The following is a 143,602-nucleotide window of genomic DNA, read 5'->3' as shown; positions in this document are numbered from 1 at the left end:
AACCATTTTTAGTTCCCCCTATCTTAGACAAAATCTTGTCTAATAATTCGCACTCCACAAGTTGCACAAAAAATTCCACATCCCAATTGTTTTCCAGCATACATTCTTTAATTTTCAATTTCGAAAACTCCACAATTCTAAATTCATCACATATCAGGCTTGGCTCTAGCCATCTATATCTCCAAAAATAAATGTTACCTTCTTTAATAAGCCAAGTTGAGTGACTAAGTACAATAGGGATCGAGTCTATGATTATCTTCCAAAACTGGGTCCTCTTTTAACGGATTGAATGAAGAGATATGTTGGTCCTTCATATACTTGGCCTTAAAAAAATTAGTCCACAAAAAATTTTCTGTTAGAAGTTTCCAAGCAAACTTAAGATGCAAGGATTTTTAAACATCAATAAGACTACATAGACCAACACCGCCTCCGTCAACTAGTTTACACAATAAATCTCATTTCACCTATTTGTTTCTTCGGCTTTCCCTCTACTGAACCCCAAAAAAACTTGCTAAACAAACAATTAATCATAGCAAGAACAAATTTCGGGACATGTAACACTGCTAGCAAATGAATTGGCACACTTGATAAAACATGCTTTAAGAGTAATAAGCGGGCACCTGAAGATAGAAATCTCATCTTCCATCCCTTTATTTTCTTTCTTATTTTTATAATCAAATTCTCCAAATACAATGACTTCATTCGACCAGAAATAATAAGCACACCCAAGTATTTAATAGGAAAACGCCCAACTGTAAAACCTGTCATGGATAAAATTTCTCATCTTCTAGATGAAGAAATTTTTGAAGAGAAAAAAATAGAGGATTTCTCTACATTAACAACATGTCCTGACCAACTGGCATTAACATTAAGCGTATCTCTTATCATTTTAACAAACTTTTTTTCACTATTAGCAAAAATACCATGTCATCTGCAGAAATTAGATGAGTGATCAAAGGGCCAGAACGTGACTTGGAAAATAAACCAATTTGACCATCCTAAAACTTACTATGTAACAGTCTCGTGAATACTTCCTCAACAATAATAAATAAGTAAGGAGAAATATGATCTCCTTGACAAAGACCCCTTCTACCCTTAAAGAAACCTTTTGTCGTACCATTCATCACCATCGAATACCAAGTAGTAGTAACACATTGTTTAATAAGACTACAAACATCAATATAAAACCCAAATGCATGTGAAACTTGAAATAAAAGTTCCAATCAACCGTATCATAAGCTTTAGCCATATCTATCTTCATCATAATATTACCACCTCTAACCGACTTGTTAATGTCATGAACAAGTTCTTGAATAATACTAATGTTTTCAAATATACTTCTCCCTGGCAAAAATGCACCTTACTCCATAGAAATTTATCTATTCAAGACTGACGTAATTCTTCCAACCAACATTTTAGAACAAATTTTATAAACCACTGAGTATAGGCTTATTGGTCTAAATTTATCAAATGATGAAGAATTAGGAACCTTTGGAATTAAAATAAAGTAGGAAGAAGTATAATACCTGGGAAGAGAGAACCCCAGGAAAAATTTCCACACAGCGTCCAAAAACTCAAGTTTCACCAGGGACCAATAATGATGGAAAAAACCTAACCCAAATCCATCAAGGCTTGGACCACTATTGACCGAAATTGAGATTAAAACTTCCTTAATTTCCTATTCTGATGGGCACCTACAAATACTCTGATTCTCCATTTCTGATACCTCAGATTAAATTAAATGTGAAAGAGACGGAATTGAGATGCTTGAACGGGCCCAAAGAAATTCCTCAAAATATTGCACGGCTTTATCATGAATGGTTTCCGGGGAGGATAAAATTCGTCTATCACTGAGATGCATATTGTGAATTGTAATATATTTCCACACTTGTAATGCTGCAAAGAAAGAAGAATTTACCTCCCCATGATCAATCCATGTTTTTTTAATTTTTTTAGTAATCTGAGTTTCCTCTCTTTTTAACCAAGATGTAAGTTCTATCTTAGATGCTAAAACATCAATTTCAACATCTTTCGAGTAATTTTCTTGGAGTTGTGCCTCGCCTTTCTCCACTTTCTCTTCCAACCTTTTAATATGACCCCAAGTTCATTTAAAAACCTCCTTATTCCAATGTCTAAGAGCTATTTTAAGTCTTTTAACCTTAACAATTATCCTTTTTTTTGTTTTTGCCCTTTTTCTCTCTGGACGTGAGCGATTAGGGATTTTCATGCATGGCTGCCGCCATTGACCCTCTCACCAATACAGCATCCGTTCGTCATTCCAAATCATTTGCTGACATGATTCTCGAATCCCCTCAATCCATCCCTGAGGTGGTGGTGTTGTTTCGACCTCATAAAACCGTGGATAGGGAGGTTTGTGTTGTTTTCTCTAAAGGATGAATTGCATCGCTTGGCTATTTCGTTTCAATTCTCTATTGTCTTGAAATTTCTTCATTAATGTCCATCTCTAGATTCCATTAGATCAAGATGGGGTTTGTTGAACCAACCGATAGTCTCGTCGATGAGGAGGCCGCGAAACGTGTTTGTGCATCTGTCTTTGGAAGGTGATTTCATTAAGGCCTTCACTCGTGAGAATTGTGAGATTGTTGGTGTTTCATACAGAGTTCTTCACTGGACTATAGAATTTCAAGAATACCAAAAATGTGTCTGCGTTCCAGTTTGGATTACAAGGCCGGGTTTACCTCTAAACTTTTATCATGAATCATTCCTACATAGTATCATGGCGCCCTTAGGTCGATTTCTCAAATGGATGGTGCTCAGGTCTGTATTGAGATGGATGTAACTAAAGATCCTATTAAGGCTTTATGGATTGGTACTCCCAGGAACCCTCAAAGTTTTTATCAATCTATCGAATTTGAGACGTTGCCTACCTACTGCATGAGATGCCATGTTCAAGGCCATAACATAAAGACTTGTAAATGAGAAGGCAAGAATCGAAAGGTGAATTAAAAGGAACACAAGGATAAGGCCAAACCGGATTAGGTATGGGTTATAAAGGAAAATATAGCAAAGCTTCCAATTAATATGGTTCAAAAGGGTGAATTGAGTAAGATGGGAGAGCAACAATTGATAGTTTTAGAACCTATTTCAGACCTCAAAAAAGTGTAGAATCCAGACAGGAACCAGAATTTTGACAGTGCTGAAACTGAGAAGGCCGAATCTTCTCTAGTACTGATTGTCATTGAGTAGGGAGAACAGGGCATATGTGAATTGAAAATTGGATTTACTTCTACAACGGATGATTTGAACGCTGGTGCTCTGTTGTTAATGTGTTTACATATGTGAATGTTGATAAGGTTAATGTTGTTGATCAAGATCATTATACTATTGCTGAACTCCTTGCCCGAGAAGGCTGTGACCCTATTCTCGAAGGGGTAGAAGGCATGAATGACTACCTTGAAGGTCAAGTCTACTCGGACTCTGAGTCAGAAGAGGTCTTGGAGCATCTATCTAAAGATAATCTTGTGGTTTTAGATTTGGATATTATTTCAGAGAAGAAATTGAATGGGAAAGACATTAAAATAAAGGGCTCTTCTAGGGTTGTAAGGAAACTCTCCCAGCTTAATTTATGAAGACATCTTATTTGTTTTGAAATGCTTGGGGTGTTGGCACTTCGAGGAAGTGTCTTAAGAAATTGGTTTTTACATTTTATCCTAAGATTCTTGTTATTGCTGAGTCGATGGTAAGTAACTCCTAAATAGATATGTGGTGTGATCGATTGCGTTTTGATTATTGTTGTTCTAATGTTGATGGTGGAGGCAAATTATGGATGTTTTGGTCTCAGGATTTAAATCTTGTTGTTGAATGTATGGGGGATCAATTTTTGACAGTTTGGATTACTGATAATCTCAAAGTTTTCCTTTTTACCTTTATTTATGCCAAATGTTCCTATTTGGGGTGTAGATGGCTTTGGGATGTGTAGAGGGATGCAAATTTTCACAATTTACCTTGGACGGTGATAAGTGACTTCAATATTATTCGGAATGATTCAGACCATAGAAGGGGTAGGCCGAGATTGGCTTTGGCTATGGAGGAATTTAATGGGTGGGTGGGTTCTTGCGGATTGCTTGATATGCCTTTTAGTGGTAATTATTTTTCTTGGTGTAATGGTCATTCTGGTAGATTGAGACATTGGGCGCAGCTTAATCATTGTTTTTTCAATATGGTGGCTTTGGATGTATTTCCTTAAGCTCATTTGGAATACTTGGTGTGAACTTCTTCTGATCATGCACCGATGTTGGTTTCGCTGAAAAATCAATTTGTTCACTATGGCTTTCCTTCTTTTAATTTCAGCATATGTAGGTTTCTCATGCACGGTTTTTTTATTGTGTTTCGGACTCTTGGAATGGTGAAGCTATTGGAGGTTCACATTCATATATGCTTGTGACTAAACTTAAAAGATTAAAAATTGTGCTGAGATCTTGGAACGAGCATACTTTTGGCAGGACTGATATTCACATTGCTGAACTTGAAGATCGTATTAAGAGGTTGGAGGTCAATTTGCAATCTGATTTTTCAAAAGATGTGGAGGCTGATTTAGCTGCCTCCCAATTGGAACTTTCTGTTTGGCTGGATAGGGAAGAAAAATGCTTAATTCAACAAGCTAAACAAGGGTGGATTCAACAAGGTGAAGCAAATTCAATGTTTTTGTGTGTTGTCAATCGTCGTAAGCATAAAGAAGTGAAAGAGATGAAGCTTGAGGATGGCACTATTCTTTCCTCTCTTGAGCGGATCCATGAAGGGGCTATATCCTATTTCTCTCAGTTTTTGGAGGCTAGTAATCATTGTGATGAGCCGTTGTTGAAGGATTTGGTCCAACCAGTTATCTCGCCAGACAAGAATGACTTGCTTTCCCATGTTCCTTCCACTCAATAAGTGTATGATGTGCTATGTTCCATTCCGGAAGATAGTAGTCCTGGTCCTGAGGAATTTGGATCAGGCTTTTGTTGATCTTGTTGGCACTTAATGGGTAGTAATGTTGTCGATGTTATGGCAGAGTTTTTTAAAGATATGGCTCTTCCGAGGTTTTTCAATGCTACATTTTTTGTTTTAATTCCAAAGGTAGACAATTCGACAAGCTTTGATAAATTTCGGTCGATTAGTCTTTGCACCGCACTCTACAAAATATGCTCCAAAATTATGGTTAATCGGCTCTCCCCTTTACTTGCTAAAATTATTTCATCGGAACAATGAGCCTTTCTTTCGGGTCGTAGCATCTTTGAGAATGTAAGCGTGACTCAAGAGATGATCCATTCCATCAATAAACCATCTCGGAATTTTTTTGCATGCTGATCAAAAATTACATTACTCATCCTTGGTTCTCCATGGTCATGAATGGTGTCCCCAAAGGATTCTTTAATGGTGGTTGTGGGTTGCGGCAAGGGGATCCTATTTCTCCTTATTTGTTTATTTTAGTTGAGGAAATTTTTTCGAGGATGATAAAAAAACAAGTTGAAATGGGAAAGATTATTCCATTTTATCATCCGCGAGGATCCCTGATTATTTCCCATTTACTATACGCTGATGACATGGTGCTATTTTACAATGGGGGAAAGGCTTCATTGAGTGCTATTATTGAAGTTTTGAAGACTTATGAACGGTGGTCGGGGCAAGTTGTTAGCCAATAGAAATCCAATATCTTTTTTTCTTCGCAGATTTCTTTGTCTAGACGTCAGGATCTCCTCTGTTTCACTGGTTTTATGGAAGGAAATTTTCCTTTCAAATACTTGGGAGTTCCTATTATTTCCGGTAGACAAAATATTTTTCATTTTGATGAGTTGATTGCTAAAGTCCAGGCCAGGTTGGAGGGTTGGCAAGCCAGATTGTTATCCAATAGGGCGCGATTGATTCTTATCAAACATGTGCTTCAAAGTATTCATGTGCATTGTCTCTCCATATTAAAGGCCCCTAAAGCCGTTCTTGAGAAACTTCAAATAATTATAAGTACTTTTCTCTGGGGAGTGAAAGATGGCAAAGCTAAGAAAAATGGCATTCTTGAGAGGATATTTGTAAGCCGATCTTGGAAGGTGGAACAGGTCTCCGTACTCTTAGAGAAATGCAATCTTCTCTTCATATGAAGTTAGACTAAAATTTCTTGCAAGATACATCTCTTTGGTCCAATTTTTTTCATGCTAAATATTTTGTTGATAGACATATCTCTATGGTGGATCCAAAGAAAAGGTCCCTCTTTTGGAAGCTGATTTTGCAAAGTATCCCCCTTATACAAGCTCACTCTAAATGGAAAGTCTAGGAGGGACATCTTTATTTTTGGTGTGATAACTGGCATTATACTTTCCCTTTATGTGAGAATACTCAGATTTTTGAATTGCCGAATCTTAAATTGAAAAATTGTAAAACTAAGTTCGGTTGGAACTTGGAGTTGTTTATTTGGTGGTTTGTCATCAAAAAGCTGAGGATCTTATTTTGCAGCTGTGTAGGATTAAAGATGTGGAAGATTTGCTAATTTGGCTCCTGAATGCTTATGGGAAATTTTCTGCCAAAAGTGCATGGAATTGCAATTGCATGAGGGGTCCAGATTTCCTTGGGCAAAATGGGTTTGGCATCCTGCTCTTCTTTGAAAAATTTCCATTACCATGTGGAAGGCCATATATGAATGTCTTCCGGTGGATGACCGTATTCGCAAAATTGGTATTCCTATAGCTTCCCATTGTAATTGTTATTCTTCTGGTGATGAAGCTCTTAATCATGTTCTAGCGAGAGGGAAGTTTGTGGAAAAAATATGGAGAATTTGTTTGGTGGCTCTTTGGAGTTCCTTTAATGGAAGGTAGCTCATGGAAACAGAGGGTGGATTGTTGGCATCGACGGGCGAGAAATTCTAATCGTCCTAGTCAATTACTTGGTCTTCTCTCGGCAATCATCACTTGGCGATTATGGGGCCGTCGGTGCAAGGCTAGGATGGAAGGTTTGATGGAATCAATTCAATAGGTATGGTGTTCCATAAAATACTAGGTGTCTTGGACTACTTTAAAACTTAAGGAAGTTAATGTGCTCACTCGATGAGATGAAGGTATTTATAGTGCTTCAATCTGCCTTCAAATGCTCTAAGAAAGGAGATTGCCATCCCGATTACATGGAAACATCCTAAACCAGGTTGGGTTAAACTGAACATCGATGGTTGCTCTCTTGGTAATCCCGAGTCCCTCGGGTGCGGGTGGTATTATTAGAGATCATAAAGGGGAATTGGTTTGTGGGTTTGCTATTGCAACAGGTCAAAATTCTAACAACTATGCTGAGTTGATGGGTTTACTTCATGGGTTTCGACACATTGGTTAGTTGGATCTTTTATTTGTGGAGATTGAACTAGATTCCATGTTAGTGCTTAACTGGTTGAGATCTCAGAGATGTGGCCTATGGTATATGGAAGACTATTAGGAAGAAATACAAAGTCGATTGGCTAGTCTTCATATTTCTTTTGTTCACTGCTATAGAGAAAGTAATTATGTTGATGATGGCTTTGCTAAAATGGGTGCTAAAGGTCTAATTGGTACCTAGTCTTCATTATTTGAGTTACCTGCCTTCATTAGAGGTAACATTAGGCTTGACAGAGGAGGTTTTCCCTATATTCAAAAAGTTCATGGAGATGGCTAGGGGGCTTCTCCCCAGGTTTGTAATCCTTGCCCTTGCTTTAAGTTCTTTTTCACTATATGTTCGTGCAGGTCTTTTTTTTTCAGTCATAGCTTTCTTTTTATGGCTTTGTCTTGTTGTTGAGTTTCTTTGGTTTTAGGCCTGGTTTTGGTCTTATTTTAATATTTGTAACCTCAGGCCTCCGGTTGTAACCACATTTTTCCTCCACCATAAGTGATGACTTTTTAATAAAATTGGGATAGGGTTACAATTGGACATGTGACCTTCGGCTCTTCTAAAAAAAAAACAACATTTTAAGTCTAAACGCAAGTTTCGACAAGCCAGAACCACAACTACCTTCCTACCAGACTAGCGATACAATCCTCTAAAAATCATCATGCATAGTCCACATTTGTTGAAACTTATAAACATCAGGACCATAACACAAGAGCATGTCCATCAACCCGAGTAGTAACGGAGAATGATCTGAAGACCTATGTGCTAAATACTTCAAAGAAACCGAAGGATTTAATTCCAAATACCTGGAGTTACCTATTCAGACACGCCCAACTTCTTGCCAACCCACCTTGCCCATTGCACCAAGAAAATTTATTCCTTCTAAAAGGAACTTCAATCAAACCTCCATCATCTATAAAATTAGAAAAATCCTCTATTGGACAAGACAACCTTAGATTCCCACTCCTCTACTCACTATCATACCGAATGATATTAAAATCACCAATAAGGATTCATGACAAAGTCACTTATCAAAAAAAGGATTCATGACAAAGTCAAAGGCTTGAAAGAAATCAAGTCAGACCAAAAAGGCCTCCGTGCCAAGTTCATACATTTTGCATACACAACCAAAACAATCATAGTAGAATTTATCAACAAAATAACTTGTTGGTTGGATGCGCCCAAAATATTAACGTGTATAGCTTCATTCCAAAAAATCTGTAGATTTCCAGGGTAGAAAAATTTATCAACAAAGTAACTTGTTGCTTTGAAATAAGTAAAGCTTGCACAGAAAAAGGAAATATCTCTACACGTCACTTGTATTATGGGCGGGTCCCATGGTAGTACAAAGCATGCATCTTTACTGATTGATTGATTTGCAATTGTCAGATGAAACTATTTTCGCACCCTATCTTAATATCTTCGTATCATACGGCCATCAGAGATAATGCATGTTGGCAGAGAATAGCATTCATGCAAAAGGCATTATCCTCTTAGTGCTCTGCATGCTTCACTTCACTATAAATTGAAGTGTTTCCCGATTGAAAATGCAGTACCCAAGAAAACATGAAGAGTTTCCTTTGTTATGATGTGGCTATGGAGGGCCAAAAGCCTTATCTTGCAATGATTTTCATTCAGTTTGTGTATGCAGGCATGGCCCTGTTCTCCAAGGCAGCAATTGCTAAAGGGATGAACGCTTATGTGTTTGTTGTTTATAGACAAGCTTTTGCCTCACTTGCCTTGGCCCCTTTCGCTTTCTTCCTCGAAAGGTTACCCTTGTGCTCTGCCTCCACTCTTAATTTTCTCCTGCTTATAGATCTAATTAACTCATTTTTTTTTAACAACTGGTGCTATTAATGTACAGAAAGAAGGACGCTCCCTTATCTTACAACTTGCTTTGCAAAATCTTCTTCATTTCACTTTGTGGGTATGTACTTGGGCTTATTGATATTGATGTTTGATTTCTGAAAATTACCATAAAGATGAAGAAGCTGAAAACAACATTTCTTGTGGAACAACTCTTAGGATTACCCTCAGTTTAAACCTCTACTACTTCGCTATCAACTACACTTCTGCAACATTTGCTGCGGCCACCACTAACCTAATTCCTGCCATTACTTTCATAATGGCTGCTTTATTGAGGTAATAAGAAACTTCAATTCTAAATCATTCATAATGAAATTAATAATAGAGTTACTGATCTTCTTTTAACCAATCCCAATAATTAAATTGGTTTTGCTTATGCAACAGGATGGAAAGCATTACCATAAAGCATTTGCACGGAATGGCCAAGGTGCTGGGCGCTGTTGTAGGTGTTTGTGGGGCGCTTGTGTTTGCTTTTGTCAAGGGGCCTCCTATAAAGTTGTACTGGTATTCAGGAGCTGAAAAGTCAAATTCAAACTCAGCGATTCTGGGTTCTTCGGGAGTGGAATGGATAAAAGGCTCTCTTTTCATGCTCTTAGCCAATTCTGCTTGGTCTTTGTGGCTTGTTTTGCAGGTTTCACTTTCAACCAATGATAGTTTTCTTGTTATTCTTTTAGATTTATTTGTTCCACTTTGGTTTGATCTTTATTCCTGTTTCAGGGTCCCATTATTAAACAGTATCAAGCGAAACTACGGCTTACTACTCTACAATGCTTCTTTAGCTGCTTGCAGTCTACAGTTGTAGCCATTGCAGTGGAGAGGCATCCATCAGCATGGAAAATTGGATGGGATATCCATCTTCTTTCGGTGGCATACTGTGTATGTTTCTTTATTTATACAGCCATAATCATATTCAAACCCGTGAACAAAGCTGATCAATGCATTATTCATCATAAATACCAGAAGATGATCATTAAAAAGAAAATAAAGGAAAACATCACTGCTCTCTCAACCAACATGGTCTGTCTGGACAATGAATTTTATTCTCTCTTTTTTCCCTTAATGCAATGTCCTAGCAATAAAGATACATCATGATCAAATAATCATATCACATGGATATATAATAGGAAACTCTATTTTGTTAGTCCATTGAATCACCTTTTTAGCCAAAACCATCAAGATATAGTGCAGTAAGTGGGATCTTTTGGGTCCAAACGTGGTTGCATTTCCCTCCCAGGGATGGGACAATATCTTTTGTCCTGACACGCTGCTGGTTGGTTCATCATCTACTCATCATGAGATGAACATATTGCTCTGTCACATCAAATTGACAGCAGGCCAATGCTATGCGAACATATTTATTAGCCAATTATTTTAGGACACCTCTTCATAGCATTTACTGTTAAAACTGCTGCAAAATACTATAAGACCTATTTTCTCATCTTTATTTTTTTTATTTCTCTCTTATTTAAGACCTTCAGATAAAGACTCTGGATTAGCCTTCCACAGAGAAATAAATTTCGCTTTTATTCACTAACAGTTTTAATGGAAATGGCAGGGTATAATCGTTACAGGAATTACATATTGGCTTCAAGTTTGGGCTATAGAGAAGAAAGGCCCAGTTTTCACGTCAATGTTCACTCCAGTGGCACTTATTATTACAGCAATCATCTCTGCATTTCTGTGGAAAGAGAGCCTATATTGTGGAAGGTTCGTACTGTTATATACTGTAACAAAATAATTCCTTCAACCAGTTAAGATCCCATGATTCAGTCTTAGTTATTAGCATATGGGCCAATGACATCGTCTTTCATATCCCAACCCTCTTTAGAAAGAAAAGGTTATTAATTAGCACATAGAAATTTACCAAGGTCCATTGTTTTCTTTCTTTTGCAGTGTTGGTGGGGCTATTTTGCTGGTGGGGGGCCTCTATAGCGTCTTGTGGGGGAAGAACAAAGAGGATAGGAAAAGTGAAATGGACAAGCAAAGACAAGTAACCAAAGAGGAAGTCATATTGGAGTGCATTACACACGACTGAGTGATGGAATGAGGTTGTGTCCAATGGCTTTGATATAAAGGCACTCCCACAAGGAGAGTTTCTGATGATCAAGACATTATCACAATTGGAGCATCCTTTTGACAAGCTATTTAACTTTATTCTTTTCCACTTTTCCACTTTGTTTCTTTCAAGTTTGTATAAAAGTTTTAATAGAAGTTCAGTGTCTCCAGAGTTTGTGATGTTGTGACCTTGGTTCTTAATCTCTCATGAGAAACTTCTCGTTTAGGTAAGTGTATTCATTGCAAAAGAGAAATATTGTGCAAAATTTTGTGCTAGGTCCACTCACCCAGTAGCCACAGATAGAATGCTAACCCTTAATAACAACAGCATGTAGCAGCAAAACAACCATAAACAAGAACCGCATCTACACCAGCAAATGCACAAAAGTACACGCACTTAAGTACTACTGCAGCTGGTTCAAAAAGAGTGCCACAAATAGAGAGTGATAAAACACAAGAAGCCATAGAAGCACACAATATATTGACACAATCAACCACCTTTGAATCGAAGTTATTTATTTAAGGACCTATTCACGAGCCCAGCCAAGTTAATTAGAAGGCTAATGAGGCCTTAAATTGGACGTACCCCTTAAATGATAGGCTGGAGAACACTTTTTTTCAGAACGTTATAGACATCAAGTCCCATCTGGAAGATAAAGATAGCCCAATTATGGTTAAAAAGAGAAGCCCTTTTCAGTTTTCCAATCTAGAAATTTCTTCAAATGAGAAGGGCAGCATACGACAGCACACACATGACACGCCAACGTTAAACAGAGGGCAAGAGGGTGTGCATGCCCAACTTATACTGAACTTGCTCATAATTCGACACCCTCATCTTAATAATCAGTAAACCATCCACAATCTCTCTCTCTTCAAAGTTTCTCGAAAACCTCAAAGATCTTTTATCACTCTTACTAGGTACTCCTGCTTAAGCATAAAAACTTCACATCATCAATCAATGATTGGTATTTTGATCAAATTTGCAGAAGAATATGCAGACAAGTGCAAATATAGGCAGTTGGGAAGCGAGCAAATAAAGAGATCCATTTATGTGTACATCTACTTCACGACAATCGTCTTGATCCATTGAAAGGGAAATTGCATTCTCAAGCAACTCGCTTAAGGCGTCTTGGTCCATTGAAAGGAACTTCGAATGAAAATGGTTGAAAATTCATCTTCAAAGCACTTTGCTGCTTAACACAGTCGTTTAAGAAAAAAAAAATCCCCGAATTTTACAAATTACTCTCTTTCACTTAAAACTCTAAAAAATGTTGGGATAAAATGTTAAAAGGGGATCTTGATCTGTCATTCAATTACTCAAAAGCTCTGCTTCTAACACTCTACCAATTTCTTCTACCCCACCCCTGCTCCTTATTCTATCCTTTGTCTCAAACACGCTGGGGTATTCGTTTAGGCCGCATGTGTTTCTCACCTCTGTTGGGCCTTATGTGGCTCTGTACTGAGTTGAGCCTGACAACACGTTACGTGTTTCCAGTAGGCAAGGTGGGAAATGATGTCATAGAGGTGATTTGTGAGAAAAATAACAGACAACTGGGGTCCTAAACTTTACACTTTGCATACCATGCCCTTCTTGGCTCTATAATGCTTTTAATTTTGCCCACATAATGGAGAAGATCTTTCAGAATCTACTACCTCACCCGCCAAGCAAAAGAGAGAAAAATATGGGAAAGATGTTATATAAAGTTGAAGTCCAAGAAGAAACAAAAGGAAAAGACAAAAGGAATGCACTGCATGCTGGAAAAGAATACTGGTCTGTATATGTTGTGGGACTACTGAAAACTCATAGTTAAAAGCATAATATGATAAAAGGCTGACCCAAATAATTGAATCAACTCCTGAACAAGATTGTGTTAATATATAAGTTAAATAATAAAATTTATCTTTTTTCATCAATTTAAATTTTTTAATAATATAATATTAGAGTAGAAGTCTTGAGTTTGAATTCTACCATTATAGTGATTTAAGAAATTAGAGGTTAAATCGATATTTCTGGTAGAGTTCTGGTTTTGGAACTCCTTGTCCTTGAATCAAGGTTTAGGCCAAAATGCCATTAACTAGCCAGTAGCCAGGAATCTGAAAGTGCAGACAAAGTAAAGGTAGTTGGCTCCATTTCACCATCCACGATGCCTTTTATCAACTTCCCAAAGTTCAAGATAAAAAGCTTGGGCCCAAGATCGACAACAACAATGGAAGCCCACACAAAATCAACAACCTTGTTGGACGTGATTTTTAACTTACTTTTGTCTTCTTTGATTGCATTTGATCTCATCTTGAAATAAGACCCTCTCTCAAGCTAGGTTTACCGTGTATGCTAGTTGAAAACAGTCAATATACATGCAAAAATGTTCTAAAAAGTAGCCTTAGAGGGAATGGCATCAGCAACTCAGAAGAGCTATATTTTGAGAAGCTCAAAAGATCGTTCTCTTTTCCATCTTTTTCTCTTCTGAATTTATAATAAGAGAAACATAAATCCATAAAACAAGTACTACAGATGTTTTTCAATATTTGATGTTACATGGGAGACCCACTTGTGCTTGAATCTCTTCTCCACTTCAAATATTAGAGTCTGAACAAAAAACACTAACAAAAAAATAAGAAAAATACTAAAACCTCAAAAAGATGTCACAAAAATAAACTTATAAACTGACATGACTTTATATAATATTTTTTTTATTAAAAAAAATAGCTTTATAATCCAACACACCACATCAAATCACGCTAATTTGTGAGTTTACTTTTGTAAAATCTTTTTGTGATTAAAATATTTTTCAAGAAATAATAATAATCCAAAAACACAAATCAACACAAAATCATTCACATGAAATATAAGTGTTCATGATTCTACATGCTTTCCTTTCACTTTGATTCTCCATTTGAAGTGAATCATTCCGGTGTTAAAAGTAAAGACAATACAGGAAGTCTTTGTTTCTGCCTAATGCTGTGATCCTAAGTAATGCTAATCATCAACAACCTCCCATCTACCATCATTTGGAAGGTGATCATAAAGCTAGCATCTCCTTTCAAGTCAAGATTCTTACTCTACGAGTGATGATATGATACACACGTACAACTCTTTTCACAATTATTTCTATAATCATATTTTAAAATAAACGTATTTATGTAAAATAATGTTACTATTATAAATTATGTTATAAAATTGTCCCTCATTTAAAACATAATTAAGAGAAATAATAGTTATAGTCTTGAGTACGTAAGTATCGTACAATCATTTTGAAATAAATAAATACATAAATATGGAACCCACATAAAAAAATTAATTTTTTAATTATGGACTTCACTCTTTTTCAAAACGATTGCACGACGCTTAAACATTTTATAACTGCACGTAACATTACTATTTTTTCATCTTTTTGTGACTAGAAACTATAGTGGCACGATTATATAAAAATATATATGCATCCCAACAGTTTAGCATAATTATATAATTGTATTAATTGCTTAATCATGCATGCTTGTTTGGTATAAAGGTATATCTTTCCTTTCAAGCTTCGTTACCCATCTAATTTATTCCTCCAATCAGCTTTTATATTTTGTACCAATCTTATCATCATCATCATCAAACTGGCTTTAGGCATAATTGACAATTAATATAAGACAATTATTTAGGTTGTTGATTTTTTTTTTTTTGCAAAATTAATCGAGCTTATCATGTGACATCACCCCATTAATTAGCAAATACATATGTATTAATTAAACATTATAAATATTAATGTAATCTTTAATCAATAGTTGTTCAATGTTTTGGTACAAGTACTGTCCCCACTTCAGCTCCATCCCTCAAGTAATATAACATATATATATATATATATGCTTCATTTTCTATAACCTATTTTGGTTGACCCCAAGCCAAGTAGGTGGAAAGAAAGTTCATGCAATATGGATCACATGTTAAGTATAGATTGCATCAAAAGATTGAAAAAGTCAGATTATTTTTAGCTTCCCCGTCACCAAATTTGCTTCTTTTTTCTTTTCTTTTCTTTTTTTTTTTTTTTTTTTTTAAATTTTGGTCTAAGCTATAATCATTTTAGAACAAATATTAGAGTACTAGCAACTATAAAATTGTCTCGTTTGTTTTTAAAAATCATCTCATCTCATTTCATTTAATCATTATAATATTTTTAAATTCTTAAATAAAATACAATAAACAATTTAATTTTTTCAAATCTTAAAATAAAAATAATATTTTAATAATATTTTATTCAACTTTCATTTTATCTCAACATAACTCACTATCCAAACCTCACCTAAGTTGTCCACGCAGTTTGAAACACCCAATAATAGAATGTCAAGTGTTGGAGTATTGACCCGAAAAAGTTTTAAAAAAACTTAATTTTCTAATTCTTTTTATAAGATAAATTCTAGAAAATCTCATCTCCATTCCTTCACTTTTTCTTTTTTCTTTTTTCCTGAAAATTAGATTTTCTGCTCCTTCATGTTATGCAGGGGATCATCTCACAATATCTATTATTAAGAGGATTATTAAAATGTGATAAATGTAAATTTCTTATGCCAAATAGTATTATTCTAATTTAGTGGTGTAATGCAATTTATTAAAAATAGTTAAAAATATGGAAAATTTTAATTGTAAATATAATTGTATATTAATATATACATCAATTTAATATGATTAGTTAAAAAATAAATAATATTATTTGAAATTTAAATATAAAATAATTAATATTAATACATAAATTAATACGTAATTTTATTTATAAATAGTAAAACTCTAAAATTATAGACGAAAAAGTATAGTTACAAGTATAATTATGCATTAATCTGTACACTAATGTGATGTGATTGGTTAAAAAATAGATTTTATTAAAAATAGTATTAATTTAAATTTTAAATATAAATGAATCAGTATTAGTACATAGATTAGTATGTGACTGTGTTTATATATAATAAAATCTAAATACAAAAGTGATTAAAAGTGATAACATTTTAGCTAAAGCCACCTCAGCCACGCCTCAGCACATCAAGCAACAATCTTCCAGCTCAGAAATACACGAGGACATCAAGCCATCTCAGCAGCAAGAACCTTCTGGAAATACTCCCTTGTAATTCTGTTTTATGATTCTGTTAGAATATCTCTGGTTCTGATTCTTTGTTTGTAATGCATGCTTTCCATTGCTAGCACTATCGGACAGCTGGTTGCAGGCAATCTGCACACCAGCTGTTTGTTAGAATAACAACCTGCTGCATACGTGCTCTTCTCTATAAATGAGAGTACTGTGTAAACCTTCTATCAAGGAAAAATGAACTTGTCAATTCCTACATTCTAACATGGCATCAGAGCCACTCTAGACAAACGTCTCCCATGGAGGAAAATACCCCCCCACCTAAAAACCCAGATCCGAACCCACCCTCACCTTCCCTTCTTCCTCACCTCTCCCATCTTGTCTCAGTTAAACTCACAAACGAAAACTTTCTACTATGGCGAACTCAGATGGTTCCCTATCTCAAAGGCCAACGCCTTTTTCACTTCGTAGATGGTTCAGTCTCTCCCCCTTCTCAGTTTCTTCCAGGAACCACCACTCTCAACCCTGACTATCTCACCTGGACGCAAACCGATCAACTTATTTTAAGTGCCATAATCTCATCCCTTTCCGATAACCTCATTGCTCAGGTTGTTGGCTACCCCACTGCTCGAGCTGTCTGGTCAGCTCTTGACAAACTCTTTGCTTCCCAATCTCATGCTAGAGTCACCCAATTTCGTTACCAGCTTGCCACCGTTTCAAAAGGTTCCTCCTCCATCACTGAATATTTCTGAAAAGTTAAACACCTCTCTGACACAATGAGTGCCGCCGGCAATCCTTTAGACTCTGCCCAATTTGTATCTTACTTACTCGCAGGTCTCAACAGTGATTATGACACCTTCGTCACTTCCGTTACTACTCGTATTGAACCTCTCGCCCCTGAAGAACTCTACAGCCTCCTACTTACACATGAAAGCAGGTTATCTCATTCCACTCATCTTCCCACCTCTACAAATTTTTCGGCCAACTTCACCTCAAGTTCTCCTTCCCGTGGTCGTGGTTTCTATCATGGCAGCTACCGTGGCAATAATCGTGGTCGAGGAAGAGGTCGCACCACCACTTTCTCCTCTCACTCTTCCTCTCATAATGCCTCCCCTCAATTCTCTTCTCTCCCTCACTCCAAACCCACTTGTCAACTCTGTGGGAAGGTTGGCCACCTTGTAATCAGCTGCTATCACAGGTTTGATCACGCTTACCAGAAAGACCCACCAAAAAATCTCTCCGCCCACTACACAACCTCTGCTTCCTCCTCTGATCATTCCTGGTATCCGGATACCGCTGCCACAAATCACCTCACCTCTGATGTTGCCCAGATGACTAACACAAGAGGGGGGGTGAATTGAGTTGTATTAAAAAAAATAACAATTATAAATCAAATATATAATATAAAATATAAACAAAATATGAAATAACAATAAATATAAAGAGTAAGGGTAAGAGAGAAGCAAACTCAGTATGTTAACGAGGTTCGGCCCCACTGCCTACGTCCTCGCCTCAAGCTACCCCTTGAGGATTCCCAAATTCACTATTCAACCTCCTTCAGGTGGAGATAGAAACCTATTACACCTTTGAACAACACCGCTACAAAGGATCCGTGTAGAACACCCTCTACACTTGCAATCACCTTACACGTGGTGATTCAACTATTCCCTGTGTAGAATACTTTCTACACACACAAGGGTTATACACACCCTTTTTCTGATACAAAAGCTGATAGTGGGTAGGTTATCAGAAAACACTCCTCAACGAGTGAAATAAGAACAATACAGCGCAAGCTATATCTCTCAAAATGAACAAGAATTAAGGCTCAATGTTTAGAGAAGAGAGAATGAAAGCTTTGAATGAATGTTGTATGCTCTTGGTGTTGTGAATGTGAAGCTCTCAATTGATCTATTTATAGGCATATGAGACTTCATATTCAAATTTAAAAAGATTCACATGTCAAAGACAACATCATTCACTTTTTCAAAAAATTCAAATAAAAGGTTCTTCTTTTTCAATTGTCAAAGACAACATCATTCATTTTTTCAAAGAATTCAAATAAAAGGTTCTTCTTTTTCAATTGTCAAAGACAACATCATTCACTTTTTCAAAAAAATCAAACCTAATCTTTTACTTTTGGCATATGACAAAATGAACACACTTTCATTTTCAAAAAATTCAAACCTAATCTTTTACTTTTTGTATAAGTCTAAAAAAGCATCAACCACTTTTGAAAATATTCAAATAAAACATGCACATGTGAAAGATGACAATCAATCATCTTTAATATTTTCAAAGTTCAACCCTTTAATCAAGGCATGCACATGCAAAAGATGACAATCAATCATCTTTCAAAATTTTCAAATTTAATTTTCAAAAATATTCATGCACATGTGGAAAATGTATTTTAATGCTTTATGATAAAATATTAATTTTGAGCATTAATCCTAATTTCGAATTTTGAAGAGATTTACAACATTACTCTATAATTTTAATGTGAACTTGTTCCCTTCTTGCTCATGCTTGTTTCCTTGATGTGCTTGACTCCATTGTGTAGACAACTTGAGCTTGAGACTTCTTTATTCTTTGAATTCATTTGTTATCATCAAAATCCATGTGTAGATTTATAATCACATGAAACTTGAAACCTTGAGTTCAACAATCTCCCCATTTTTGATGATGACAAATATTTGATAGAACTTGAAACCTATATTAATACTTAAGCTCCCCCTGAAAATATGCGTTAGTTTTTCAAGCAAAAGTATAAATATAATTCCAAGCATATATAACAAGTTTAGCAATTTAAACAATGTTAATGTTCTAGTCTAACACTTCTCCCCCTTTTGGCATCATTAAAAAGGATCCGCAACAAGTAAATGGACTGAAGAAAACGATGCGTTTAATAGTCACTGTAGATAGTTGAAAAATGGAGCCGTCCGTGACCCGACAAGTGCTGCAAAGCCTCGAGGCCTAACTCTATGAGTTTAATACGGCTGAAGATTTAAACAATCGCCTGATGTTGTTGACAAACGGGATTGAAGGCTCCGAGTTTCTATAAAAAAAATGATCATTTTCATCTACCGGATGCCAAAAAAATAATCACTTCTTGACCTGAGTTCTGTTTTTCCACAACGATAGAATGGCTGAGCAATTCTCTTCCACTAATGTTCCAGACTTGAATCAGGAACCCTTGACGCATCAATCATCAATCTTCTCTCCTGAGGCCGTCAATACCATGATAGGAGCAGTGAACCGTTTTTCTAGTAAGGCTGATTCTGAGATTATTGCAGAATCAAGAATGCTCAGTAATCAATATGCTGCCTCTGTTACGATCATGTCTCGAAGGTTAATGGCGAGGGTGAGTGAGATTTATCATCTTAACATGCAAATATCTGAGTTACGACAGAAGCTTGCTAATAAGGATAGTGAGAATAAAAGGCTAAAGCAAGAAAACCAAGAGTTGAAAAAATTTGCAGATTGGTATGCTCATGATCTGCAACCACGAATAGAAGAGCTGGAACGAGAAAGGGTTCAGATACAAGGTCAACATCGGCAGATAACAGCAGAGGTTCATCGTTTACTAGAAAAATAGGGACAATCTACTGTTAATCTCGCTGGCTTAGTAAGAAAACTTTTGACAATGTGTGTCCAGCATATCTTGTATTTCTTTTGACTAAATAAGATTTGAAGATAAAATAGTTTGTCTTATTCTTTATGCTATCTCTATAAAATCAGTCCTGAAGTTCATCTAATCCGCATCAAGTTTTCATCTCATCTCTATAACTCATCTGCATTCCTTCAGCATTCTCGTTTTAAGCCTTCTATTCTTTTCTCAATGGCTCATTTTTCTAACATTTCTCTAGATCCATCCATGAGGCATTCTGCATCTCAACCTCCTGTTCTTTCTGCAGCTACCATTGGTGCCATGTTGCAGCAAGAAAATAATAATCTGACTAATAAGTCAGATTCTGATGCTATTTATGACTTGGTGAGTCTTGGGACTCGCTACTCTTCCTCTATTGTGGCTTTTTCTCAGCGGCTACAAGCCAAAAATCACGAAGTTGAAAAGCTCAAAGAACAAATTGTTGTACTTCAACAAATTGTTCAAGAGTCTCACACAAGGGAAGGAATCATTCGGCAGAAGAATAAACAGTTGAAATCTTTATTAGATTCTTCATTCCGCTTGCCGGTTCCCATGAATAAGAATGACATGATATTGTATGAAGAGAATGAGCGTCTCAAACATGAGGCTAAGAATCTCAAATTTATGTAAAAGTATTAAAAAAAATCTATCTCTATTTTTATTGACTCTGGTCTATCTTTTAAGAGATATTCATAGCATGCATCATACCTATTTCTCTTCTGATCATACATAATCTATCTTCTGGTAAAGGTTTTGTGAAAATATCTGCTAACTGATCGTGTGTGTTTGTGAACTCTAACATTATATCACCTTTTTGCACATGATCTCGAAGAAAATGATACCTTATTTCAATATGCTTAGTTCTAGAATGTTGTATTGGGTTCTTTGAAAGATTTATAGCACTTGTATTATCACATTTGATTGGAATGTGATTATACATGAGTTTAAAATCTTCAAGTTGTTGCTTCATGTAGAGAACTTGAGCACAACAACTACCCGCAGCAACATATTCTGCCTCAGCAGTAGATAGTGCAACAGAATTTTGTTTTTTACTAAACCAGGAAACTAATGCATGACCTAAGAAATGGCATGCTCCACTAGTGCTTTTTCGATCTATTTTACAGCCAGCATAATCTGCATCTGTGTAGCTGATTAGATCGAAAGATGTGTGCTTAGGGTACCATAACCCTAGGTTAATTGTACCACTAAGATATCTAAGAATGCGCTTAACTGCAATTAAATGTGATTCTTTTGGAGATGATTGAAAACGTGCACATAAGCACACACTAAACATAATATCTGGTCTACTGGCTGTTAAATATAATAAGCTACCAATCATACCTCGATATATCTTCGAGTCAACTGGCTTACCGGATTCATCTTTATCAAGTTTAGTTGATGGGCTCATTGGTGTTCCAATTTCCTTAGCATTTTCCATCCCAAACTTCTTCAGTAATTCCTTAATATATTTTGATTGATTGATGAATGTCCCACTTTTTGCTTGCTTAATTTGCAATCCGAGAAAGAATGTAAGTTCACCCATCATGCTCATCTCAAATTCTTCCTGCATAGTCTTAGCAAAAACTTGACACATATTTTCATTAGTAGCACCGAATATTATATCATCAACATAAATCTAAATCAAAAGAATATCATCATTTTCATATTTAATGAAAAGAGTTGTGTCGATTTTTCCTCTTGAAAAACCTTTTTCAATCAAGAAACCACTGAGTCTCTCGTACCAAGCTCTAGGAGCTTGTTTAAGTCCATATAGTGCTTTTGTGAGTTTGAAAACATGATTTGGGGAAATATGGTTTTCAAAACCCGGAGGTTGCTCAACATATACCTCTTCATTTATAAAACCATTTAAGAAAGCACTTTTAACATCCATTTGAAAAAGTTTGAAATCTTTATAACAAGCATATGCAAGTAGCATTCGAATAGCTTCTAATCTTGCGACAGGTGCATATGTCTCATCATAATCGATTCCTTCTTCTTGATTAAAACCTTGGGCTACAAGTCGAGCCTTATTTCTAGTAATGACTCCAGACTCATCTTTCTTGTTTCTAAAAACCCATTTTGTTCCAATAATAGTATAATTTTTGGGTCTAGGAACAAGTGTCCAAACATCATTTCTTTCAAATTGATTCAACTCTTCTTGCATAGCTAGAATCCAAGATTCATCAAGAAGTGCGTCATCAATATTTTTGGGTTCAATTTGAGATAGAAAAGCAGTATGATTACAAATATTTCTAAGAGATGATCGAGTACTTACACCTTGTGAAGGTTCTCCCAAAATTTGTTCAACTGGATGATCTTTCACAAATTTCCACTGTTTGGTTGCATCTTGTATTAAATTTTGATGATCTTTCCTGATGGCTCCATGTTGAACTTCCTCTATTGCTTTCTCTTTGTTGAGATTGAGACTTTCTGTGTTATTTATACCTTCTGTTTCTTCATCAATAGATTTCTTGGAGAGTGGAGAATTAGATTCATCAAATACTACATGCATAGATTCTTGTACAGTTAAAGTCTTTTTGTTGAATACTCTATAAGCTTTACTATTAGTAGAATACCCGAGAAAAATACCTTCATCAGATTTTGCATCAAACTTGCCTAAATTATCTCTGTCATTCAAAATAAAACATTTGCATCCAAATACATGAAAGTAACCAATGTTGGGCTTTTTCTCATTCAAAAGCTCATATGGGGTTTTATCTAATTTAGACCTTAACATAACTCTATTTATAACATAACATGCAGTACTTACCGCTTCGGCCCAAAAATAACTAGGCAAGTTGTTCTCATTGAGCATTGTTCTTGCCATCTCTTGAAGAGATCTATTTTTCCTCTCTACTACCCCATTTTGTTGAGGAGTTCGAGGAGCAGAAAAATTATGAATAAAACCGTTTTCATCACAAAATGTTTCAATATTTTTATTAACAAACTCTTTTCCCCTATCACTTCGGATACTTGAAATAGTATAGCCCTTTTCATTTTGAATTCTCTTGCATAACTTGGTAAAGGCATTATGTGTCTCATCTTTATGAGCAAGAAAGATGACCCAAGTATATCTAGAGAAATCATCAACAATAACAAATGCATAATATTTTCCTCCTAGACTTGCAACTCTATTTGGTCCAAAAAGATCCATGTGTATCAGTTGCAATGGTCTAGTAGTGGAAATATGTTTCTTAGTTTTAAAAGAAGTTTTTGTTTGTTTACCAAATTGACATGCATCACAAATTTTGTCTTTAAGAAAATATGTTTTTGGTAAACCTCTCACAAGATCATTTTTTGAAAGTTTGGAAATAAGTTCCATGTTGGCATGACCTAATCTTCTATGCCATAACCAACTAGTTTCATTTTGAGCTGACAAGCAAATAGCATCTTGTGAGGTAATTTCTTCAAAATCAATTGTATAAACATTATTGTTTCTAAAAGCAATAAAACAAATATTACAATCATGATCATTCAAAATAATGCATTTATCCATTTTAAAAGTAACTGTAAATCCTTTATCACATAATTGACTTATGCTCAAAAGATTATGTTTTAAACCTTCAACAAGTAGAACATCTTCAATTATGAGAGAAGATTCATTACCAATTTTACCTATTCCCACGATCTTCCCTTTCGAGTTGTCTCCAAATGTCACGTGTCCTTCTTCTTTAGATCTAAGATCAAAGAACTTAGTCTTGTCTCCCGTCATGTGTCTTGAACATCCACTATCTAAAAACCACTTATTTTTGCTTGTGGATGACTTCATGCATACCTATAAAAACAATTAAAATGATTTTTCTTGGTACCCAAGTTCTTTGGGTCCTTTATTTATTAGTATTAGAAGAAACAAGATTTTTAGGTACCCATATGGCCCTAATAGTCATTGTATGATTTCTTCTAATAGGACAAGTATGATAATTATGACCATTTCTATTACAAAAATTACAAATAGCATGTGACATATATGAAAAACTTGAATGATTATAATAATATCCTTTTTTGACAAAATTATTTTTATGAAAAGAATTTTGAATATTAGTCTTTGAGGTAGAATGATTATCAAAGAAATTTTTATAAGGTTTGTATTTTTGTTTTGGCATATATCCCAAACCTGCCTTGTCAAAAACACATCTTTGACTACCAAGAAGTTTTTCAAAATTTCTTTTTCCATTCGTAAAGTTTTCAATAATATTTTCTAAATCGGTTTTCTTCTTATTCAATTCAAGATTTTCATCTTTCAAAATGACACTTTCTTTTCTTAAAATTTCAATTTCGTTTGTTAAAGAAGAATTTTTCTTTTTCAAAGCAGTATACTTGATACCCAATTTTTCAAATTCCTCATAAATCTCTTCTAAAACATTTTGCAATTCTTCATATGAAGGATTTTCAATATTATCAAGATTTGTTACCTCAATGTCATCTTTAGCCATAAGACAAAGATTTGCTGATTCTTCATTGCTTGCTTCACTATCTGAGCTACTTGAATCATCATCCCATGTAGCTTTCATTGCTTTCTTGCCCTTGTTTCGATCTTTCTTTAGCAGAGGACAATCTGGCTTGATATGACCAGGTTTATTGCATTTATAACAAATTAAAGTGTCGTTTTTACCTGAATCTTTCTTGGAAAACTTTTTGAAAGATTTCCTCGGAGGAGTTCTATTTTTCTTCAAGAACCTCTGAATTCTTCTTGTTATCATCGCAACTTCTTCATCTTTATCGTCATTGTCCTCATCTTCATCACTTTCACTTTCATGAGGAACAGCTTTAAGTGCTAAGCTCTTCTTTGGTTTTCCTTCTTCTTCTCCTCTTTTCAATGTGTACTCATGGGTGATAAGTGACCCGATGAGTTCATTGACTTCGAGCTTCTTGAGGTCTCTAGCTTCAAGAATCGCTGTAACTTTTGATTCCCAACGTTTTGGTAAAGAGTTGAGAATTTTTCTTACTATCTCCACCTTGGAATAAACTTTGCCAAGAGCTGTCAAGCTGTTTATGATGTTAGTAAAACGAGTGTGCATACTAGAAATAGATTCATCATCATTCATCTTAAACATTTCATATTCATGAGTAAGAATATAAATTTTTGATTCCTTGACTTGCGAAGTTCCTTCATAGGTTACTTCCAAGTTATCCCAAATTTCCTTTACCGTAGCGCAATTCATTATTCTATTAAACTCATTTCCATTAAGAGCATTATATAATAAATTCATAGCAGTTAAATTTAAAGTATAAAGTCTATCGTCTTCACGATCAAACTCTTCTTCTTCCTTTTTGACCTTTACTCCACCAACCACTTTTGTTGGAATATAAGGTCCATTTACAATACATTTCCATATTTCTCTACCTTGAGCTTGAAGAAATATTCTCATTCTAACTTTCCAGAATGAGTAATTATCTCCACAAAAGAGTGGAGGCCGACTACTAGATTGACCTTCACCAAATGAAGCTGCAATGTTAGCCATAAGATCTTAACTCAAAAGATAGTTAATCTTATAATAGAGCTCTTAGCTCTGATACCAATTGTTGCCCAGATGACTAACACAAGAGGGGGGGTGAATTGAGTTGTATTAAAAAAAATAACAATTATAAATCAAATATATAATATAAAATATAAACAAAATATGAAATAACAATAAATATAAAGAGTAAGGGTAAGAGAGAAGCAAACTCAGTATGTTAACGAGGTTCGGCCCCACTGCCTACGTCCTCGCCTCAAGCTACCCCTTGAGGATTCCCAAATTCACTATTCAACCTCCTTCAGGTGGAGATAGAAACCTATTACACCTTTGAACAACACCGCTACAAAGGATCCGTGTAGAACACCCTCTACACTTGCAATCACCTTACACGTGGTGATTCAACTATTCCCTGTGTAGAATACTTTCTACACACACAAGGGTTATACACACCCTTTTTCTGATACAAAAGCTGATAGTGGGTAGGTTATCAGAAAACACTCCTCAACGAGTGAAATAAGAACAATACAGCGCAAGCTATATCTCTCAAAATGAACAATAATTAAGGCTCAATGTTTAGAGAAGAGAGAATGAAAGCTTTGAATGAATGTTGTATGCTCTTGGTGTTGTGAATGTGAAGCTCTCAATTGATCTATTTATAGGCATATGAGACTTCATATTCAAATTTAAAAAGATTCACATGTCAAAGACAACATCATTCACTTTTTCAAAAAATTCAAATAAAAGGTTCTTCTTTTTCAATTGTCAAAGACAACATCATTCATTTTTTCAAAGAATTCAAATAAAAGGTTCTTCTTTTTCAATTGTCAAAGACAACATCATTCACTTTTTCAAAAAAATCAAACCTAATCTTTTACTTTTGGCATATGACAAAATGAACACACTTTCATTTTCAAAAAATTCAAACCTAATCTTTTACTTTTTGTATAAGTCTAAAAAAGCATCAACCACTTTTGAAAATATTCAAATAAAACATGCACATGTGAAAGATGACAATCAATCATCTTTAATATTTTCAAAGTTCAACCCTTTAATCAAGGCATGCACATGCAAAAGATGACAATCAATCATCTTTCAAAATTTTCAAATTTAATTTTCAAAAATATTCATGCACATGTGGAAAATGTATTTTAATGCTTTATGATAAAATATTAATTTTGAGCATTAATCCTAATTTCGAATTTTGAAGAGATTTACAACATTACTCTATAATTTTAATGTGAACTTGTTCCCTTCTTGCTCATGCTTGTTTCCTTGATGTGCTTGACTCCATTGTGTAGACAACTTGAGCTTGAGACTTCTTTATTCTTTGAATTCATTTGTTATCATCAAAATCCATGTGTAGATTTATAATCACATGAAACTTGAAACCTTGAGTTCAACATCTGATTTAGCCAACCTCAACATCCACTCCTCCCCTTATGGTGGCAATGAACAGATACGAGTTGGCGATGGTTCTGCTCTACCGATCTCCAATATTGGTGACTCTGTTTTCTCTTCTTCTTCTCATTCTTTTCTTCTTAAAAATCTGTTACATGTGCCTAATATTACCAAAAACTTAATCTCGGTACAACAGTTTTGCCATGATAATTCTGTGTTTTTTGAGTTTCACAGTTCTCATTTCATTGTGAAGGATTCCAAGACAAAGACACCTCTTCTCCATGGTCCCACGCTTGATGGTCTTTATGCCTTTCCAGCTCACACTTCCTCTCCTCAAGCACTTGTTGGCAAGCGCACCACCTCATCTCAATGGCACTCAAGACTTGGTCATCCTTCTCTACAGCTTGTTCACAGAATCATTTCTCACAATTCCCTTCCTGTCTCTACCCGTGACCCTCCATCACTTTGCTCAGCTTGCTGTCAGGCCAAGAGTTCTCAACAGCCTTTTCGAGATTCTCATCAACACTCTACCAAACCTTTGCAACTTATTTACAGTGATGTATGGGGCCCTGCGCCTGTTCTTTCCAGAGATGGGTTTCGCTATTATGTTGCTTTCTTAGATGATTTTACTCGTTACACTTGGTGGTTTCCTTTAATTCAAAAATCTGATGTTCTTCAAGTATTTACTCATTTCCAAAGCCAAGTTGAATTATTTTTTAATTCAAAAATTTTGTCATTACAAAGTGATTGGGGAGGTGAATATCGATCCCTTAACACTCTTCTTAAATCAAAGGGAATCTCACATCGGCTGTCATGTCCACATACGCACCAACAAAATGGTGCCGTGGAAAGGAAACATCGCCATATCATTGAAACTGGACTCGCACTTATGGCTCATGCATATTTACCCCAACCTTTTTGGGCTGATGCTTTTCACACTGCCGTTCACCTCATAAATCGTCTCCCTACTCCCATTCTTCATCATCAATCACCTTTTCAAAAATTATTTTCCAAATCACCTGACTATAAAATGCTAAAAGTTTTCGGAAGTGCTTGCTGGCCTCATCTTAGGCCATACAATCGTCACAAACTCGACCTCCGCTCCACACAGTGTTTATTCATTGGGTACAGTGACTCTCACAAAGGCTATCGCTGCCTTCATCTCCCTTCTGGCCGAGTATACATTTCTCGGGACGTCATTTTTTATGAGCATCAATTTCCACTTGCCAAGAACATCAACTCTGTTCCGTCCAACAATAATCACACACCTCTACCAGCCCAACTTCCTTCTATTCTCGGCCCACTACCCATATCTACTTCAAATCCCTCCAGCCTCGTACCCTTGTCCAGCATTCCAAACCAGCCCAACTTAGTCAGCCCATCCACTTCACATAACCCGGCCTCTAACCCCTCATCTTCAGCAACGCGACCTACAACCCCAGCAAGTCCATCTTCCCCTTTATTCTCTCCAGACTCATTCCCTGTTTCGTCTTCATCATCGCAGCCTCTACCTCCAGACCCAGCACAAATTCCAGCACCCATTATTACTAGATCACGGACGAACTCTCTTCGTCCTCGTCAATTTACAGACGGAACAGTGCCATGGCCTCCTCCTTGCAGCTTTCTTACCACTACTAGCTCCATTCCCGAATCCCCCACTTCATTTACAGAGGCAGCAAAATATCACCCATGGCGACAAGCCATGTCTGACGAATTTCAAGCTCTCTTGCAGACAAATACCTGGTCTCTCGTTCCATCATCCGGTACAACAAATCTAGTTGGCTGCAAATGGGTCTTCCGCACCAAACGACGTTCGGATGGCTCTGTCGAACGGTACAAGGCCCGCCTGGTTGCAAAAGGATTTCATCAGCAGGAAGGTATTGATTTTTCTGAAACTTTTAGTCCAGTTGTTAAGCCCACTACCATCCGCACCATACTATCTATTGTTGTGTCTGAAAATTGGTCCCTTCGTCAAATAGATATTAATAATGCGTTTCTTCATGGTGACCTCCAAGAACAAGTCCATATGTGTCAGCCTATTGGGTTTATCAACCCAGATTACCCAAATCACGTGTGTCGCTTGAACAAAGTCATTTATGGCTTGAAACAAGCACCACGTGCTTGGTTCTCAAAATTGAGTAACAGACTGCTTGAACTTGGATTTACATCATCCCTCGCTGATCCCTCCTTGTTTATTTACAAACACGGTTCAATCAAACTTTTTCTTCTGGTATACGTAGACGACATCATACTCACTGGCTCCAGTTTGGATGTCATCTCGTCTGTCCTCACTTCACTCAATATGTCCTTTCCAATTAAAGACTTAGGCCCATTGAAATTCTTCCTTGGTCTCGAAATAAATTCCTTACCCACGGGTCTCCACTTGTCTCAAACCAAATACATATGTGATCTTCTTCAGAAAACAAATATGGACCTTGCCAAACCCGTGAAATCCCCAATGGCAGCCTCTACTCATCTCTCACTTACTGATGGTCCAGCCTTTCCCGATCCCACTCTCTATAGAAGCACTGTTGGCAGCGTCCAATACCTATCCCTCACACGACCTGACGTAGCCTTTGCTGTTAGCAAAGTCTATCAGTTCATGCATGCCCCAAAGCTTCCTCACTGGCAGGCTGTGAAAAGAATACTGAGGTATCTCAAACACACAGCCCATTGTGGCTTGCACATTCGGCACTCTTCCTCTTACCATCTTCATGCATTTTCGGATGCGGATTGGGCGGGTTGCCCAGATGACCGCCGCTCCACAGGTGGTTATTGTGTCTTTTTCGGGTCAAACCTCATCTCTTGGGGATCCAAGAAGCAACAAACAATTGCTCGATCAAGTACTGAAGCTGAATACAAGGCTCTTCAAATACCACTGCTGAATTACTGTGGCTACAGTCATTACTCAAAGATCTTGGATTATTTCTCTCTAAACCCCCGACCCTTTGGTGTGACAATTTGGGGGCTGCATATCTCTCATCCAATCCGGTTCTTCACTCAAGAACAAAACATATGGAAATTGACTTCCACTTCGTGCGTGACCGAGTTGCATCCAAGACCTTACATGTCGCCTTCATTTCTTCCCGTGATCAGATTGCTGATGTGTTCACAAAACCACTCCTCTCATCTCGGTTTCTCACATTACGATCGAGTCTCACCTTGGTTCCCATGATGGACTCGCGGACGGGTGATAACATTTCAGCTAAAGCCACCTCAGCCACGCCTCAGCACATCAAGCAACAATCTTCCAGCTCAGAAATACACGAGGACATCAAGCCATCTCAGCAGCAAGAACCTTCTGGAAATACTCCCTTGTAATTCTGTTTTATGATTCTGTTAGAATATTTCTGGTTCTGATTCTTTGTTTGTAATGCATGCTTTCCGTTGCTAGCACTATCGGACAGCTGGCTGCAAGCAATCTGCACACCAGCTGTTTGTTAGAATAACAACCTGCTACATACGTACTCTTCTCTATAAATGAGAGTACTATGTAAACCTTCTATCAAGAAAAAATGAACTTGTCAATTCTTACATTCTAACAAAAAGAAAAGAATATAGAATTTCAGTCTATCTTTAAATTAATTTAAAAATATTTTTATATTTTTTAATAAATTACGTGACATTATGCAGTGGTGCCGCATGAAAGGCACGATAATGTTCGGATGGTCAGTAGCAATTCTCTTAATTTAAAAGTTCAGGGTGATCAATGGTACGAATACCGAACGTTTTAATGAACAATGCTTCCCAACCTTCTCAATCTCCACGTGTTGCATCATTAACATTTGATGTGATATGGGCAGAAACCCCACTAGTAATCAAATATGTTGAAAATTGAGTTACACCACGTGTTACGCACTTGGTTTTAAACCCCACACACATACACACATATGAAAAATCTACATATGATTATAGAATATATAAATATTACATAATCATTTTAAAAAAATAAAATTTATAATTAAAAATTATTTTTTCATGTGACATTTGTATTGATTTAATTTTTTAAAAAAATTACACGACGTTTACATAATTATAATTATAAATATTATTTATCTATATATATAGTCTCCTCCAATTAAATTATACCACCTATATTCCATATTTATGAATAATTATGTTATAAATTATATTATAAATTTGTCTCTCATTTAAAATATAATTAAGAGAAATGATAGTTGCAATCCTGAGTGCGTAAGTGTCGTACAATCATTTTGAAATAAATAAATACATAAATATGGAACCCACATAAAAAAAATTAATTTTTTAATTGTGGACTTTACTTTTTTTCAAAACGATTGCACGACGCTTAAACATTTTATAACTGCACGTAACATTACTATTTTTTCATCTTTTTGTGACTAGAAACTATAGTGGCACGATTATATAAAAATATATATGCATCCCAACAGTTTAGCATAATTATATAATTGTATTAATTGCTTAATCATGCATGCTTGTTTGGTATAAAGGTATATCTTTCCTTTCAAGCTTCGTTACCCATCTAATTTATTCCTCCAATCAGCTTTTATATTTTGTACCAATCTTATCATCATCATCATCAAACTGGCTTTAGGCATAATTGACAATTAATATAAGACAATTATTTAGGTTGTTGATTTTTTTTTTTTGCAAAATTAATCGAGCTTATCATGTGACATCACCCCATTAATTAGCAAATACATATGTATTAATTAAACATTATAAATATTAATATGATCTTTAATCAATAGTTGTTCAATGTTTTGGTACAAGTACTGTCCCCACTTCAGCTCCATCCCTCAAGTAATATAACATATATATATATATATATGCTTCATTTTCTATAACCTATTTTGGTTGACCCCAAGCCAAGTAGGTGGAAAGAAAGTTCATGCAATATGGATCACATGTTAAGTATAGATTGCATCAAAAGATTGAAAAAGTCAGATTATTTTTAGCTTCCTGGCCACTGAACTTGTTTCCTTTTTCTTTTCTTTTCTTTTTTCTTTTTTTTTTTTAAAAAATTTTGGTCTAAGCTATAATCGTTTTAGAACAAATATTAGAGTACTAGCAACTATAAAATTGCCTCGTTTGTTTTCAAAAATCATCTCATTTCATTTCATCTAATCATTATAATATTTTTAAATTCTTAAATAAAATACAATAAACAATTTTACTTTTTCAAATCTTAAAATAAAAATAATATTCTAATAATATTTTATTCAATTTTCATATCATCTTATCATAATTCACTATTCAAACCTCTCATAAGTAGTCCAGGGAGTTTGAAACACCCAATAATAGAATGTCAAGTGTTGGAGGATTAACCCAAAAAGTTTTAAAAAACTTAATTTTCTAATTTTTTTTATAAGATAAATTCTAGAAAATCTCATCTCCATTCCTTCACTTTTTCTTTTTTATTTCTTCATGAAAATTAGATTTTCTGCAGCTTCATGTTATGCAGGGGATCATCTCACAATATCTATTATTAAGAGGATTATGTAAATTTGATAAATGTAAATTTCTTATGCCAAATAGTATTATTCTAATTTAGTGGTGTCATGCAATTTATTAAAAATAGTTAAAAACATAAATACAAAAGCTGGCTGAAAGAAGAAATATAGAACTCAGTCTTTATTTTATAATATTTTTTGACTTTTTTTATTTAAAAATATTTTTATATTTTTTAATAAATTACGTGGAATTATTTAGTGGTGCCACATAAAAAGGATGATAATGTTCGGATGGTCAGTTGCAATTCTCTGAATTTAAAAGTTCAGGGTGATCAATGGTACGAATACCGACACGTTTTAATGAACAATGCTCCCCAACCTTCTCAATCTCCACGTGTTGTATCATTAACATTTGATGTGATATGGGCAGAAACCCCACTCGTCATCAAATATGTTGAAAATTGAGTTACACCACGTGTTACGCACTCGGAAAACCATACATCCATATATATATATATATATATAAATGATACACATCATCCTACATCACACATTTTATATATTAAAATATTATTTTTTATTTTTTATATTTTTTATTTTATTTTATTCTTATTAAACTAATTAAATTATTTTATTTATCATTCACACACTACATATTTATTATAAAAAAAATAAAAAAAATTAAAATAAATGTGGTGTGTGAAGTGTGAAGATGACAAATAGATTTTTCCATATATATATACATATACAGATACGATAAATATTACATATAATCGTAAAATATATAAATATTATATAATTATTTAAAAAAAATAAAATTTATAATTAAAAAATTATTATTTTTATATAAATTTAATATTAATTCATTTTTTTTAAAAAGACAGTCCGACACTTGTACAATTACACTTATAAATATCATTTATATATATATATGGTCTCCTCCAATTACATTATACCTTCTGTATTTGATATTTATGAGAAATTATGTTCTTAAATATGCTCGATCGATCATATCCTTGTGAAAAACGATCTAAATGTTTTTTTTTATAATTATCTGTTTTAATTTTTTAAATATTGTTTGTAAATATTAAGAAAAAAAGGATCAATCTTATGATCATTTCACGCCGAAACAGATACTAACAATGGATAACATTAAATACTATAAGATCAATTATTTATGTTTAATTCTCTAAGCTTCCCATTACATAAAATATTTTAAAACTTAAACATATAAAATGCATGTAGAGTATTTTAGTTTTGTAAAAAGAGTATTATATATCTCATAGGGAACGCTCAAAATTGTATTGAATTATTCAAAGTATGGGCAAATGCTAATCATATTCAATATAAGTTGGACTGTCGTAACGGGCTCGTCTTTAGAACAGTAGTTATGAGTCAAATTGGACATTCTGCAATAATGAGGAGTTCTTATAGTCACGCCAAAAAATAATTGCTAAACTGATTGCCCCACCTCTTATTTTTATTAAGAAAAAAAATTCAATATAAGTCAAAATCTCTCCATGGTTGAGAAATGTATGTTTAGGAGAAAAAAAGAGAGAAGAATAAAAGAGAGAGATTGATATGAACGTCATGATGTGCATCAAGATCACATCATGATCATCATGACATCATGGATCATGATGTGAATATTAATGTTAGCAATGAAATAAAAACCATGTTCATGATGCCATCGAACATCCATGCATACAGATTACATGCATATTTTTTGTCCCTACTTTATGTATTTCCATCACCTACCTTCTTCAATGCATTAATGTGGTTTGTAGGTGACCAACGCATCATTGTTTGGTCAATTTCAGATCAAATTACAAGACTTTGTATCTTGTTAAAGACAAACAAACATCAACCTAATCTGTAAAAGGAAAAAAAAAAAACATATCAACCTAGCTAATGATTATAATTACAATTATGGGTGTAATTTTGATTATTTAATGGCTTTTAAAGAAGTTAATTCTTATTTTTTATTTTCTTCCTAATGCTTAATTTAATATCTAGATTTTGAAAATGAGTTTTATAGTAGCATTCTACCCGTTAAGAACTAGACAATAGTAAGCTATAATATATATATATATATATATATATATATATTAATATATATTCACCTTAAAGTATTGATATTATTAGCTAATTAAGGATTCATTTGAATTCTATTATAGAGTTGAGATTTAAGATATGGCTTAAATTAACCTGACTTTCGGTAGCACAGCCTGCTACTTTTTGCTATTATATATATATAAACATACTATTAAAGATTGCAAGGCACGTATGCTCGGTTGTAGCTAGACGATGAAACTGAGCAGTATGTCAGTCAGATTGGTCTTGTTTAGTGATCCTGAGTAGGAGTTATTTTTTTACGATGCTCAAGACTTTCAAGCAATGTGTTTATTGGATTAGATTTGTTCGGTGATTTTAAATAAAGATTATTTTTAGTGCATGGAGTTTTTGAGCAATGTGTTAGTCGGACTTGTCTTGCTTTGTGATCTCAAGTAAGGATTAAATTCTTACACTGCTCGATATAATCGACCATGTAATGTGTCCATCATATCAAACTTATTTGGTAATTCTAAGTAAGGATTGTTTTTTTGCAATACTCGAAATTATCGAGTAATGTGTCGGTCGAAATGGCCTTACTCGATTATCCATAGCAATTTTATTTATTGTGATGCTTGAAATCAGAAATTACCAAGCAATGTGTTCGTCAGATTGGACTTGTTCGGTAATCCCCAACAAAGTTTATTTTCTTATAACGCTCAAAATTTTAAAACAATGTGTCGATCGAACTGGCCTTAGATCTCGAGCAAAGACTAAATTCTTGTGCAATATATTGGTTGGACTGTGCAAGATACATACATTCAGGTGAAAGTGTTGATACATTTTTACTATGAAAAAATATAAATTTTTCAAATGCATATCAATATTTAGAAATAATCATTGTGGTTGAGCCTATAGGCTATTTTATAATAGAAGTATGTATTATATATATATATATATATATATAGAGAGAGAGAGAGAGAGAGAGAGAGAGAGGACATTTTGATCTAACTCTCCGGTTCCATCATGACAGCGTGCCCCATGCCATAATTTTTCTCACATGAAACCTACTGCATTTCCCAATTAAACAACCAAATTATAGCCTTTCACGACCCCTCCTACATCCCAATACCGCCATAAACAAACACCGCCCACGGCCCACCTATATATTTATGGTGTTTAAGGGTATTGCATGCTTATGTTGTTACATTATATATAAGAAAACTAACCACGAGCTGATGAATATTCTATATTATATATATATATAATTCTATTTAAAAATCTTTACAATACCACATATTATTTACGTGGTATAATTTTGAATCTTATATACAAATAAAATTATGTTACGTAAATAATGTGTGGTGTAATTATTTTTTATATTATAAATATATATGTATGTGTGTGAGCCGTGCACGTATGAGAGAGAAAATGCACGATGAAATCAATTAACAAAAATAAATATGAAATCGATAGCTTCTTATGCTGTTCATATGACTCATTATGTATAAGTAAGGAATCATGTACGTGGGTTTTGTACATATAAGAATGCGTGTATTGTTATAGTCACAAAAAAATTAAAGAAAAATAATTTTATAAATTGACATGATTTTATATAATAAGTTATATCTATTTTATAATAAAAAATAATTTTACAATATGATGAACTAAATCAAATTATATCAAGATTATTTTTTTTATAATTAGAATACTTTTTTTATATAAAGAAAGAAACTAGGCAGGTAGGTAGGTAGGTTATCGTCAAGTTGAAGATGTCTAGAGTACTTTAGGGTTATTATATATAAGTAGGTACGTACACCTCGCGTGGGATCACATGCAAGTCATTATGTGTATCACTTAGCTGCTCATCTTCATCAAATCGATCGGCCGAACACTAGCACGTACGTCCTCAACAATTAATGTTACTAATTATTAAGAGAGACAGCTAAAGATTCATAGGACAATTGCATTGATTATCACTAATTAGAACACAACCATATAACTATTCCTTGGAATTAACGTACCGCAAAGTACTTATATATATATATATATATATATATGGTAGAGCATGCAATTCCGCAGAAGCTTCCACCGATCTCTTTAGATCTCATTTATGGATTCAAAGATTCAAATAAGAAAAAAGATAGACAACATATGAATATCATGACATATATTAATAAATATTGTTCATAGACATTATGGACATAACATTAAAACGTACATGAGTATCATCTATATATTATTTCTTTCTTATTTCAAGCGCGCGCTGTGCGACAAGCCATTGCACCCAGCCTGCCCGCCAGCCCCCGATCCAGCGCCCCTAGCCTTAGGTATCTCTCCCTCTCTCTCTCTCTCAAGTTTTGTTTTGTTTCTAGTTATTCATGCATATTAAATTTCTCATATTCTGTCTCTCTTGCTAGTGGGTCATGGGTGGTGGACAAACGGTATAGGCCGGGCTAATCTGTGACATTCGGACGGGAACACCGCCTCACGAGGGGTGCGGCCAAGGGCTCTCCGCGTGGGAGGTGTGGATAACACCCCTAACTTATTTCCTTCTCTCTCTCTCTCTCTCTCTCTCTCTCTCTCTCTCTCTCTCTCTCTCTCTCTCTCTCTCTCTCTCTCTCTCTCTCTCTCCACCCACACCGACCCACATATGCTATTGGAACCACAAGTTAATCGACAACATGACAAAGAGAAAGGATATTATTCCATAGGGCCCTAGATACTAAATTCTATTCATTTGTTGTGCTTTGTTAGAAAAGAATAATAAAACCGACGATAACATGCATGGATAAGAACTCTCATATCAAATGATCAGAGAGATAGACGCGAATTAAAACTTATAATAGTTATTAAATATTTAATATTATCTAAAAAGATATTGTGTAAATCCATTCACATATTTATCTTTTCCATTTGGAACTCTCAAATTCATGCAATGAGTTTTGAAAAACTTTTCATCATAATATAATACTATCTTTAATCCATTTTCTTTAGTATATGTTTGAGATTGTAGTGTGAAATATAATTTATAACTTATAATTATAGGCCGGTTATAACTTATAAGTTAAGTAATAAGTTCTACTATTAAATTTTTTTTTACTATTTAGTAACTATATGTTTAAAGTACTTTCAAACAAGTTACGTTCGTTTGTAAATAAATTTAAAAAAAATATTTTTTGAGGAAGAAATGAAGATTATTTAAATTTTTAAAAATTATTTGAAAATTATATGAGTATTTTCGTCTATTGATAATCTTTTTAAAATTTACATTACGTTTTACATTATTAGAAAAAGTATATTTGAGAAAAAATATTAAACGTACTTTTTTAACTTATTTAAGATTAAAAGTATTTTAGTATGTAATAATTAAACAATCTAATTTTTCTATTAAAAAGTTTTTAAAATTATTTAAACACTTTTTAAAACTCTTACGGTAACTTCAAATAGACCCTTAATGTGATTGCATTTTTTTAGCTGTTTCATTTATTTTATTTTCAAATTGTGTATAGCATATTGTCGACGTCACTTGAATAATAAGATTTAATTTATAAAATTTAAATTTAAAAATTTTATCTTTTAAATTAAATTATATCATATAAATATTTTTTATATATATTACCCACGTCAGTTTATAGAAATAGAATTTTTCTAAAAACAATTCTAAAAAATATAAAACAAGGAGTAGAATACACGGACCGTTAGCTGGGTTCCGTAACGGGAGTTAAAAAAGAAACGGAAAGGTCAACAGATAAGGGTAAAACTGTAATATTAAAAAACACGAAAAGCCTCTGGTTCTAGTCGAGATTAAACAAAATGGAAACATAAAATTAGTGATAATCAGTGATTAAAAATTAAGAAGCTTTTCTTTATGTTAGTTCGTGAATTCGATTTAATAAAGGCTTCAAGTCCGAGTCTGAGAGAGAGAGGGGAGAGAGAGAGAGAGAGAGGAGAGTGTGGTGTGGTGTGGTGTGGTGTGGTGTGTGTGGGGTAGAAAATCGAAGCATCTGAGTGAGCGTGTCTGAGAAGTGAGAACAGAGAAGAAGATAGTGAGCTGCGCGTGATCTTCACTCTGGGTACGTCTATATCTGGTTTTCCAACTCCTTTTCTGGGTTCTGTTGAGTTTCTGTTCGGCTCCCAGGAAAGTTTTTGGAATCCGGAGTTTGTTTCTGTGTTGGTGGGTAGGTTTTTATAGAACTGGTAAAAGGGTCTTAAAGTTTTTGGGTGTTTGACAGCCTTTGATAGGTTTTCACCAGCTGATGATAATTTTTAATTTTCTTAAAACATAATTCTGAAAATTTATGTTGGGTTTTGCCTCGAGGTGTTTGTAGCTTGACATTTCAATTTGTGTTCTGCAACTTTTAGTGGCTAACATTGTTGGTTTTGTTGCTTATAACTGAGATTTTGATTGCTTTTACCGCTTTTCTTTTCAATTTTCTGGTTTGGTGCTTAGTTGGAAAAAAAAAAAAAATGAATCATTTTTATGTTGCATTTCCAATATTACAGTTTTTTTTTTTTTTTTTTTCTAGATTTGATCTTTGTATGTTCTTCACTTATCTACGGATCTTCAATCAGTTACAAGGCGTACGCACGTAGTCTCTTTGCTCTATAATATGATGATTTTTAAGTTTAAAGGTATTTTACCCAGAAGATTCCTTTTCTTATCTTGTCATTTTCTTAAAGGTTTAAAGGTTTTGTCCGTATACTTGGGCATTTGCCTTCTTTTGATCAATAAAGATTTGTTTACCGATCAAAAAAAAAAAAAAATTCTAAAACACTGATTTAAGGATGTGAAGCAATTTGATTCAGTATAACTGTAACTAACTGTATAGGATTCTCCCAGGTTATTGGCTTCTAGATATTGAGCCTGCATTACGTATTTTTTTGGTAAAAATCCTTTTTTTCTTCTTTACCTTTTTTCTCCTGTGAAGGTTTTTCAATTAATAAATACGGATATAGTTCATAAAAATGTTACTTTAATTGTTTTGGTGGATGCTTTTTGGTTGGGAGAAATAATGAAATATGCATCTCGCTTTACCCTGTGAGCGTAATTGTTTCGGGTAGATTCTCCATTTAAATTACATTGTACCGAATAAGAAGTTTATTTGAATAATGGTCGTTTAGAATTCTGGATCGGGTTTAAAACCAGCCAAAAGATAATTCTGATAAAAGCCTGGTATTTTATGCTGCTTTAGGTCCATGTCAGCCTTCTTTTCTGAGAATCTCTTTTTCTTGCTTTGTGCTTTTCCCCATCTGTCTTCTTTTCTCTTTTCTTTCTTTGTTATCAAGCATGGTGATCGGAATTTGAATAGCTGAATTTGATTTGCAGTTATACTTGAAAACAAGAGTTTGTGGTCACTGATCATCCTTTAACTTAAAGTGGATTAAAATATATGTAACCATATTGAAGATATATGACATCTGGGATTATCAGTATATTGGAGTAAATGTCGTTCCGAAGTATAGTTCGTGATGTAAGGGACGGATTAGGAAGCTTATCAAGAAGAAGTTTTGAGGTGAGGCTGCCCAGTCATCACAGGGGGAAATCACATGGCTCAGTCCATGAGTTGCGTGATCAGCCTTTGGTAATCCAGAACAGCCGTTGGGCTAGCCTCCCACCTGAGCTTTTGCGTGATGTGATCAAAAGATTGGAAGCAAGTGAGAATACATGGCCTGCCCGGAAGCATGTTGTTGCATGTGCTGCTGTCTGCAGGTCCTGGAGGGAAATGTGCCAAGAAATTGTCAAAAATCCTGAATTCTCGGGGAAGATTACCTTCCCTGTCTCCCTAAAGCAGGTAAGATCTTTGTGATCTTTCATCTTGCCTATCAAATGAATACACCCCATGATTGCTTAAATATCTCTGTCTTAACATTGTTACTTGGTTTCTATATCTGGAAATTTACAGCACTTCATTTTAGAAAAGAGGTCTTCTATGATAGTGGGCTGACAACTCACAAGGTTTTAATTATTATTTATTTTATTTTATTTGTTTACAGCCAGGGCCTAGGGATGGAACCATTCAATGCTTCATTAAGAGGGACAAATCAAATTTAACTTACCACCTTTTCCTTTGTCTTAGCCCTGGTAAGTACAGCTTCCTACACTTTAACTCCGGCTAATATTTTGTTGATTTCATATGAACTCCCTTGTTTTGGGATTGATTGGAATCTTATAGTAATGTTTGCTCTTACCTTACTATTGCTCTATGGTTTTCAATATAATTGACAGTTTTGTAAAATGGCATTAAATGTGTTCCAATGTGGTGCATATCTATGGTTTCCTTATTTGTTAAGAATATTTGTGATATTTAGATTTGACTGCAATTTTCTTTTTTTATCAGTCGTGATTGATGGTCAATAATTATAATGAACTCTTCTTTGCAACTGTAATACTGAATTATTTGTTCAGAAACTGCCTTGACATCCTCCATGTATCTAAATGCTAGATTAATATGTGTTTGGCATGCAAGTTTTCTCTCCGTGGGTGTACCATCCTTTGCAATGAATGTGCTGTAGTATTCACTAGGGTCAGCTGAAAGAGGGAGGCAACCAAGGCAACTGCGTCCACTTCTGTGAGATGGCCCCAAAAGAAGGAAGAAAAATAAAGGCCCCAAAATGGAAGTGCTGGCTATTTGGGATAGAAAAGATAATTTCAATTGAAGTTCATCAATTCCCCCCCCCCCCCCCCCCCCCCCCCCCCCCCCCCCCCCCCCCCCCCCCAAAAAAAAACAAAAAAAAAAATAAAAAAATAAAAATAAACCAAAAAAAAAAAAAAAATCTGCCCATAAATGTACCCAATTAGCAAACAATGTTAAAAGAGAATAAAAATGGCAAAAAAATTTCCTTTTTTTATCCTTATGAAAATAAATGTTTTCCAAATAAAAAAATAAATAAATAAGGTTAAATGTAGCCTTTATATACCATTAATTATTTGTTTTCCTTGATACCTGTATACGTCACAATAGTTTCTCCTCTCTTATTTTTACATCATGTAAAAAATATTCTCTTTTCCTTTCCTCCAAATCAATCATAATACTTGTAATCAACCAAGTTCAATATGTAATTTTCTAATGAAGTCTTGTGGTATTGGGTACAGACTACAGTAACTGGAGACCCTCTCTGTACAGGTTCCTGAACGGCCATGCGATGAACCACATTAGGTTTATAAAAACTTCATTCCGCATACTTCATGGACTTCAAGTTGTATTCCAGTTCCAATATTGAGCATTTGTATCAAGCCATATCTTCTATGGGTTGTGCAGACTGCAGTCCTTTTGTTCTGTGTTGACTTGAATATCTACTACATTTATGATTGAATTAGTTTAGTGCTCGCATCAATTATCTATGCCCTGTGATTGCATATTTATTTGGTAGCTTGCTGGCTGACTTTTTTCCATATAAAGAACTATTTATTTCCTTGTATGTTTATCAGCATCTTCCCTGTTGCATTAGTGGTTATCGTTCTATCTGGGATGTGCTTCTAATCAATCTATGGACCTGCAGCTTTGCTTGTTGAAAACGGGAAGTTTCTTCTCTCTGCGAGACGGACCCGGCGAACAACTTGCACAGAGTATGTGATTTCCATGGATGCTGATAACATCTCAAGATCAAGCAGCACTTACATTGGTAAACTGAGGTAGCTCTTGTTCAACCTTGTAATTCTTTCTGCAATACAATTCTCTTAAATATCTTGAACTGGGATGAACTCTATATATTATTGCCTGCCCCCCCCCCAAAAAAAAAAAAAAAACTAAAATGAAATGCAGCACTGAAAAGGATATATTGGCAATTGATTTAGGCAGGCAGTTGGAACTTTTGATTTGTTTCAAAGTCATTGACACACTTGAGAGATGCAGTGACCGGTAATTGATGACACGTATATCAACTTGCCTTTTCTCCCTTCTTGAGTTCTTCCATGGGTTTGCTTATAGGCATGAGAGATCTTCTGGTCAAGTAACCAATTAATACAAGTACCAGGGAATAATAAGTAGTCTTCTTAGCAGAAAAAACCTATTGTCTGATAAATTGCTGCCACACCTTTGTTCCATTGTGTATAATTTTGAGTTGTTCTTACTGAGATTATACTTTTAATTCTTTAGTACTTAAAGCTAGCCTTATAGGTTATTTTTGAATGAGTGCTTTTCAACATGAATAGAGCTATTAACCCTAAAGGGTAGCTTAGTTGGTCAAGCCTTGGGTTTGCTACCCAGTGGTCACCAATTCGAGTCCCCTCAGGGCCACTGGAGGTTTACCTGACCATTAACTTCAGGGCCCCATGGGATTAGTCAAGGTGTGCGCAAGCTGGCCCGAACACCTACAGATATAAAAAAAAAAAAAGGAAAAAAAACATGAATATAGCTATTTTTTTAATTAGAAATTAGAACTATGAAGTTGATCAATTTGATGATTTTTTTCCCTGCGAACCACAACTTTTGCCTTATGTAAGGATTTCAAGAAATATCAAGGAATGTAACTTCTATTTTATAATCTCATATAAAGCTGAATTGTATATATTGGGGTCTTTTTATGCTGTGATTTATAAAGCTGTGACATAGAAATATATATATGAATAATGATATATATATATATAGTCTTTTAAGGATTTGATTGCAAGTTTATGGTATGACGAATGCATATAAAGACCATTCAGCCTATGCTCTTTCACCGTCTATATCTATAGATGGTTCTGTTAGATTGTAGTCAAAACTTGTCTGGTTTTCATATCCTGGACATCCATTCCACTTTGTCTCTATAACCCTTATTGCCCCATTCTTGAGCTAATTAAACTTTAGTGCACAGATAAGGAGTATTTGTTGCCCATCAGATCACCATATTAGATTTATTTCTTTGAGTGCATCTATGATTGTGCATCAAATTTCTGATTAATGCATGTATAAATTTGCAAGTTTTTTTTAGCCTCTTATTTATATAGGCACCCTCATTTGGCATATGATCCTTTATTAGACTTGTTTCTTGTCTTTTAGCATTTACACCATTATAGACGTAGAAACTGAAATTTAGTGACATTATCTAATTATTAATGTGCTTCCACCTGAATTAGTATGATGACCAGAACCCACCATATTCGTCGTGCTAGTAGTCTTCCATTTATAATTTCTCGCCTGTGGTGAAGTTGATACCACAAGTGACCATGTATCTATCTCTTCTATTAAAATGCTTACTGGTCTTTATTTCAGGTCAAATTTTCTGGGCACCAAATTCATAGTTTATGATACACAGCCTCCCTGCCACAATGGGCAGTTGTCCCCTCCTGGCCGAAGCCGTAGGTTCTATTCAAAAAAAGTTTCTCCAAAGGTTCCCACCGGCAGCTACAATATTGCCCAAGTAATATATGAGCTCAATGTGCTAGGCACTAGGGGTCCACGCAGGATGCAGTGCACAATGCACTCAATCCCTGCCTCAGCACTTGAGCCAGGTGGCAGTGTTCCTGGCCAACCTGAGCTCCTCCCTCGGTCCCTCGAAGACTCATTTCGGAGTATTTCCTTGTCAAAATCAATTGACAACTCGACTGAGTTTAGCAGCTCTAGATTCTCTGATATTATTGGGTCCCGTGATGAAGATGAGGGAAAGGAGAGACTCTTGGTTCTCCGAAACAAGGCACCAAGATGGCATGAACAGTTGCAGTGTTGGTGCCTCAACTTCCGTGGCAGGGTGACTGTTGCCTCTGTTAAGAACTTTCAGCTGATTGCTGCAACACACCCTGCTGCTGGTGCACCAACACCATCACTGCCTGCCCCAGCACCAGCACCAGCGCCAGCACCAGCACCAACACCAGCACCATCACAACCAACTCAATCCGACCATGATAAGATAATTCTGCAGTTTGGTAAGGTTGGCAAGGATATGTTTACCATGGATTACCGATATCCTCTGTCTGCATTTCAGGCTTTTGCCATTTGCTTGAGCAGCTTTGACACTAAGTTGGCATGTGAATAGAAGACAAACAATTTGGTGAGAAATAGAAATTCTAGATGGTAATCTCTTTCTTCTTTCTTAGGGTTTTATAGGATGGGGGTGTTTGTATGCAGTCGTATTATTCGATGCCCTCGAAGAAGTGCAGAACAATACTCATTCACACTGGACGATCTTTTTTTATCCCCTTTTTTTCCCTTTCTTTCATCAATGTTTGTTTGCTTCCTATGGTTCCATTGTCTGTCTTTTGTCATTAAAACTAAGTTTCTCATACGGTCATGACAGTTGTTTAATCTTTGTAAGGTTCCTCTCTTATGTTTGATGGTTGTATTGTCAGTCTTGACCTTTTTACGTGCAATTCATGAATTCTATCAAAGTAGATAAGTGAGCCAAGTGGATGCACTTTGGTTAGTCATGCACAGTTGGTTTTGTGATATTATGCAGTTCACACTTCGCTATATCCACTTTATGTTGAAGCCCTTGTGTTGCCTGTTGGATTAACGACCAGTCGGAGTCAACAATGCCTTAAAAGAACAAAAACATTCTAACACGTCCTTCTGTCTGCGTTATAATGCAATTTTCTTTGCTCGAGGAGTTGTTCTGACGATGCTTGCAGGCACACAATTTTCTCTCCTTCCAATAATTCTTTTTCTTTTTCTTGGATGAATGAGAAGACTGAAGTTCCACCCTACCCTGATAAAAGTAGTCTAAGAAAATTTTACATATAAAAGTGGTAAAATTGGCCGGAAAAATATCACATCAAGTCACCTCTTCATAGAGCTATTAATTTCTCTAAATTTAATTGGCTAATGAGTGGTACCAAGAGGAAACTAAGGAAACGAGGCTGAAGCCAGGATATATATGCAAGGAGTTCAGGATTCCTATTGACACCCCATCAACCGCTGGGGTCAGGCCACTGGTTCTGTTGTCCCTCTCCTTGCCTGAAGAGGTGGCCGGGGTATAAGCAGCAAAGCTAAGTACTGTAAATCTTACACATTTATTTTGAAAAAAATTGGAATCCATCGTTAAAAAGAGAATATTTTTATGTAGATTTCATGTTTGTCTTTCTTTCTTAAAGAAAATATGTAAAACTTGCACACCCGACTCCCGAGCATGTACAAATCATATCATATTCCTGATAGAAACAAAAAATGGTATACTGTACATTTCACGAAAGAGTTTTTGAAGCTAAAGAATCTGCTTTTGTTCCTTTTTATGCCTAGATATCAGTGTATTATTTTCGAGCTTTCAAGCCCCTTAATTGCTTTAGCTTATAAATCAACTTTTTTTCTGGTTCAAAGGGAGGAACTGGTCCCTCATGTGAGATAAAATAGAAAAGTGGAACTCAAAGTACTAAAGATACATTAAAGAGACTGGTCAAAGAACTTTAATTGCAGAGAACATTATGATTGAAGGACTTTGACTTCACTGTCTAGGTGTTGGAACAACTCGATTCTTGCATTTTATGTTTTTGTTTTTTTTAACTAAAATAATCATTCAAAGAGCCAAAGTTGCATACTCGTGCATGGTGATCAATACGCAGCCTCAAATCTCAGACGAGTTCTGCTCGGAAAACAAAGCCAACGACACAAAAAAGTTTCTGATATGCAGCAAACGTACGTACGTACGTTGTCCTAGCTAGACAAATTTATAGACAAGGGCGACATGACTTACAAACACGACGCGACTGTATGCTAGAAAGAAAGGGACTGATTGAGCCTTGGGGCTCGGCGGTCTACCGAACGCCTGACAGACTTGCGAGAAGTGAGCACTGTTTGCCATCCTAGCCAGCTAGCTGACGGAAGTGAGCATGCGCGCACGCCAAGCCGCACCTCAGAACTTTGAGCGCAAGTTCTTGGCTTCTCATGGAGGCATTTTTATGTTCCAATCCTCTCTATCCATCAGGGTTACTCCGATCATTAGCTTCTGAGAATCCGAGATTTGGAGTACGACGACTCCAAACATTGGGGGGGCCGGGCCAAAAGGGACTCAGAGCTCTCTCTGTCTCTCACACACACACACAGGGAAAGGAGCTCACAAAAGCACAAAGACTTGAGAAGATTTAAATATCTTTATGCACGTATAACGTGCTATTATATTGCTACTTTTGTGAAATATGTTATGTATTAAAAGATAGAATTCGGGTCGATCAACCATTCAGGTTCTAAGAAGGTGCATCGCACAATATCCGCGCCGGCTAACGCAAGCATGCATGCTCTCATGCATGCATCTCATATATATAACTCAAAAGGTTGCATTAATGTTGTACTTGGGAGGTTTTGGGTGGAAGAAAATTGCCTTAACTTGTAGCATTCTTCTCGCATACCAATCAAAACAGATGTAAAATTGTATAAAAAAATATCAAAGAATGCTCCCTGAATCTTTAATAGTATGTATGGTTTTGGGTTCAGAATTTTATCAGAAATAATTGCCTTAATTATAGGATTTCGAGTTAGCCGGGCAAGAATATGCTACAGTTAGGGCTTAGTTGGAGACATGTCTCTTTACCAATACAACTACTTTAGGAAAAAAAAATTGATCTGCCCTAGGGATCCACCTGGCATTCATGATATCATAAAGATGATCATGCTGCATGAAGCTAGCAACTTGCTTTCAAAGCACCTTTATCTGGCATGTTATACAAAAAGCTGGGGAATTATCTCATGGATCATGACTCAGAAGATTGGCAAAAGAATAATGGCCCTTTGATATCCTTTTTTTGAGCGTGTTCATTATGAAATTTAGAGAGACAAGACAGAGACAGAGAGAGTCTGTGCGCGCGCGCGTGTGAGCGTGTTTGGTGGAGCACTAGATCTGATGTATTTGAATTACAAAGAACAGATTCATATATAGTGGCTGACATGTAAGAATGGATTGCAATTGGATTCTCATAGTGGTCACTAGTGCAACATTCTAGATCAGGATAAAGCACTTGGAAATTTATATTGGACTCCTTTTTCAGTTTTCAGTGCTGTCATGGCCTACTACTAACTGAGCTTAGAAACGTTTCAAATATATATATATATATATGTATCTATATATATGAGTGTGTCTGTATATGTATATATATATGAATGCATTTGTTAGGTGTGAGTTAATTTCTTATTTGTGTGGGATGCTAAACCAAAAGAATAATGCCTGCTTTTTTGAGGTGGGCATGCGTGCAAGTTGTTCCACCAATGTTTTGGGGTTAGTTCAGATCATTAATGTACCATTTGAATATTCTGATTTATGCTCTCATGATATTATATATATGATCTTTCTCATCTAAACACCATTATTCAGCTTGGTTGAGGAACTTGAATCTTGACCAACAACTCAGGAATTAAACACAGCCATTTTATGATCAGTACTTGAGTACTTGCAGCTCAATCAATATCATATTATTGTTTTGTTTTATATATAGCAAGTGGTAAAGGCCAGAGAGGATGAAGCCATGAGTTCTAATCTCCATACTTGTTTTAGAAGAGTAATGTTCTAGAGAAAAGAGAAATGTACGCTATTATATGTCCATTTGTAAGTCATATATATGTGTGTGTGTGTACACAATATAAAGAGACTCTTTTGAGACGAAGTTACAGACCCAAAAAGGTTAACTAATTCGTGTATATATATCAGTCTTATTATCTTCTTCTTATAATCTTGTGCAATTTAGCAACCAATATCTCAAGATTCTCAACATTAAAAAAGGATAAATTACACCAATCAATAGTACTATTAAGGCCCATTTGGATGCTTAGAATATATATCTCAGTATATCTATAAATAGTAGTGAAATGGTTTAAATTAAGATGTTTTATTGTGTTTTGAGAAAGGAGAGAGAAAAATTTGAGTAAAAATATTATAAAGTTAAAAAATTGTTTGAATATAATTTGCTAATATTATTTTTGTTTTTAAATTTAAAAAAATTGTATTATTTTTTGTGTTTTATTTAAGAATTTGAAAAAGTTGTAATGATTAGATGAAAAACTTGAAGAGTTGAAATTGAAAAATATTTTTTTATTTGAGTGATGTTTAAAAACAAAATATTTGAGAATGCTTGAGAATGGCTGCATTGTGAAATGGACTCTTAATACCTCTACAAATAAAGTTTAGTTTAATGTAGTTGACACTATTAAACTTTAATTTAATTCAAGTTTGCCTCGGCTTTATGCACAACATGTAACATGCACATGATTACCCATTGGGGTTTTTAGCATATATATTTCAAGTCTAAAAATTGCATATGCACCATGTGCATAACAATTTCTAGAGTTGTATACCGATGGGTTTGGTGTCAAATTGAGACTCCACCTACATCTAACATAAGAGCTCAGAACCAGTCGAAAACGATCATATCGGTCTCAATGTGTGTCGATACGGTCTTTAGTCTGCTATTAGTGTCTTTTATAAAGGAGGAGAGGAGAGGAGAGGAGAGGCGTCGTCTACCATGAATGAGTAAAAGTTGGTTGCAAACAAGAAAACGGCGTATTGAGGAAGAAGAAAAATATGGATGGTTTATTAATCCATTTTAAAACATGATACATATATTTTTATTTTAATTTAAAAAAAAAACGATGCCATTTTATATATATATATATATATATTTTTCAAAATATATATAAGGTTGGCCGGATCAGTAGTTTTTCAAGAATTCAAACTGGTGCCTAACCGATCCATATCGGTTTTATCAATTCCTGCCACCCGCCGACAAGTTCCTTGCTCTAGCAGCCGGTCTAATCTGTTTCTAGCCGGTTTAGGCAGTTCTTGTACACTCCTAACAATTTCCATCATTTAATGCCAACAACTAATTTGGGCCCGTTTGTAGGCCTTTGAAAGGAGCAATGTATTTAGTCTCCAAGAAAAGTCCATTCCTACAGTACCTAAAGCCCAACTTCTCGGACTTTAAATTCCCAATACCACCAAACCCTAAGTAGATTGCCCTTACTCTTCTTACCCTACCGTCTCTCTGTGTGCGCTGCCGTCTATGCGCTATCTGTAGACTGTGAAGGATCACTCACCGAGTAGCTCGCTGGTCTTCTCTGGTTGGGGTCTCAGGTTCTTTTGCGATGTTGAAAGAACTAATTTTTTTGTCGATTTATGGGAGGTTTTTTCACCCAGCAACAACCAACCAGCCCTTAACTGGCCCTGTGATGTACCACTCTAAACTGTATTGAGCGGTCTGCATGGTTTTTATTCATTTCTAGCCTTTACTCACCGCCATCACCTCCATCTACGCCACCCTTTCTTTATGCAATCATGCACATATATATATATATATATATACACACGCACATAAATATACACAGCCATATTCTGACTCTGTGGTGGTTTATGAAGGCTTTTGATGAATGTCATTCGCTTTAAAAATCCGTGGATGATTGTGTCCAAATCTATGAGATCTGATGGTTTTTAGACGCAGTGATTGACATGCATGTGTTGCAAAAGCAAACCCTTTCCTCTGTGTTTTAGCCTTTTAGGTAGTTTTTTGGTTAGATTTGTATTGGGCTTTTGGGGTATGACTTTGGGTGTATATTGAATGATGATATATGCACTGGGCTCTGAGCAGGTTTTTACTGCATTATTGATGGAAATGCAGCCTAGAAAGCTATATCTGACTCAGTTAATATTATTTACGCGTTGTTGTAACGATGTTTTTGTTTGAAGCATAGCATCTTAAAGCCGTATACGATTGAATTTTTTTGATTTGGATCTAACCATATATTGGTAACTAGAGTTCCTTAGCTCACATTTGTTGTGCATTGAATCTTAGTAATTGATTAATGTATGAGAATATATTGTTGGGATGGTGATACTGTTATTTGCATCTTTGCAGTAGTTGGACCTTAAGTAGCCAAAGAAGTAAGAACTTTTTTTATGTTTGAATGCATCCGCATTTGCCCAATGATGGAAAAACTCAATTTATGGAGTGGTTACATTGATTTTCATTACGAGCCTTACTATCATCATCACCATCATCATCATCATCATCATCATCATCATTCTCTCTCTATCTCTCTATCTCTCTCTCTTTCTTTCTTTCTTTCTTTTTCATTATGGTGATTGAAGATGTGGAAGGGCTCTTGGTGAAATTCTGATGTTTATACCGACAATGACCTTATATAGCTATGAGATCTGAGGGCTTTTAACATGACATTTACATATATGCGATGCTATTTGAGTTTTAGATCTGCTCGTCTAAATTACATTGTCATCAACGTTAGCTGGATGATTCCTTTATCCCGATCAATTTTAAATCTAATGCGGTGTAAATCAATGAATCTTAAAATGCCTAATGCCTTTTAGTGGTCCACTATTTTACTTCATCTGCTACTATATATTGCAGCTCACTTGTTTATTTTTACTTGCATACATACGTCGTTGGGCTGTAGTCCCCCCACCCCTCCCCCTCCCCCTCCCCCCCTTGGAGTTGTTGTGCATTTGGAGATGGTCACACGTGTTTTCAAAACGCCATACATGCATGTAATTATGTAATTGCTTATTGTAGGTGTTGCAACCTTTTAGTTGAAGGTAAAATACTTGTGATAACTCTATGGCATATATGATTGAAGCTTTACAATCATTTACATCAGCCTGATGATGAGCACTCATTGAAGCGATGCTTTGATTTTTCATTATTAGCCTCCATCTCGACACCTGCTTACCATTTACTTGCTGCTGCTGCTGCTGCTGCTTCTTCTTCTTCTTCTTCTTTTTCTTTTTCTTCTTTTTCTTCTTCTGCTCCTGTCCCTGTCATTATTGTTATTATTATTATTATGATCAGGTTTTGGTACAGATGGTGGTGGTTATTGTTCCTTACATAACCATTTGAGATGTTGAATGGCTTTCAATGAGAAAAAAAGCTTCTTCTAGCTCTGAGATCTGAGGGTTTGAGCTCAATGCTTTTTTTCTTTAACCCTGATGCATTGTATTTTTCAAGTTCTAGTTGAAGAAATTATTAAAGTCTCTAGTATTGATGGGAGTTGAGTACTCATAGGTTTGAATATAGCCCTGGATTTGGCCTGATGGGTTCAATTCAGAACCATACCCCTGGCCCATTTTACCCGATGATGGATAACTTATAAAGTATTGAACCATGGTTTTATTCATGGCTGGGCTTTTTGCACCATCAATTCCCATTTAAAATGAAATTCGCTTTGTGAGCTTTTTGCACCATCAATTCCCTTTTAAAAATGAAATTCCCTTTGTGTGTGTGCGCGCGTGTGTGTGCGCAATGTGATGGTGTGAAAAGGTCTATTATGAAAGCCAATAGCTTTAACTGTAGATGATCTTTTCTAAGCTATGAGATCTGAGGGCGTTGTTTTTACACCAATCTCTTTTGGTCTTGTCAAAAGTCTTTTATTTCAGTGGTTAGCTCTTTTGGAGGCTTTCTGTTGCTCAATCAGTTCAAATAGATAAGAGAAAGGTCATGGTTGCGGTCGTGGTTGCTCATGAGGAAGGTGGTAGAAGATTGGTGCCGGGGATGCTTACATTCTGAAATTTTGGGCAAGACATTGTTCCCATTTCCATGGATTCGAGGATGATGTCCTTCTGAAGGATTGTTGGCGGTATAATGATGAAATGGTGCAATTTTCCAGTCATGGGATAGACGCTTTTGTACATGCGAGTTGTTGAATACTGCATGTTTGCTCCCCAGTTTTCTACAATATTCTTCATAGGTTGGATGAACATAATGTGCTTTGTGTATACTATTAAAAGGTTGTTGTCTTTCAACCAATTAATGCAGTGTACTCTGGATTGACAAGGACTATGTTCAGCGTTCGCCATTGAATTAATGATGTGTTCTTGAATATTCTTCTCATATCCCGGGAATGCTGCAGTGTGCAGATTTTTAGTAATTGGATCGAAGAATGTTACATATAGTCGTGGAATTGTAAACGTCGTGCAATCATTTTGAAAAAGAGTAAGGTTTATAATTAAAAAGTTAGTTTTTTTTATGTGAGTCTCATGTTAATTTATTTTTTTTAAAGTGAATGCACGTTGCTTGCATAACTACGACTGAAAATATCATTTTTTAATTGGATTCGGGGGTGGAAATAATGAAATTTTTTAATTGGATTCGGGGGTGGAAATAATGAAGTGAGGTGATATTTCTTTTCTATTTTTCCGGCCAGTAGATTATCGTTCCTTATTTAACAGTGAAAGGGTTATTGACAGTAATTTAATACGTTCGGGTCACTCAAAATTTAGCATGACCAGTAATTTTTTTAAAAAACTGCATTTTGTTTTCAAAATTAAAAGAGGAAAAAATTTAGAGTAGAGGGATCGTGATGATAAATTGAGAGTTAAATTGAGGTTGAACTGCCATGGCAAACATCTTTATGTCGACTGAATCAAGAAGAATCAATGGAATTTGATCAGCATTGGCTCAATCTCCTGACGGACAATGATTCATATGTAACCTCTTTTACAATTTTGAGATGGTTTGGGTTAAAACGGGTCAATCCATTAAAATATACTTTATAAATTAGTTAATAATGGATCAACTTGTTTAATTTGAAATCAATTCGTTTTAATTTGTTTACATTTTATTTTAAAATTATAATTTAATTATTGTTGAGTTGTAATATTGATATTTATCAGTATGTTTATATTTTTATCATTGAGATTTTAATTCTAGATCTATGTTCATATTTGTTATTATAGAATTTTGTAATATTGGTTTTATTATATGTTAAATTTGAAAAATATTGATTTTTTATTATTATTAATAGGTAGTCTTGTTTTTGACTAATAAATATAGATTTGATGTTATTTGGTTAGTTAGTTGTCCGTTTCTGTAATTGGGTTTCCTTCCCTTATGAGGATTTAATAATATTATGTGTGTTTATTTGAAAATAAATAAATAAATATAGATTTGAATTTTTATGAAAAATTATATTAATTAAGTTAAATGGGTTATACATGTTAGTTCAATTTACTTACATGGAACGGGTTTAAATGAGTTGTGTTTTGTTCACTTATTTATAATTAATTATTAAATGGGTCAAGTGATACGACACAACTTGTTATCTAAATGAATTAGGTTAGAGTTTGTTAGAATTTAGAAATTTAACACGTTTATCTTAATAGATTGGATTCAGGTTAATTTATGTAATCGAATATTTACAACTTGACATGACATGAATACCTAAAAACATGAATTGTCATCCTTAAAGAGATTTCAAAAAAATAAATTTATAAGCTGATTTAATTTGATTTATTATATTAAAATATAAAATTATTCTTATTATAAAATAATTCTAATGTATCGTAAGAAATTATATAAATTTATAAATTTATTTTTATGAAATATTTTTACAACTATATCATTTTTTATATGAAAATTATTAATTTATAACATTAATTTTAAAATAACTAATTTAAAATCATCTTTTTAAAAAAAATTAAGAAACCTGAAAAATAAACCAGACGGGACCTAAAACTTAAAGCTAAAACCTGCGTCAATGTCCCCATCCCTGTGCTGGTCAGTGAGTGAGAGCTAAGTGTTCTATAACGTTCAGACGAACTAAAAAACCCTTCTTATCGTTAACGAAACACCCAATAAACTTTCTTCCCCAAACTGTTACGTACACAGAGTCACAGACACTTCCACACAGAGAGACGGAAAGATGTTGGAGGCGCAGAGTCTGAGGAAGGCGGTGGTGCCGTCCACGCTCATTGAGAATCCCTCTCCTGGAAACCTCCAGTCCACGCGTCTCGCCCTCCATGTATGCTCTTCACTTTTTCTATGGTGCCATTTGAGTCAATTTAATACCGTTTGTGCCTCGGCAGGTTAGTGTGGACGGTTCTTCCTGTTGGGTCTACGTCGCCTCTGGTTGCCACATTTACAAACTCCAGGTACACAAACAGAGCTGCTCGCGTGTTTGTGCGAGAGCGGCCACATTGTATCGGGTTTAATCCGGTTCATAAAGAAGTCGAGTGTATATGAATGCTTGCTTTGGGTTTTGAACTTGGTGTGAAGTTTTAAGTGTTAATGAGTATTAACCTTTTTGATTAATCAGCTGTTTGTAAAATTTTAAACTTTGGCGCTTTTTTAATTTTTGTGCGCTCAAGAAAAACCTTTAGTAGAGTTATTTCGGAACAAACTGGTGTTTTGTTTGTCATAGGCATTATTCTGATGGCTATTTCTATCTTGGATATGTTCCAAGTAATTTCTTTCATTTGATGTGTCGAGTGGAGAAGCTGCTCTAACAATGATTGTTATGGAAATGATTTATTATTGATACTTTTTTAGATACCTCTGGAAGATACTTTTGTGAGCAAAGGAAAGGAAAGCCTTCTGATCCCTGTGCAGACTCAGGTATGAAATCATTTGCTATTGGCCATCTTCATATAGGTTTGATATTACTTGACATGTCGGATGCAAGTGACTCCATACCTGCTTCTTTTAATGTTCGTCTCTATTATTTTATTCATGTGTTAACGCTTATCTATGATATGACTTCATTAAGGTTCTGGACTCTTTCATGGTTAACCGCTGTCCCCATCGTTCAGAAATTCAGAGTATTGTGCTTACAGAAACTGAGAGTAAGTGGATCCTACACTTTGCTCAAGGCCATTTGCTAATGTTGAAGCATGTCTTGCAGTGATACATTTGCTAATACATATTGACTTGATTTGATATTTTCAGGCTCTGGCTACTTAATGTTGGGAAGTGTAGATTCGTTTGGTCACCTTATCGTATCTAAACAAGATACAACTGGTAAAGGTAGGTTGCTCTTTTTAATTAATTAGATGCTTATACTTCTTGTAATGAAGATTTGATGTTAAACCTTTATGGCTTTCTTCCGTTTTAATTGAAAGATTATGAAATATTGTATTGCTTCTCCTTTTTGCAATTTTTAGTGGGATTATCTGTTCAGCCCCTCTTTCAGTTTGATAGGTAGCATACTTGCATTGCCTACCCAAAAATAAGTAGAAATATCGAGTTTTCTTTTGGGGAAAGTAAAGGTTGATTGTTACTTATGGAAAGTTGGTAGTGGTGGTGGATACAGGCAAGTGGGACCTTCCTCAATATCGAATAGATCCTCTCCATTTCATTTGAAATGGATTGTATCCATAAGTGTAGAACATATGATATTTTATTCACTTGACTTGGCAACAGCACCCCTCTTCCAACAATTAAACTAAATTTATTTAAATATATATAGTGGACCAATTTATTTTCTAGTAATTGCTTTCCCCTCCTCTTTCATCCTCCTTGTGCTGGTGTTCTGTTTGTGACTTGAGCCTAATGTGCCAGTTGGGTTTCTTCAAAGCTTGCTAGTTGGGATTAATTCGATGCTTGATATTCCATCACGTCAAAAAGTCATCAAGAACTCCTTCAGCTGTTATGAACGCAATCATGGACTTTTTGTAGCATTTTGAGTTCTGAACTCTTGTAAAGCTTAGTTTTTCAGTTTGATGGATGCCTGTGTAATGCTGTATATTGAATACCATTTCAATTATTAAAACCATATGTATACTTCTTGCTTTCCTGCTGGCTTTCAATCCATTTCTATTTTGTATTTTAATCTTTTAAATGGCTAAAGTGATTTGCTAATAAAAAGAATGGTTGGAGTGATTATTTGCAATATAATACTGCTGAAATTTCAGATATTAACAGGGTCACATATTCGGTATTGCCTCGAGACGGTGGTGTTGGTGAGGGCAGTTGGGCAGGGCTATGTTTCAGTCCAAGTCAATGGTCTATGGTACCTCATTTCTCTCCTTAATTCATTTAAGCTTTAACATGCATAATCTAGTAAACATCAATATCCATGAGTCAGCAGCAGGGAAACTCGAACTACTTAAGTTTAACCTTGTTAAAATATTGAGTATGTTGCCTCCATTTTTCTTGATTAGAATCATTATTTACATCTTACGATTTTCTATCTGAAAGGATATTGTAAATTTTGTGTCGTGCATATCAGTTGGTACAATCATGCTGAAATCAACTATGGATATTTTTGAACTAGAAGACCAGTGCTAACAGATCCATTCTATATAATCAGTTTTTTGCTTTATTGGATTGTTGCTCAGGGTTTACTGTAATACTTCTTTAGCTCCTTTTTATTGGAAACAGGAAAGCTGGGTGGTAACACAGGCTAATTTCTTTTTATTTGTCAATTGGAAACATATATGGGATCCATTCATAAAAATTATAAAGGGAAAAATATGACTATTTTTTTTTTTTTTTTTTTTTTTTTTTTTTTTTTATAGTTCTTAAAAATAAAAGGATATTTTTTTTCCAAACATTTTCTCCATTTCTGGTTTAGAATTTCTATGTGCTTCTAGATTTTTCCCACTGGCTGTCCCTATTGTGCTGACTAATCTCATTCCAGGCTGCAGTGGCACATAGCTTCTGCAAAACTGTTGATGTTTACGATCAGGATATCCATGTCCGCACATTACGTACGTAAGTAATATGTATGATGGTTAAATGTTCTCATTTATTTTCCCTTTAAGTAATATGTAAGTAATAGAATCATCATTAGTCTTCTCTTATGTTTTTTTAGTCCTATTTATAACTACAACCATATGAGTTTTTTAATTAAACGAAGTGCTTGGTGAGCATGGAAGTGAAAATTTCGAACAACTAGCCTTGGACTGTCTTGCTACTGCCATCTAATTGAAGGTTATTACCAAATACATATTAGGGCCAAGCCCTTTTGTTTTTAACAGAATCCTTTTTAAAGTGAATGTTTTGCCTAAGACTCTCATTGTTTGTCAGAGCACTACCTGGAGTCTTGTTACCAATATGTGAATTTTTTTTCTCGGACATTGTGTGTGGCTATGTTACAGACTCTGGTACCCGTCTTCATTGAACTTTATACAAAATCAGTGTCTAGCGAATGAAAGTTCCATGTTAGTTGTTACTGAAGGCTGCCAGGTACAACTTTGTGCTTTAATACATTTTATTTTACCCAATGTCCTGATGAGCTCTGCTCCTTTGAAATTTATTTGCATTATTGCATTGCTTCATCTACTGGTGTACTGCAGCTGACTATATGGGACTTAAGAATGAAAGAAAATGGGGGTTGTCTACAACGTATCTGTAGTTCCCCTGGTGACATCTTCTATGCTGTCTGTTGTTCTTCAACTGGTAATGTTGCAGTGGGTGGGGCTGATCGTACGGTGACCATCTATGATCCTCGCAGGTTGGTCACCAAAAGCAAAAAGACATCAATGCTAACTATGTGTAGCCTGTTCATTGTACTTCCAGCAAGTAGTATATGGCATGGCACATGTTGATGATGTCTACAACTTGCAAATCAATTTTGTTCTGCATGTTAGTGTATATGTTTATTTCCCATGTTCTACTTGGTTTCGCAGAAGATGCATGAACAGAAATTGGAATACTAAGTTTTTCTGCACTTCACAGTTCACAGAATGAGTCTGATTTGTCTTTTACATCTTGAATATAGATGGTCAGCATTATCAAGATGGGTGCACTGCTCAAAATATGAGGTCAGCCAATATATTAGATGAATTGCTCTGCCATAGTCTTTATCATTGTTTGGGCACTTAAAACCAACGTATCTTTTAAACAAATCTGTGAAACTTTCAAAGATTCAGGGACAGTTTTTGTTTTTACTGCATTTTCATTGGAATTAGTGACGAGTATTCTACTACGTATTTGTTTATCTGTTCCATGCAAGAGCCATAATTTTCTGGAGAAGTTGACTTGATTATGCAAGAGATTTTTCCTACTTTTGTTTTTTCCCCATCAAGTCTGCTTTCTTATCCATTAATATTACCTTTTGGGGGTGTTGTTTTGTTGTTGTTGTTTTGGGGGGGGAGTTACAAGTTCAAGCTGCGTAGATAGAGGCTGTGAATATGTAATCGGTTCTCTCTCTCTTATCTTTCTTACTTTTTTTTTATTTTTTATTTTTTTTTTATTTTTATTTCTGGTTGGGTTCAAGGACCTCACTCTACCCAGCCAGTACCTTGGTCAGTGTCAAACAAGTTTAGGGACTCAAACCTTAGTGATCAGTTCATTCTGAGATAAATGGTTCCTATTATTTTTTATGGAGCTGGTTAGAAATTTGAGAGTGAAGAGAGGTTTTTTGGGCCAAATAATACGTTAGTTGGTTCACATAAAAAGGATTAGCTGTGAAGAATTTTAGGATGGCCATGCAAACAGTTCGCAGCATTTATTTTTATGGTGTAGAGTTTGTTGTTGCCAGGGTCAATTAAATTTCCACTTGCTGTCTATCAAGCTGCAGAAGTTTCATAGATTCTCATGTTCTTTGGCATTTGATACTGTGGGTAGGGATAACTGTTGTGTCATTATTACTGCAGATTACTGGGCTTGCTTTTTCATCAATTGATCCTGACCATATCTATATACAAGGGGTTGACTATGAGGTAATTGGTCTTGTTGATGCCGGAGCTTAAATCATTTTTCTCTTTGTTGCTCTGGTTACTTTGTACTTTTAGCTCTAGATGGTTTAATCTAATGAGAAAAAGTGCTATATGGTCTTGATCGGTTTTGTTTTGTTTTATGGAAAGCAGGAATTGTTTTGATGTATTTTCCAATTTTATAACAGAAGATAGGTACTTAACTAATAGGGTCCTTTTTTTATTATAAATTGCAAGGCGATATCAATTTTTCAATTTTTGTTGTATTATAAATTGCAAGGCGAGTTTATTTTTCGTACTTGTGGGCCCTAAGTAAACATTTTTAAGTAGAAAATTCCCATCCTGATCCCAAACTATAACATTGGGCTGCATGCACATGCTACAAACATGGAAAATGCTAGCTTATGCTTGTAAACGTCTCTCTCTAGTTTCCCTTTCAGGTAACCCTTGGGTTTTTGGATTGGGTTGGAGAGGGGGATGGTGGATGAGGTTATAAGCTCTAGAGGCATCTAGCAAAGGAAATGTAATAGGGAATTAGTCAAATAGCTGATGTACTACTGGTTTTGTTATGACCCAGTCACATGGAACATATTTCTGCATAGGTGACTGTTAAAGTTTCTCTATATTCTCATTGTACTCTACAACTTCCAATATCAAAAATGTTATTTTGCAGGTTTTTTGTGGACAATGGAAAGAAAGCAACAAGGTTTTTTCATTTAGGGGGGACTCAAACTGGCTTGGTTTCAGTAAGGTACTATGCACTTGCGAATTCTCCACACTAGCACATATAAGTACGTGCTTTTATAAAGAAGTTAGACCAAATATGAGCTTCGCATATTTCTAAAGGTTAGCATGCAACTCTGTTTGGAAAATCTGGTTGAACCAACGTTGCCAGGATGTGTTTTCCATAAAAAATTCACTTTACACGTGAGGTTCACACATAACATCTGATTTCTTCCTAATATAATTTAACTCGAAAAATGTATATAGACCCATTTTTTGAAACTGACTTTTGAGTTTGTGTTGCAAATAATTTTACATTTAGCATACATACAAGATGCTTTTGTTGTTAGCAATTCTCAGCATCAATTAAGTTGCCCTTTGAGTCAATATAATTGCAGCTTGCGGTCATAAGATAACAGAAATGTTTTGTCATCACACAGTTTTGCATTCACCCCATCTTGCAGTGCCCCAACAGGGATGTTATAGGTGGATGGTGCGACTCAGGCAGCATCCTTGTGGCTGATGTTGTGGCTAAAGAAAGTGAAATGTAAATGCGGAAAGGTTTCGTCAACGGGTATCCCTAGTATTTGGTCTTTATCTGTTTACTTGGGAATTACTTCTTGCATATGACTTCACACTCCCGAGGAATTCTGTTAAATCAGAAATCCTCATCAAATCTGAAGCAATCATTTCAAGCAGTCTAGTAGATAAGCCATTGCCCACGCAACATGTAATGTTTGCAATTTTGTTTATTAACAGGCTAGCTAAATACACGTACTTATCATGCTTTTCTATTTTGAAGCAAAACTAATGGAGTCCTGAAGTAGTATTGTGGATATTCCTCCCTTTCTGCTCAAGAGAATTGACAAATGAATATCTAAATAACCAAATTAGATTGCCTCGTTTAGTTATACATATGAGATGAGATAAAAGTTTAAAGTTTAATAAAATATTGTTAGAATAGAGTTTTTTAATATTATTTTTGTTTTAGGATTTGAAAAAGATGATTTGTTTATTATATTTTGTGTGAGGAGGTTTTGGAAAGTTGTGATGATGAGATGAGATGAGATGAGATAGTTTGATCTGTGTCCAAACCAAGAATTTCATGGCTAACTAACCCATCTTTTGGATTTAGCTTTTATGTTATTCAATCAGCAAAAATCTATCACTGCGTTAACCATCTATGGCTCTCTTGGTTTGATCTAAAGACCTTTTTACAGATGCTAAAGAAATCTTTGAAGGTCAAGATACCTAGCAAGCAGTGGATCTAGGTGCCGTCTTGGCACTTGCAAATTCTCAATTGATTATATCACTTAGGCCGATTATCTTAGACCATCTAATCTTGGAAACTGGCGTTATTTTAGGCACCCAGGCCTACCTACCAAAAGGGGCAAATAAACCGATCTAATTCTAATTCTAATGCTAACTACCTACTACAATATATTTGATTTATGTTCTTATTTGTCAACTTTTTTTTTATTAATTGGGTAAATGATGCTTATTGGATTGAATTTTAGATTGGACAACACAGGAAAAAATCATTGCATTTACACTTCGCACTCCATTAGCAGTCGCGATCAAAAAGTGAATTTGCATCTTTCGACTGGTTTTAGACTTCACCAAGTATAGATAAGATTTTGAAGGCCTTGGTCTTGGGATATCACTCCCTTTAAGGTCTAAGGTTCAACACTTTATGAGTGCAAACAATTATTTGGGGCCACACCTCATGGTAAAAAGTCAGCTATTTAACCTTCCTTGACTTCAACTCCAATCGACATCAAGGTCAGGACGGCATCAGTGGAGGTCAAGGGGGCTCAACACACACCAAAGCTACTGAAGCCTCTCTACTCTCTACAGCACAAGCACTAGCCCCGACATCCACCAATGCCATAGCCAAGAAATTGTGAATGAAGGGGAGATGAAGGGCAAATGGGGAATGGAGGTTTCAGTTTTGAGAGGGAGGTTCCACTTGTCCAAAAAGCTCTCTTGTGTTCCTAACACAATCCAATGATGGAGAAGGGGAAGAGGCTCAAGGGTGAGGTGTCAAATGGAATCCATGCAAGAAAACTTTGATCTTGAAATTTAGAAATGCATAATACAATAGCTAAAATTTCTTTTTTAATAGTACTGTAATTCTTTTGAGCAGGATTCCAGCATCCTGAATGGAATCGAGTAATCTGTTCTTTTTCATCTGATAATTTTTGTTTCAAAATTCCTCCATAACCAAGATCAGAGGCATCTGTTTCAACAATTTTAAAGGCATCAGGAGATGGGAGTCCTAAGCATGGTAATTTCTTAACAAAAGAAAAAACCATCAATACATTCTTGGATGTGATTCTTCTTCACAAATAATGACCAATTAAGTAGTTCAAACAATGTGTTAAGCAAAGCGTAGCATCAATTCAGCTCATTCCATGGAAAACCAAAAGAGGGCAGCTGCCTTACCCTAGTGCGGCTAGCCGTACCTCCCAAAATCCCTTAAACAGTATGATAGAGCAATGCGACAAACATACCTCAGTTTCATATAGTAAAACAGGATCGGGTTTACTTTGCAGGGGTGGGTTTGAAGGGTCCTGCCTTGTAAAAAGTATAGATAACATGGTATAATATTCATGGAATATTAACATATGGTGCATATCGAAGTTTTTAGTAATTTAAAGATAATTTAGAATGTAAAATATAAAATGTCTAATAATTGAAGGGTGCAAAGTGTAAGTTTTCCAAAAAATAATGTCCACTACTAGGGGTGTCAAATCGTGTTAACGGGTCGTGTTCGTGTCGTGTCAAATCGTGTTAACGGGTCATATAGGTCAACCCTAACCCGACCCGTTAAGCTTATCGTGTCAAAATCTCAAACCCTAACACGACCCATTAACATAACGGGTCGTGTCGTGTCAACCCGTTTTGACCCAGTAATAAATATTACGAAATAGGTTAATACGACACAATACAATTCATTTTAAACTATTTATATAAATGGGTTGAATAGGCCTGAAATTAACCTTTTTAACCTGATTAAATTTAGCATAATTTTATATAAATGTTGAAATTACAATATCTATAAAAATTATAAAACTAATTATAAGTCCAAAACTACAATCCAAATAATAAAAATATCGAAATTGAAATTCTAACAATTTTATTTTTAGATATAAGGGTATAATTGTAACTTTAACTTTCTTAACGTGTCATAACGGGTTATAACGGGTCAAAACGGGTTAACCCGTTATCAACCCGTTAAGCAATCGTGTCTTAACGGGTCAACCCGTTTTGACCCGAACCCATTAAGGCTAAACCCTAACCCGCTATTATCGTATCGTGTTCGTGTTGGGTTAACGGGTCGTGTGACATATTGCCACCCCTATCCACTACTACTTAATAACATTTTAGAAATACCAGCCAGAACTGATCTGAATATGAGGATGCCAATGTTAAGATCGAATGTTAGAACTCATTAAACACGCATGTGCGTGCACACACATATCTATGGAATTTGACCTGAAAACTTGTGGTTGAAACTTATGGCCCTCTTTCTTCAGTGTCAAGATTGATATGAATCTGTGAAAGTCCAGGTCAAGAAACCTGGCAAATAATGACGAGGGTGCCCTACTAATTTGGGAGGCTAATGTTAGTTTTGGTTGGTATAGGTAGGAGATCACCTGGTCCACCTGGATACTTGGGTCTCATAGCTGAGATAAGCAGTTCAATCAAGCAGCTCACCAAAATTATCAAGACCTACCTTACCAGGGAAACTTTACGTTATTAACTTATTTGTATGTAATCAGAATATATTGCAATGCTGAAGAAAAGAACAACTTCGTCATATTATTTTGAGGAACTTTAGTAAGATGATTGGAAAGACCAGATTAGGGAAGGATACGACCTTACTCCTGAGAATCGTGAACCGGGTAATCTAGAGGAACTCCAAATGCAGAATTGAACCCAGAATATCTGAGTCTACCATTGATTCTAAACATGTCATTTGACCATTAGACTACACCTTGACAGATAAATAGTATGATTAACTTCCATTTTTCTCTTTATCCTTTTGAGTACCACAACTATCAAGTAGTGTATGATGAGAGAATCTCACTCAGAGATAAATGTCTTACCTGAATCAATAAGGTTGAATTGGTTTGAATTTTGGTCTCGCATCTTGAATCAAAAGTAATCCATACTATTAGGTTCGAGTCATTTTTACTTTGTAATATGTTAATTCTGTCATTTTTACTTTGAATTTTATAAATCAAATCTTATCATTTAAGTGATGTAGATGGTGTGCACTATATACAGGCAATGATTCATGCATACAAACTTCCTACAAAATTCTCGAGATAAAGATGGCCAAATGTTTGATGGTACCATAACCCACAACCCCCAAATAATTGCCAACTGTATGAATCGGGTCTACTTATGAAATAACAGCTTGCATTTGGTATACATCATTGATTCTGACTTCTCATAGATATATCTAAAGAAGAATAGACACTTAGTTGATCAAGTACTTGGTCAATTTTCTAGAACAAGGCATAAAACCAGCAAACCAGATTAACAATATAGGCATAAGAGATCAGATTTGTCAATTTGGCTTTGAAGTGGTTCCCACTACATTAAGACATTAAGTCCAACCGATGTGCTTTTAAGATTAATCATGCACTTTTTACTTGTCTTTTCTTAGCTCTGTGAATAACAAGAGCTATAAAAGAGACGAGAATGCCCGATCCTGCGACAACACAAGGAACAAAGAGCTTACACCTTCTTGAAGCGACCTTCTTCTCCCGAGCTGCTCCCTCACCAAGATCTTTCTGTCTTTCTTCTTCGGATGATTCACCTTCTTTCTCTTGAGAACTTCTTTTGTTACTCGCTTCTAGAATCTCGTCTCCTATACTGGAAGATTTTTCTCGTTCTGTAACTTCATTTTTGCCATGCTGTTCGACAGGATAGTGTAGCTGTGGAGTTGCTGCTCGTTCTAGTTCTTGATCAGATTTGGATTTCGTTGAATCTGTAACATCTGTATGTGACACCTGCCTTTGTGGTTCTTGAGGTATTTTATGTCTACCTTCATCCTTTATGCTCTTTTCTTCCTCCAATCCTCTTTGTTCTACTTTCTCTACCTCTGGAATCTCCTGTTTCTTTCGCTGCTCTATCAATGCGGGAAGCTCTTTCCGTGGCGTATCAGTCTCATTCCTGGGTTCAACCACCCTAGGTTCTATGGTTGACACTTCTTGATGTTTAGTTTCTTCTGCAAGTTTACTCGCAGACTCTCGGGTTTCTTTCTCTCTTTTAAGTGACTCTTTCATAGCCCTATCAGTTTCTTCGGTGCTTTCAACCTTAGGCTCTTCAGTTTTCTCCGGTAGTGTTTTTCCCATGTATTCTTTCTTAGGGGGGAACTCCTCGGCTACTGGTTTTTGCCAATGAATTCTCTCTCCAATAATATTTTTTCTGGGAACCTCTTCGACAGTTTTTGTCTTTTCTGATCCCCACCTATCTGTCTTCTTCTCTACAACATGATCAGCTTCTATTGTTTTAATCTTGGGCACTTCATATTCTTTCTGAATTCTCACTCCTACCTTGTCTCTTTCAGGGAACTCATTAGCTACAACTAACTCCCTTTCTGATTTTGCTGTGGCTCTCCCAACTTCTTCTTCCTTCACTTCCTCAATCCCAACCCCACGAATTCCTTCTTCCTTTTTAGGCATGATGATCGTCAAGATTGATCCTTCTTCTTTGAACTCCGCCTTGATCAGATCCAAAACCACCCCATTAGGAATCTTGAAAACCTTCCTAAACACTTTGAGTTCTGTCCATTTCTTGTGTCCCATCCGACCCATAATTAGCGTTTGCTGCACCTGCTTCTCTGCATGAACTGTAAGTTGTGTCCCATCTTCACTTATCTTGATATTAATGTTCTCTTTCTTAAAACCTACATTTTGTATATAAACTTTAGGGCAATATCTCAAGCTGAGAAAAAAGGAAAAAACAAATGTGACACAATTTAAAATGGGAAAGAGTTTGTGAGACGAAAAAACATTGACCTCTGAGATGGACAGTGAGGATGAACATGTTGACATCTTCTCTGGACAAGAAGACAGGACCTGCTCGGTCTTTTCCGAGCTGAAAGTCGGCGAAAGAAGCAAGATCATCCATGGTTTTTGTGAGCTTGAGTCCAAATTCCACATCCATAGCTGATGCTAATCACTATCTATGTTTTTTGGGTGAATGAAAGGCCTTTCATTTTCTGTTAATCAGAAAGAGGTTATATAGGAGCACATGGGTGAGTGACTGCTAAGATGGATTTCCATTGTAGAAAGAGCATAAAAGAGGTTTGAGAAAATGAGTAAAGCACAAATTCATTGCTTGTTAAAGTGGGTATTTTGTAATGGGGGATATGAGGCGGTTAAAACGGTTGGATTCGGTTGCTTTTCCTCTTATATTTTATCTTGGCGGAAAGCTAATAACAGGCTTCCTTCCGTACCAAAACAGGCATAATCGTGGGCCCAGTTGTGTTCCAAGAAGCTCCTAACATGCAGCGTTCTCCACGTGAAAATCAGACAAGGTCAAGTAAGAAGTGGAATTAAGAACCATTTTAAGATGTTGCAGTTAGCATTAAGATTGAGTTGTTGAACCAATTCTACAGTGATCTTCAGTTCTTGCATTTGGAAACTATATATTCCGGAAGAAGTTCACGTTGGTCTTCGTTATTCGTTTGACATGATTTACTCCTCGTAAAAAAGTTGTAAAAGATGATCATATCTGTGTTCTTTTCCTTGAAACAATAATTAGGTAAAGTTAATGAGAGACTGTTGAGAAATAACTAAAAGTCCTCACCTTTCTATGTCAATTAGTTTTTAAAAGTAGTTAGGAAGAGAAGTAAAATTTAAATTATTGGTAGGTAATGATGTATATTGACTCTTTTTGTTCTTTTGATTTCACTGTTGATAACTGCTTAACTCAAAATTTTTTTTTTTTTTAATTGGCACCGAGTGTCTAGGAATAGCGTCTTGACTAATTCCAAGAATATACAGGCCTTCGGCAAGTGCACCTCATGTAATTTAAGGGAAAAATTCAAAGGGATTTAAACTTTAGAATTGGAGAGAGTATACCCTCAAATCGAAGGCCTTTACCACTTGAGCCAACCCCTACAAATTTGAACTCAAAAGTTTAATAGATATATTTGGTATTTTTTGGCTAGATATGAGTCTAACTCATGTTGTGAGATTTTGAATCTCAATGTATTGCAAGATATAATTTTGGAAACAGTGACCTTTATTCCTGCTGAGCCACATAATACACTTTCCATTACATTATTAATATACATAATTAAGTAAAACCTAAAGGAAAAATAATATATCATACTGAATTATTACTTTTCACATGCTGTTAATTGTTTTTAAAATTTTCTAATGTGACTTTTTCATATTTCTCAAATACTCATGTCTGTTTACAATTTTGTAACCAATGTCTTATAAAGTGCAAGGAATTTTAGAGACAATTAAAGAGCTTATAAATGTGATTAGAAAAGAACCCTATGAAGAAACAGCTTTCATAAGCATTGGATTAAACAAATAAACTTTGGTTTTCTAGTTTTATTCCTAAACTTTACTCTTCTATTTTAAGATTAAAATTTAACTGGTTCGTCATAGAGAAAAAGTTAACTCGTAAGCTTTCATAAAATTAACTTGTTTGTTTTTGTAGATGAGATGAGATAAGTTTGAGATAAAAGTTAAAAGTTGAATAAAAAATTATTAGAATATATATTTTTAATATTATTTGTGTTTTGGTATTTGAAAAAGTGAGATTGTTTATTTTATTGTGTAAGAATTTGAAAAAATTATAATAATGAGATAAGATAAAAATGGTTGGGAAAACAAGGCAGACTATATAAACGTGTGAGGAGAGTGTTAGAATATGAGTAGACAAGTGATTCTCTATTGACTTAAACATTTGTAATGATTCTCTATTTAAATAAAAGACACACAGCTCAAGATCTCAAATCTCACACGATGGAAAACTAACGATATTCAAGAAATTTTTCCCCAAGAGAAGACTGCATCTTTTCACAATTGATTCAATTATTATTGCAACTTACATGTTCAATCATATAAATTATACTCCTTGGTCCCTTGAGTTACCGAATGGGGACAGGGGACTGTGTATTTTGTTGGATGGCATTGATCACGGACACCCTTTTGCACAGCAATTTATCCAACTACATCTCTTTCTTTACCTACCAGTGGGACACAGATAGTGGCTTGAATTCTCGATCTTTTTCCACTGAAACTACTGTGGGAAAGAGTGTTTGCTCACGAGACATTAAACTTTCATCAAAGGACTACAGTGTGATTATAAACTATTCATTCTCTAAGGGGCTCTAGATCTTACCCATTCCCTTGCACCAAGCTGCATTGGACCACTATTTCTAAAGTCACTTGGCCAAGAGGTTCATTGATCTTGGACCTTCAATATAAAAAGATGAAAAGAGAGTGGGGATAGATAGTGAAAAAGAAAAAGTAGGTGTAAAACATGTCAGTCGGTGTTGGGAGGAATTCAAGTAACTGTGCCTGAAGATCTTTTATCCTGCAGGGCAGTGATGGTCTCCCTCTCTTTTTTCCTTTCTAGTTTCTAAATATATCTGAGGCCATTTTTCTAAGATTATGTTCCTGATTACTAAAACCTTGCTGGTTTTTCTAATTTATTATTATTGGTATTACTATGACTTTGTTACTCACCACTTCCTCCTAGGATGATAGTAGGATTCAAGGTATATCAGAGGTTCAACCATTTATAAAGATGCAGCTAAGCCTACCCTCCACCCTTACCTTCTTCTCCTTCTCTCTATGCAGAAAACTGAAACTGACATTAGACTTTCATCAAAGGATCTTAAGATCATTATAAACTATTAACCGTTCGATTCCTAAGGGGCTCTAGATCTTACTTCTTCCCTGGCACCAAGCTGCATTGTACCACTATTTTTGGAGTCACTTGGCCAAGAGGTTCATTGGTCTTGGAGCTTCAAAATAGAAAGAGGAAAAAAGAGTGGCGATAGACAAAAAGAAAAAGTAGTAGTGAACCAGTGCTTGATTGCGTGGCAAAACTAAAGACCAAAAGTGCCAATGATTCCAAAGCAAGGGTCTAAATAGGCTAACATCATTACAGATCCATAATACATAGTATAATCATCATCCTTAAAGCTACTTTAGACTCGAACCACGGTACATGGTGCTCATTATCCTGATCTATTTTACAAACATTAGCTGCAATTCTCTCTCTCTCTCTCTCTCTCTCTCTCTCTCTCTCTCTCTACAGCATCAGGAAAACCACACAAGATAGAGCCATTTGAACTGCAAATAAGCCCACCATCACCTGCATTCCCACCGGATTACAAAAAGGGTACCCAATCAACAACCCATCAAGACTCGCGTACAAAAGAAAAAGTGAAAAGAAAAGAAGGAACCTATTTTCTAGCAAGTGATCATATGAATAACCACAGCAAAGTTTTGCATACTTTAAGCTCATGTACATGTATATATACAAAAGTACACATAAATGTAGAGAGACATGTGCATACCTTTCCTCCATGCCCAGAGGTAGGTAAAGGACGTATGGTAGCAGAGTCCACTTCCCCAGTAGGCAGAGGAACCGCAGGGTTACTGTTAATAAATGGCATACCACCACCTTTATCAGGGACCGTGGACGGCACATTCAACGGAGAACTTGCGGTGGGTGCCGGAGTTGGAGTAGCGGCTTGGTGAGGCTGGTACGGCCACGGGAATGTCGGGGAGGACGATACGACTCCACCAGAAGAGGGTGCTGGAGCTGACGATGGAGGGGTTTCCGGAGGCATTATGGAAGATTCAGGGGGTGGTGTGGAGACCTTTATGGCGAGCTTTTCAGAAGCTTGGCATGCTTTGAAAGACCCATTGTTGAATGTAAAGTAGAAGAAACCCGGGCGTGATGGTTTCCACTTAGAAATGTAAGAAAAAATTGGTTAAAGTCTCAGTTTTTGAGCCATTTCTCAAGTACCCAGCTAAAAGATCAGAGGAAACAAACAGCTATTTTTATAGCCAAATGAAGAGAGAGAGAGAGAGATACCGTATAGGATGTGGAATTGGATTTGTTGAGACGTGTGGCTTGAGTGAAATTGCAGACATTGAAGGCTTTTTGGTTCCGGAAAATGTAGAGATTGTAGTGATATTTGTGTTCAAAAACTGAGAAGGTGGAAAAGACAAAGCAGAGGTATGTTAGTTTGACCCCAACAATTGTATAAAAAAGGCACAATAGATATAAATATTTAATGTATGTTTCTGAGTGGATATTTAATACTTACCGATGGAGTCTCCTATATGGACAGTAGGATTCTTCCACTCTGAAACTCCATCTACAAGTATTTCTATGGAGTGAGAAGGCTGAAGAAGTGAACATAGAAGGAAAATAAAGGAGAAGAAGAGCATTGACGAGGCCTTCATAAGGCTGTTCCTGTTTTAGTTCGAGAGGGGAAAACATAAAGAGGGACTCGATTCACTTAAGAAGGGTTTTAATTAGTAATTTGTAGCTTTATCCGTGGCCCCTGGCCTGTGTCATTGAGAAGGTAAAGAGAATTTTGAAAAATGTGTACAGCGAGAGAGAGAGAGAGAGAGAGAGAGGGGCAAGAAAGCTTGTGACAAAGTGGGACGAGAGGATGTTAAAATGTCTTGAAGTGTTTGGCTTTACATTGGGAGGAGTTTGAATGGTTGACAGACATATATATTGGAGATTGTGTGATATATTATTTTAAACAGTAAAAGTTGGAATGATTTTGTTTGAGGGAAAAAAAATGCCTCAGGGTTTCAAGAAAAAGGGATGGTTAAAGATGATGCAGAAGCACGAGGGAAGGAGAGTTTTGGATGGCTCTGCTAAGGATGATGATGATGATGATGGGGATTATTATTCAAAAATGATTAGTTCTGTGATTACAGCCTGTTATGCCTCTTATTTTTGGATTAAATAATCTTTCTATTGGGAGATGGGGGAATCCAAATTTTACTTTCTTCTATGTAGACTTTACCTTTTTCTTGTAATCCTAGAGGTCTTTATATAATGTAATGATGCTCATACTTTAATGCACAAGGGGAATAAGAACCCTAATAAAGATGAAGAGAATCCATGGTACCATTAACTAATATCAATGAGAATTTTTCATAGTTCCATGCTTAAGGTTAAGAGAATGCCCTAATTCATACAACAATCATACCCAACAATTAAAACTTTTTGTAGAAATGTTGTAGCTTATGCAGAACTGGCTAAAATACTCTTTCAACGTTCGTTTTTTCCATAATGGCAGACGAGGTTTTGGATTTTTCCTTTTGTCCTGGGCGCAGTGCTGCATATGATGGCTTTAGCCATATGACTTGAATGTCAAAAGGCTATGCCATATGCTGATGAAGATGATGGCATTATTGAAGATGGCATCAGTTGTGGCAAGTGACATGGTACCATTGAAGATGATGCTCTGTGAATTGAAAGCAAAAAACAAAGGGAATTCTACAGAAGGATGAATAAAAAGGCTTTCATGAATTGCCTTGGATCTGAAACTCTAATTCAGTGAAGCTGGAAAAATGGGGGTTTCTCTTTATTCCCTTTCCTCTTTTTTCTTTTTTCTCTTTTTTATGTTCCTTCATTGAATTGCAATAAGTGAAAAGAGGGAACAAAATATAGAGACCAGAGGACAAGATTCCTAAGAACATTTGAATGCAAGAAAGGTCCGAGCTCATAACTTTCTATGTGGCAGATTTCTAGTACCAGAAAGATATATGGTATAATAAAAGACAAGGAAAAGACAAAAGGATCTGTAAAAAGAGCTCTGAAGTTCAAATAAACTATTTAAAACAATTCCAATGGAATCTATACAAGGAAAAAAACTTAAACCAAAAAGGTTAAAAACTATAAGTATGATGTTTTTACCAATAAAATTAGGCTTATAAATATTTTGATCATAAAACTCTTAGGATTATAAAGTAAAATTGATATAATACCATATCATAACAGTTGCTTCGTTATTTTGACTTAAGGTGTTAAAAGAGATGGACTCACAGGGTTTATCATGAGTCTACTGCAATAATCTGCTATTAGAACCTCTACCTTCAAAGCTATAATACAGGCTACCTTGATCTCCCATGACAAGGCAATCAAGTTTCACAGTAATAAATAAATTTTTGAAAAAAAAAAAAAATCATATAGCACGCCAACTACATAATTCAACTTCAAATTTCTGCCTATTTCTTCAATAGAAGTCCTATGTCTTCAGCTATATAAGGAAATTCCCTTCAAGACTCTGCTTGCAATCCCTATTACTCCTGTAATTACTAATCACTAACCACGATTGCTCTTTAGATGAACCATCGGGTTCATATATTTACCTAAAAGATTATTGATTTCCAATTACATTGTTTCCTTTTTCCTCCCTATTCCACTGAAGGTTGTTTCTTTTTTTGTCCACACCGCTGAGCATATAAAAATCTACCACTGCATCGAATTAACTCTTCGGAGCTGGAATAACTTTTTTTGCTCACGAGGTGGTCTTCGCTTCTCCACCACTGGAATAACTTTTTCCATGATCTGCAGGAAAACATATGTTAATTGTATAGTTATTTAACAGAACCTTTTTTATGCGCCAATAATTTAACAGACTCTTAATTTTCTTTATCTGGTCCCCCAAACTTCCTCATACTTTCTAGTTTCTATCATGTAAATTGTAAATGGTCACACGAACAAAACATTCATGCTCCAAGGTTAAATCATGAACCAGTAAAGATTCATGATGTAAAATCTAAGTTGCCAACTTTTGTTAAGTAGAAACTTCTCAGTTCTCTGTTAGTTTAGCAGTAAAGCCTATAGTGTCAATAACTCTCTTTACCATTTAGACCAAATTGAACTTTTCATGGTCAAAAGCAAGGTGATATGAAACTCTCTCTCTCTCAAAGACCACAGAAAACCTGATTAAAAAATCCTCCCATTCTACTAACTAGAGATGAGACATCATTAACAACCATCTAATGGTAGACAAAAACTGTAAATCCAAAAGAAGACTTCTAACAATACCATAAAATTTCTCAATCTGTAATAAATCATTCTCAACCCGTAATTTTCATGCACTGCACAATATTTAACTCAAAACAATTTTTTTTTTTTTCATTGGTAACTGAAAACAAAAACACAAGTGCAAAACAAGGATTTTCCAGTTTCAAGTGCTTTTCCCTCAAATCACTCATAAAAAAATGTTTTTCCCTCAAATCAATCAACTTAAAATCTCCTACCCAAATTCAAACATTTCCCATACTTCTAAAAGAATGCTAGAATAAAAGAAAAAACCACTACCTGCTTAAACCTTTCCTTAGCCCTCTCAGCCTGCAAAAGAAAATCTTGTCACCATGAACTTGTATGTATCAAGAGATAACAAATGAACACCTATACCAAGGGAACTGATTTTTAAAAAATAACTGGGAAGAATTAAGCACATCTAATCAAGCAAAAGCTTGACCAAACCCTAGTTATCATATTTATTAGCTGTAACCTTTTTGCTGTTTTTTAGTTTAAATCAAGTACTTATTTCTCTACAAAGCCAAATGACAATGAATAAGAATTCAAGGGACTGAATTTGGAAAAAAGCAACAGCTTTTATACGTTATAAATACATGATACCATATCAAGCTTGATATCGAGCTTGAATCACTATCTATGCAGTGTAAAAATAACACAGACAGAAAAAGAAAAAGTTGCTAACTGAAAAGCTCATTGTTTCCACACTGAGCATATATTATCTAGCATTGGTTAAAAAACATGTGGAAGAACACAGAAAGATTTCAAAAACACGTCTGATATCTGATTTGATGAGATAAATTAGATTTGAGAAACATAACCAAAAAATAAAAAAAAAATAAAAGGCAAGACAAAGGTCAGCAGTCAGCATGGAAATGAATATGGACATGAAAATTAAACATTTGGAAAGTCATGTAATTACGTATTTTTTTTATGAGTAGTCTAATAATTATGTTTAAATATATCCTTCTAGAGATTATGTGAAAACCATCAGCATGCTTCTCATTTTGCCTAAGCAAATTACATATTATAGGACATTCATAACACATTTTTTATTCCTGCAAAGCTCTTCTTTTTTTTTTTTTTTTCCAAATGTCCAGAAAGGAAAAGGTGTAAGATATACACAGACTTAAGTTCTTCAATCAACAACTTGAAAATTCAGATATTTTGACCAAGTTTAGTCTAAATGATGCTGCTATCATGGCTATTACTAACCCATTATTAAGAAACTAGAAGAAACCTCAAACGGAATAAAGGGGGGAAAGCGAGAAAGAACTTATATAAATTACTACTATATATTTTATTTTTTACTTATAAATATAGATTATTATTTTATAAATATACATTATTATTTTATTGGGTCAACCCAAATCCAATACTATGTGGAAGAGAAAGTTCATGTCTTCAAGAAAAGAGTGTATACAAAAACAACAAAAGAAAAACTAAGCCAACTAATATTTCACATCCAATTGAACTTTTTTTGAGGCATGCTATTGATACAAGCAACCTGTAAATGACTTTGTGCAGTACAGTGCCGAATAATGAAGTAGTATGTAGAATATAGGTTGAACTAGATTAATTCAATGGAATTGGAATGTCAAGTAAAAAACGTAGACATGAAACATGATACCAATAATTTGGCTGTGAGATACATTTTGTAAGAAATTTTTTTCCAAGCAGTCGTCGTCTTAGAACTTGCTAATGTGTTAGGAGTTAGGGCAACATTCATACCTATATATGTATAGCCAAGCAAGATAAGCTCTATGAACTGTCTGAAGGACACCTTATGAATCTTGCTATTGTGATTTTTTTCTTGATGAGTATGAATCATGCTTCCGGAATCTTTACATAGACATCATCAGTCAAAATATAACATTGGTACCTGATCTATATTGCTACATTTTCCATCACTATGCCAAGAGAAATTGCTAATGTGGGAGAAAATAGTAAAATAAACAGAAAGGTTGCATATATTGTAGCTTCACATATTCTGATTATCTTACCATCACCATGTCAGTACTATAAGAATGTTAAAAGAATCAGCTACATCAGCATTATCATTCATTTGGTGGCAGTAAGAAAGAAAATCAATAATTTTGGGACAAAATTACAATCAAACCCATGATCCCATGACCAAAAACATATTTGTACTATTATTATATATATGAACAATCATCATACTCCACACAACAAAATGTCAGGCAAGAAGCAACATAATCATGACATGCATCTGCCTCAGACAAGGATGCAAGATTAGGGGATGCTTGGGGAATGAGATGAGATGAGAATTTTGTGAATAGTAGTGAAATGGTTTGTTAATAGTAGGGAAATGGTTTGAGTTAAGATTTTATTGGGTTTTGGGAAATGAGAGAGAAAAAGTTGAATAAAAAATATTATAAAGTTAAAATATTGTTAGAATATAATTTTTTAATATAATTTTTGTTGGGATTTAAAAAAGTTGAATTGTTTTCTGTATTTTGTTTGGAAGTTTGGGAAGTTGTAATGATTAGATTGAAAAGTTAAAAATTTAAAATCAAAAAGTGTTTGTATTAGAGTAATGTTTGGAAAGAAAATTATGACAAATTTTGAGATGATTTATGTTTTCCAAACAACCCCTTAGAATACTTGAGCAATGAGATCGCAAACAAACATTCGAATTGAAATGGATTAGTAGCCTATAGGCGAGGACAAATCACTGACCAGAATATTTTCTCTACTTTAGAGAAAACCAATAGTTAGACAGGTCGAGTTAATTCAAGTTAGATATACCCCCGGGATTACATTGTAAAACTGCAAATATCAAACTACACCATCAACCCTAGTGCCAAGCAAGATGTGGTAACTAATACCTCAACACACCAACAAGAGAAATGAGGCCCCAGTTTTGGCCAAAACAATCATCAAGGATTACTATAATATAATGGTGTATACAGCACAGAACATAATCATCTCTCAGCATCACAATTCAACATAACACGAAATGCTATTCAACAAGATAACCACAGCATCACTCGTTAGTAAGATTGAAAGAAAAATAAAAAGGAAAGTTTTACGGTCTTTCATTCTTAAATAGATAAAATATACAACATTTCTAAAAGTTTTTAAAACCTAATACCTTCTCTTTCAACAGCTGCTCATTCTCCTCCTCTAGTCTCGTCGCTATCGACTCTAATTCGACTTGATACGCCTATAATCCAAAACCCCCATACCACATTACACTAATATACATTAGATGAGACAAAAATTCAAGCCCAACAATGGAAAACAGAATCGTAAAGAATAATTATTATGGCATACAATACCTGTTTCCTCTCCCTGGACCTTGCGGCGGACTCCCGGTTCTTGATCATCCGCCGCTGCCTCTGCTGGGCCGCCTTATCCAACGGCTCCAAGACCGCGCGGCTTCTCTTTCCTCTCCCTGCACCTGCACCTGCAACCACATCCACCCCATTTCCGAACCCTACAATGGCCCCGTCGACGCTATCCAAAGCCGCGAACGGGCTCGGTGTGACTGAATCGAACGCGAAAACCCCTCCGCTGAGCCGCTCGGAAGGCACGACCTTCATATCCTCTTCCTCCACGGCCCCGGCCTTGGCCAGAAAATCCTCCAGAGTCATCATCTCATCCGGCACCTCCACCTTGCACTCCTTCCTGTCGCCCGAGACAATCTCGCGCCAGACCTCGTCAACTGTTTTCGGAGCATGGGAGGAACCGTTTGGATGGGAATCTGAGGGGACCGGGTTCGGGGTTTCCATCACGGTGATTTGGGCGTCGAGGAGGGTGGATTCGGTGGTGGAAGGGTTGGAGTCGTAAACAGTACGTAGAAGTCCATCGACGGTCATTGAGGAGGATCCTAGATTGTTGGCTTTGGCACTTGTGATTCTGCTGTGATCGGAGAGTGATTGGGCTTTTGTAACTGAGGAAGAAGAAGCGCGTCGAGGTTGATCCGGTTTCCTCGAATTAGAGTTCGTTGAAGTCATCACCTTCGACGACGCCATTTTCGCCAACTACAACGGGCTTCACACACACACTCACGCTCGCTCTCTCTCTGAGTCTGTCACTGATTTTCGGTTTCGGGATTTCGGACTTGTGATTCGGTTAGTATCGGCAAGAGGTAGAGAGGGAAAGGGAAAGATTTGTTGGGAAAATGGGAACCGAGAGACCGGAATGGGGGATTGCCGGTGACCCGTTGAGCGATTATTTGGGGATTGTTAGCTGGGGAATTATAACGTCACGGACGGCTGCGGCTGCTGTGAGTTTTGGTGGAGTTTTACGCCGTTGATTGGGACTGTGACAGTGATGCTGGGGATGGTGTTGCGTACTGACAAGCCTGTGATGTTTTGTTGGAAATCGGTTTCGGTGTCGTGTCGTACAGTGATTGGTGATGAAACTTCCATACTGTAAGAGCGAGAATGGGTCCAAGGCCCAAAACTCCCGTGTCAATTATAAATGGGTTTTTTTTTTAATGGCCCAGAAATATATTTGGCAGTGGTCAAACATAATAATAAAAAATTAAAAATATTCTTTTATTTTTTGTTTTCTAAAAAATTATTTTGATTTTTTATATTGATTTGTAAAAATTATTTTGAGTTTTGTGTTTTTTTATCACAAGAATCATGACAAACAAATTATATGAACAAAAAAATTTTGAACTTTTTCTTAAACTAATTAAACATAACCTAATTTCTGAAAATTCGAGTTTTTTCATAAATTCATTTAAACCCACATATAAAAATGTGACGAAAGTCATTTTTAAAAAATGTGAGTAAAATAATATTCACCGCGGTGATGGTTTTTTTATTTATTTTTTTCTCTAATATTGATATTTGCGGTAGGGGTGGCAAATCTGTTAAACTTAACGGGTTAGTTTTTCAAACCCTAACATAACTTATTGAAAATCTAATCCGTATTGACTCAAACACGTGAACATCAAATTTAAATATGTTAATTTTGTGCAATGTTTATATTGAATTAACAGATCGTATTATATATTACTACTCCTAATCTGCAGTGAGTTCTATAAGTAAAAAAACTAAATATAGATAAACATTGGATGAGGGAGTAATTATATCTTTAAAATAGAGGATATTGTTATGTGGTGGAATTTTTATCCTTTTTTTATTTCTCAAGAAGTTTGGCTTGACAGGCAATTTCTTGTAAGAACTTGATTTAATGAATGAGATTTGGTTATCAAAAATAATTATTTCTTTAAAACTATTTTACAATCTAGTTTTTAAATTAATTAATCGATCATATATGCATGCCATTCCATGAAAATTCTGGTACGTTAAACAAGTTAAATACGAAACAAATACGGTCGAAAACTATAAAATAAAAGTTGTAACTGTAAGATGATAACGTAGCTGTGACCAACCTTTCCTTTGCTTCAACAGCTATACATATATCTACCCCGGCCCCAACTTTCCTGTGTTCTTCGTGATCATGAATCTCATGAAATTAGGCATTCGGTACCACATGAAGTATTAGGCATTTGTGGTGATTCTTCCACGCATTTACTCGATCATATATGATTATCATGTTCACATAATTATGGAATTTTGGTATTTGACCTTCAAGACCACCAAAAACATATCAATTTTGGTAATTAATGATCATAATTACGATCGTTAATTCCTTTCCAATTTTGCGTAATTATTTGGAAATGTTGTTAATGCTGGCTGGCTGGATAGAATATTTGGGATGATCTGCTATTTTGGGTTTTTCTATAATTTGAAATATCATTAGAAAGTTACTTAGAATGTGTTAATTAATTAGTTTCAACCCGATTGGATGTTGAAAAACAGATGTTGAACTGAGTTGAATTCTTTATGAATAATAATGAGTTGAGATAGTACTTGGACGAGTTTTGTAGGGGCCATTTAAAATGAGTTTATATGTGTTTGGATGTTAAAATGAGTTTAGATGTATTTATAAAAAGTTGAAAAAAGTTACGTGTTGAACCCAAAGTTTCAAGTTTTGTGTAATTATATATCTACACATAGATTTTGATGATAACAAATGAATTCAAAGAATAAATGAGTCTCAAACTCAAGTTGTCTACACAATGGAATCAAGCACATCAAGGAATCAAGTATGAGTAAGAAGGGAACAAGTTCACATTAAAGTGATAGAGTAATGTTGTAAATCTCTTAAAAATTCAAAATTAGGATTAAGGTTCAAAATTAATATTTTATCATAAAACATTAAAATACATTTTCCACATGTGCATGAATATTTTTGAAAATTAAATTTGAAAATTTTGAAAGATGATTGATTGTCATCTTTTACATGTGCATGCCTTGATTAAAGGGTTGAACTTTGAAAATATTAAAGATGATTAATTGTCATCTTTCACATGTGTATGTTTTATTTGAATATTTTCAAAAGTAATTGATACTTTTTTTGACTTATGCAAAAAGTAGATGATTTTATTTGAAATATTTGAAAAGTAAAGTGTGATTCTTTTGTCATATGCAAAAAGTAAAAGATTAGGTTTGAAATTTGTTTAAAAGTAATTAAAATGTGCTCCTTTTGTCATATGCAAAAAGTAAAAGATTAGGTTTGAAATTTTTGAAAAATGAATGATGTTGTCTTTGACAATTGAAAAAGAAGAACCTTTTATTTGAATTTTTTAAAAAAGTGAATGATGTTGTCTTTGACATGTGAATCTTTTTTAATTTGAATATGAAGTCCCATATGCCTATAAATAGATCATTTGAGAGTTTCACATTCACAACACCAAGAGCATACAACATTCATTCAAAACTTTCATTCTCTCTTCCTAAGCATTGAGTCTTAATCCTTGTTCATTTTAAGAGATATAGTTTACGCTTTATTGTTCTTATTTCACTCATTGAGGAGTGTTTTCTGATACCCTACCCACTATCAGCTCTTGTATCAGTAAAAGGGTGTGTATAACCCTTATGCGTGTAGAAAGTGTTCTACACATGGACTAGTTAAATCACCACGTGTAAGGTGATTGCAAGTGTAGAGAGTGTTCTACACGGATCCTTTGTAGCGATGTTGTTCAAATGTGTAATAGATTTCTATCTCCACCTGAAGGAGGTTGAATAGTAAATTTGGGGATCCTCAAGGGGTAGCTTGAGGCGAGGACATAGGCAGTGGAGCTGAACCTCGTTAACATACTGAGTTTGCTTCTCTCTTACCCTTACTCTTTATATTTATTACTGTTTCGTATTTTGTTTATATTTTATATTGTATATTTGATTTATAATTGTTATTTTTTTTTAAATACAACTCAATTCACCCCCCCTCTTGTGTTAGTCATCTGGGATAACTTGGAAGTCATCCAGAAGCAAAAACAAATGATTTTTAGATAGTGGATGTTCAAGACACATGACGGGAGACAAGACTAAGTTCTTTGATTTTAGATCTAAAGAAGAAGGACACGTGACATTTGGAGATAACTTGAAAGGGAAGATCGTGAGAATAGGTAAAATTGGTAATGAATCTTCTCTCATAATTGAAGATGTTTTACTTGTTGAAGGTCTAAAACATAATCTTTTGAGTATAAGTTAATTATGTGATAAAGGATTTACAGTTACTTTTAAAGTGGATAAATGCATTATTTTGAATGATCATGATTGTAATATTTGTTTTATTGCTTTTAGAAGTAACAATGTTTATACAATCGATTTTGATGAAATTATTTCACAAGATGCAATTTGTTTTTCAGCTCAAAATGAAACTAGTTGGTTATGGCATAGAAGACTAGGTCATGCCAACATGGAACTTATTTCCAAATTTTCAAAAAACGATCTTGTGAGAGGTTTACCAAAAACATATTTTCTTAAAGACAAAATTTGTGATGCATGCCAATTTGGTAAACAAACAAAAACTTCTTTTAAAACCAAGAAATATATTTCTATTACTAGACCATTGCAACTGATACACATGGATCTTTTTGGACCAAATAGAGTTGCAAATCTATGAGGAAAATATTATGCATTTGTTATTGTTGATGATTTCTCTAGATATACTTGGGTCATCTTTCTTACTCATAAAAATGAGGCACATAATGCATTTACCAAGTTATGCAAGAGAATTCAAAATGAAAATGGCTATACTATTTCAAGTATCCGAAGTGATAGAGAAAAAGAGTTTGTTAATAAAAATATTGAAACATTTTGTAATGAAAACGGTTTTGTGCATAATTTTTCTGCTCCTCGAACTCCTCAACAAAATGGGGTAGTAGAAAGGAAAAATAGATCTCTTCAAGAGATGGCAAGAACAATGCTCAATGAGAATAACTTGCCTAGTTATTTTTGGGCCGAAGCGGTAAGTACTGCATGTTATGTTATAAATAGAATTATGTTAAGGTCTAAATTAGATAAAACCACCTATGAGCTTTGGAATGAGAAAAAGCCCAACATTGGTTACTTTCATGTATTTGGATGCAAATGTTTTATTTTGAACGACAAGGATAATTTAGGCAAGTTTGATGCAAAATCTGATGAAGGTATCTTTATCGGGTATTCTACTAATAGTAAAGCTTATAGAGTATTTAATAAAAAGATTTTGACTGTACAAGAATCTATGCATGTAGTATTTGATGAATCTAATTCTCCATTCTTCAATAAATCTATTGATGAAGAAACAGGAGGTATAAATAACACGGAAAGTCTCAATCTCAACAAATAGAAAACAATAGAGGAAGTTCAACATGGAGCCATCAGGAAAGATCATCAAAATTTAATACAAGATGCAACCAAACAGTAAAAATTTGTGAAAGATCATTTAGTGGAACAAATTTTGAGAGAACCTTCACAAGGTATAAGTACTCGATCATCTCTTAGAAATATTTGCAATCATACTACTTTTCTATCTCAAATTGAACCCAAAAATATTGATGACACACTTTTTGATGAATTTTGGATTTTAGCTATGCAAGAAGAGTTGAATCAATTTGAAAGAAATGATGTTTGGACACTTGTTCCTAAACTCAAAAATCATACTATTATTGGAACAAAATGAGTTTTTAGAAATAAGAAATATGAGTCCGGAGTCATTACTAGAAATAAGGCTCGACTTGTAGCCCAAGGTTTTAATCAAGAAGAAGGAATCGATTATGATGAGACATATGCACCAGTCACAAGACATATGCTTGTTATAAAGATTTCAAACTTTTTCAAATGGATGTTAAAAGTGCTTTCTTAAATGGTTTTATAAATGAAGAGGTATATGTTGAGCAACCTCCAGGTTTTAAAAATCATATTTCCCTAAATCATGTTTTCAAATTCACAAAAACACTATATGGACTTAAACAAGCTCCTAGAGCTTGGTACGAGAGACTCAGTGGTTTCTTGATTGAAAAAGGTTTTTCAAGAGGAAAAATCGACACAACTCTTTTCATTAAATATGAAAATGATGATATTCTTTTGATTCATATTTATGTTGATGATATAATATTCGGTGCTACTAATGAAAATATGTGTCAAGTTTTTGCTAAGACTATGCAGGAAGAATTTGAGATGAACATGATGGGAGAACTTACATTCTTTCTCGGATTGCAAATTAAGCAAGCAAAAAGTGGGACATTCATCAACCAATCAAAATATATTAAGGAATTACTGAAGAAGTTTGGGATGGAAAATGCTAAGGAAATTGGAACACCAATGAGACCATCAACTAAACTTGATAAAAATGAATCCGATAAGCCAGTTGACTCGAAGATATATCGAAGTATGATTGGTAGCTTATTATATTTAACAGCCAGTAGACCAGATATTATGTTTAGTGTGTGCTTATGTACACGCTTTTACTCATCTCCAAACGAATCACATTTAATTGCAGTTAAGCGCATTCTTAGATATTTTAGTGGTATAATTAACCTCAGGTTATGGTACCCTAAGCACACATATTTCGATCTAATCAGCTACACAGATGCAGATTATGCTGGCTGTAAAATAGATCGAAAAAGCACTAGTGGAGCATGCCATTTCTTAGGTCATGCACTAGTTTCCTGGTTTAGTAAAAAATAAAATTATGTTGCACTATCTACTGCTGAGACAGAATATATTGTTGCGGGTAGTTGTGCTCAAGTTCTCTACATGAAGTAACAACTTGAAGATTTTAAACTCATATATAATCACATTCCAATCAAATGTGATAATACAAGTGTTATAAATCTTTCAAAGAACCTAATACAACATTCTAGAACTAAGCATATTGAAATAAGATATCATTTTCTTCGAGATCATGTGCAGAAAGACGATATAATACTAGAGTTCACAAACACACGATTAGTTAGCAGATATTTTCACAAAACCTTTACCAGAAGATAGATTATGTATGATCAGAAGAGAAATAGGTATGATGCATGCTATGAATATCTCTTAAAAGATAGATTAGAGTCAATAAAAATAGAGATAGATTTTTTAAATACTTTTACATAAAATTGAGATTCTTAATCTCATGTTTGATACGCTCATTCTCTTCATACAATATCATGTCATTCTTATCCATGAGAACCGGCAAACGAAATGAAAAATCTAATAAAGATTTCAACTGTTTATTCTTCTGCCGAATGATTCATTCCCCTATGTGAGACTCTTGAACAATTCGTTGAAGTACAATAATTTGTTCTTTGAATTTTTCAACTTCATGATTTTTGGCTTGTAGCCGCTTGGAAAAAGTAACAATAGAGGAAGAGTAGCGAGTCTCAAGACTCACCAAGTCATAAATAGCATCAAAATCTGACTTATTAGTCAGATTATTATTTTTTTGTTGCAACATGGCATCAATGGTAGCTGCAGAAAGAACAGGAGGTTGAGATGCAGAATGCCTCATGGATGGATTTAGAAAAATGTTAGAAGAATGAGCCATTGAAAATAGAATAGAAGGCTTAAAATGAAAATGTTGAAAGAATGCAAATGAGTTATAGAGATGAGAAGAAAACTTGATGCAAATTGGATGAACTTTAAGACTGATTTTATAGAGATAGCATAAAGAACCAGACGAGCTATCATCCAAATCAAAGAGCAATGTGATTTTTTTTTCCCGATCAGTGAAAATGACATTTTTTAGAAACTCAGAACCTTCAATCTCGTTTGTCAACAACATCAGGCAATTTTTTTCAAATTTCCAGCCACACTTGTCGAGTCATGGACGGATCTAATTTTTTTTCAACTATCTACAGTTTCTACTAACGTACCGTTTTCTTCAGTACATTTACTTGTTACGGATCCTTTTTAATGATGCCAAAAGGGGGAGAAGTGTTAAAATAGAATATTAATATTGTTTGAATTGCTAAAATTTTAATATATGTTTGGAATTATATTTATACTTTTGCTTGAAAAACTAACGCACATTTTTAGGGGGAGCTTAAGTATTAATACAAGTTTCAGATTCTATTAAGTATTTGTCATCATAAAAAAGGGGGAGATTGTTGAACCCAAGGTTTCAAGTTTTGTGTAATTATATATCTACACATGAATTTTGATGATAACAAATGAATTCAAAGAATAAAGGAGTCTCAACCTCAAGTTATCTACACAATGGAGTCAAGCACATCAAGGAATCAAGTATGAGCAAGAATGGAACAAGTTCATATTAAAGTGATAGAATAATGTTATAAATCTCTTAAAAATTTGAAATTAGGATTAAGGCTCAAAATTAATATTTTATCATAAAACATTAAAATACATTTTCCACATGTGTATGAATATTTTTGAAAATTAAATTTGAAAATTTTGAAAGATGATTGATTGTCATCTTTTACATGTGCATGCCTTGATTAAAGGGTTGAACTTTGATAATAATATCTACAAAAATTAACTCAAGATATTTTTGTCCAAAATATCCATAAAATTTAGTTCAAGATATTTTTATCCAATAATATCTACAGTTTTGAACAGATGTTTCGTCCGAAAATATGAAAAAGTGTTATTACGTCATAAAACCTTATATGACCATCCGAGTCTAATGTCACAAACAATAATACATTTTGACAATTCTAACTATCTCCAATAATCAAAAACACACTTCTAATACCATAATGAGTAATAACACTAACTATGTAGTTAGACTAAAACTTATATGATTAATGGATTTGTGAAAACTTATAAAGTCTTCACGAGATTTCTAAAATCAATAGAAATTCCACAACTGAATTTCTAACGGGCTGTTACAAGATTGCTGATGCCTTGTCCCGAAAAATGGAAGCTATATGCTATTACTGCACCAGCTAACACTTGGCTGGAACAACTCAGAACTAGTTATGCTACAGATCCCAAACTGCAGCAGATTATTAAAAAGCTAGAACAAGGAAGTCTTGCATCCCAAAATTATACACAAAGGGATGGATTATTATTTCACAAAGGAAGATTGTACATTCCAGCCTCAAAGGAGTTGAGAGAACAAATTCTTCATTTGCTGCACAGTAGCCCACAAGGAGGACACTCAGGATTTCACAAGACTCTCCATAGAGCTAAGTCTGAGTTTTATTGGAAAGGAATGAGGAAGGAGGTCAGAAGATTTATCAAGGAATGTGATATATGTCAGCAAAACAAGTCTGAGAATATCCACCCGACTGGATTGCTGCAACCATTGCCAATTCCTACTAAGGTATGGACTGATATTTCTCTTGATTTTATTGAAGGATTACCGAAGTCTGAAAGCTACAGTGTTATTATGGTGGTAGTGGATCGGCTGTCTAATTATGCTCACTTTATTCTTATTTCTCATCCGTACACTGCCTCAAAGATTGCTCAGGTGTTCCTAATCAATATTTTTAAATTACATGGACTGCCTAATTCTATTGTTACCGATAGAGATCCTACTTTTACGAGTACATTTTGGAAGGAGCTCTTTAAGTTGCAGGGAGCCACTTTGAAATTTTCATCGGCTTATCATCCTCAAACGGATGGCCAGACAGAAAGTGTCAACAAAATGGTTGAGCAATATCTTAGGTGTTTCTCAAGAGACAAGCCAAAAGGATGGGTTAAATGGCTTCCGTTGGCGGAGTGGTGGTACAACACCAACATTCATGCCTCTACCAAATTATCCCCTTTTGAATCTGTCTATGGCTACCGACCCCCAAAATTAATTCCTTATACGCCAGGAACCACACAACTCCAAGAAGTAGAAAATACCTTGAAGTCTAGAGACGAAATCATCCGCATCCTTTGTGCAAATCTGCAGTTGGCACAAGACAGAATGAAAAAATTCGCAGATATTAAGAGGACTGAGAGAAGCTTCAATATTGGAGATTGGGTTTACCTTCGATTACAACCGTACAAGCAGCAATCGGTGGTGCAAAGAAGGAATTTAAAATTATCTCCAAGATTTTATGGTCCATATCGTGTGCTGGAAAAAATCGACACTGTTGCTTATCGGCTTGAGCTCCCTCCTGAGGCAAAAATACATCCGGTGTTTCACGTATCTTGCTTAAAGGAGAAGTTGGGAGAAAGGCACCAGCTGGTTGTTACTCTTCCACCGACAGACAAGGATGGAATTATCCGACCAGAACCAGAAGAAATATTACACAGGAGGTTGAAGAAGAAAAAAAATCATGCGGTGACCGAAGTACTGGTGAAATGGAAGGGGCTCGGTAAAGATGAATCATCTTGGGTGGAATATTCTACCTTAGTCAACGAATTTCCAAACCTTGTGGACAAGGTCATTTAATTGGGGGGGGGGGGGGGCAATGTCATGTGCACATGGGGCCCAGTTGTTGGTTGTTTATTATTTAATTTGTTGGTTGCTTATTATTTAATCTATTAGAGTCAGGTCCAGTTGAGTTGTTAGTTTAATTATTTGAGTCCAATAATTGTATGTGGGCATCAGGTTAAGACTTGTTCTTAATCCGTTGATTCATAGCCAAGTATTTTGGCTTAAGAATAGGTCTTCCGGTTGGGTTGTTAACTGAATATCAGTGTCGTGGTTATGCTATTTTTATGGGTTGAGTCCGTGTAATTGGGACAGTTGTTATTTCCAGTTGTATTTAAGTATTTCAAGTTAATGAGAAAAGTATCAAAACAATTGCAATCAGTGAGTATTGGAGGTTGTGGATTTCCTCGAATTAAACCAACTTTTTCCTTTCTAAGCCTCAACCTGACAGAAAGTGAGTGACCTCTCTCTCTCTCTCTCTCTCTCTCTCTCTCTCTCTCTCTCTCTCTCTCTCTCTATGTTTGGTTCCTGAGAAAACGGAGCGAGAAAGTGGAAGTTTTAACAAATATTTTTGTTTTATACTAAACTGGGTGGAGGGTTTTCATTTTCTCGGATTCGCATTTTGTGGAAAAATGCATTTGAGTTTTGAGTTTCTTTCTTATATCTCTACTTGTTTGTAGCGAAATGGAGCCCTAGTGTTAATCGTCAGTTCTTATTTGGTTACCGTACAATAAGTCACTTGTTTTTCTTTTTCCTTCTAATTTACTCGATTCCTTGGCCACATTTTTCTTATAATGAGGACATTTTGTCTCTAAATTCCAATATTGTGTTGTTCGAGTTTATAAATTAGATGTTGCAGATCCTCCTGTTGAGAAAATTTTGGGGGGTTTGGTTGATAGAGGTAAATGCCTGATTTTTTTAATTTAAGGATATTTTTTTAATTTATTGATTTGGGTCTGTTTTGATGACAATGTTTAAATGAAGGAATCTATGAGGAATATATTTGTGGGTTAGATATGGATTTATAGAATCTTTGAGGAATAGTTTTATGTGTTAGATCTGGGTTTATAGAATCTTTGAGGAGTATATATATATGTTTTATGGAATATGGATACATGGGCTTGTTTGTTTGCTTTGTAGAGGTGTATAGAGAATGCACCCTTGTGTCTGTAGCATGTGTATAGCTTTAGATAGTAGAGCATAGATTTTTGTTTCTTTTACTTGCAGTGTTGTGTCTGTCTTTGTGGTTATTTTTATTTCTTGGTGTGGATTGGGTATTTCTGGAGCAGATTATACCTACCCACGAGAGATATTGGTGACATTCAGTGTTTGTTTAGATAGATGTTATGTGCTTGCTTCTCATTCTTTGTGCCCAGAATGTAGATGGATCTTATATAATAGTTTTGGAAAGAGAGGGAGGTTAGTTTTGAAATTTTTACTGATGTTCTGAGGTCTGGAGTGGTGGAATCAAGAGCTTTTCTAAAGAAATCCTCCTACTACTTTTGGTGGGGTCTGCGTAATCTGAGGTTAGTAATATATAATCCTTAAACTAAATTCACAGTTAGTTATAGATAGCAAGATTGACCACATTGTCAGGCTTCAGCTAATGCTTTAGAGCTGAAGGCATTTTTAACTTGTACCTTACCTTTTTTGTTTCCTCAATTCTCTTGGGCAAAACCTGTCAACAAGCACATATGTTTGAGAGATAGCCTTTGCTGTTTTCATAGCCATATCTGGATTGGTCTTGTTCTCGTTACTTATTGGTAATATGCAAGTTGTTCTTTGGTCCTCGGGATTCTCTTAGCAAGCTACTGTCGTAGCATCTTGAGATGATTATATTCAAATATTTTGAATTTTGTGCACATGCACCTCATCTAGACCTTCTAACTGATAGGCTTATAGAAAATCATACCACATTTTATTCATCACATGTCAAACATGCATTATACTTCTTTGGTATCCAATTAATACCTCTTAGGTATGTTTATTCTCAACAAGTCTGCAGTTCTATTTTAACCTACTAACTGACATATTGCCAACAGAAACTTGAATTGGGTTTGTTCTTCACAATTCCATCCACTCACTCAATTGAAAATTTTCTGCAGAACCCACAATAGTTTTAGAATGGAATAAGCTGCTATATGATCAACTTTTCTTGTGCTGCATATAGAAATATCTGCAATCCACAACAGTGAGAGTAGAAGAAATGAGAGTGAGAAAGACTGATGCAGAACAGTGGATGTTTCAACGTATGCACCCTGATAACTTAAGAGAGGAGGTCAGACGATATGAACAATACAAATGGTAGGAACTAGAGGGGTCACACGAATATAGTCCTACCATTAGATATGTAATTTTCATATATTGTAATTTTATATTTTGTAATATAATGTATAAATACCAAATAATGTAATATGTAAGGAATTGCATTATGTGTTGCATGCATTTTACATGATGAATATTGATTTTTTTTTAATGCATGATAATTCGATGTTTCTAACTTTAGTTATTTTTTTACATAAAATTTAGTTTCCCATTTTGATATATTTTATTATTATGTACAATGTTCAACATGACTTTAACAAAATTTAATTATATTTTGACTTTATATATTAAAAAAATTATGCTTTTCAATATTTTTTGTTGAAAAAATTGTGGTAGAATATTGGCTTTTAGATTAAAAAATATATATATCCCTTTCAAGTTGAAATTCAAGTTTTCTACATTATCATTTTCTTGAAAAAATAATATGCGTTTATGTTATTTAAAAAAAAGAAAATCGGGTTGATTTCGGAACTTAGATTTTCAAATTGTAAAAATTTTGATTCATCTAAGTTTCAATTCGGATCACAACCCAGACTAACCTGGTCTATAACCTAATTTGAATTTTAAATCTAAATTCCAGATCAAGTTATCCGTATTCCTGATCCGATATCCGGTTGAACACGCCTGCATGACATCCCAATATGATCCATGCAGATCATGATCATGTCAAAAGATGACAAGTACTCTCTCTCAATAAAAATGGCACTAGCTAGCTAGGCCTGTTCATCCGGGTTCCGACCTGGGAATCCGGGTCAACCCAAACCGGAACCCGGATTTCAAATCCGGGCCAGAACCCGGACCGGGTTAGTCCGGGTCATAAACGGGCCGGAACCCGGATGAATCCGGATTTTTCAAAACCCGGATTCCGGGTTCCGGATTAAACCCGGTTTTTTTTTTTTTTAATAACTCCATACAAAAGCCTAAATGTATCCAATATTTTCACATATAACTCAGATTTTTTTTTATAAAAAATAAATAAATTTGATTGTGCACTTTAGAGATTGAAAAATATCACTCCTACATAAAAATTCCACTTAATTTGCCTCCCAATAAAAATGCATGTCAAACCAAAAAAAATTCCAATATTCATCTATGCAAATATGCATGCATTACAATACAATCCACTACATATTATATTATTTGTTATTTATACAATACATTACGAAATACTAAATTACAATATATGAATTACAAAATCAGTGATTTAATTTCCACAACAAATAGCAACTTCAAAGAGATTGGCCTCAAAGTGATCCTGCAAAATATAAAATAGAATGAAAATGGCATTTTAGTCTTCCCAGTTTGTAACTACTCAAACATTCTCATCAAAACAATAAAACAGAGAGTTTCTATCGTTGATTACCAGTAATGGAGTGGACAGTGGTCATGAGGCCCTCAACAATACCGAATCTATCGTTGATTACCTGTCATGAGATATATTTCAGAATCAAAATATCTTCATGTTTTATTTATCTCGTTTGTCGATGGTTAATTTCCTTTTTCATAATGGTACAACAACAACCAAGTACAAAAACTACCTTTGCCACTGGAGCAAGACAGTTGGTGGTGCAGCTAACATTGGAGACAATGTCAAGTTCTGGCTTGTAATCCTTCTCATTGACACCCACAACGAACATGGGAGCATCCTTACTAGGGGCATAAATGATTACCTTCTTTGCACCACCCTAAACTAACGTAGAATTAAACGCAAGTTAGTAGACAAAACATGGGCACAATTTTGAGCAACAGATTAATGAAAGTAAAAAGTATTTATACACAAAATTGTTTAGTGCTCATTAATTTCAATTCCAAAACAGAAATCAAGAACTGATTAGCATCCTAAGTTCCATTTTTCTTCAACACAGAGAACCAAAACTTCATTTTCCACAACAATAAGAGAATAAGAGAGAAGAACTTCAACAAAAAAATAACGAGTAGACAATTAAACAAAAATATAACCACAGATCCAAAGAGCAGTGTATAGTTCAAAATGATGATGCGTGGACTTAAAAGAAGATAACTATTCATCTATATTCAGCTTACCAGTTTATCTCTAATGGAAAAAGCAAAATTGCCCTGAAAGTACAAGACTTTTGGTACTTCAAACTAGTTCTGGTTTTTTACAGGAAAATATATGCAATATGTGATTGATAAAGGTGGTGATCTATGGCCTCCTTCCTCAGAGTCAGACCTGGTTTAGGCTTAGCTAATCTAGAAGCAGCAAAGCTTAGACACCACCCCACTACTCGGGTTTGTTGTGGAGTATGCTATCTTTGAGCAGGGCAGCAGAAAGCCAAAAACGATACCCACGGCTCTAGCATTTTGCAACTAAACAGATCTAAACATCTACATAGCAACAAACCCAATCTTCTAGTGCTTAGAAAAATGTTTATTTTTCGTTTGTTCAACTAAACAGATCTAACCCATAAAAATACTCCTCAAACCTTCAAAAAATTTTCATCGAAACAAACCAAAAATCAACAAAGAGAGAAGAAAGAAAACATACCCAAACCCGATAGCAGAGAGGGAGATAGAGCAGATGAGAGAGATTTCGGTAGGGGTTAGGGCATAGCAGAGAGAGAGAGAGAGAGAGAGAGAGAGAGAGAGAGAGAGAGCATATGAGAGAAGGTGAATCGGGCTCCATAGGGCATCGCCGCATCGCAGAGATCGAGAGAGCAGAGAAGATAGGGCATCGCCGTGCGGCCTGGGGGGTGCTAGGGCATCACGCGTTAAGGGTTGCTTTTATATTAAACCCGGGTACCGGTTTTAAATCCGGTACCCAGGTTTCAAAACCGTATCCGGGCCGGATAGACCCGGATTTAAAGATGTGGATACCGGCCCAGATTTATTCCGGGCCGGAACCCGTAACCGGAATCCGGTTTTCCCGGATTCCGGACTGGGCCGGATTTATCCGGCCCATATGAACAGCCCTATAGCTAGCTATCATGAGTTTGTGACGTACGTGAACCTGTTTGACTCGAAAGTACTACGATGACAGCTTGATGATCATGCGCGGGGGCCGTCACCATCAATTTTCATTAAAAAAATAAAAACAAAAAGAAAAAACAAAACTATGGTACTTCTATAAACGGTCGTGGCTTAATCCAATTTTGATTATAAATCATAATTCTCATCCCAAATAATTTTTAATAAATAATTATTTTTTTTGTAAATATAAATATTCATGCTCTTTATTTATTTAATAAAAAATTTATTTATAGTTACTTTTGTCTATTACTATTAACTAATTAACGTAAAGCTTGCTTGCTTGGAGGGAAAAAATAGATAGAATAAAGCTAGCTTATCCATTTAAGTATAACGCTTATTATTTTTTATTTAATAATTAAAGAAATAATTTTTAGCATATTAGTATATTTTTTTTATTTTTAAAAAATATTTAAATATATTAAAAAAATAAAATAAAAAAATAAAATTTTCAAATTAGCCTAGCGGTGCTCAAATGGATATATATAGAACCTGATCTTGGTTTACGTACGGTTAATGTGCATGCAGGAAGCTTCTAAGTTATACTACTCAGTAAGGACAAGGTATATAACTACCAAATGCAATAAAGGTCCCAAAAAGAGGAGGCTCTTCAGCAAATTCAGCCTTAAAGTTTTCAAACAAATTATAATTGATTGCATGGTGAAGTAAATTCTGATAATCTTATATCTTCTGATCATGATTTGTCTAGATCTCTCCTGATGAGATTAGTATATAGAGAAATGATATTTATAGTCGTGATTGTGCAAACGACGTGCAGTCGTTTTGAAAAAAATGAATTAATATGGGATCCATATAAAAAAAATACTAACTTTTTAATTGTGAACCCCACTCTTTTTCAAAACGATTACATGACGTTTGCAATTCCAAGACTGTATGTAGCATTGCACTAATATATTACCCACAAAAATAACGTAAAGAACCATCCCTCTTTTTAGAGGGCTTCATAAAAGAAGGGAAAAAACATGCCAATTGCAACCGATTGCCAAGGAAGTTGAATAGCTATTACCACCTCATGAAATGATCAATGATTCTCATGTATTCTAAGGTGGTTTTATAAGGAATCCAAGTTTGATATAAAAAAACTTAGTACTCAGTTCAGAATATTTAAAGCTATTTAGGTGCTGTCCCTTCTCGATCTCAGCCCAAGAACGTACATACTGCAATTATAAGTTGGTTCTTAGAATATTGTCTTGATCATGATCAGGATGTGGGCAAAGTCTAGAGCAGCTTCAAAGATCAAGAAAGGTATGTTTTTATATGTCCTTTCATTTCTTCTGGCTACTAATCATGATCGATCATGCACCAGATTAACATGTTTTTTGGTTGAATTCATGTTCAATTTGCATGTGTTTGCATTTCAAGTAACTCTTCCCTGTTTTCAATCATTCTGGCCTCTTTCGTTCTTGCTAATAATTAGTCTTTCTTTTTCTATGTCTGATAATTAATCTCGTACGTGCTTGGCCCCACATGTCCATATATATATGCCCTCCCAAAGTCTATGTGTTTGGTACTTGAAAATTGTTATTTTTCATCATTTTGACTATGATCATTACTTTACAGTGATGATTAAAAAGACGAGGAATAATCATTTTTCTTACTAATTTGGTAATTGAATACATATATAGATTAACATCCTAAACTAGTACTGTTGCTTTATCAAATAATTTAAGATGCTATGTCGTCATGTGTAGTCGGGTTACATTAGTTATCTATATATCTTTATTTTTTAGATAATTTTACATTTCTTGACATTTTGGGTACTTTCATCAGATGGCAAGGAACAGAGAGATGCCCACAAGAACTTAAATGTCGACGAGGAGTACCTTAGTGCATTAAGAACCAAATCCTATGGTGAATTCTTCACTAAAGCTCAATTTGTGGTAAACCAACCATACTTTCCATCATATGAATGCCACCATGAATTCTCCGAAGTTCTTCTCGAACCAGGTCAAGATCAAACGATAATGGCTGTTCTTGATTCTGCAATTCTTTCAAAGATACCTGAACTAAAAGGCCTTATGCTCATGTACTTTGACATCAGTGCTGAGGCTTCAAACATCTGCAGCCACCTCCTCAAAAGCATCAACTCTGTCCAATCTAACTACCAGTTCATCCAAAGTGCACTTGATACCTTTGATGATAATTACCCTCCCGAGCAACTCAAACTGATTATTTCAGAGCTAAAGGCGTTCAGCATCCTAAACAACCCGTTTTCCAATCCTGAAAAGCATGATTTTAAGCAGATAAACGACAAGTACTCATCCGTGCTGCACCACCTGAAGACAATGAGAAAAAAGGTGGCAAGAAAACTCAAGCTGATAAAGTGTTTCAAGAAGGCATTTGGGATATGCATAACCGCAGCCGGTGGCTTGATAGCAGTTGCAACCATTGTTCTGGCATTGCACATTCTTGCCGCACTGCTCCTGGCCGGGCCTGCACTTTTCATCAGCTTCCCCATGAAGCGCCCAAAGAAGATCAAGATGTCGAGCTTTGGATTCTTAAGAAGTGGGATTCTCAGCAAAGTGAGGGAGCAGATTGATGTAGCAGCAAAGGGAACGTATATTTTGAACAGGAGTTTGGACACAGTGAGTAGACTTGTGGCTAGACTTCATGACGAGGTTGAACACAAGAAATCAATGATAGAGTTCTTTTTGGAGAGGAGAGACGATACATTTTCTTTGCAAGTAGTAAAGGAGATTAAGAAGAGTGATGTAGGGTTCAGGAAGCAAGTGCAGGAGCTTGAAGAGCATATATATTTGTCACTCGTAACCATTAACAGGGCTAGAGCCTTGGTTATTAAGGAGATGACCTCATGATCTTGTACAGAGAAAAGGGTTCTTAATTACCATATTTGGGTCTGTACAGAGTTATACATAGATCATCTTGTATATATCTTGAAAACTGTATTAGCCATTGAATTTTCAGAAACTTTTTGGTTGTCTTTTATGTAAATTTAAGCTCTAGTATGTAATGACAAACAGATTCTTGTTTCTCTAAAGTCAAAAAGACGTTTGCATACGTTAAGAAGGGTAAGAAAAAATGAGTAGTTTTGGAATGAATGAATTAATGAAATGCCAGCTGCGCTATTAATGCACAAGCTGGTGAATCTGCCAACAGCTTTGTCAGAAATGCACGTTGTAGCTACTGATTTAGGTGGAATGCATTCCTCTTATTGGTTGGTGGACTTTGTCATACAGGTAAGTTTACAAGGAAGAAAGGACTTTGGTGGGGATACCATTACGAAGAATCTAACAGTTTCATTTCATGGACCCAAAAGGGTTTCATCAAAGAGGAATCTGTTAAAAGGTTTGTAGCGTAGAAGATATAACGAATCATATAAAATTATATTAATTTATAAATTTATTTATATAAAATCTTTTTCTAATTATAATACTTTTTTTTCATAAAAACGGATAGCTCAAGACAACATTAAATTTGAAAGAGAAGTAAATAGAACTAAGATGGTTTAGGTTGACGTCACTCTTATTATTTTTTCTTGTTTCAAGCTTTTGTTCAAATTTTAAATTTTAAAATGTTTTCAAAATTTAATATTGTCACTTATTTCTATCTCAATTATCTTAAAAAATCATAAATTTATTATTATATTATTATAATAGATACAAAAAAATTATATAAAATAAATTTATAAATTAATGTGAATTTTATATAATTTATTAAATCTAATTTATAATAAAAAGAATTTTATAATATAACGTATCATATAAATAAATCTGCTTATTATATATAATCCGATTAAAATGTTTCTCTTCTTCTTAAGAAAATTATTGATTTTTCTTGGAAATTCAATAAGGCAGACGGAGTAACGTAACACTTTTGACTTGATTAGGTGTTAGGATCATTAATGCACGCTTTAATATTGGGATTGACCCGTTAAGCCAACAAGCCCTCATGTACAAGATTCCATTTCTTCAGCCTCTTCACCACGCAGAAGATGCCGTATCTTCCCACGTTCTTCGCCTTTTCCATCTCACTTTCGATCCAAAAGGCCATTAAAATAACTCCCTATTTCTAGCAGCCTCTACAAGTCTCTATTCTTCGGGTTCCTAATAGTTCAACTCCAGACACTGAACTTTCGTAGTTCCTCCAAAGCCTCTGTCTAATGGTTTAACCCCACCAACCACCTTAAACCCCCTCAATTTGTCATCTCGTTCTTTTACCCATATTTTTCATCAAGTTCTATTTGCTGGCCGGACCATTCCGTGGATTGCTGAAGCAGCTGATTGCTTAGTTCTCTTTGATTTGAAGTGCGCCACGTTGTTCTTGCTCATGGAGCTTGGGAAGCACCTATCATTTGTGTGCGTGTTCTTTGCCTTAAGTTTCACCCCAAGGCCTCCTCGTACTTAACGTTAAGTTTGCCTTGATTCTTGTATTGGGTCGACCGTAAAGCGAGTTTAAACTTTAATACTTTAGCTCACCGAACGTTCAACTTGTTTTATTGACTTGTTGGTTGGTTTTGTGTGTTCGCTAAGTAAATTTAACATTAAAGGGATTCAATTAAAGCCTTCTTCTGGACTTTCAAAACTGCCCAATTGTCCTTTTGTTCTTCAGCGCATGAAGTTTTAATTGTCATGGAAAATTTGTTAATTTGGATACAGAGTATGTTCCAGGTTTTTAAAGTTGTGACTATGCTGATGTTTGCTTCTTGATGGTGTTTTTGTGCATTTTCTAGGCTCTAGTCAGTGGTGATTACGAGAAATTAGAGATTGGTAACCGTAGTTAAATGGTTCTGGATTCTGCTACAATACATTTTCAACTTTAATTATTGGTTATTCAAGAGTTTGTATATTGGAGCGTGATATTAAAGGTTCGCGGAGTTGCGGGTTAGGAGGGTTTTAGTTGTTGAAGTTGTGCACTTGGTATCATGGAGAGTAACGGAGTTGGTCATTTGTCAAATGATTTAGTAGAAGAGGCTCTTAGCAGCCAAGAAGTGGATACAGGTGTTGGGCAGATTGATATTGTTTATGGGTCAGTGGCGCAAAAGCAGTGCCCCGATGAACAGTGCAATGCAGGTTCTTTCGAGAAGGCAGATAATCAGAAGAATTCACCCAGGCCTTCTGTTTTAGAGATTTCTCAGTCGAAGGAGTTGATTGTTAGTTCTTCACCTCGAAAAGGTTAGTGTGACCACCTCAAATTATGGTATTATAATTACTTGAAAGAAAACTTTTTCTTCTCCTGTAGTTGTTTTTGCATCTATGAATCAAATTTGAGCAATGAAGATATTCCAAAAGGGTCTTCTGTTCATTGATTTCTACCCTCCTGAAAGTATTTCAGCGAATATGGTAATACAATTTTCTTCATTTTAGGCCATTGGGTATCACCAAGTTATTTTACTGAAAGTACTGGGCGTCACCAAATCATCATATATGTTCAATTTTTTTTACAAGTAATATTTGTTCAATTTTACTACACGGAACACTTCATTTGCTTGTAGTGGACCTAAGGTTCAATTCCTGGAGTACATTGGTAGTACTTGGAAATGTCCATCTTGTGCATTTAGTTTTGTACTAAGCAACTACTTAATTAAGCTAATCCTGGGGTTATATCCATTTTATAAACATTCAGATTGAAGTAGTGAGCTAGAATGACCTGACAAAAGGAAGGATTGGCTTGTGCTGCTCCCGTCAGTTATAATAGCTTTTACTTTTACATTTGATTTTACTCATTTGTCCCAAATGTACACTCAATACTCTGTGGAACAGTAGACTAAAAGCTTAATCACTGAGGCCGTATGCTTTTTCAGAAAACTATTCGTTAAGATGGCGGCAATCCTGTGGCATAAATAAAGCTTCTGGAATAAGTGTGCCAAACATTTGGTTTCTCACATCCAAAAGCATTCTAATATCCCTAGGTTTTCCATGGGAGAGAAGACAGCAAGAATAGAGGAAATAAGTAAAGCCAACCACAATAACTACTAACTAGAAGCAAATGTTTATCTGGTTTTCCCGCTATAAGTCTCAATCCATGGGCTATTTGGTAAGGAAGAATCCCAATTAAATGAAGGTCAGAGTTTTGTTTCTGAATACACACAAGCTTCCTTTTTAACTCCAGATTGTATTTCTGGTAACATGGTAACCTTGCAAATATCACTGGGGCAAACCACCAACAAAACTGTTATATTTACTGCCTCACTGGGGCAAACCGCCAACAAAAAGCATACACCAAGATGCTACCAAACTGGCCTTTCCAGCATGCTAGAAGATCTGCTACTCAGGAGGGCATAACCCAAACTACCCCCAAAAGGCCAAAGACCAGTACTCGCCTAAAAACTGCTGCATTATGGGACAAAAAAAAGTCAGCATTCAGCTTAGAATTTGGAGGTTTCATATCTCATTTCATATTCCACCTTTTGGCTTATGCCTTCGATCAAGCGATATGTATATACCGTCGCTATTCACAACAGTTTTCTAGTGAGCTCTTCCTCAAGCGGTGTCTCTTCCCCCTTGGAGGAATGAGTGAGGCTGAATTTGTGGGTTCAAGGCCCTCCAGGAGTGCGTGTGCATGTGCATGTGCAACTCATCAATGAAGGAAAGCTAATTATTTCGTTTCATCTATTCTTAAATTCCCAATTTCAAATCCAAGCCAAATCAGCTACAATAATGATGTTCCAGCACATTATGAATGTTTCTATTTTATTAATGTATTTATCTTTTTGGTTTAGTTGTGAGAAGTGAATCCAAGAAACCGTACCAGCCACTACCCGCCACAAATGTATTCAGTCCATACCACTATGCAGGACCACATGGGCGCATGTTCTCATTTTATTTCTTGTAAAGGTTATTCCATACACTCACTGATTTCAATGTATCTGTTCTTGCAGGCTTGGATCATTGTAGCACTGCTCCTGTCTGCATTGACTGCAGTCTGCTAATTGAAGACCATGCGGTCACATTCTCTAGATCCATGACAGAGAAGAAGGAGGTTCCAAGGCATGACCTAAAGTTGGATAGGCTGTCAGAGCGTGAAAAGGTAGACACTGAGTCATACGCAATTCAAGTTTCTATTATTTCTACCTAGATGAGAGTGCATTGTTTACACATCCAAAACATGCATAACCAGATGGTTATGTCCTCATAGTTGCATGCTGAGTAGGTGCATCTCAAATGCAATCTCTATTTTATTATTCTTTTCTTCTTTTGAGTACTGTGTCTGTATCATGGCATTCCTTATTGTATTTATATCTATCCTGGTGTTTAAAGAAGAATAAAAGCATAATATCGCCATCAATAATATTATCTAGTGATGAAATAGCTGCAATAGTTGAGGTTGCTACATAGCCATACTGACTTATCTGTCAGCAAAGTTGGAAATTATCAACCATTTACTTGCTTCATTACTCTCTGTACTACTCTTCCTGGAAATTTGATGACCCTGTATCTGTTGAGGGCTTTGTTGAGAAGATCATAACACACCTGGCTCTTTTGTTCTTTTTACTTGCCCCCTGAGCTTGTCTTTGTGGTTCCTGTATGCGGTTCTTTTTACTCATGATTACTTCTGTTGGTTTTTTAGATAAAGCTAATCGCTAACCTAGTCAAGATACAAAATGATGGGACGGTAGAAGTTGATATCACTAAAAGTGCACCTGTAGCTTCTGAATTGTTGGAGCTTCATACTGCTGAAATGAAACCTGTCGGTGTCGCTGATATTACTTCTGAATCTAATAAATCAATTCCCAGATTGAAAATTGCCATTCTTGTAGTTGGAACAAGAGGAGATGTACAGCCTTTCCTTGCTGTAGCAAAGAGACTTCAGGTATTTGCTAATTTTCTATTATGCACATACCCCTAGGGGAGTCAGCTTCTAACAAAATTTAAATTTAATGATAAAATAATTCAAGGTTACAGTGACAATATACAAACATGCCATGGGAAATTTGTTTTTGTATAGTTGGTCTCTATCTTATTAAGTTGTTTGGGTTTCTCAGTTGTACGATACTCAAGGTGATCCACAGATAATTATACCTTTTCTGTAAATGAGTGTGTGATAACATTTTTTCTCCCAATTGCAAATTCGGTATTCTCCATCTCATATTTTTTGAATTTAAGGTGAATGCACGGTGGTAAGCTTTTTAGTCACAACTTTAACCTTGTCAAATTGAAACTGGTCTTATATTATTGCTCTTTGGTAGACATAATAAATCTAATTTATAGGAAGAAAAGACTTGGTAATTTCTTCTCTGCATTATGTTTAATAATCTGTAAATTGTTGAAACGATTCATTGTCTATTTGCAGGAGTTTGGTCATTGTGTCAGGTTGGCTGCTCATGCTAATTTCAGCACCTTCGTAAGGTCAGCCGGGGTGGACTTCTATCCTTTGGGTGGTGATCCTCGAGTTTTGGCAGGATGTAAGAGGTCCCTAATGTGGAAAATACTGTCATATAAATGTTTTGTTGCTTATTTTTACTGCTTTGTGCACCACTTTTTTTTTTTTAACCTGTTTTCTTACTAGTTTTCTGTGACAGTTAGTGGTCCATAACAGAATGCATTAACACCTTGTTGGCAAAATCCTTTTTCTCTTATGACTGCGAATTGTGAAATGGCCATCTTTATTATTCTGCTTGATAAATTCGCTCACCCAACCAAGGGGATTCGAGCGCTTGACCTCAGCTACCCTCATACAAAGAAGATGGAGTTGCCATTTCGTCCAAAGGCCATTTTATTTAGAGATCTGATAAAAATATCACATTTTCTCTTGGAACTCTAATTTAATTTCAATCCTATTCCCGTTTCAAACTTGTTCGCTTTGTTTGGTACTGTAGAGTTAATTCTTTTTTGCCTTTTACGATACTAAATATGAATGATTTTTAACTTCAGATATGGCGAGAAATAAAGGTTTCATACCATCTGGACCAGGAGAAATATCCATACAAAGGAAGCAACTGAAAGCCATTATTGAATCTCTCCTTCCAGCATGTACAGAAGCAGATTTGGAAACTGGTGTTCCTTTTAGAGCTCAGGCTATCATTGCAAACCCTCCTGCTTATGGTGAGTTCATACAAAGCTAATATTTTTTCACTTGATTTCACCATCTTTCCCTTAAATCACATTTTTATAAAAGCCAACCGTACCAATTATTTACTGACGCCTAACAATTTCTGCCTTTAGCTTATCTGCCTGTCCATGTCTTCTAAGTACCTCTAGAATTAGTTATGGCTAGCTAGTGTGGATGTTAGCCAATCTTAACAATGAGGATATATGGAAAAAAAAAAAGAATGCTGTAGATAAAAGATCTTGTCATTTTTCTTATAAAAATAAATAAATAAATAAAAGATCTTGTAACTATAGATACATTGAAGAATTATAGCTTTCATCTTCAGTTATTGAGGAACAAATGCAATGGACAGAAACAGTGTGATAAAACATCTTATATGGAAATACTTAAATTTAATGACTTTCATCTCTAATTGTGTAGACTTAAGAGATTCTTTCAGTAATCACCTTTATGTGATTCTGAATAATATAGGTGAAATTATAAACTTCTGTCTGTTCAGTATTTCATAACGGCGGTATGAATTTATGTCCGACTTTGTATCTGTTATCATAGTTAAGAATATATTTTCCACAATAGTTGAGATCAACTTTTAACTTGAGCTATGCTTTACAGGACACACACATGTTGCTGAAGCTCTTGGTGTTCCCCTTCACATTTTCTTCACAATGCCTTGGACGTGAGTTTTGATTTGATTATATTTATCATATTATTTGCATCTAATATAGTGTATTTTGAATATCCAATATTTTTAACTTATCTTTTATTATTATTATTATTATTTTTTTTTTCAGTAATATTTTCAACTTGTCCTTGTGATAGCACAATGCTTTTCCCATTCTTTCCTCTCTCTCTCTCTCCTTTTTTTTTTTTTTTTAATAATTAAGAAAATTTTGTTAATCCACATAATTAGGCATAGCCCAAGTACACAAGGAGTATATAAGAGGAAGACACCTAATTACAAGCTAAGAGCTGGAAAAAACTGTGTAAAAGTCATTAAACTGGTCCCATCCAATACAATAGCTGAGGCCCAAATTACAACATATGAAAGAAAAAATCTCTAATCCCTCCCACCGAACATTCTCTATGTTAAGACAGTGACCATTTCTCTCATTCCAAATACACCACGTAAGTCATAATTGCACCATCTTCCAAACAGCCGCAATTTGTCAATTGCCCTAAATTCCTCTCCAACAAGCCAAAAGATTCACCACCCTTCTGGGCATAACCCAAGCGATGCCAAGCCTAACAAAAATCTCATCCCATAAAACCTTAACCACATCACAATGGAGGAGAAGGTGATCCACCGATTCTCCATTCCTTTTGCACATAAGGCACCAATCCATTATAACAATACTGCACTTGCTCAGGTTATCAATAATTAGAATTTTCCCATGAGAAGCCAACCAGCCAAAAAAAGCAACCTTGAGAGGCACTTTGCTTCTCCAAATACGTTTCCAAGGAAAATCAATAGGAGAATGGATCGACTTAACCTTTAGTACAAAGATCTGACTGAAAAATTCTTATTTTCAGGTGAATCCAAAGCAACCTATCCTCCCCTCCTGACTTTATATTAGGTGCATATAACAAGCTGTAAAAATCAGTGACATCTCCTACTTCCCAATCCGGACGGCTCTAATGAACCTCACAGATCTCTGAAGAAAACTGGTAAAATTATCCATATAATGGCCACAGAAGCACCTTTATCCAAAGCAATCCTGAAAAGAGAAGGGAAGACATTCTTCAAAGCATCCTCTCCACACTATAAATCATGCCAAAATCTTATCCGAGTACCCCTACCCACCTCAAATCTGAAATTTCTGAAGAAATCCCCCCATCCATTCCTAATAAATTTCCATGCTCTTACATCATATGCCCCTCTTACTTCGTTTGAGCACCAACCTCCCCAAATACTCTCATATTTGACATCAATAACATTCTGACAAAGGGCATCCCCTTCCTGATAGTACCACAAAAGGGCATCCTCTTCCCGTTCTGATTGGATGACAACCTTTTTCATTTAATTCATTATAACAGATTCTACTTTTACTTATACAGAACAGTTTTTCTGGAGTGTATAATGCATTACATTCATGAATAACAATTCAGTTGGAAAATAAGTGGTATATCTTTTGTGTTTAAGAAACGTATGGCATTATTTGTCAAGAACAATGACATTATGAAAGCATTTTACATGGCAACTTGTAATAATAGGAGTTCCTAATATGTATGGGGAAGGGGCTTGCCATGTCTGGCACACATAACATGTGGGAAGTAATTGATGTAAGGTTCTTAGTTACATTAGGTTGTGTTGTTAATTTCGGATTGACATGAATGAAAACACTATACTGAATCAAAGAGTGATTTTGAACTTCCAAAGCCTTTTATGCTCATGGCTACTGTTTTTTTATTTTAATTTATAGTTTAAGTTATACCTTCTTAAACATGTTTTTAATAGGCAGGCCCACTTATGAATTCCCTCACCCATTGGCGCGTGTACCTCAAAGTGCTGGTTATTGGGTATGTTTCCTGGTTGCCTTCCACAATCTCATTTAGGCTGTGTTTAGAATTTGAACTTGAATTTAAGATATAAGTCTCCCTTAGAGTCCCTCATCATACATACAATTAATTTTATTGAATGAATCGTTGGATTGATTTCACCAACAATTTTGTTTCCATTTGTGCTTGTTGTATCCAGCTTTCATATATAGTCGTGGAGTTACTGATATGGTGGGGCATAAGGTCATATATTAACAACTTCAGGAAACGGAAATTGAAGCTTGCTCCTATTGCATATTTCAGCACATACCGTGGGTCAATATCTCATTTGCCAACAGGCTATATGTGGAGTCCCCATCTTGTACCAAAGCCAAATGGTAGGGATCATCTTGTTTGTACTATAATATATGTTAGTCAAAAGATGATTCTATTTTGGTCAGTGTTCACTCATTTCATTGCTTTAAACAATGTAGATGCTTGTTTCTTCTTCTTGTTAGTTGGGTGTATCCTTTTGTATACTTGTGCAATTGCCATAGCAATATAAAGAAGAATATTCAGCGTTAGTTACCCATAAAAGAAAAAGAATATTCAATGTTGGTTCTCTTATATGGGTATTATATAGTTTATAGAATAACTAAATATGACAGGTATTGCCTCCGCACCACTCCAATATCCGTTCTTTCTTCTAATTAAGCTAGAATAGCCCAGTAATTAAATAAATTTCTTCCACCTTCCCCTCCACCTCATTGAAACAAGGAGATCTCTTCCAAGCACCACATGTATTTTCTAGCTACTTTTTTTGTTCAAAATTTTCAATGAATTGAAGCTTTTATTAGCGTTTTCTCCACATCTCTGTATGTAGTTTATCCTAATTTTTGGTGGCTCGATCACTTGCCATATCACATCAACTATTGATGAACATACACATCAACTAAGTTAAGTTTGATGCCTCTGAAGATTACAAAAACTTGCAACATCTAAATAATGGCGGGCATTATATAAGCAGGAAACATCAAGTTTGATGCTAGAATGGTGTCGTCTTTATTAAGTACATGGTGGACAACTTGAAAGTGTTTTGAGAATGACGATGAAACTTTAGGTATTCACATTCACTGGTCAATTTATAAATTATACCATTTTGTGATTGGTTCTACAGCCAATACTCCTACCATTGCTGCCTACCTCCCTTCTCTCCCCACCACCCTCTTCAACACTTGAACCAAGGAATAGGGGCATGCATTTGATTAGTCTCATTTAGCTATAAAACTGAAAATACCACGTGCACACATTGTCTATAAGACATTTTAGCACAAAATCCTATTTTTTACTATTTTTTTAGGGTAAGTACTTCACACTACACAATCGTATAGAAAGCTCTCAATTGCACATCCTCGTGATATTTGTTAATTATAAGTTCTAAAGTTTATTCATATTTATGGTCTTAATAATATTCATCTGGAATGCCCAGCATGAATGTCCACGCTTTATATATGACAAATATGCAAGTGGCTGACCTCACTGACTATTTTGCAGATTGGGGAACTTTAGTTGATGTTGTTGGATTTTGTTTCTTAAACCTTGGGTCAAAGTATCAGCCTCAAGAAGAATTTGTTCAGTGGATTCAAAAAGGACCTGAACCCATATATATCGGGTTTGGGAGCATGGTATGGTGAACTCACTAAAACTTTTGGTGAATTTATTTAGATTTTCATGTGTTTTTCACCTTGAGCCTTTAGGATTGTGTCCTTTCCTAGATTGATGAAGAATAGTTTCTTATCACCCGATATACCTTAGCCAAATCAGTGATTTTATATGCTTGCCACTTACATATCTACATATAAAAAAATGTTACTAGATGACATATATTATTACTTTTAATGTTCTTATTAATTTCTACTTATCAAAAGAAAAATGTTCTTATTAATTTCTAATTACGTGACTTCACTTGTGGACCTTGAACGAGTCGTGGCAGGGTTTGACGTTTCCTTGGGCTTGATTTATTACTTTCATGCATTATATGTTGTATCTTATGCATAGGAGTACATTTGCCCCATGGTTGGTTACAGTGGCTAAAAAGGACTGAAATTAATGGATGACTCTTGCAATGAAAACATAGGATTGAGTTCACTTTGCAACCAATCTCAGTTTTAGTATGTGTCCACAGTTATTTTTTAATTTGGCCAATTGGATGTTGGAAGAAATCAGATATGAATTGGTTATATAACTTTGTAAGGTCAATACTTATATATTTTTAGACCACTTCTTCTGTTAGTAACTGAAGATAACTGTACAGAGAAAAAATAGTTGACAAATACTTCCCCATATTGTGTTAACCTAATAACCCAAGATCCCTGATGTGGTTCATATTAGCAGAACTCCTGATACATTTTTTTTTTTTTTTGATAAGCAGAACTCCTGATACATCAAAAGTAGTTTCATTGTTACATATATAACTTAATGGAATGCTTATCAAAATATATAACTTAATGGAATTATTTGATATGAAACGAATTTTCATTATTACATATTCTTGTTTGTTGTTGTTAGTTATCTTTCTGCCTTTTCTTGGACTGAAGTCTTAAATTGTCTTTCATCATATCTTTGTATACCTTACACTGAATAGTCCAGTGTGATCATCCTGTGGTTTGTGCTCATAACTGTTTGGAGTCAGGTGGTATGTTTGACAGGAAAAGTTCATTCAAGGGTAGTATGATGGGAAAATATTTAGAGAAGGAAAAAAGAAAAGAAAAAAAGAGGGGAAACCCATCTGTCAATACTCGTATCAGTCTTCTTCTACACTTCTAATTGACTTTGGAGAATGTGCTTTTCTTAAGGAACTTTTGGAGTGACAATAATTGATAGTGCTTTTCTCTGTTTGTTTAAGCCTCTCGAAGATCCCAAGAAAATAACGGATACTGTGTTGGAGGCTTTAAAAGACACAGGACAAAGAGGAATAATTGACCGAGGCTGGGGAGGTCTTGGGCATAGTAAGTAATTCACTTTTGGTTGAATTTTGTTATGTTTCTCATCTGTGGATTTCCTCCAAATTTTCACTTTTGGTTATGGACTACAAATAATCCTAAGACCTAGAGTGAAGCACCTTTTATTGTTTTCACAACCAAGTTGAAACCTTTTTGGTCATGGGTTAATATGTAAAACAGAAGACTAATATCAGAGTGGCCTGTCTATTGAAGCACGCCTTAGATTTTAACTTCCTTAGAGCAATATCATGAATATTTAGTTTTACTAGATAATATATTGGACTGGACTATATTCCAAAGCTTAAATGATTTAATTTGAAAGAAACAAAGAATCAGTTTTGCTAATTCTATCAGCCATAGTGGAAGAGGAAAGACTCAAGTTGTCTCTAGTTCTAGGTAGAAAATGTGAACTCCATGGTTGCCTACCACTTACCCTTTAGTCACTTGATGGTATTTTCCCAAGACGTCTGCTAGCAAGCTAAACATGGAAAGTATGGGAATCTACAACCTAATGCCATGAACCACCCCATATCAGTAGGATATGATAAAAGGTGAACTGCTGTAAAAGATGTATTGACGATTTGAGAATTCAGCATATCATTCCCTTGCTTTACTTGGCATTGTGGTCCTGTGGAGCTTTTGAGAGCCTCAAAGATTCTATCCCTGCCACTGAAAGATTTTTTTTTCTTGGTTATGTGTGTGTGTGTGTGTCTATATATATACATATATTTATATATACTTGTAATGAAGGATTATACCATGCATGTTTTATAAAGGGACAATATGTGCCAATATTTTAAATTAGTTGCGAGATAGTTATGTTAATCTCCCTCACAGTGTATCTATAATCTCATTTGAAACCTACTGCACATTTTCTCCAAAATAATTTGTAGCTTCTCTCTCCCTCTCATCCATAGACACCACCCTCCCACTGTTAAAGTAGTGATATTTCAAATACCTACCACTAATACTCCTCACAAAATAGTTTCGTTTGATTTCTTTTTTAAGTGATAAACGTGCATAAATATTCTAACAATTATGTCTCTTGCAGTTACAGAGATTCCTGACAATATTTTCCTCTTAGAGGAATGCCCTCATGATTGGTTGTTTCCCCAGTGTTCTGCTGTGGTGAGTTTCACTTTATGTTCCAATAAGAAAACTTTTGGATGTGGGTAAATGTAATTGTTGTGCTCTGATTATGTAGATGATGAAATTTACACCCTTCTTTAGCATATAGCTCCATGAAAAACACTCTCATTCCATAACTACTACATGCAGAGCAACTGGGCACGTGCTGCTTTGATTATTACCTCTATCAAAATAAATAAATAAATAAATAAATTTATCATTTTTGGTTAGACTAAAGTTTGGGATAAAGTGTAAATTATATTGGTATCAGGATAAGTGGTACTGAATTAAAAGCCTGTCTCCACTTTACCTTCCATTTAGAAGCTAAAAGTTCCATGTGCTGCCCCCACTTATTGGGGATGGGGGGTGGAATTTAAGTCCACACATCAAGGAAAATACTAGAATATTCCTTAAACTATTAAATTACTTGCTCCTATCAGCCTAAGCTTTTGGGATTATAAGTTGTCAATCATTTAAAAATTTGTTACTGTGTCCCCAAACTTCATAGATTTAGTATATTGACAGAGTTGTTGATGCAGGGATGGGTCCGAAGGGTCCTGCCTTGGAGAGGTTCCCCAACATAAAAAAATAAATAAATAAAGGTTTATGTCTTTAGTAGAGACCATAACTGGAACTTGAATTGCCACATACGTGCAGGTTCATCATGGTGGTGCTGGAACAACAGCTACAGGGCTAAAAGCTGCGGTAATATACTTATTAAGTTCTGTTTCACTAATATCTCTGATAGTCTGAGATTGAAATGATATGAATGTTTCAATATATCTTTTAGATATTAGTGATTAAGATCTTGAAAGAAGTCTGAATGGGTCATATTATTATATGATGTCATGGGGAATGAATTTAAGCAATGTGGTTGCTTGGGATTTTGGAGTAACATGATTCAACTTCACGTAGAGTCAAATTACTTTCTTGTTTCTAGGCAAATCTAATTCCCAGCTTATGAATCACAGTGTCCAACAACCATAGTTCCGTTCTTTGGAGATCAGTTCTTCTGGGGTGATAGAGTGCATCAAAAAGGGCTTGGACCTGCACCAATCCCAATATCTCAGTTCAGTGTTGAGAGCCTTTCAAATGCGATAAATTTCATGCTTCAGCCTGAGGTACGTCTGATGACTACATTTGCTTACTATACTGAAGGATCACGTGTATAATTATAAAGTCATACAGCAGTCTTTGTTTATCATCTCAAGTTAGTCGTTATTGTTGTCCATTAGTTACTTTTTGGTAGGAAGAGACAAGGAGCAGAAAAATGAAACATCAGGGAAGAAATCTTGCTTTTGAGCAATTTGCTCATCCCTCGTTGGCATATGTCACAAGTCTCTTTAGTTTGTCCCTCAATTCTAGTCCTATGTATAAACTTTCATGGGAAGTCACCAGGCCTACTCAGATATATTTTGGTCCCTGATGAGTTTAAAAACTTCCAGGTTAAGTCTCGAGCAATGGAACTGGCAAGGTTGATAGAGAACGAAGATGGTGTTGCTGCTGCAGTTGATGCTTTTCATCGGCATTTACCTCCAGTGCTACCCTTGCCCACTGCATCTTTGGAGGAAGATGAGCAACCAAATCCCCTGCAGTGGATTTTTATTCAAATTGGGAAGTGTTGCTGCCTGCCTTGTGGTTTGTAGAGTCATTGCCATATTGTAGTGTTTGTATAGTCCTGTTTATTTTTCATTTTTTTATATCATTTTACCTCTCATTCCATTCATTTCATTCAAGTGCCTCTCTAAGGGTCTGACTCAACAAAGTTTAGATAAAAAGTGATATTACAAGTTAGCAAAGATTTTTCTCCCTGCTTGTCTAACAGTGTTTGGTTTATCTTGATTTGTAACACATAATGAGGGTATAGTTATAGGAGTTGAGTTTCTTCATTTCAGACCTTTTATGGGTTGCTCGTGTCTCTTATCATTTTTTTTTATATGATATTAATTTGCTATTCATCGCAATATATTATTTTCTTTTCATTTTTCCCCTTCTCTTCCCCACCCGCCACCCGGGTGGACAGCGGGCAGAGGGTGGTGGTTATGATTTAAACATAATTGTGTAGTGCAGTTTACCTTAGCTTATACATTAGGGGGCCCAAGAATTTGGTCTCAGAATATTATGCTGATCTCCTTTATGCCGTGACATCTGCATAGAAGAAATCCCAAAAATCGCATACGTGGGGAATCTGTCATTGAAAAACCTTAATGCTTCAATGCACAGCTCAAATTGTTATAGGCAGAGCTAATGACGCCCTTTTAGATATGGAGTCCACTCCACTTTGTGAAGAAAGATAAGAGAAAAAGTAAAGCAAAAATAGAATCAATCACACATAACACACGAGTTATCAAGCTGGACTGCACATAAACAAAATCTGACTCCACACAAACAAGTCCAGCACACTGCTTTGCTTTAAAAAGTTGGAATTTTATCCTAAAATTGTTTACATAATTTCTCTGCCAGTGTTAGAGCAAACGGGAATTGGTTGACTTCTGTAACATTGGAACAAGTGTAGGTGAGTACCCATTAGGTACTCGATACAGCTGGGTGTATATGATCAACCTACCCAACACCAATTCAAAGAAGAGGGCAAGAAATCTTCTCATGTCACTGGTTTATATTTCATTACGTAGGAACCCAAATTTACAGCAGATTACAAACTCTACATCTTTCACTACTCACACCATATATGATAAATCTTTTAGGTCTTGTAGATATAGTTGAAACATTTATTCAAGTCATTTTTTGAAAAGTTTGATCCCTCTACACCTTGATTCCATGTAATTGCTGGAACCAAATGGCGCAGCATAGACTCCACATTTGAAATACAGGTTCCCTGGCCCTTGATCTTTCACCACAAACTTCTTGACTCCATCTATAAAAACTGTAACTTTTCCCTTGTCCACCACATCGTGGATCACATTCACTCTGACCCACCTATGGTAGAGATCAGCAGCCACCAAGCTACACCGATAATACCTTATGTCTCCAAGCTTGTACATCCTTAGCTGCAGCGTCGTGGCTCCCATGGTTGCGCCATGAATCTGCATTATCGACACGCCAGAGGTTCCGCTCGGCACAAAAGTGTAGCCTTTGAATTTCCAAACTCATGATGAGTAGTCTTGTCTCTAGATCATATACAAACCCGGGAGAGTTGACAATATATTAACTAAAACTAATCCAACAGCTATTAGAAGCCAGTAATGCTACTCTTTATTCTATATTTTCTTATCATCAGTCACACATGATATGTCTGAAAACAACAATTTAGGATGAAACAGTTTGAAGTTCTGTCAGGTTCTGCAAATTATGCAGAATTAGAGATATACTTCTAATTGAAAATAGTGCATGCATGCACACAGAGAGAGAGAGAGAGAGAGAGAGAGAGAGAGAGAGAATTTACAGAGATGCGAATTTCAGTGCGTGGTCTGGTGGTGCTATCAGGCTTGAAAGGCTTGTCTTTGTTGTAGACCCAAAATCTATGAACACCATCTTTATAACTGTAACGATCCTCAAGTGGTATGTCATATGGTTTCTGAAGTTTAAAGTTGGCATCAGTTAGAGGCACAGGGGTGAATCCATCAGTAGGATCTGCAACACAAAGGTGGCCATTTTCCAAAAAGCTAACAAGAATTAGCACGACTAGAATGCTGCAGCAGACTGAAGTTTTCATTGCAATTAATGTAATATCCTGACTTTGCAACAGATATGGGGAGTTCTCTTCTGTAAGCAACTAATTATATATATATAAGACCAGACAGCAAGCGCATGGGGGTTTCCATTCAAAGACATGACTGCTTTCTTGTTGTTGTTCCTTGATTGTTGCCATAAAACAATTGAAAATATTGTTGAGACTATTCTTTTGACATGTCTAGACTTTTTAACTGTTGTACGAATGTTTTCTCAAAAGTTCAAAGGGGGATTTGGCCCCTGTTTTGTCGACCAATATGCAGCAGTTACTTGATATATATGCTTGCAGAACATGCTAAAAGACTGGTAAACATCCCAATTTGATTGCATTCCGTGCATGTTACTTACCTGGAGTGGTCTTCTGTCTTCTGTCATCTGTGGATTGTTTTTAAGGTTCATCTCTTGGTGATCGATCCTTCCCCACTACAAAAGAATTGCCTTTATAATTTACTTACTAAAAATGAAGATATTCATGAGCCTAACTCATCTTATAAAATCAGTTCAAATATAAAGATTGAGACTTTATCCACATGTAATGTGAGATTTATTCCTTAACACCTCATTCACGTGCATGCCAATATTTTTTCTAGTCTTTGTCACGGGATAAATAGTATGAACCCTCATTCATCCTGTGGCAGTCTCTGATACCATGAAAAAATTCATAAGCCTAACTCTTTTCACAAAACCGGTTCAAAAAGAGAGGTTTGCTCCAATCTTATAAACATACCCAAGACATTGTCCACAGACAATATGTGATTTATTCTTCAACAGAAAAGTACAAAATAAATAAATAAATTTATTAGCTTGAAAGAAAATAAGAGGATCTTAGAGGACTAACCTTCCTTGTGTCATCTATAGATCTAAAACATATTCATCGGGCCACAAAGAGCTATTAACATATAAGATTTATTCATTATTCATCTTAATCAATCTTGTTTCTCATTTTTATAACGAGATATATCTAATAATTTTTTTATCAAATATAAACTAAACTCTGTAAATATAAGGTTAATGTTTCAATATCAAGAAATTCTAGATGAAAGTCTTATATCACACACCTCTATCTAACCAATACGGAATTTTTCATTTTTGTCATTTTATCTTAATGTTTAAATATGTGTGTATTTAAATAGAAGAATAAAAATGACAAATCATGTTTAATTACCTAGATTTGTACAGTATAAGACTTTCTTGTAGAATTAACTCTTCTATTTTTAACTAAATTATATATATATATATATATATAAGTTTACAGGTAAAGTGTTAACAATGTAGATTTCAGAAAAAAGCTCCAAATTATATTTTATCTTTAAAAGAATTTTAGAAAAAAAAAGGAAAAGGAAAAGAAAAAAAAAAGAAAGTGGATTCGCAGCTTCCAAAGGCGCGTGGGATTAACAGTCTCCAGGATGACAGGAGACAGGGAGGTAGATAAGTAGAACCTACGGTCACCAAATCTAATCTTCTTCGCCGCCACGTGAGTGGAACTGTGGAAGTCAAAGCTTCGTCTATCCGCCCGTCCGATCTGAATACTAAATGCTGCCCCAGCCATCCAACGGCCACCAACTTACCTCTAAAGTTCTTTGCTTTCACCTCGCACTTGGATACCCGATTTGTTTTTTTCTCGGATTTCAATTTCCTCTCAAACAAACAGATATTTCCCATTCCTTTCGAGTCCGATAATCCCAACAGTAGCAAGTTTATCTCTTTTGCAGCTCTGCTTCTAATGGCGGTTTCGGTTTCGACGTCGACAATTCCTTCGTTGAATTCGGGGTGCTCTAATCGTTTTGCCGCTCCGTCTTCTTCGTCGTCTTCTCTGCAATTCCCTCTACGGGTTCCGCAAATTCGAATCGGAACCACGGGGCTGTGGTCTCCTTCACGCCCTCGAGTCCTTTTGGTAACGGTTTCGAATTTCATGGACCTTGTGCTCTGTTTGTTTGCCTAGAAAATTGGGAAGAATAAAAGAAAGTTTTTAAGTCTTTTTTTCTTTTTTATTTGGTTTTAAATTCGTGATCTTTAAAACTTATTTGGCTGCAATTTTGTATTTTTTCTTACCGTTATGATATTATTCTCGAGCTTAATATCCTCAGATGTTGCTACTCAAACATGTCACATTGGCTGCCCTATCGATGGAACATTGTAATGGTATAGAGAATCACCTATTTATTATTGTCATCATATAGTAGACCATACGCAATAGAAGAAACTAAGTTATGCTCCGAGGTCCTTAAAGAGTCATTTAGGATTGTTTTTCGTGGTTTTAAGAAACGCAAGCCAAATAACTGCACTAGTTCAAGATGATGTCTTCGGAAACAAAAAGAGCAATGTATGGCTGTATTTGGAAACAGGAGAGTAGACTGATACATCAGCGAGTTTCTTTCGTGCGGGAAACAAATGAGCGATAACAGGTTGATACTTTGTGATTGGAGATGTGATATCTGTATTTTAAGTGACGAGATATACCAATAATCTTGAGCTTTCTGTCTAGCAACTGGATCTTCATCGAATTATAATATCCATTTCCTTATTAATTCTCAATTTTCGGTTTGTAGGGAGCTCCGATTAACTTCTCTAAGTCACATAGCCAAAGGGTTGGGGGATCATTCAAGTAGTAATCAGTGGTCAAAAGTCAGGAATTAGGAGTTCTTCAATGTTTCATGACGTGGGTTCTGATATGAATTGGATGGCAGCATTATCTGTCTATGTTTCTCATTCTTTATGTGTATTATACCTAGAAAGGTTTCTGAAAAGATATTTAACCTTCGATTTGAACGCCCATTGGAAATTTGTGCATTTAGTACAATTCTTTATCACCTGAGTAAAATGGAATTCATATTTGTATGTAAGCTATGGCGTATCCATTATTTGGTGTCCCCTTTGATATGTTACAAGTGAAGGTTCTATTGAGGATGATGCCCTTTAGTTTTCCATTCTATCTCTCTCTCTCTCTTCTAATTTGAGTTCTGCTTTCTCTTCATACCTTTCAAAGAAATTTTATAAATATCAGTAAATTGGATGCAACAAAGTGATTATCGAATTTGACCGTATTGTGGCTATCTGGAGCTAAAAATTGGCTTTTCTTAAATATTTCTGTGCCATGACTTCTAAGTTTGAACTACTCTTCTGATATAATAATCTATATGTATGTCCTACAAACTTTTCCTGTAGGTCAAAGCCACCAAGCAAACATTCTCCTCCTTTGACGATTTGCTGGCTAATACTGATAAACCTGTATTGGTTGACTTCTATGCTACCTGGTGCGTTATCCCTGCTTTTGCATATTTTTCCCTTCTTTTGCTTTTCAAATTTTGGCAAAAAAGGCACATAGGCTGAGATGGTCTCTGGACATGTTGTTAACCCATCTTATCACCTGAAGTGATAAAGTGGAAAAATAGTTAACTTATTTCAGAAACTGTGTAGAATTTGGTTGCCTTGTGAATAAATCGATATTTCAAATGAATATGGTAATTTTTCACCCAATAGGCTACTGAGTGGAGTGAAGATCTAACTTCATGAATTCTTTATTTTGAGTAACCTTTAGGCTAGCAGCCGGAGGATATGAAATTAAAACTGAAGAGTGAGTAACCGAATCTCTGGTTTCCAGGTGCGGTCCTTGTCAATTCATGGCTCCCGTCCTCAATGAAGTCAGTGCTCGGTTGAAAGATAAGATCCAAGTGGTGAAAATAGACACCGAGAAGTACCCTAGCATCGCTGATAAGTACAGAATAGAAGCATTGCCTACTTTCATCATATTTAAGGACAGAGAACCATATGATCGCTTTGTGAGTTGAATTTTCATCTGTCTTGCTCTCATATCAAAGTTGAACTTTGAACATCTCTTGGATGCTTGTTTTTTAACTTATGAATTGCATTGAAGTATCTTCTTACACTTCTTCAAGATTCGATAGATCACACTGATGCCTGAAATTGTGTTAGCTTCGTTTACATGAGTTGTCTAATTATTTGCACTCTTTAATCTGGGTCAAAATATGACAGTAACTAGTTTCATTTTGAAATATTTTTGTGCAAGTGTGTAATTCCTTTTATTGATCCGATCTGGAAAAATTGAGGTCTGCTGCTTAGTGACCGTTCCATTCCTTTGTGCAGTCTTTGTTAAGTTCTTGAGAAATACCAATGTTCAGTACAAGTCACTGGTATAAAATAAATAGCACCATATAACTCAAACCATATAAAATAAATGTTTAGTAATCTGGGGCTACTAGTGGTATTCTGCTTTTGATCTAATAGTATTGGTTTAATCATTTTCAGGAGGGTGCTTTGACTGCAGATCAGCTCATCCAACGAATCGAAAATACTCTGAAAGTTAAGCAATAGATAAGGTAAGCCTCTTATTTTCCTCTTTTATGAAGTTTTCCTATATCTAGCTTGAATTCAAGTAGTGACACTGCGCAATTATCTTTTCTTTTGGTCTTCTTGCTTTTCTTCTGTGTTCTTTCTGTCACTCACACCCCCGCCCATCTTATTTTCTGTTCATTTTATCAGTTCAGCAGTGAAATCAAGCTTTTAGATTGGAAAACTGGATTTCATGAATGAAGATTACACAGGAGATTGCTCTACCTTTCTCTCAGCGCTGCCTTCACTTTTTTTTTTTTTTTTTTCTTTATAAACTGGTGTTGTACCCAAAAAAAAAAAGAAAATGGTTTCTTTCTGCCATGTTACCTTGGATTATGTTAATTAAGCCAAGCCAAACAAACTTTGGTGACAGATTGCTTGGACTTTTGTAGTTCTGCACAAAAATTGTCTCCATTGAAATTTTGACCAGGAAAAACCAAAACATCCTTTTTGTTGGCAGTGAACATTTATGTATCTTACATTCCAACATGGTTATGATCTCAGGGTCCTCACTATTAGGTCTTGGATGTGATAATTTTATATAATTGTAGATTGGTTGGTGTACGCTAATGAGTCCACCAAGCAGAGTTTGTTGGCTCAATGAAAATTCTTATCACCCAATTTGGAGAAAATCTTCTACTTTGTATCAATAGTTTACTTATGCCTGATTTATATTAACAAATCATCTTATATGATCTAATCATTACAACTTTTTCAAACACCCAAACAAAATACAAAAAAAAAAATTAAATTTTAAAACAAAAGTTATATTAAAAAATTATATTTAATAATATTTTATTCAAATTTTAACTTTTATACGATCTGTGTAACCATTATACAAATGATGCCTTAGTGGGTTCTTTTCAGCCAATTCTATCACGCAGTTTTAGAGATGCAGAGCATATGACTAGTAAAGACGGGCTTCAGCCTGTTCAATGCATTGGATTGGGCTTGTTTATTCTTTCAAGCTGCCAACCCAGCTTAGCAGCCTAACTAATTCAAAATATCTACTTCCTGACTTTGGAGTTCATGGGTGATAGAAGCAAACCTTTTCATAAGTTATTTCCTCCATGAACTAATCTAGGCTCTGTTTAGATGTTAAATTGAATTGAGATAAATTAAATTCTTTATAAATAGTAATGAATTGAGATAATTGAGTAAATTTTATAGGGTCTACTTAAGATAAGTTTAGATATGTATTTGAATGTTAAGATGAGTTTAGATGTATTTATGAGAAGTTGAAAAGGTTATGAGTTTCATGTATAAAGAGATATTGAGTTGAGATGAGTTTAGTGATTTAAGAGTTGAGTGTTTAGATGTTAGATTCAGTTTAAAATTAAATTAAACTTAAGTTCCAAACAAGGCCTAAGGCTTTTGTTCATAATATGTTATGGCCAAGTCCTTGCAATGAGTTTAACTCATTAAAAACTCAGTTAACTATGATAAACAATTTAGGATTTGAAATATGTTTAAAGTGATTTCCATCATAAGAATAGTGAAGAAATAAGTAAATCAAGATTCTCTAAATTCTTGGTCCAAATTTTAAGATCAAAAGTGAAAGAATGACAAACACACGAAGGAAGTTTTATTATATTTATTAAGTTTATAATATTGTTCAAGAAAAGCATACAAATCGAAACAAATATTGTAAGACTTTAATTATTTTATATATCTAATTCTCTATAACTTTATAAGATCTTAATTCCAAGATTATAATCAAACTCTTTAAAGCTCTTTTAAGATAGTTTTAAAGTCAAATCTCATAGTATTTCGAGAAAGAGAAATTTTATTTGCAGTCATCACTTAAGAATTGTATGTATAGACATTTTATTCAATAAAAAAAATATCATTTTAAGATTGATATTTTTATAATTTTAAAAATTTTTAAAGATAAAATTATTTAAACTTGTATTGCAGTATCTCTTTAGAGATTATATGTAATATTGTTCAAATTTATAATAATTAAATAAAATAAGATTATATGTAATATTGTTCAAATTTATAATAATTAAATAAAATAAGATGGATTGAAATATTCTCTCTTACTTTATAAGATCTTAATTCCGAGATTATAGTCAAACTCTTTAAAGCTCTTTTAAGTTAGTTTCAAAGTCAAATCTCATAATATTTCGAGAAAGAAATTTTATTTATAGTCTTGATTTAGAGACTGCATGTACAGACATTTTATTAAATAAAACAATGTATCATTTTAGGATGGATATTTTTATAATTTTAAAAAATTTTAAAAATAAAATTACTTAAACTTACATTGCAATTTCTATTTGGAGACTATACATAATATTATTTATATTTATAATAATTAGATAAAATAAGATAGATTGAAAGATTTTCTCGACCCAAACAATGCCTTTACGTCAGGATAGGCATCCTAGATGCATAAACGATGTCGACAATTCGAAACCCAACCGGTTCAATAATTCCATCGTGGTCACAATACCATGTTCCGACGTGGTCCAATGCCTCATCTGCTGGGGTGGCAAGACAAGAGACTAATTCAATGTCTGACGAGTAGATTACAAACAAACAGTAAAGACTAGTAGGTTACGTCAAAGGCCAATGAAAGCTCCTGAAGTTGCCAGCGTTGTAGCCACGTGGCTAATTAAGATAAAGTGGCCCCCAACCCCATCCGTCAATCTCTCTTCTTTGTTTGAAGTATTAATGAAGCAAACGTGGCCACACGATCGAACGTCATTGCAAATGGGACCCGTTGACCTAATCCACATCCATACTATCCTGACTCATTCATACAACTGTCGACATAGAAATTTGATTTTTTTTTTTATAATTATTTTATACAAAATTTAAATATTTAAAATAGAAAAAATAGACCCACAGAATAATTTTTATTGTATTTATATTTATTTAAAATAAATATTTTTGATATCATTAAATATTAATAAACATTATTATACGATTCAATTATTAAAGATTATTTGGATCCATATATATCATATATCACAAAATTCACAAAACTCTCATAAAAGTGCGTTTCTTTTTGCATGATCATATGCATCATCATAAAATTCACAACTCCATGGTCACGTTTCTTATTAAAAAAAATAAAAAAATAAAGTAATAATTTATACAAGTCTCAAATATATAATTCTCGCACTGTTTTTTTTTTTTTTTTGCCTTTAAAACAGTTGATTCCACCATGTTAAAGTATAATAAAGCAATGGGTGTGGTTTTAGGAATTAACCTCAATATTACTTTTTCTTATATAAAAGGGAACAAAATAAAGATTGGAATGGTGAGGGAGGGAATATTTGTGTTCTTCTTAATTTTTTTCCCTTTTACTTTTTAACCTTGTGGTTCTTTAATTCGAAATTAAAGTGGACGTACCTAACATTTTTGGTTTTTTGGGTCATACCAAATTTCTTTTCATGTTGGTATAAGAAATGGAAAATGTTAAATATACTTAAGAAAAACTTATAAAAAAATTATTTATAATCTACATTTCAGTTATTAATAGATTGAAAATCATGAAATTTAAAACTCAAAATTTGGATTTAAAAAAAAATTAACAAAATGAGTCATGTAAGTAAAACTGTAGGTATATGTAGCACTACTTATAAAGAATTATCAACTAAAATGTTGCGTACTTTGTTCACTGGGATTTGATCTGATCTGAGCCTCTTCTTTTGGTGTATAGAGAATCACAAATAATATATAATTGGAGATTTTTCTAGCAACTTTCTACTTGAATATAATACATGGTAAGAATTTTTTTTTTTAAATAGTAACTTAATTTGTCCATGATATTGATTCAATTTTTAAAATGCTTATAATTAGAGTAATGATGCATATAGTCCTAGGATACGTAAGTCTCTTGTACTCATTTTGAAAAAAGATCTAAGCAAAGAGTAATGTTACATATAGTCTTAGGATACGCAAGCCCTACGTATTCATTTTTTAAAAAAGTAAAATTTAATATTAAAAAAATAGTTTTTTACGTGAGTTTCATATTTACTTACTTTTTTATAAAATAAGTATACAAGACTTGCACACTCTAAAATTGTAAATATCATTTCTCTTATGGGAAATAAAAAAAATGCCATTCATTCCTTTGCATTTCTTTGATATTACCAATTTTTCATTCATCTTAACAATCATAATTGATCGAGAGTGCAAAATGTGATCAACATTTAATAATCAAGCTGTACAAAATGTGTCAATTTTATAAAATTTAATATACAAAATTCTCAACAATTTGAGGATGCAAAGTATATAATATAATTTTTTTTTTTTTTTCAAGAGAGACAGTTATTTTTTTTGGATAGATTCAGGAGAGACAATTGGAAGGTAGTTGGGCTGGTAAATGACAGGAAATATCTTGTCAAAAAAATAAATGGACGACATCTTAAAATTTTTTTTTTAAATGATTCGATAAAGAGATTTTATAAAAAAAAAATTTATAAAAAAAATTTACAAACTAATATAATTCGATATTATATATTAAATTATAAAATATTTTTTATATAAGAATATCACATTCATAAACTTATTTTAATATTCTTATTTTATTTTATTTTATTTTTTTAATAAATCTAACACTTTTCGTATCTAATTTCTTGTAATCCATAATATATATATATATATATATATATATATAAATATATGTTGCCCAGATGACTAACACAAGAGGGGGGATGAATTGAGTTGTATAAAAAAAATAACAATTATAAATCAAATATATAATATAAAATATAAACAAAATATAAAATAACAATAAATATAAAGAGTAAGGGTAAGAGAGAAGCAAACTCAGTATGTTAACGAGGTTCGGCCCCACTGCCTACGTCCTCGCCTCAAGCTACCTCTTGAGGATTCCCAAATTCACTATTCAACCTCCTTCAGGTGGAGATAGAAACCTATTACACCTTTGAACAATACCGCTACAAAGGATCCGTGTAGAACACCCTCTACACTTGCAATCACCTTACATGTGGTGATTCAACTATTCCCCGTGTAGAATACTTTCTACACACACAAGGGTTATACACACCCTTTTTCTGATACAAGAGCTGATAGTGGGTAGGTTATCAGAAAACACTCCTCAATGAGTGAAATAAGAACAATACAGCGCAAACTATATCTCTCAAAATGAACAAGGATTAAGGCTCAATGCTTAGAGAAGAGAGAATGAAAGTTTTGAATGAATGTTGTATGCTCTTGGTGTTGTAAATGTGAAGCTCTCAATTGATCTATTTATAGGCATATGAGACTTCATATTCAAATTTAAAAAGATTCACATGTCAAAGACAACATCATTCATTTTTCCAAAAAATTCAAATAAAAGGTTCTTCTTTTTCAATTGTCAAAGACAACATCATTCACTTTTTCAAAGAATTCAAATAAAAGGTTCTTCTTTTTCAATTGTCAAAGACAACATCATTCACTTTTTCAAAAAAATCAAACCTAATATTTTACTTTTGGCATATGACAAAATGAGCACACTTTCATTTTCAAAAAATTCAAACCTAATCTTTTACTTTTTGTATAAGTCTAAAAAAACATCAATCACTTTTGAAAATATTCAAATACAACATGCACATGTGAAAGATGACAATCAATCATCTTTAATATTTTCAAAGTTCAACCCTTTAATCAAGGCATGCACATGCAAAAGATGACAATCAATCATCTTTTAAAATTTTCAAATTTAATTTTCAAAAATATTCATGCACATGTGGAAAATGTATTTTAATGCTTTATGATAAAATATTAATTTTGAGCATTAATCCTAATTTCGAATTTTGAAGAGATTTACAACATTACTCTATAATTTTAATGTGAACTTGTTCCCTTCTTGCTCATGCTTGTTTCCTTGATGTGCTTGACTCCATTGTGTAGACAACTTGAGTTTGAGACTTCTTTATTCTTTAAATTTATTTGTTATCATCAAAATCTATGTGTAGATTTATAATCACATGAAACTTGAAATCTTGAGTTCAACAATATATATAGTGATAATTTTTTTATGTGGACATAAACGAAATATAGTCGGTATATAGGAAGGTGGTGTATCATGTGTCTCATGTTCACTCTCAGTACAGATTCATCATAACTATCCATACGTACGCGTACGTCGAGTGTTATGCGTGTGCGTGTAATGGCCTCAAAAATGTGTGAAATACAGACATGAGTACTTGACATTACGCGTACCTACATAAATGAGGTCTCTTCGTGTGCATCGCAAACAAAGCAAATCAAATTAAATGACATTACACGATCCATACGGCATTAATTAATTTGTATTTTATAAGATATCTAAATAGAAATATTGGATTCGAAACCTCCTATCCTCGTTGTATCAAAAAAAAAAAAAAAATTATGTCACGTCCTTTATTTTTGCATTTTAAATGTTAATTTTGGACAGATCATGTGATACTATCAGTCAATTAAATGACACTAACTGTAATCACCAAAAGTCGAACCATATATAAATGTATCACTTATGTAAAAATGGGATTAATGTTGTAAAGTGTATAACATAGGAGAAATAGTTCATTATTCTATTCTCAAGTTTCGGAATGTATAACAGTACCGTTCATATAACTTAAATGATAAGATTTAAATTTTAAAATTTATCTTTCAAATTAAATTATGTCATATAAGCACTTTAATACTAATTATATATATTATATCGTACACCAGCTTATAAATAAAATTTCTCTAGAAGAAATGATATTCCAAATTTCCATGGCATGTTGTAAAATGGGATCACGAGGTCTTTGACTCCCATAGACACCCTTAATGCATTTCATGTATACGAGTGATCATTAGATTATTGTATTAATTTTTATTTAATAAAAATTATTAGTTATAATAGTATAAAATGCAAATTATTAGTGTGAATTTAAAGGATAAAAGGTGGTAAATTCAATAATATATTACCTATTGAGACATAATCATATATTTTTCTTAACTTTGAGTCGATTACAAGTCTAATTCAATATCAAGAACGAGATACATGATTTTTTTATTAAACTATAATAAAGTGAAAATTATTATATAGTTTTTCTTTTTTATTTTTGAGTATTTTTTTGAAGGTGTGCGTGGAGAAAGAGAGACCATAAGATATATACAAATATATATATATATATATATATATTAAATGAATATTATCAAGTTTTGAGGGAAAGAAACAGTACACATGAGTATCAAGGCTGAATATACTCTTTGCCGACACAAAAACCCGTTCGATTGGGGCCACTCCACCGGCCATCATCTATTACCCATGAGCAATGAAACAACTTCAGCCTTAATTTTCTTGGTCCCCACCTGTTTTCTTTTCCCGGAAAATATGATGTTTGAATAGAATGTCCTTGATCGTTGAAGTGTCACATACAATAATAAATTATTGCGAGAAAAAAAGGTCATCAAGCACCAGCACTATAGTACAAATGCTCATGTAATTGAGCCGATCGACATCGATCCGTTATTCCGCGTTCTAAATCGTTATTTTTACTCCTACCGACGTACGCGCGTTTTTAGTGCATGTTCGAGGAATATTGATGGAGGGATTCATAACACGAGAAAAGTTAAGATGATTTCTGAACATTAGTAGTAAAATTGTTGAGTTAAGATAAAATGAGTAAAAATTTATATCTTTGGATTAAGAAATGAGACGAAATGGTTTTAATTTTTTGAATATTAATTAATAGATGTGGGTCTCATCAATTATTACATTGTATTTGTAACGATTTTATTTTATTTATAAATATATTTATAAATAATATACTCTCACATTTCAAAAATCTGCAAATTCAAAAATCTGCAAATCTACTCTCACGTTTTCTCCTGATCATGTTTTCTTTCTTCTGAAAAGGTGACCGTTTTGTGAAAACAAATTCAAACCAACTTTCAACATCTCTATTTGACTGTTTGGATGAGAGATGATTTCTCCATAGAGAGTGAGATAACCATCTATGTATACAAACGGCTTCTAAGATCATGTGTTTTCTATTATATGTTGAGATGATATGGGATAAAATAAAAAAGTTATAAATATAGTAAAATGGTTTACGAATAGTAATGAAATAATATGAATTAAAATATTTTATAAAGTTTTTAGAAACGAAAGAGAAAATTTTAAATAAAAATATTATAAAGATAAAATTTTAATAATATTTTTTTTACGTTTTGTCTAGAAGTTTAACAATTAGATAATAATTAAATAAAAAAGTTAAAAATTAAAAATTAAAAAATATTTTGTACTTGAGTGATGTTTAGATGTTTAGATGTTTAGATGAGATTAATTCTCAACTTCCAAACTAGCCTTAAAGAAAATAAATAAATAAAAAAAACATTGGAAAAACACCTGGAAAAAAAAAAAATTATGATCCCTTTTATGGATTTGAGGTTCTAGCTAGCTAGGCATTATTCTACCAAGAACATGAAACATCTTGTACTTCAATAATGAGGAAATTAAAGATAAAAATCTTAAACTTTTATATATTGAGGGTGTTTTTTAGTGGAAGAAAAAGACATAAAATCTTAAATTTGTGCGCCTTCTAAGTGCATTTTAAGAAGAAAACAGATCTATAAGAGAAACCTTAAAACAGAAAGCTTTAAAAAAAATATATCTTCTTGATCGAGTAAATTCTCTTGGTGGAATTTATATTATTTTTAATTTCTCAAAGTTCAATATATATATATATATATATTGCAGACTATATATAGTAAACTACATATGGTCAGCATCCTCAATTAAGTTTGAGAAAATACAATCACTTATCAAAAAATACAAGAAATAATATTTGCATTTTTAGGATCTACAAACACTGCACACTCTCTTTGAAAAAAGTGCATAATTCTAACTAGACCAACATAAAAAAATATATATATTTTTTAATAATAGACTCTATTTTTTTTAAAAAAATATACGAGACTTGGACACCGTAAACTTTATATAATTTACATTGCTACTCTACCATGTTTACGTAAATAGATTATTTTGGGATGCGATGCTCAGAGAGAGAGAGAGAGTAGGTGTGGAAGGCAAGAAGATGGTGGATGATGATCATGAGGCTGACACTTAACTACCAATTACGATCGAGCATTAATAGATAGAAACTAGAATACCAGTTTGCTAAGGCATATATGCATCAAAGTCCATGCATTCATGTGTAGCCTTGTCATCGATTTAATTTCATAGGAGATAGAGAGAGGTTTGCCATTGTCAATTACTTTCATGTGACTTGTAAGATTATATCGATTATGATCAAAAAAATCTATTTACATATATACTTATTTTTGAAGGCCAAGAGATCGATCATGTGATCAGATATTGATCATGTGATCAGATATTGCATGGGGATTATGTTAATCAGAATAGAAAAATTACATGAATATTAATCTTCCACCTCGAATGCATGCATGCATGCATATTAAATATATGTCATGATGTACTTCAACATCAATCGATGCCGAAGTTTATATATATATATATATATACACTCTTTTATCAAGCATGCATGTCGGTAACATGATCATGAGATGTGTCTGGCCAGAAAATTTAATCAGAACAACCATATATGCGTCGACATGAGACAAACAATCGCTTTATGTAAAACAACCCATGCATTCAGCATGAGATCGACAAGATGATGATCTTGTGCACTATTTCCCACGCCTCTTTCTATCGATATTCAGAAATTAATTAAGCAGTTTTTTGTAGATAAACGAATGAATTAAGCATGATTATTAATATTCATTCTCTATACCCAAAAAATTCAAGATAATTATCAAATAATATCTACTAAAAAAAATAGACGATAATTATTTTTATGATTATATTTAATAATTAGTGTGAGATTTTTTGCTTTGATAGAGAGGGAGAACACAAAAAAATAAAAAATAAAAAACATTATCCAAAAAATGGTGGACATAATAAAGGAGATCAAATAGAAGATCAGTGAACCCACAGCTCATCCTGACCGTCCATACCAACATTTTGCCACCCAAGAATCACGGTGAAGAAAAAGCAAACCAGTCTCTGGCATTTGGCCACCATTCCCCTATAAATAGCAACCCCACATACAACCTCTCCCACCACCCATCAAACACCTCTTCAATCTCTTCCTTTACTTCCCTTTCTGCACACTCGATTCAAAACACACACTCAAACACCACCACCAGATCATATCGATATGGCTGAAGAGAAACGCCACCATGGCCTCTTCCACCGCCACAAGGATGATGAAGAGAAGCCCGTTGATAATGTCTACTCCGAGACTGGTAATTACTCCACTGATGGCCCTGGTGGCTATAACCGTCCTGGGAAAACTGATTACTCCGGTTCTGACACCACTGATTACTCCGGTTCTGACCGTCCCGGTGGGTACTCCGACACCACTGCTTACTCCGGTTCTGACCGCCCTGGTGGGTTCTCTGAGACCACTGCTTATTCTGGTGATCGCCCGGGTGGCTTCAACGAGACCAATGCTTACTCCGGCGATCGCCCAAGTGGCTACAGCGAGACTACTGCTTACAACGATTCTGATCGCCCTGGTGGGTACAAGAACACCACTGACTATCCCGATTCTGATCGTCCAGCTGGGTACAAGGACACCAACGAGGAAGGCGTTGACTACGACAAGGAAAAGAAGCACCACAAGCATCTCGAGGAGCTTGGCGGGCTCGGTGCTGCCGCCGCTGGTGCTTATGCTTTGGTAAGTATATATTTATCTACTTCTGCTTTTACCATGCAGCATCTCGTTCTTTTTATAAATCACGTTCTATATATTTTGCTTATATTATGGAGCTAAATTGAAAATATAGATGCACGATCACCCGCAAACAACATCCATGGATCCAAACCTTTTTCACTTGTCATGGGTAGAAAGTTAAAAGAAGTTCTTTGTTTTATTGAAAAACGGGAATATTTTTTAAGTTTTTACATCTAATTTGTTGTGGTTAAAGCTTGAGAATCTTGACCAACTTCCCTTGGTTTTTGCTCTTTTTTAACATCAGTATGAGAAGCATGAGTCAAAGAAAGACCCAGAGAATGCACGCAGGCATAAGATAGAAGAGGAGGTTGCAGCAGTGGCTGCAGTTGGAGCTGGTGGATTTGCCTTCCACGAGCACCATGAGAAGAAGGAGGCAAATGAAGAGGAGGAAGAAGCTCAAGGAAAGAAGAAGCACCACCTTTTTGGTTGAAAAATAAGAAAGGATCGGCCTTTATGACCTGTTCCGAGTGTATTCATGAACTATGCGTTTTTCATTATTTTGTCTTGTGTTTAATTAGATATGCCAACCAGTACTATCTATCAAGTAAAAAAAAAGGGGATATGGCACCAGTGAACAACTACCCTAAATAATACCTGTGTGAGAGAGGCAACTGAATCTGTGAATGCTTCCTTGGTTGGTATATGTACGTTTCCTTTTCATGAATTGTGTGGGTGTCATCTGTTTTTTTTTTTTGGGGTAAGTGGCCGGTTTCGTCTGGTTTTCATATTATCTAATTAATGTTAATAATGACATGTTTATTATCTAAAGAACTTGTCTGATCTGTTATTATTTTCATTATTTTCTTTTTCCAGATCATGAACATGAAAACTGTGACAATAATAATGATATATCTTTGTACGATAGATTTATAGAAAGATATATATCATTATTGAATAATGCTACATATAGTCATAAAATGCGCAAATGCCATATAATCGTTCTGAAAAAGGTAGAATCTGCGATTAAAAAGTTTTTTTTTTTTTTTTTAAGTTGGGTCCCGTATTAATTTATTTTTTTCAAAGAGACCATGCGATGCTTGCATAATCTAAAACTGCAAATATCATTTCTCTAAAAAGAAACCCTATTTTTTCTAGTCAGGGTGAACAGAAGGCCCCTTGCCAAAGTATACATATAGAACGAAGGAGGATCTAATATACAAATGAAACTCAATTGATCAAGTATTAGAGATACGAAATTCTTATTAAATCTATCTATTCCCATCATCTAAGTTTTTTAGACAAGTGTTGATTTCACATATATAGTATCAGAGTCGATAAGGTGATCCTGAGTTTGAATATTTATGACTCCATATCATTTTATCCAATTTAATTAAATATTCATTATGTCGGCTGGCCCACTCATTAAGGGGAATGATTAAATCTATCTCTTCCTATCGACTTTGTAAATTTTTTGGATAAGTGGTGATTTAATAATCCTAACTATATATGCACATAATAAAAACTAACCCCCTATCCGAGATAACTTACTTTCTTAGCACACAAACAAACTGCTAGCATTAGAGACCTACATATTAATAATGCACATGAATTCAAACTACCATTCTTACTTTGAATTCTTACTGCATGGGGATCGCTCGAGTGACTGTAGTAAAAGTTGGATGGATCCTGCGATCGACTTGGATTAATTTGCATCACGATTATGCCTCTAGATGGTTCTTGGGTTGTTCTTGGGTGTACATCAAGAAAGTTGGTTGTTCAAGGAGATCATGTCGACTAATTACATATAGAGTATATATAATTCATAATTGGCTCGATTACTAATTAAGTTCCCCCCCCCCCCCCCCCCCCCCAAACCCCCACCTTTTTTTTTTTTTTTTTTTTTTTTTTTATCATTGAGCTTGTATTTTAAGTTACTCAGTTTGATAGTAGAGTCCAATGAATTATTGTGCTCTAAAATTAATTAGAAAGTACTGTAATTTCTTATGTGGAGTACTGCTATTCTAACGCCTCTAAACCATACAGTACTGCTTTACGTGGCATAATTTGATTTGAAAATTAAATTTTACTATTAAATGATGTGGATGGCATGGTATGCCTATATATATATACCGGCTTGAGAATAAAATAACTCTTTAGATATATATTTCTACTTTTAGAATTACTACAACTTACAGCTTTATCGGTCATGATGCATGATTGTCTTTCTTTTTGTAATATCCTAATTAATAAGTAGATCAAGACCATCTCGTATACGCGTGGCCGGACATCTTTTTCTTTGCTTTGATATCAGTCATGCATGTTGCTGGCCGGAGTTTGGCTTAGAAGATACATCATGCAGGCTAGGGTTGCTTGACTTCTATGGCGATATTTACATGTAATCAATTATTGGTGGGCTCAAGCTGTGGAAATAATGGAGATCGCTGGTTTTTGTTTATATCTTCTCAAAACAAATTAAGGCCATTAACGTCAGTACCAACATACACTATATGAATAAAGGCAATATTGAGAATCATTGCATGCATGTCCTTGCATGTGCATACATGCAATTAATTAATTAATTAATTAACTACAAGAAAATTGCTTATTTATGGTAAGTTATTTATAGTTAAATGACTATTTTCTATTAAAATGAGCGTTTTAATTATAAATAGTCATTTTTATCGTAAATAATCCGTCACAAATGATCGTTTTTCTTGTAATAATATTGGATAAATTTCAGGTAGATCATCAAATCTTTAGGCCTTATAAGAAAACAATTGTATTTTAATCTGTGAGTTTTTCACTGAATCAGAGTCTAAACTAGCTAGTAGTGTGTGTACATGTATATATATATATATCTATATATCGATCTTTGGTAAAGTGGTAATTGATATAGGTAAATTCCTGGTAATCACATTTATTTTACGCTACAAATTGTACGTGTGATGAGGAACTAATTAATTGCATATTCTTTGCATGATATATATGAAAACTAGCATCGGTCCAAAACTTGGATAGTCGACAAAAGGTGTTTATAAAGTGGACACGGAACATAACAGATCAACATCGTTGTTATATATATGTCCCTATATATGTTGAACTAACTAGCTCATTGGCATGTGAATTGGTTTCCTCATACATATATCCTGTATGAGTTCTGCTATATATAATCACTTTTATGTATTCTTTATGCACTCTATTAATGTGATTGGTCAAAACAGCTATTTTATATTAAAAAAATTATTCAACTAATCATATTAATAAAGTACGTAAGAAATACGTAAAAAGTACTATACATAGAGTTTTTATTTTACAAAGGAATTGCACAGACCTTGTCTATTTTGAAACTTGTACAACTTGTTATTATATTTTTTAACATTCTATAAATTAAAGCGAACTTCTTACGTATGATCACACATAATATTAATGCCATCATATATTTGCTGCAGTTTAGGTTTAGAAGATGCATCATGATGATCATCATAAGGCTGGGCATTGCCTTACCACATACATCTCTATCGAAAACATTATTATGTATACATTAAGAGATTGAGAAATGCTTTTACTACAAAGAGATATCATAAAAGTAAACATACAAATTGATGTGGTTTAATGTGATATATTAAATTGTAAATCTATTTTTATTAAAAAGTTGATCTAATGTACCACATCAAGTCACACCATTTTAATTTATAATTAAGTTTACTTTTGTGAAATCTCTTTGTGGCTGTACATAGTAGTACTTCTCATACATTAATAGTCAATCAGTTCGTCTATATGTATATATGAATATATGTTTATATATATATGATATGGAAATGAAGATCATTAATTAATTTACAGTCAAAAAAACTGATCGAATTATAAAGATGATCAAAACAGTTATTGCTCTTATTGTGATTGGTAAAACAACAGCAGATGATCTGATTATTTTCAAGTTAAGAAAAACTCACATTATATACCTTATCGTGTAAAACACACTGAATTTGATGATGAAAACTGGTTGCAAAGTATTGATGATCCTTGCATGATAAAAATCCAGGCAAGGATAGTCAAAAGGAGTTAAAGTGGATATGAAAGATTAGGTGCTGTTTGGATAGTGAATTGAGATGAAAGTTGAAAGTTGAATAAAATATTTTTATAATATTATTTTTTAACTTATTATTGTTTTGAGATTTGAAAACGTTGAATTGTTTATTACATTTTAAATAGAAATTTGAAAAAATTATAATGATAAGATGAGATAAGGTGAAACACTTTCTATGGCCTAAACACATGGGTCCAAAAATACTAAATAATTGGGTAGTAGGCAAATGAGATATAATTATGTGGTCCAACTAATTTTCCTTTTAACTTTTTATTTCAACTAATTTTCCTTTATACTTTTTCTTATAAGGAGGACTTGCTCGATCGATCTACTAAAATCTGAAAAAACCCTTCCTCCCTAAGAATTTATTGTTATCGATTAATATTATATATATATATATATATATATAATTTTTGTATCAAGAAACTTGTATATAGGACATAATACTAGTGGTAGTACTGTTAAAGTACTATATATATAAGTGCAATACAACAAGCATATGATCTTAATCTAAAGCTCCTTTTTTATTAAAATAAAACTTAATCTGCCTAGAGAAGTGCTATAACTGTAACTAAATTTCAAAAAAATAAATTTACAAATTGATGTGATTTCATATGATACGTTAGATCTATTTTAAAATCTACATTAAGTTATATTAGTTTGTATAATTTTTTTTTTTTTTTTGTGACTAAAGCATTAATTTCTCATCTAATTACGAAAAATCGTATTGAAGTTAGATTATTTTTTTAAAAAATTTTTTAAAGGGGGGACATGAGCTTATATACAGCACAATCACTATTTTATTTCAATTTCTTTTAGGAGAAAGTACATAAATATTTTATCTTGTCAAGCTTAATTTGTAGGGCCACGGCTTTAATTAATTCGTCGACATTATGCATGATAGGTGAAGTGTAAAAATAATATAATAGTACACGCGTCTACATTATATAAATAAACCATAAATAAAAACATTAATTAACAAGTATATATATCATCACCATCATGATCATTATGTCATTATTTGAATAATTTTCATATTTTTTTTATATAAGTTAATTTATGCAATGGGTTTATACATTAACAACATGATATTTAATACCGTGTCAATAAAATAATTTGTTGCAAATAAATTTATTTTTGTATGGAGAAGTGCTGCAGCCACAAAAAGGTCACCCCTTCTTTATTAATCCTATGAACTGACGTAGTTTGATTTGATATATTATATCTATTTTATAATAAAAGTAATTTTATAATTTAACGTACCACGTCAAGTCATATCCATTTGTGAATTTATTTTTATGAAATATGTTTATGACTAAATCATGTATCTATTGGTGGAATTAAGTGCACACTCGATCGAGACCGTCGATTAATACAATCATGCATTTATGTATATATATGGGAGCTCACGAATTAGGCAGGAGCGTTTGGTCTTTTGCAATATTTAGTCACTACCTGCACCGATTATAAATAACCCCACAAAGCCATTTGAATTCTCACACATCACAGAGCGGTGAACTGCCATTCATATTTTGGCATAATAATTCATCCGTAATATATATTTTGTTTTTTTATCTGAAGATCGATCGATCGCCATGGCTGAGGAGCACCACCACCACAACCTCTTTCACCACGACAAAGATGGATCAGAACAAAAACCTGTTGATTATGAGAAGGAAGAGAAGCACCATAAGCATCACGAGCACCTAGGCGAGCTTGGTGCTGCTGCTGCAGGAGCTTATGCCTTGGTAACTCTAATCATCATGATCTATATAGACACACACACACACACACACATATATATATATAGTTGTTTTGGCCTAGTCTTCTGAAAATTGTGCGCGCTTAATTTGTTTCAACATTGATTAAATCCAGCATGAGAAGCATGGGGCAAAGAAAGACCCAGAGCATGCGCATAAGCACAAGGTAGAGGAGGAGATTGCAGCAGCGGCCGCAGTAGGAGCAGGCGGCTATGTGTTCCATGAGCATCATGAGAAGAAAGAGGCAAAGAAAGAAGAAAAAGAGGCTCATGGAAAGAAGCACCACCATCTCTTTTAAGTGTGTCTTTAATTAATTAATATCTATGTCTGTTCTTATATATAATTCAGTGAGTTCGTGCGTGCGTCATGTTAAATTGTTAATCGATCGATCCCAGCCAGAAAAAGACTATCTCAAATAATATTACTGAGTGATCAGTATCTGAATGTGATTGATCGATCGATCTTCTGGGAGGAAATTAAATTAATGTCCTTTTTCTTTCTTGTTTCCTGAGAGGCAATCAGTTCATGATTTGTTGCTGTGTGAATTAATATAATCGTGATCATGTCAATGTTCGTAATAAATTAACTATGTTGTGTGATATACTATCATGAGGCCTTGATCTTCTTTCTCTAAGCTTCTGATCATCTGCAAAAGCCACAACGTACAATTATATGGAAAATCCAAAGATTACCTACATGTAGCCTTTAATTTAGCCATGAGATCATGCTATTATAATAATAATATATATATATATATATTATAGACCCAGGTCTACCGAAATATATAATAAGGAAGCAATTAGAAATTAAAAGATATCGATTGGTATTTTCCTGATCAACATCCAAACTCTCATGTTATGCGTGCACGTCTCAGGCACCTTAATTAATTTAAAAGGTGTGATCATGACTATGATGTTATCCAAGTTGAATTAAGCATCAACCACCTCATCCCCGCGTAAATGTTAAGTTCGTTGTCCAAATATCTCAACAAGTCACCGCGTCTCCATTAAACAACCTTGTTCATGAGATTCACGCATGTTTCCACATGATGATTGTCATGTTGGCAAAAAGAGGGAGCTAGCCAATGGATCAACCTCATTGATCCATGTTATTCACATCGTTCGATATCTAGTACCGCAAAATCTCAGCAAATTGATGATCCCCACTGCCACAAGCGAGAGTAAAGCTGATCATACGTACGTAACCAGCTATGAATACTTCAGATTCAAATTATCTAAATTAAGTTGGTATTGACCATCTAACTCTAGCTAGAGTTTAATTTTGGAGTTAGAGAGATGACACAAACATAACGTAGATTTTATAGCATATAGAGTCGTTTCCCGGATAAATTTTTCAACCAGCATTAAAAGATGCGTGCTAAAAACGATAGCTAGGGTTCAGTACTTAATGTGTTTATGATCTGTCTCTCATTTTAAATCGCACACGAGTCTGATGATCATCTTGCCCTGTAACTTTTTGTAGGATCCTGCCGATCGAATAGAGATCAACATCAAAAAGACCATTGATCAGCCGATGATGATCTTCCTCCGGGACTCCTAAGATCATGTGCCTCACAGTCCGCCTCAATCGGTGCCGAATGACATTAAACACTAATAATTTTTTTCTCTCTGACAGAACCTACCGCCCTTGGTTTCAACCTTCACTTTATACTTTCACTTCAAGCTGCCTGCAGCAGCAAGCTAGCTAGCTAATTTATGCCTTATAAATTCATGTACATGCATCTAGCAGATGTATCATCATCATGATGAATGGAAAGTTGGAATGGCAGGTACTGTTTGGAAAGGTGGTTGAAATATTTTGGAACCCCAAAAATAAAAAATTGAAAATATTATCAGGTGCTAACCTTAATTTCCTGCAATTTAATTATATGTCATGATCATGTCGCTCAAAGCAAAGATCATAATACACATTGATAAGAATCCAAGTGGCCCGTTATCCCTAGCTTCTTTTGTGGGAAACTATCCAATTTTTAATCTCATCTTTGGATAACTATTTGCCATCTTCATACGTCTGTCGCTGCTAGCTGCATGATCTCCTACCAATTGTGAAGAAACACAAGCAGATCATGACATTATATAATATTATTAACGTCTCAGCTTGAATATTATATGTTTTGGAGAAGACTCTATGCTTCGAGTTAAAGAGGGGTTAACAAAAACCAAGAAATAATATTAAAGACAAAGACGAAATCCAAAATCACTATATATAAATATATATCTTCTATATATAAAAAGTGTATATGAAACGAAATTTCTTGTTTTAACAGTTTTTATTGTTTTTCCATTAACTTTAACTACGTTTGTCTAAACGTCCGTACACTATGAATATAACTTCATGAGCTGCTCATGTTAGGAGACTCTCTAATTCCTTAGAAACCAAAACCACCGAACATGGATGCAAAGAGTTAGCTAGAGTTTCTATTATTTAGCATTTTCCTCAGTTTTCTAAGCAGTCAAATGTCTGCTTAACAAAAAGTATAAGAAAATATGAAGGAATTCGAGGATGGTGCATTGTTGATTTTATTTCCTACTTCTGACCCACTACTAAATCTGGTAGCAAGAATCAAAGGGAAAAAATAATAGTCAAAAAATGTAAATCTGTAACAAATTTTGAGTAAGAGATGTCTTGGTTGAAAAACAACATAAAGAAAGAACAGAAGCAAAACCAACAAAGAAAATGAAAGAAAGTAAAAGATTAATTGCACTACTGAATTCTTAACTTACAATGGAGATTGGCTCATCCTCTACTGCCTTATTAGCAGATGATGAAGAAGAAAAGAAAACAATGGAAGAAGAAGAGGAAAGAGGAAGCAGCAGCGCCAGTAGGAGGAAAGAAATAAGAAAAAGCCCTAAGGGCAGGGGAGCAAATGGCGCCGTTTTGGGGGAGAAAGGGGGCTAGGCCCGAAAACTGAAGGAATTTGGCCCAAAAACAAAAGAAAACCTACTAGAACAAAGCCCACCCAAAATTAAAAGTCCAACAAGATAAAAAGGTACAATAAAAATTAAATAAAAACACTACAATTAAACATTAATAAAATAAAATAATCAAAGCCCAACATAAAATAATTTAAACTAGAGTGTAATTTAAATGAAAAAACACTAATTAATATCAAGAAAACACATTATTAAAATTTCATAACTTGAAAATCACAAGATAGTACCATGAAAATCACGTTTAATCCAACTAGACAAACGTGTTTTACACGTTGTTTTGACCTAGTATATATATATAATTCGATATAAGAGGGAAACAAATCATCGTTATAAGAAAAAAGAGTATTTATGACAAATTATTTATAATAAAAATAACTATTTGTGACAAGAATAAATTGATTTATTTTAATAAAAAATAATCATTTTCCTAAAAAATAATTAACTATAAATAAAAAGTTTTCTTGCAATAAATATTGTAACCCGATATATATTTACTGTATTCATGATTAACTGATCAGCTAGCCTGAAAATATGGTTTGGAGATCATGATCAGTAGTACATCAAGGTGGATCGTGATCAATCATCTATATATATATATATATATATATATATTATATATGCAAAGATCAGGTATGTAATTAAGATCGACGTGCATGCAATTAGCTTTGAAGTCGATTTTTGCGTTAAAAAAAAATAGTTGCAAATGGGTTAAAATGTGTTGCGCGCAAATACATTTTAGTGTCACTTAAATATCGTCGCATTAGGGATAGTAATACTGCGCCTCAAAGCTATCTTTCACATTGCTTTGTAATATTATCACAAAAATGGCATAATTTTTCGTTACTAAAAAGAGACATGAATGACATAAAAACAAATTCCGTCGGAAAAACCATTGGTTGTAACCATTTTCAATCGTCGCAAAATATCAATATAACGTCGCAAAGGAATAAACAATTCGCGGCACATGCATTCCGTCACTTCAACCAATTTCGGCGCTGCAAATAAAGAATCTTATTGCGTCATAATTTAATGTCACAAATACTAATTAATTTTGGCAGCATATAAGCTTATTCATTTGCGTCGATAGTTATAGTGTTACAAATACTTTGGACGCTAGCCGTGCAAATACCATCTTCAATCATCACCACAAATGATGCAAAAAATTTTATGCAATGATTCTATCGCCACAAATAATATGTTCCGTCATGAAGCTCGCATAATTTTGTTTTGGTCTCAAATAATTATTTACGTCAATCTTATAAGTATTTGTGATAAAAAATAAAAATTATTTCCAACTAACATATATCGTCGGAAAAAGTATGTTACCCAAAAAAAAATAGTATTGAAAAAAATTTCATAAAAAACAGTACACATCTTACATTATATTACAATTCATGTCTCAATTACACAAACTACTTGCTTTATATTCGAAGCAATATTACAATCCAAAAGAAAAAAAAAAATTATATACATTAGACTATAATCCATAAAGCAATTACATTATATTCTAAATGTGCAACTTTAAACTTCTCAAGGCACATCAAAATACAAAACCTGTAAACATGTATTATCAAGTACAACATACTAGCAGAAATCTTTGTATCAGGTTCCTGCAAAAATATTCAATGTCACTCTCAAATCATTATAAAATAAAAATTCTAGAGATATCAGAGTAAATGAAAGGGGAAAAGCAAAAAGCATATACGTGAAATGTTCATCTAAACTCAAGAAGCACAAAACACTTGATAGCATAAATATGTATACATGGAAAAAGACTAAACTAACAAAAAATCTCATTTACATATAATCCATGAATAAGTGATTTTGTTTTCTAAATTTTCTCCTCAAAGTTATACTTCTGCAAAGATAAGTTTCTCCTCTGCATAAACCCATACACAAGGGACTACTTTTGAGGAAAAGGGCATAAACTCATTCATTTTTAACTCAACTTAAATTCGTCAAATTAGATATTCAAGTTTCAAGAAATTTCAATTTGAAGTTCAAATAATAAGAATTTGGCATCATTCTGGCATAAGTAGATCCAATGTGACCATCTCCAATCACTCCAACAGTTTGTCCTTTAAGCAGGTTTCCCACAAACCTATCAGAAAAAGAAAGCCAAATCATGCTTTGTTCTTGATTATCTGAAACGTATCAAATCAGTACACTAACCATATTAGCAATGAAACTGAAATCATTATTTGCCTTTTTTGTCCCCAGTACACTGACCAGCAGGTAGCATCCATTGCTGCTTCATCTTGCTTTCTATGCATCCAAATCTAAAAACAAAAAAGAAAAAGGGAAGCAAAGAAAAGAAGAACTGCTTTTCAATGCGCTACTTTGCAGAGCATAGAACATATGGTATAATCAAATGCCATTATTTCTGGACTACGCCAACAAAGAACCAAGCAAATTATATATTTTTCACACATAAAAACACATTGCCTTGTTTACCTTTATGAAATTTTCCCAGGCATAAAATGCAATGGCAAACAAACAAAAATATTGAGAGATCTTAGCAATGCGAGACTAAGACCAACATTCCTCATACCAAAAATGCCCCCTTAAGAATTAAAATAAAAAATGTATTAAACTGGCCGAATACATGAAAAATACATGAAACATTCGTATTATAGCCTTCATATGTTGTCTTCTTTGGCCTTCATGTCTTTCAAATCCTTGAATACTAGAGAAGGAACCAAAAAGATTGAAACCAATGAGCTTCCTCACACGCCCATATGTATTAGTCACTGTCATTACAACGTATGAAGAAGGAGTTGGCCTGAAAACACATGTAGAACTTTTAACAAATTAGAAGTACATTAAAACATGAAAAAGGAGCAAGCAAAAAACAAGGAAACACGTCTAAATTCAATAGATTTGTAAACACTTTTCCTCTTTCCATAGCCATTAAGACTTACTAACTACTCTCATTAAACACACTTTATAATTTCGATCTGTGTTTGTTCAAACTGCAATAAATTCTATCATCATTGTTATAATAGTTTAAGTCTCTACAAATAGGCCCTTACTACAGTTGTTGCCATTTTAGGATAACTTTGCCTACTTGAACTAGCCTTAGTAGCTCCTTTTTTAGGCAATTCATTACCCCTCAAATGTCACTTGCAAAGGACCAAATGTCAGACGCTTCTAATCACACTTTATGATGTAATATATTTTAGGTAAGTTATAAGTCAATCATTAAAATCAAAATGATAACTAACATCAACTAACACAACTAATGATGATAAAATCTAAAATAAAAAATAGCACAATGTACTGAATTGGATCACCCATGCAATTTTTAGGACTCAGTTAATTGGATCGCCAATGATGTGATGCTATTCACCACACAAGGCACTGTATTGATCAATACAATACAAACAGCTCACATGACTTCTTATTATTAGTACTCTTTACTAATAGCTACATTTGGAATTGGTACAAGTTACTAGATCATTCCCAACTAGTAAAGAGTACCAATTCCAAATGACAAATGAGATGCAAATAGCTCACAACTTATTATTATTATTATTATTATTATAGTCATTTATCTGAATGTAGGAGAAGCTAACAAAACTTATATATATAAAAAAACACGTATGGCCCTTTAGGCATTTTCACAAACAGCTTGAGTGCATTTCTCTTTTCACTTCTACAATATACCAATTGGTACTGCAATTCCTTTCATTACATACAGGCCACATTCCTTTTACACTATCTCTATAGATTATCAAGAAGAAGAGGCCTAACAAAATTGAAAACCAATTTCAATAATTAAGAAGTGCTCCCTCCACTTACCTGAAATTTGACCAATAACTCGAATTGTTGAATGATGGCAGAAGTGAGGTGGACTTCTGGGAGAGAGAGGGATGGAGAAAAAGAGAGAGAGAAGAGAGAGAGCTAGTTGGCGACAGTGGCCCGTCTCATTTGGTCACTGTTGATGGTGGCTCTTGGGGGATGCAGAGAGAAAAGCATGGGTTGGGGAGGAGAGGGTGGAGCGACGCTGTAGTTTGAATAAATTTTGCTTTAGAACTTGGGGGTGTATATGTGTGCTGCTTTTGAATTTCGTTCGCTTTAGTTCTTAGTAAATAAGTATTGAGTGGTCGCAAATAAGATTTTGTGTCAAGAATAAATTGATGCAAAAGGACTAAATCATGGATGCAAAAAAAAAAAAAAAAAAAAAAACTTCCAAAGGGGGACTTCTAGGAAAGAGAGAGAGAGAGACGGCGACAATGGCCTATCTCACGTTTCGTTGCCGTTGACGGTGGCTCTTAGGTGCAGAGAGAAGAATCTAGATTGGGGAAGGGAGAAGAGGGTGAGGAGGTGCTGTCGTTTTAATTAAGTTTTTTTTTTTAGGGCTTGGTGATATATATGCGCACTCTTTTTGAATTTTGTATTAGACTATTTGTGGCGCTTTAGTATTGTTGCAAAAAAACATTAATTGGTCGAAAAGGAGTTTTTTGTGTTGAGACTAAAATGACGCAAAATGAAAAAATTGTGGATGCAAAAGAAAAAAACTGTTAATTGCCAAGATCATCTTTAGCAACAGTGCTATAAGTGATGAGTTTAAATCTAACACAAAAAATAATAATTAGCATCAATTTGTATAGTGACGAAAATGATATGATCACAACAATCTTATAATCATATTGCGACGTAAATAATCATCTGTATCATTGTAATTGTATGGTATAATATTGCGACGGATTCGAATTGTTGCTTAGAGCATGATGATGACTATTTTTTACATCGAGAAAAATTGATGCAATAGGATCAAATTGTAGACACAAAAATTGTAGTACTATTCATTTTCATTAAAATCATCTTTAGTGATGAAAACTTACGACGAGAAAAAGTTAGATGCAAAGTATAATTTTTAGCATCAATTTTGGTGGAGACAGAATTGAATTGATCGCAAAAACCCTATATTCTTGTAGTATATGGACGTATACATTTAATGATCATTAAGTTAATTAATTGCATTAATTATATCATAAAACGAAATCCGAAGTACAGTTAAATTGGATTAATCGGATTAATTAATGGGAGTACGTTCATCATTACAAGCGAATATACCTTTGAATAATCCTGCTAATTAATTTAGATTAATGGAAAAATAATAATGATCAGACTCATGTACCTGTTGATAAGATATTGTAGATGATTATGAGGCCGCAATATCCAAAACTCCTTAATTGATTGGGTCGATCGAGCATTAAGCCGGCCTACATCTTGTTGGTCCATGTTTATGGACTTCAGAGTACGTACTAGCTAGTACCGTATGCCGCATGCTTATTATATATAAGGACGTCATAGCAAGCTAATAGATCGATCCAAGGCTACAATTATGAAGACAAGTTTTGGAACGTCAAAACAAGAGCGCCGTGCTTGATTATGAAGATTTAAAAATAAATAAAAATGCATTTGTTAAAGTTTATTTATTTTTCTTCGTCTGTGTGTATATATATATATATTAATTACTTAACTTTGGACATTAATTTAGTGGACGTTGTTCATCATCTCAATTAATTCGAAGTTCTAATTCATCAAACACCAAGAAATATTGAGGAACAAACTAAATATATATAGCATGTAATCTTTAATTTGATTAAAAAAGAAAAGAAAATGAGGAAATAAGTGATCTACATAAATAAGAATCTAATTTTTTAATAATAAATTTTATTATTTTTTCAAAACAACCAGACAATACTTACGCGATCCACGACCATAATCTGATGATCCCATCCAGTACTGCATGCGCGCCATGCACGGATCAGCTGAAGCAAACACATGTGGTCGGCCAATTGGTATTAATTAAAACGGTAAGGTTTTTTCATTAAAAGACTGCGTTGGTGAATGTGAACCGCTGTATACCTACCAATTAATTAATACTCAACGTGGCTTTTATGATGCAAGCTACTGATGATGATCATGTGGTGTTGCTCAGGGAATCGATGGAGTCGGGAAGAAATTTAGAAGCAGTACTCAAGAAACACATGCGCCAACATGTGCTACGTCCTAATCAATTGAGAAAAAAAAAAAAGCCTAGAACCATGCACGGGCCGGACTACATGATTAGAACATGTTGCTGCTGCATGGCGATGCTCGCTAGCTGTTGATTATTAATTCATTCGTTCAATATAATATTTCATCTTTTGAAATTCAAGTTAGTTATCTCGAGCGCTCTCTCTCTCTCTCTCTCTCTCTTTCTCTCTCTCTCTCTCTCTCTCTCTCTCTCTCTCTCTCTATATGATAGAAGGTAGAGCTCTGATAACATTTCAGCTAAAGCCACCTCAGCCACGCCTCAGCACATCAAGCAACAATCTTCCAGCTCAGAAATATACGAGGACATCAAGCCATCTCAGCAGCAAGAACCTTCTGGAAATACTCCCTTGTAATTCTGTTTTATGATTCTGTTAGAATATTTCTGGTTCTGATTCTTTGTTTGTAATGCATGCTTTCCGTTGCTAGCACTATCGGACAGCTGGCTGCAAGCAATCTGCACACCAGCTGTTTGTTAGAATAACAACCTACTGCATACGTGCTCTTCTCTATAAATGAGAGTACTGTGTAAACCTTCTATCAATGAAAAATGAACTTGTCAATTCCTACATTCTAACATGGCATCAGAGCCACTCTAGACAAACGTCTCCCATGGAGGAAAATACCCCCCCACCTAAAAACCCAGATCCGAACCCACCCTCACCTTCCCTTCTTCCTCACCTCTCCCATCTTGTCTCGGTTAAACTCACAAACGAAAACTTTCTACTATGGCGAACTCAGATGGTTCCCTATCTCAAAGGCCAACGCCTTTTTCACTTCGTAGATGGTTCAGTCTCTCCCCCTTCTCAGTTTCTTCCAGGAACCACCACTCTCAACCCTGACTATCTCACCTGGACGCAAACCGATCAGCTTATTTTAAGTGCCATAATCTCATCCCTTTCCGATAACCTCATTGCTCAGGTTGTTGGCTACCCCACTGCTCGAGCTGTCTGGTCAGCTCTTGACAAACTCTTTGCTTCCCAATCTCATGCTAGAGTCACCCAACTTCGTTACCAGCTTGCCACCGTTTCAAAAGGTTCCTCCTCCATCACTGAATATTTCCGAAAAGTTAAACACCTCTCTGACACAATAAGTGCCGCCGGCAATCCTTTAGACTCTGCCCAATTTGTATCTTACTTACTCGCAGGTCTCAACAGTGATTATGACGCCTTCGTCACTTCCGTTACTACTCGTATTGAACCTCTCACCCCTGAAGAACTCTACAGCCTCCTACTTACACATGAAAGCAGGTTATCTCATTCCACTCATCTTCCCACTTCTACAAATTTTTCGGCCAACTTCACCTCAAGTTCTCCTTCCCGTGGCCGTGGTTTCTATCATGGCAGCTACCGTGGCAATAATCGTGGTCGAGGAAGAGGTCGCACCACCACTTTCTCCTCTCACTCTTCCTCTCATAATGCCTCCCCTCAATTCTCTTCTCTCCCTCACTCCAAACCCACTTGTCAACTCTGTGGGAAGGTTGGCCACCTTGTAATCAGCTTCTATCACATGTTTGATCACACTTACTAGAAAGACCCACCAAAAAATCTCTCCGCCCACTACACAACCTCTGTTTCCTCCTCTGATCATTCCTGGTATCCGGATACCGCTGCCACAAATCACCTCACCTCTGATTTAGCCAACCTCAACATCCACTCCTCCCCTTATGGTGGCAATGAACAGATACGAGTTGGCGATGGTTCTGCTCTACCGATCTCCAATATTGGTGACTCTGTTTTCTCTTCTTCTTCTCATTCTTTTCTTCTTAAAAATCTGTTACATGTGCCTAATATTACCAAAAACTTAATCTCGGTACAACAGTTTTGCCATGATAATTCTGTGTTTTTTGAGTTTCACAGTTCTCATTTCATTGTGAAGGATTCCAAGACAAAGACACCTCTTCTCCATGGTCCCACGCTTGATGGTCTTTATGCCTTTCTAGCTCACACTTCCTCTCCTCAAGCACTTGTTGGCGAGCGCACCACCTCATCTCAATGGCACTCAAGACTTGGTCATCCTTCTCTACAGCTTGTTCACATAATCATTTCTCACAATTCCCTTCCTGTCTCTACCCGTGACCCTCCATCACTTTGCTCAGCTTGCTGTCAGGCCAAGAGTTCTCAACAGCCTTTTCGAGATTCTCATCAACACTCTACCAAACCTTTGCAACTTATTTACAATGATGTATGGGGCCCTGCCCCTGTTCTTTCCAGAGATGGGTTTCGCTATTATGTTGCTTTCTTAGATGATTTTACTCGTTACACTTGGTGGTTTCCTTTAATTCAAAAATCTGATGTTCTTCAAGTATTTACTCATTTCCAAAGCCAAGTTGAATTATTTTTTAATTCAAAAATTTTGTCATTACAAAGTAATTGGGGAGGTGAATATCGATCCCTTAACACTCTTCTTAAATCAAAGGGAATCTCACATCGGCTGTCATGTCCACATACGCACCAACAAAATGGTGCCGTGGAAAGGAAACATCGCCATATCATTGAAACTGGACTCGCACTTATGGCTCATGCATCTTTACCCCAACCTTTTTGGGCTGATGCTTTTCACACTGCCGTTCACCTCATAAATCGTCTCCCTACTCCCATTCTTATCATCAATCACCTTTTCAAAAATTATTTTCCAAATCACCTGACTATAAAATGCTAAAAGTTTTCGGAAGTGCTTGTTGGCCTCATCTTAGGCCATACAATCGTCACAAACTCGACCTCCGCTCCACACAGTGTTTATTCATTGGGTACAGTGACTCTCACAAAGGCTATCGCTGCCTTCATCTCCCTTCTGGCCGAGTATACATTTCTCGGGACGTCATTTTTGATGAGCATCAATTTCCACTTGCCAAGAACATCAACTCTGTTCCGTCCAACAATAATCCCACACCTCTACCAGCCCAACTTCCTTCTATTCTCGGCCCACTACCCATATCTACTTCAAATCCCTCCAGCATCGTACGCTTGTCCAGCATTCCAAACCGGCCCAACTCAGTCAGCCCATCCACTTCACATAACCCGGCCTCTATCCCCTCATCTTCAGCAACGCGACCTACAACCCCAG

The 143,602-nt window shown here is 34.7% G+C and overlaps 11 protein-coding genes, 2 long non-coding RNA genes, 1 other non-coding gene and 1 pseudogene across 22 annotated transcripts; 10 read left to right on the top strand and 5 right to left on the bottom strand.

Annotated features, from left to right (window-relative positions):
• The first annotated feature begins 8,770 nt into the window (after positions 1–8,770).
• On the top strand, positions 8,771–11,439 carry LOC122297129 (WAT1-related protein At1g43650). Its single transcript, XM_043107032.1, has 7 exons — positions 8,771–9,107; positions 9,203–9,265; positions 9,364–9,480; positions 9,589–9,835; positions 9,922–10,080; positions 10,760–10,911; positions 11,098–11,439. Exons 1-7 carry the CDS (start codon positions 8,905–8,907, stop codon positions 11,237–11,239), a joined length of 1,083 nt encoding a protein of 360 aa, XP_042962966.1. The 5' UTR covers positions 8,771–8,904; the 3' UTR covers positions 11,240–11,439.
• Positions 11,440–38,214: 26,775 nt separating this feature from the next.
• Positions 38,215–44,618, top strand: LOC122296308 (tubby-like F-box protein 14). 2 transcript variants are annotated; one of them, XM_043105897.1, is made up of 6 exons: positions 38,215–38,382; positions 38,836–38,941; positions 39,636–40,101; positions 40,304–40,391; positions 41,810–41,942; positions 43,504–44,618. In XM_043105897.1, exons 3-6 carry the CDS (start codon positions 39,754–39,756, stop codon positions 44,261–44,263), a joined length of 1,329 nt encoding a protein of 442 aa, XP_042961831.1. In that variant the 5' UTR covers positions 38,215–38,382; positions 38,836–38,941; positions 39,636–39,753; the 3' UTR covers positions 44,264–44,618. The 2 variants fall into 2 exon arrangements, with proteins under 2 accessions (XP_042961831.1, XP_042961830.1); XM_043105896.1 differs by lacking the exon at positions 38,836–38,941.
• A 5,135-nt stretch (positions 44,619–49,753) lies between these two features.
• On the top strand, positions 49,754–49,839 carry LOC122298052. The gene has a single exon (XR_006239108.1). It is a non-coding gene; the product is annotated as a small nucleolar RNA snoR118 (small nucleolar RNA).
• A 3,822-nt stretch (positions 49,840–53,661) lies between these two features.
• LOC122297841 lies at positions 53,662–60,146 on the top strand. 3 transcript variants are annotated; one of them, XM_043108041.1, is made up of 13 exons: positions 53,666–53,949; positions 54,014–54,079; positions 54,477–54,542; positions 54,694–54,769; positions 54,873–54,950; positions 55,838–55,935; positions 56,566–56,639; positions 57,026–57,113; positions 57,224–57,381; positions 57,649–57,691; positions 58,526–58,591; positions 59,259–59,336; positions 59,773–60,146. In XM_043108041.1, the coding sequence occupies exons 1-13, from the start codon at positions 53,851–53,853 to the stop codon at positions 59,857–59,859; spliced, it is 1,077 nt and encodes a 358-aa protein (XP_042963975.1). In that variant the 5' UTR covers positions 53,666–53,850; the 3' UTR covers positions 59,860–60,146. The 3 variants fall into 3 exon arrangements, with proteins under 3 accessions (XP_042963977.1, XP_042963976.1, XP_042963975.1); XM_043108042.1 differs by lacking the exon at positions 54,014–54,079 and having other exon boundaries at positions 53,664–53,949; XM_043108043.1 differs by lacking the exons at positions 58,526–58,591; positions 59,259–59,336; positions 59,773–60,146 and having other exon boundaries at positions 53,662–53,949; positions 57,557–57,691.
• Positions 60,147–63,696: 3,550 nt separating this feature from the next.
• On the bottom strand, positions 63,697–66,203 carry LOC122296128 (neurofilament medium polypeptide-like). The gene is made up of 2 exons (XM_043105577.1): positions 65,344–66,203; positions 63,697–65,231 (listed from the first exon to the last, which is right to left on the bottom strand). Exons 1-2 carry the CDS (start codon positions 65,489–65,491, stop codon positions 63,958–63,960), a joined length of 1,422 nt encoding a protein of 473 aa, XP_042961511.1. The 5' UTR covers positions 65,492–66,203; the 3' UTR covers positions 63,697–63,957.
• Positions 66,204–68,368: 2,165 nt separating this feature from the next.
• Positions 68,369–70,027, bottom strand: LOC122296127 (early nodulin-like protein 1). The gene is made up of 4 exons (XM_043105576.1): positions 69,636–70,027; positions 69,401–69,516; positions 68,877–69,272; positions 68,369–68,671 (listed from the first exon to the last, which is right to left on the bottom strand). The coding sequence occupies exons 1-4, from the start codon at positions 69,772–69,774 to the stop codon at positions 68,609–68,611; spliced, it is 714 nt and encodes a 237-aa protein (XP_042961510.1). The 5' UTR covers positions 69,775–70,027; the 3' UTR covers positions 68,369–68,608.
• A 1,354-nt stretch (positions 70,028–71,381) lies between these two features.
• Positions 71,382–76,889, bottom strand: LOC122296126 (G-box-binding factor 4-like). Of its 3 annotated transcripts, XM_043105573.1 has the most exons (4): positions 75,685–76,875; positions 75,498–75,569; positions 72,662–72,691; positions 71,382–71,902 (listed from the first exon to the last, which is right to left on the bottom strand). In XM_043105573.1, the coding sequence occupies exons 1-4, from the start codon at positions 76,378–76,380 to the stop codon at positions 71,804–71,806; spliced, it is 897 nt and encodes a 298-aa protein (XP_042961507.1). In that variant the 5' UTR covers positions 76,381–76,875; the 3' UTR covers positions 71,382–71,803. The 3 variants fall into 3 exon arrangements, with proteins under 3 accessions (XP_042961507.1, XP_042961508.1, XP_042961509.1); XM_043105574.1 differs by lacking the exon at positions 72,662–72,691 and having other exon boundaries at positions 75,685–76,881; XM_043105575.1 differs by lacking the exon at positions 71,382–71,902 and having other exon boundaries at positions 72,664–72,691; positions 75,498–75,600; positions 75,685–76,889.
• Positions 76,890–86,136: 9,247 nt separating this feature from the next.
• On the top strand, positions 86,137–88,456 carry LOC122295847. Its single transcript, XR_006238293.1, has 2 exons — positions 86,137–86,465; positions 88,117–88,456. It is a non-coding gene; the product is annotated as an uncharacterized LOC122295847 (long non-coding RNA).
• Positions 88,457–90,502: 2,046 nt separating this feature from the next.
• LOC122296052 (UPF0496 protein At1g20180-like) lies at positions 90,503–94,288 on the top strand. Its single transcript, XM_043105439.1, has 2 exons — positions 90,503–90,586; positions 93,073–94,288. Exons 1-2 carry the CDS (start codon positions 90,503–90,505, stop codon positions 94,156–94,158), a joined length of 1,170 nt encoding a protein of 389 aa, XP_042961373.1. The 3' UTR covers positions 94,159–94,288.
• A 941-nt stretch (positions 94,289–95,229) lies between these two features.
• LOC122296338 (sterol 3-beta-glucosyltransferase UGT80B1) lies at positions 95,230–108,938 on the top strand. Of its 3 annotated transcripts, none has more exons than XM_043105944.1 (15): positions 95,230–95,658; positions 96,033–96,474; positions 98,181–98,329; positions 98,870–99,112; positions 99,593–99,704; positions 100,174–100,344; positions 100,964–101,027; positions 102,811–102,868; positions 103,047–103,224; positions 104,381–104,511; positions 105,732–105,834; positions 106,880–106,956; positions 107,614–107,661; positions 107,928–108,077; positions 108,402–108,938. In XM_043105944.1, exons 2-15 carry the CDS (start codon positions 96,225–96,227, stop codon positions 108,600–108,602), a joined length of 1,935 nt encoding a protein of 644 aa, XP_042961878.1. In that variant the 5' UTR covers positions 95,230–95,658; positions 96,033–96,224; the 3' UTR covers positions 108,603–108,938. The 3 variants fall into 3 exon arrangements, with proteins under 3 accessions (XP_042961878.1, XP_042961879.1, XP_042961880.1); XM_043105945.1 differs by having other exon boundaries at positions 95,230–95,708; XM_043105946.1 differs by lacking the exon at positions 95,230–95,658 and adding an exon at positions 97,104–98,071 and having other exon boundaries at positions 96,335–96,474.
• Positions 108,939–109,694: 756 nt separating this feature from the next.
• Positions 109,695–110,629, bottom strand: LOC122296339 (annotated as a pseudogene).
• Positions 110,630–112,226: 1,597 nt separating this feature from the next.
• On the top strand, positions 112,227–115,508 carry LOC122297821 (thioredoxin Y1, chloroplastic-like). The gene is made up of 5 exons (XM_043108026.1): positions 112,227–112,540; positions 113,812–113,900; positions 114,248–114,425; positions 114,913–114,983; positions 115,147–115,508. Exons 1-4 carry the CDS (start codon positions 112,370–112,372, stop codon positions 114,976–114,978), a joined length of 504 nt encoding a protein of 167 aa, XP_042963960.1. The 5' UTR covers positions 112,227–112,369; the 3' UTR covers positions 114,979–114,983; positions 115,147–115,508.
• A 9,551-nt stretch (positions 115,509–125,059) lies between these two features.
• Positions 125,060–126,414, top strand: LOC122297348. The gene is made up of 2 exons (XM_043107389.1): positions 125,060–125,693; positions 125,995–126,414. Exons 1-2 carry the CDS (start codon positions 125,172–125,174, stop codon positions 126,178–126,180), a joined length of 708 nt encoding a protein of 235 aa, XP_042963323.1. The 5' UTR covers positions 125,060–125,171; the 3' UTR covers positions 126,181–126,414.
• A 4,854-nt stretch (positions 126,415–131,268) lies between these two features.
• Positions 131,269–132,144, top strand: LOC122297349 (abscisic stress-ripening protein 1-like). Its single transcript, XM_043107391.1, has 2 exons — positions 131,269–131,525; positions 131,653–132,144. Exons 1-2 carry the CDS (start codon positions 131,373–131,375, stop codon positions 131,833–131,835), a joined length of 336 nt encoding a protein of 111 aa, XP_042963325.1. The 5' UTR covers positions 131,269–131,372; the 3' UTR covers positions 131,836–132,144.
• Positions 132,145–135,830: 3,686 nt separating this feature from the next.
• LOC122295652 lies at positions 135,831–138,902 on the bottom strand. 2 transcript variants are annotated; one of them, XR_006238199.1, is made up of 3 exons: positions 138,293–138,855; positions 136,664–137,273; positions 135,831–136,592 (listed from the first exon to the last, which is right to left on the bottom strand). It is a non-coding gene; the product is annotated as an uncharacterized LOC122295652 (long non-coding RNA). The 2 variants fall into 2 exon arrangements; XR_006238198.1 differs by having other exon boundaries at positions 135,831–137,273; positions 138,293–138,902.
• Positions 138,903–143,602: the final 4,700 nt, after the last annotated feature.

The sequence above is a fragment of the Carya illinoinensis genome, chromosome 15 (assembly GCF_018687715.1).
Source record: "Carya illinoinensis cultivar Pawnee chromosome 15, C.illinoinensisPawnee_v1, whole genome shotgun sequence".
NCBI lineage: Eukaryota > Viridiplantae > Streptophyta > Magnoliopsida > Fagales > Juglandaceae > Carya > Carya illinoinensis.
This window is presented reverse-complemented; position numbering and strand designations above follow the sequence as displayed.

Excerpts from the sequence above, each read along its gene's own strand:
- LOC122296126 (XM_043105573.1), bottom strand. The coding sequence starts at position 76,380 with ATGGCGTCGTCGAAGGTGATGACTTCAACGAACTCTAATTCGAGGAAA. Across the intron at positions 72,692-75,497 it reads AGCAGCTGTTGAAAGAGAAG|GCTGAGAGGGCTAAGGAAAG; the intron begins GTATTAGGTTTT and ends TTTCTTTTGCAG. Across the intron at positions 71,903-72,661 it reads CTAAGGAAAGGTTTAAGCAG|ATCATGGAAAAAGTTATTCC; the intron begins GTAGTGGTTTTT and ends GTTTTCCTGCAG.
- LOC122297349 (XM_043107391.1), top strand. The coding sequence starts at position 131,373 with ATGGCTGAGGAGCACCACCACCACAACCTCTTTCACCACGACAAAGAT. Across the intron at positions 131,526-131,652 it reads CTGCAGGAGCTTATGCCTTG|CATGAGAAGCATGGGGCAAA; the intron begins GTAACTCTAATC and ends GATTAAATCCAG.
- LOC122296128 (XM_043105577.1), bottom strand. The coding sequence starts at position 65,491 with ATGGATGTGGAATTTGGACTCAAGCTCACAAAAACCATGGATGATCTT. Across the intron at positions 65,232-65,343 it reads CCTCACTGTCCATCTCAGAG|GTTTTAAGAAAGAGAACATT; the intron begins GTCAATGTTTTT and ends TACAAAATGTAG.
- LOC122297348 (XM_043107389.1), top strand. The coding sequence starts at position 125,172 with ATGGCTGAAGAGAAACGCCACCATGGCCTCTTCCACCGCCACAAGGAT. Across the intron at positions 125,694-125,994 it reads CCGCTGGTGCTTATGCTTTG|TATGAGAAGCATGAGTCAAA; the intron begins GTAAGTATATAT and ends TTTTAACATCAG.
- LOC122296338 (XM_043105944.1), top strand. The coding sequence starts at position 96,225 with ATGGAGAGTAACGGAGTTGGTCATTTGTCAAATGATTTAGTAGAAGAG. Across the intron at positions 98,330-98,869 it reads GGCTGTCAGAGCGTGAAAAG|ATAAAGCTAATCGCTAACCT; the intron begins GTAGACACTGAG and ends TTGGTTTTTTAG. Across the intron at positions 103,225-104,380 it reads TCTTGTACCAAAGCCAAATG|ATTGGGGAACTTTAGTTGAT; the intron begins GTAGGGATCATC and ends ACTATTTTGCAG.
- LOC122297821 (XM_043108026.1), top strand. The coding sequence starts at position 112,370 with ATGGCGGTTTCGGTTTCGACGTCGACAATTCCTTCGTTGAATTCGGGG. Across the intron at positions 112,541-113,811 it reads CACGCCCTCGAGTCCTTTTG|GTCAAAGCCACCAAGCAAAC; the intron begins GTAACGGTTTCG and ends CTTTTCCTGTAG. Across the intron at positions 114,426-114,912 it reads GAGAACCATATGATCGCTTT|GAGGGTGCTTTGACTGCAGA; the intron begins GTGAGTTGAATT and ends AATCATTTTCAG.
- LOC122297129 (XM_043107032.1), top strand. The coding sequence starts at position 8,905 with ATGAAGAGTTTCCTTTGTTATGATGTGGCTATGGAGGGCCAAAAGCCT. Across the intron at positions 9,481-9,588 it reads ATAATGGCTGCTTTATTGAG|GATGGAAAGCATTACCATAA; the intron begins GTAATAAGAAAC and ends CTTATGCAACAG. Across the intron at positions 10,081-10,759 it reads TTCTTTCGGTGGCATACTGT|GGTATAATCGTTACAGGAAT; the intron begins GTATGTTTCTTT and ends TGGAAATGGCAG.
- LOC122297841 (XM_043108041.1), top strand. The coding sequence starts at position 53,851 with ATGTTGGAGGCGCAGAGTCTGAGGAAGGCGGTGGTGCCGTCCACGCTC. Across the intron at positions 57,382-57,648 it reads ACCATCTATGATCCTCGCAG|ATGGTCAGCATTATCAAGAT; the intron begins GTTGGTCACCAA and ends TCTTGAATATAG. Across the intron at positions 59,337-59,772 it reads ACTGGCTTGGTTTCAGTAAG|TGCCCCAACAGGGATGTTAT; the intron begins GTACTATGCACT and ends CCCATCTTGCAG.
- LOC122296308 (XM_043105896.1), top strand. The coding sequence starts at position 39,754 with ATGTCGTTCCGAAGTATAGTTCGTGATGTAAGGGACGGATTAGGAAGC. Across the intron at positions 40,392-41,809 it reads TTTCCTTTGTCTTAGCCCTG|CTTTGCTTGTTGAAAACGGG; the intron begins GTAAGTACAGCT and ends ATGGACCTGCAG. Across the intron at positions 41,943-43,503 it reads ACTTACATTGGTAAACTGAG|GTCAAATTTTCTGGGCACCA; the intron begins GTAGCTCTTGTT and ends TCTTTATTTCAG.
- LOC122296052 (XM_043105439.1), top strand. The coding sequence starts at position 90,503 with ATGGCCTCCTTCCTCAGAGTCAGACCTGGTTTAGGCTTAGCTAATCTA. Across the intron at positions 90,587-93,072 it reads GACACCACCCCACTACTCGG|ATAATTTTACATTTCTTGAC; the intron begins GTTTGTTGTGGA and ends TTTATTTTTTAG.
- LOC122296127 (XM_043105576.1), bottom strand. The coding sequence starts at position 69,774 with ATGAAGGCCTCGTCAATGCTCTTCTTCTCCTTTATTTTCCTTCTATGT. Across the intron at positions 69,273-69,400 it reads CCAATTCCACATCCTATACG|TGGAAACCATCACGCCCGGG; the intron begins GTATCTCTCTCT and ends TACATTTCTAAG. Across the intron at positions 68,672-68,876 it reads CCTCTGGGCATGGAGGAAAG|GTGATGGTGGGCTTATTTGC; the intron begins GTATGCACATGT and ends GTGGGAATGCAG.